At 37.6% G+C, this 144,179-nt stretch overlaps 1 protein-coding gene across 3 annotated transcripts; it reads left to right on the forward strand.

Moving 5' to 3' along the window:
* The first annotated feature begins 27,433 nt into the window (after positions 1–27,433).
* C2CD5 (C2 calcium dependent domain containing 5) lies at positions 27,434–115,253 on the forward strand. 3 transcript variants are annotated; one of them, XM_068970932.1, is made up of 28 exons: positions 27,434–27,522; positions 27,678–27,796; positions 39,179–39,265; positions 40,885–41,056; positions 42,598–42,693; positions 45,452–45,607; positions 47,076–47,274; positions 52,418–52,569; positions 56,093–56,284; positions 57,898–57,983; positions 63,622–63,730; positions 75,793–75,907; positions 78,953–79,048; positions 85,281–85,472; positions 88,878–89,064; positions 90,854–91,018; positions 92,848–92,988; positions 95,556–95,619; positions 96,010–96,071; positions 96,294–96,392; positions 97,022–97,111; positions 97,597–97,684; positions 98,449–98,535; positions 107,486–107,536; positions 108,429–108,530; positions 109,847–110,037; positions 113,176–113,322; positions 114,038–115,253. In XM_068970932.1, exons 2-28 carry the CDS (start codon positions 27,707–27,709, stop codon positions 114,167–114,169), a joined length of 3,348 nt encoding a protein of 1,115 aa, XP_068827033.1. In that variant the 5' UTR covers positions 27,434–27,522; positions 27,678–27,706; the 3' UTR covers positions 114,170–115,253. The 3 variants fall into 3 exon arrangements, with proteins under 3 accessions (XP_068827033.1, XP_068827035.1, XP_068827036.1); XM_068970934.1 differs by lacking the exons at positions 27,434–27,522; positions 27,678–27,796; positions 39,179–39,265; ... (3 more) ...; positions 47,076–47,274; positions 56,093–56,284 and adding an exon at positions 51,248–51,342 and having other exon boundaries at positions 108,459–108,530; XM_068970935.1 differs by lacking the exons at positions 27,434–27,522; positions 27,678–27,796; positions 39,179–39,265; ... (5 more) ...; positions 107,486–107,536; positions 108,429–108,530 and adding an exon at positions 51,248–51,342.
* The last annotated feature ends 28,926 nt before the right edge of the window (positions 115,254–144,179 follow it).

Consider the following 144,179-nt stretch of genomic DNA (forward strand, 5'->3'; position numbering starts at 1 on the left):
TAAAATCATGTGTCATGGTTATTAAGTTTAAAATTCAGCTAAATTTGTCTTCCTAGCCAGAAAAAAAGATAAAAATTAAACAGGCAAGAAGTGGGCTTTTTCCTAAATACCCCATGAATACAGATGGAGGCAGTGGTTGCCTTGACAACTACGAGAAATCTGCTTTGTGCAGGGAAACAAATGAAGCATCAAAGCAAGAGGAAGTGAAATGATTAAGTAATTTGAGGTTTAACAGGAGTTTCTAAGTTTCTTACATAGTAAGATACATGCTTAGATGTGACCTATGTGCCTGAGACCGGACATTTTTATTTATGACAATAATGAATTGAATGTGGCTGGGCTAGGCTTGGTACCTCTGAATATGATTCCGACATGAGTCAGGGCCACTTGGCAATTTATTTATTCCTATTTTCCTTTTGTCATAAATCTTTGTTATCTTCTAGCTTCATGATATAATGTAGTATGCATATTCTCAAAGGGGGTGGTCATTACCAAATTGTAATGGATTATTACAGAGTCATCCAAGTTTCTTTTGCATCTTCTGTGTCACCAGAAGTCTAACATGGTGTGGCCAGGCTCTCTGTTCAGGATATTACGAACCTGAAACCAAAGCGTCATATGGACTGAGATTTTTGCCTGGAGGCTCTAGGGGAAAATCAACTTCCAAGTTCATTGGTGTAGTTGGCCGCATTCAGTTCCTTGCTGTTCTTCTAAGACGGAGGTCGCCTTTGCTTGCTGGCTGTCAGCCAGGAGCTAGAGGACCTAGAGGAACTAGTTCCCAGGAGCTAGAGGCTGTCCTTAGCCCTCTTCTGCAGGGCCACCGTTACCACTTCACAACATGCTAAGCCAGACAGTTCTCAAAGGTCTCGTTCTTAAACTAGCCAGAGAAAATGCTCTACTTTTAAAAAACATTTATTTATATTTAAATACAAACAAATCAGCTTGCAATCCCTGGGTCAGGAAGATCCCCTGGGGAAGGAAATGGCAACCCACTCCAATATTCTTGCCTGGAAAATCCCATGGACAGAGGAACCTGGTGGGCTACAGTTCATGGGGTCACAAGAGTTGGTCACGACTTAACCACTGACTACCACATTTATATTTACTCATTTATTATTGACTGCCCTGGATCTTCATTGCTGCATGTGGGCTTTCCTCTAGTTGTGGCAAGCAGGGGCTACTCTCTATTTGTGGTGCTTGCTCTTTTTATTGTGGTGGTTTCTCTTGTTGCAGACATGGGCTCTAGGGCACCCTGGCTTCAGTAGTTGCTGCACGTAGTTTTGGTACATGGGCTTAGTTGCCCCAACACAGGTGGAATCTTCCTGGACCAGGGGTGGAACCAGTGTCCCCTGCATTGTAAGGTGGATTCTTAACCACTAGATCACCAGGGAAGCCCCAAAATGCTCTACTTTTAAAGATTCGATATAATTAGGTCAGGTCCATCCAGATAATCTCCCTACCTTAAGGTCATCTCTTCCTTGTAACAACATAATCACAAGAGGAAAACTCATCAGATTCACAGTCCCAGGGATTATCAGGTAATGCACAACTTGTCAGTGGGATATTTGGGGACCATTTGAGAATTTTGTCAACCATACCACTACCCACGAAAGTTTATCAGAATGGGGAGTATATTTTGAAAAAAACCCAACAAATAAAGAACATCTAAGGTTTTTCTTAGTACTTTCCCCCACATTCTGAAAAAGAACCCTTTCTTTAATGGAATTAAACTTGAATTATTCTCAACTACATAATTAGTTTCATTCATTGTGATTTATGACTAAATCCACTTCTTCCAGCACAACTCTGAATTTCCATTGGTTAGACAATGATGGTGGCAAGTGTTAGCATGTGTGGCTTATCCTTGCTGACCAGTGAGTTCATTTTGGGCTAATTTAGCTAAACTATTAAATAACAATAAAATATTTTTTGGGAGTGCTAACAATATACAGCGATATCTGTATTATTGCACTAGAGTTTTGTAAGATGCTACTTACTATTGGAAAACACCTTGATGCTGGGAGAGATTGAGGGCAGGAGGAAAAGGGGGTGACAGAGGATGAGATGATTGGATAGCATCACTGACTCAATGGGCATGAATCTAGCAAACTCATGGAGATAGTGAAGAACAGGGGAGCCTGATGTGCTGCAGTCATGGGATTGTAAAGGGTCGGGGATGACTTAGTGACTAAATAACAGCTTACTATTGGGGGAAACTGGGTAAAAGGTGTGTGGGATCTCTCTGTTACTCTTACAACTGCATGCGAACCTGAAAATTTCACCTTAAAACTCAAAGTTTAATTTTAAAAAACTATCCACTTCTTTTGTGGCACATTAAATTCAGGTGCCAGCTATCTGGAACACTGGGGTATTGATTTTGCTTTTTCCAGAAGAAAAAGATATATAAAAAGGGAGCAAGATAGAATGAAAAAGGATTTTTGGAATATCCTAAGTGACGAATCTGATCAAAAGCTCTAGACAGGCTCTTCCCCAGCTTAAGGCAGCTGTTTCTAGATCAGTTTCTAAATTTTACAGAGTGAGTAAATTATCTATTCATGCTTTGGAGTTTGTGTGTTTAGAATATTGGAAATCCACAGCTTTCCCTAAGTTTCCATTATATTATGCAGAGGATCAGATGTTTTAAGCAAAAAAATTGTGACTTTGGTAACCATGTAAAAGAGAATGATTTAAAAAAAAAAAAAAAAGGTGTGAAGCACCCAAAGAGCAAGGAACGTATTTTCTCCTAGACACTGTTTCTGTGATTTCAGTTACCATCACCATGTGATGAATGCATAAATATATTCTTCTCTGTGGATAGGCTACATCCTAGGTGAGAAGAGAAAAGAGCTGAATTGAGTCTTTGATTCTGTTCATTATGATTTTTACCATAAAAAGTATTTGAAAGAACTATTATGTTTTAGCTTGTTATATAATGAAGCTTCAAAACAAAAGTATCCTGTGCTAAGAATGACATCAATCTCTTACTTATTTCTCTATTTGACCCCAAGCAAAAAATTCTTCAGGTAAGTTCCAGATGCCATTCATCAGCTATTTTCTCCTCACATCTTCGTTAAAGATGCATCATCACTCCAAGCCTGTAATAATTGAAGTCATTAACTGAGATGTCCGCACTCTGCTAATCTCTACTTATTTTTCACAGAATTGCTAATCTTCAGGGAACTTCTCAAACCATCATTTCTCTTTCTGAGTCAGAAAAACAGAAAGTGGAGAAAGTTATGGATGACGGGGACTTTTGAAACATTAGACTTTAACATGGTCATGTGACTATCTCTTTTATCTGGAAAGAGACAGTTCTGATACACTGTCATTAAAATTCAAGGCACTCCAAAGCTGTATGGTCTAAGGAAAGAGTATGAAGGATGTTTTTGTCTCTATATCTTTCTCTACATCATGAAAATATTTGCATGTGAGTGTTCAGTTCAGTTCAGTTGCTCAGTCATGTCCGACTCTGCAATCCCATGAACCACAGCATGCCAGGCCTCCCTGTCCATCACCAACTCCTGGAGCTTACCCAAACTCATGTCCATTGAGTCGGTGATGCCATCCAGCCATCTCATCCTCTGTCATCCCCTTCTCCTCCTGCCCTCAATCTTTCCCAGCATCAGGCTCTTTTCAAATGAGTCAGCTATTCACATCAGGTGGCCGAATCATTGGAACTTTAGCTTCAACTTCAGTCCTTCCAGTGAACACCCAGGACCGATCTCGTTTAGAATGGACTGGTTGGATCTCCATGCAGTCCAAGGGACTCTCAAGAGTCTTCTCCAACACCACAGTTCAAAAGCATTAATTCTTCAGCACTCAGCTTGCTTTATAGTCCAACTATCACATCCATACATGATTAGTGGAAAAACCATAGCCTTAACTAGATGGACCTTTGTTGGCAAAGTAATGTCTCTGCTTTTGAATATGCTATCTAGGTTGGTCATAACTTTCCTTCCAAGGAGTAAGCGTCTTTTAATTTCATGGCTGCAATCACCATCTACAGTGATTTCGGTGCCCCCAAAAATAAAGTCAACCACAGTTTCCCCATCTATTTCCCATGAAGTGATGGGACCAGATGCCATGATCTTAGTTTTCTGAATGTTGAGTTTGAAGCCAACTTTTTCACTCTCCTTTTCACTCTCATCAAGAGGCTCTTTAGTTCTTCACTTTCTGTCATAAGGGTGGTGTCATCTGCATATCTGAGGTTTTTGATATTTGTCCCGGCAATCTTGATTCCTGCTTGTGTTTCTTCCAGCCCAGCATTTCTCATATGTACTCTACATATAAGTTAAATAAGCAGGGTGACAATATACAGCCTTGACATACTCCTTTCCCTATTTGGAACAAGTCTGTTGTTCCATGTCCAGTTCTAAGTGTTGCTTTCTGACCTGCATATAGGTTTCTCAAGAGGTAGGTCAGGTGGTCTGGTATTCCCATCTCTTTCAGAATTTTCCACAGTTTATTGTGATCCACACAGTCAAAGACTTTGGCATAGTCCGTAAAGCAGAAATAAATGTTTTTCTGGAACTCTCTTGCTTTTTCGATGATCCAGCGGATGTTGGCAATTTGATCTCTGGTTCCTCTGCCTTTTCTGAAATCAGCTTGAACATCTGGAAGTTCACGTGTATTGAATGCAAGTGTTGGGGAGCGGGAAGTTTCCTTGTCTCTTCTTGTGTTCTTATAACTGGAGTAATAATAAAATTGACACAAGACTGATTCATAGGAGAAAAAAGAACACAATTTAATTCATGCACATGGTGGTCCCATATAAATGACACCTAAGAAGTGATGAAAACAGGCAACTTTTCTACTTTTTATACAAAGAAACAATAACTTTGTGAGGAATTGACCAGATAAAGAAACTTAGGTTTGGGGCACCCAATTAGTGAAGAATCTGAACAGAGTTTGGGCTTGGGGTAGTAAATTTTAAAAGTCATCAAGTTTATTTACACAGGCTTCTCAGCCCCAATTTCCTACCTCAGGAGATAAGAATGTCCTTCTGCCTCCAGGTGGAAGAAGGGCCTCTTTCACATGAGACATTTATTTCCTGCTTTCAGGGAGACAGAGAGGAGAGTTAGAGTGGCCCTCTTGCATTGGCCATTAGCAACTTTGATTCAAAATAATCAATATGCTATTGAGGTACATTTTGCTCTTTTTTTTTTTTTGAGGTACATTTTGGAGTGACGTAGTCTGAACCCCAATACATGTAACACTTCAATTGAAAGAAGCCTGCCTTTCAAGGCCCTAAGTATAAAAAATAAACTTTTTAAATGGTATCATTTTAAGTATCAAGTTCACTTTGCAAGGAAAGAGGAGACTGGGTCATGACAATGGTTCCTGACTGTTAGGTGGACTTTGGAAACTTTGGAAACAATTAAGGCAAGAAATTTCAATGACAGACTGTTTCTGCCCTACTGGAATGCTGGCTATGTCTACCATATTACAGCCAGTCTACCCCACCATACGATGGAGTACATTCTCAGGAGACCTGAGACCCCCTGGTTAACAGCCAGTGTCAAACATCCAGTCTTGCAAATTACAGCGTTCTGGCAAGAACAGCCATTCTTGCAAATATGCAGCTGCATGAGTGGGTCAGCAGAATTGACAGAGGAGCCATCCAACCAACTCAGAATTGGCATAAGAAATCCTTGCTGTAAAGTCACTGGGTTTTGGGGCGCTCAAAGCAGATTGGGACAGTTGAGGAAGACTTCATGAAACTCAATGTTTTAAAAAAGGAACAATAGTCCCAACATAGAGTCATTTATGCTAAGTCCACATCACCAAATCAAGACTTAATACCTAATCTAATTGCTGTCTCAACTCCCTTGGAATGTGATCTTTAACCAGTCAGCCTGGAATTACCTGTCAGCACTAACTGAAGCAATTGGCCAATAGGTACTTTCTCTCCCCTTAAAAAGGTAATCCTGTCTGAAACTGCATTGTTTGGTAATAATTTTTGGTTTCCACCCCCTTTCTGCCTTTAAAAACCTTTCCTTTTCCATAACTCAAGGGAGCTCGTATCTGTTTACTATACGGATGCTGCCTGATTTATGGATTGTTTGATAAAGCCAGTTTGATGCTTATATTGACTCAGTTGAATTTTTGTCCTTTAAAAATATTACAAAACTAAACTCATTTTTCTTGATTTTCGTTTTCCCTCTTTTCTAATAATAGTGCCTTCATTTCGGTGTCATCATGTTTCAAAACATGAGGCAGTCTTTTTCTTTCATTTTATTTCCCTTTAATGTGCAGAGCTATGTCTCATCAATTCTTCCTTAATACTTTCCGTCTCTCCTTTCCATTAACAGTTACCATGTTTATGCTAATTTAATAGCTAAAGCACAGCAATGATTCTTTGGCCTTCAGTAGTTCAATTTATCCTGAATCCTCATGGAATTTTCACTTAGTAAAATATTGCTCTAATCATGCTTCTTTCCTCCAAAAAATCCTTAGATGGCTTCCTTTGCTGACATAACAATGTTCTTGCTACTTCAATTTATTGATTGAATCACCTCCCTCCCAATTCTGGTTGCCATTTGTTGCCCTGAGGATAACCTATCCTTCTTCCAAGTTACCACTTTTCTCCAAAATCCCCAAATCCAGCCATAACTCTAGTCATTATTTCTAGACTATTCCGTAAGCATTCTTTCTTGAATAGTTTTGCTCTTGATTTTTTTCTCAAAGGAATCCCCACTGTCTAGATCTTGATAATCCTCAAATTGCCAACTCACTTCTTTCTTTTATGTGAGGCTTCTTCCCTGACTTTCTCAGATTCCTTAACTCCTTTAATGTTTCGTCCAAACCATTCAGTTCACACCCAAAATGTTGCTCAGTGGTAAATAATCTGTCTGCAATGCAAGAGACTGCTTGCAATGCAGCAGACATGGGTTCAGTCGCTGGGTTGGCAAGATCCTCTGGAGAAGGAAATGGCAAAACGCTTCAGTATTCTTGCCTGGAAAATACTATGAACAGAGGAGCCTGGTGGGCTACAATTTAGGGGGTCGCAAAGAGTTGGACATGACTTAGCGACTAACCAACAACATGTAGTCATTTATTATAGTTAACATTTTTCATGTGTAATAAATATTTCATCCACATACCTGAACTACAAACTTCTGGAGATCAAGATCCATACCTTAAACCTTGTATAAGGAAAAAGCATCATCAGTAAATAATAACTGATGCTGAAGGAAGCAGTAAGATTTGCACAAGTGGGGAGAGAAAGGGCATTCTAGAGGAACAACAGGGACAAGAAAATGCACTGTTTGTTCCAGAGACTAGAAAGATGATATCAAATAAAGGGTCAATTTAATTCCCTACCAACAGCAACGATAAAAGCAGTGCTCAACTATCCTTCTTCCACTTGCTTACTTTTCTCCGAGGCACATCGGGGCTCATTTTTGCCTCAGGACTTCACCACTTGTTGTGGAAAATATGATAACCAAAACAGAATTTTAAAATTACTTTGTTGTTTGCAAGAGGTGTGTTACAGGAAGAGGGGGAGTGTTCACTAACCGTAGGCAAATTACCACCGAGCCCAGTTCCTTAACATAGAAAATGACAGGATCTATTTATACCTGCCCCCCCACCCCCCAGCCTCTCTTCCCCAGAATTGTCTTGTGGCTTAGCACAAGGAAATGCCTCCCCAAATGAGCAGGGTGGTGGAAGAGAGGGCCCTGTAGTCAAAAGTTCTAAAGAGCTGTTTAAAAGGGACGCTGTTTGCATAAATTTGAAAGTGTCATGCCGTTGGTCCAATAAAACACTCAATAACCACTATTTACATGAGCCCTTAAATTCTCTAACAATCGATATGTAGTGGTGTCATCAGTCAACAAATTCATTTATTCAACAAATATTCTCTGAGTGCCAACTATGAGATAAACACTGTGCTAGGGGAAACATGTCTCACAATAAAAAATATGAAAAATTTGTATACAGAGAAGTCTTATGAGGTGGCTTAGCTGGTAAAAAAATCTGCCTGCAATGTAGAAGAGACCTAAGTTCGATCCCTGGGTCAGGAAGATCCCCTGGAGAAGGGAATGGCAGCCCACTCCAGTATTCTTGTTAGGAGAATTCCATGGATAGAGGAGCCTGGTGGGCTACTATCCATGCAGTCACAAAGAGTGGGACATGAAGAGCAACTAACATTTTCACTGGCAGAAATATACCCCCAAGCCAGCACAGTGGTAAAGAATCTGCCTGCCAATGCTAGGAAACACAGGAGATGTGGTTTAGATTCCTGGGTTGGGAAGATGCCCTGGAGAAGTAAATGGCGACCCACTCCAGTATTCTTGCCTGGAAAATTCCAAGGACAGAGAATATACTGTGAGAATACTGACCAATCGAAAGCTGGTTGGGCAATATTAATAGATAAATGTTCATGAAAAAAATATTGTGAGCAGTTCACTTTGTAATGTTGAAATGATCAACAGGAAGAGATCACAATTTTATTTCTGTGTCCTCTGAATAACAGCCTCAATATATATAAAGCAGAAAAAAATTGATAGAACTGTAATGGAAAACAAATAAATCCACAATCATAATAGTTTATTATGGAGAAGCTAATTTCTTTACCATCCCTTCTCCTTCTACATCGTTGCATTGTGTATTCCCCTCCTTTTTTCCTGATATTGCTTCTAAAAGGGCTATTTTCAAGTTATTCTATTTAAAATAATTCCTATTATACTTTATTGTGCCTATACTTGCCTGAGATTACAGTATTCATTTACCTACTTCCTAATTTCTCCTCTATTGAAATATATCCCATGAGGACAGTGATAATGTTTCTCCTTCACCATGAAATGTTTGATTCCCTGAACAGTTTCTGCCACATAAAAATATTTACTGAATAAATGAATAGCTAAACAATAGTTAATGGTTGTTTGATACTTCTGGGTTCCAGAAATGGTTTCTTGGGGTTTTATTAAGAGTTATTTACTTATGGCTGTGCTGGGTCTTAGTGGCTGCTCCTGCTTTTCTCCAGTTGCAAAGGGGGCTACTCTCTTGTGGTGCAAGAGCTTCTTGTTGCAGTGGCTTCTCTTGTTGCAAAGTGCAGGCTCTAGGGCAAGGGGGCTTCAGTAGTTGCGGCTCCCAGGCTCTAGAGTGCAGGCTTAGTAGTTGTGGCCCGTACGCTTAGTTGCTCCAAGGCACGTGGGATCTTCCTGGACCAGGGATCAAACCTGTGTCTCCTGTATTAGCAGGCAGATTCTTTACCACTGAGCCACCAGGGAAGTCCCTCCAGAAAGTTTAAATGCATTATTGAAATACTCCCAACACTTCTTAATTTTATAGAAATCCTTAGTTTTTACAGTGTAAGTAATTTACTCAGTCTCAAACAGTAAATGAGGAGTTAAAGATTCAACTCCAGGGCTATTGTCTCCTTGCAAGTCCTAGCATTTCATCAAACTTGAGAATCCGTTCTTCTTACACAGGGACATGACATTTTATTCATTTAATAAAAATATACTATATTGCCTACTGTGTGTAATCTGCCAGCGATGCAATGATGAGGCAGAAACGGACAGTGCTTGATTTCACAGGGCTTATTACCAGGGCAGAGGGCTTTAAACAACTACTCGCCTAATTAATTATTTAGTTACCATTATTTTAACATCAAAAGGGGTAACTTAAAGTGCTACACAATGCTGACCTAATCTGGGAATGCAGGGAAGGTTTCTTTGAGAAAATGTCAATTGTGTTGAAATTAATTCCTACTCATCTTTCAACTTGAATGTCTTGAGCACCCTAGACACAGGATGAGTAAAATAATTCATGGTAGACTTAATTTTAAAAGAAAACATTTATTAATTCTATATATTTCTTGTAGGGGTGAAAAAATTTCTAGGTTCTTGGGTCGGTCTAATGATTAAATAAGACAGAATAATAGGAGAAAAACACATTTAAATATATATGTGCAAGAGCCCCTCAGAGACAATGACACTCAAAATCTGTCAGGAAATTGAGGCTAATATAAGGCTGTGTCCTTTTCAGCTAAGGGGACACAGGTAGGGGCCTGGGACTTCAAAAGGAGGAAGACAATCACCGGAAGATGAGTTTGGCTTGCCACACACAAGTCTTTCAGATAGAGAAGTCATCTCTGAACTGATTCAGCTAGATACATATATTTTCCTTTAGAGTTTATTATAAGGTATTGAATATAGCTCCTTGTGCTATACAGCACAGACTGGTAATATTTTAATTTTACTATTTCTTTCTTTATGAACTGGAATATATCTATGAAGAAAAACTTTCCCTTATAAATTATTCCCTTACGTTATCCTGAGGTGAAATTCTTCTAGGAAAGGCAAGATAATACTTTATTCATTCTCTTTAGTTTCTGTTCTCAGAATAATGTATTTGTTTCCTAGCATTCTCCAAAGGGAACAACGAGGCTTTTTATTCTGTTGCTGTAAATATTATGAACATTGGATTTTTACACACTTAATGTGTTCCAACAAAATATACATGCTATTAAATTTGATGTGGTCCAATTATAAATATATATATACACATTATTTAATATGGATATTATTACTAAAGATATTATTACTAAAGATTCAATATGGATATTATTATTAAATCTATAAAATAGATTAAGATTTCTTTGCAGTTATTTTTGTCCCTAGGATACTTCACAGTAGGGATATATAGATGAACTTCTATGTTGTAAAGACATTTGGAATGATTTTTTGTGTGTGGTTAATTTACCGTTTTTCTCTTTGAGACCCACGGACTGTAGCCCGTCAGGCTCCTCTGTCCATAGTATTTCCCAAGCAAGAATACTGAGTGGGTAGCCATTTCTGTCTCCAGGATGATCTTCCTGACCCAGGGATTGAACCCAGGTCTGCACTGCAGGCAGATTCTTTACCATCTGAGCTACGAGGCAAGCACCTTCTACATAGTTAGATTTGCCTTATTTTGATTTCAATTAAAAAAAAATGTTTGTACTTTGCTTTGTTTCCAAAGCCTGTGCCACAGAATAAAGTATTTTCTAAAAAGGCTGGCTTCTTTCCTATCTTCTCTCTCTCCTCACAGGTAACCATTTTTATTAGTTCTCATTTATTCTTTGCTTCAAAATAATATATATGAATACTTTTCTCTTTATTATTATTCCTCCCCTTCCTACGAGAAAAGATACTTGGTGGTTGGTTTTTTTTTCCCCTCAACTTGGTTGTTTTCAAAACATGCTTCTTTTTTTCATGCTTAGCCTGTATATCCTGGTAATTGTTCCTCAGTAGTATATAGATACTGTCTTTACTCATATTACAGTTGCACACTAATCATATTTAAATATGCAAATGACATAGTACTTTATTCAGCCTTTCATGATTTTCAGTCATTTCATGATAGGCGTATGTGTTCTTAGTCTTTTGCTGTTACAAAGAGTGCTATCATTAATAGCCTTGTGCACACAATCTTCTGTGTTTTTGTTAGTGTTTCTTTGGGATATGTTTTAGAAGTGGGATTTTTGCATCAAACAAAAATTCATTTGTAATTGTGCTAAATATCCCCACATTCTTCTCTGCATGGATTATGTTTTGGCATTCCCACCAGAAATGTATGATATATCTGTTTCCCCACAGCTTTGCCAACAGAGTATGTTTGTCAAGCTTTTGGGTTTTCTCCTACCAGATATATAAGAAATGACAATTCATTATGGTATGATTTGCATCTTTTAAAATTATGAGCATCTTTTTATATGCTCAAGGACCATTTGATTTTCTTTTTCTTTGTTTGCCCCTGCACTGTGCAGCTTTGGGAATTTTAATTCCTAGACCAGGGATTGAACCTGTGCCCTTGTCAGTGAAAATCCTAAGCACTGGACTGCCAGAGAATTCCCTGATTTTCTCTTTTCAGGTGGTGCAGGGTACAGAATCTGCCTGAAAATGCTGGAGATGCAAAAGAGAGATGTGGGTTTGATCCCTGGGTCAGGAAGATTCCCTGAAGTAAGAAATGATAACCCACTCCAGCATTCTTGCCTGGGAAATCCCACGAACAGAGGAAACTGGCAGGCAAAGTCCCATTGATCACAGAGTCAGACATGACTGAGCATGCACGCACAGGATGGACATGAACCATCTGTTTATACTTCTTAGTCGTTAAAAAAAAATCTCTTTTAGAAGCTCTTTATTCTCAGAGTTATTAATCCTTTTTCTGTGATATAAGTTCCAACTACTGTGATGTGAGGAACATGTTCAATTTTTCCTTTTCCATACAGCTATTCAGTTTTCTCAACATTAATTATAAGAAATGGAAAATGGTATTGTTTAAAGGAGACCAATGCAGTTGGAATACATCAGTGGGAGGGAGGGTCACTAAAATTAAGCTAGTAAAGTTAGGCTTCCCTTGTAGCCTAGTGAGTAAAGAACTTGCCTGCAGTGCAGGAGACCTGGGTTAGATCCCTGGGTTGGGAAGATCTCCTGGTGAAGGAAATGGCAACCCACTTCAGTATCCTTGCCTGGAAAATCTCACGGACAGAGAAGCCTGGTGGGCTGCAGTCCATGGGTTTGCAAAGAGTCAGGCACGACTGAGCAACTAACACTTACTTAGTTAAAGTTGGTAGGGGTCAAATCACATAAAATCTTATAGTATAGTTTAGAAATTTTGTTTTTTCTCTTTGTAGCAGTAGACAAATGTTCAATAGTAATATATATCAGGGGATGTTTGAGCAAACTTCCTTCGGCTAGGTGTGGTGGTGGTGAGTCAATTTCTTTACCAAAGTGGGTGTGAAGACAAGCCACAGGAGTTAACTAGGAACTAAGGTCCCAAGGTATGTAGCTGAATTTATTCTTGGAATATTCATTCAGATCCCTACATCAACTGAGTTTTGTTTTTCCAACATGGTACCCATAAGTATTGCTAAAATTTCAACTGCTTGCATCTGAATTGTAGTAGCTGTCTGTATGTATGTTGCCTGTAATATGTGAAGCTACTTTCTCCTGTGGGAAGCAACTCGATCGATAGCAGGTCTAGAAATCCTTTATGCAACTGTTCAGAACAGATTTCATGTGTGTCATATTACAGTGAGCTGTACAGGGATACTAGCCATAGATTAGGTTCACTTCTGCTCTTCCCATCAATTGCAGTAATTAGTAACTTCCTCACTGTTACCATCCCTCCTTTAAATAGTCCACAGTGAGTTCAGCCTAGAAGCTGAATCTTGCTCATTACAGATTTTAGTAAATATATATCTCTAGCTTTACTTTTCAAGATACATTGGAGCATTATTGAACATCTCCTCTAACAATAGGAAAATACTGGACATTAAAAAAGGGGTTGAGAAATTTATGCCAGTGTAATTCAATTAATGTTACATTCAGTGTCTCTGTGAAGATAATGGCCTATAGGGTCAGAAAAACTCTATTAATGTCACCTAACTGGCAAAGGAAAAATAATCTGCATCAGAGGAAATACAGTGGCTGAGTTAAAAGTGTTAAGGGTCAGTATCTAACTTGTATATGACTTCCCAGGTGGCTCAGTGGTAAAGACTCAGCCTTCCAAGGCAGGAGATGTGAGTTCAGTCCCTGGGTTGGGAAAATCCCCTGCAGAAAGGAATGGCTACCCACTCCAGTATTCTTCCCTGAGGAAACAATGGATAGAGGAGCCTGGTGGGCTACAGTCCAAGGGGTGGCATAGAGTCAGACAAAACTGAGCACGAATACACAGGAGGCAGTCTAATTTGTATAACTAGTAATGAATTGTGGTGAATTGGGATCTATTTCAGTCTGTAGATACTAAAGCAAAACAATTCATTTGAACAACAATCCCCTTGAAATGGAACAATCTAGCATTAGGTGATAGGGTAACACAGGTGGAAAGTCATGGTTTGGCTTTAAACAAACTCATCAAGGCAAAAATTAAACTAAAAACCCACTTCTGATCTCTCTAAGTTCTGAACATTTTTACTTTCTTGTAAAGAAAAGTCTCTGACAAGAACAAAGGGATGTCACCTAATCTTTGGCAAAAAAAATTCCCCTAAAATAGAGTGATGCAAATATATTTGCTATTTAAAAACATCTCTTTGGCGGCTTCATAGATTTAAAACAACAGTGGAAGTGGGGTTGCCAGACATCCAGGTGATAAATAGTGAAGGAAGTAGATGGATTTGAAAGATGCTTATTGGAAGGCTTGATACTAAAGCTGAAACTCCAATACTTTGGCCACCCCATGCGAAGAGTTGACTCATTGGAAAAGACTCTGATGCTGGGAGGGATTGGGGGCAGGAGGAGGAGGGGATGACAGAGGATGAGATGGCTGGATGGCATCACTGACTCGATGGACATGAGTTTGAGTAAACTCCAGGAACTGGTGATGGACAGGGGGGCCTGGTGTGCTGCGATTTATGGGGACACAAAGAGTCGGGCACGACTGAGCGACTGAACTGAACTGAACTGAGCTAGGAGTAAGAATCAACAGGACTCGGTAATTCTTTGAGTGTCAAGGGTAAGAGGAAAGGTCCAAAGAAATTATCAATTGTGGTTAGAGATTTCCAGAAAGATCTTAAGTTCATTTCAGTCACTCAGTCATGTCCGACTCTTTGTGACCCCATGGACTGCAGCACGCCAGGCCTCCCTGTCCATCACCAACTCCCGGAGTTCACCCAATCTCATGTCCATTGAGTCAGTGATGCCATCTAGCCTTCTCATCCTCTGTCGTCCCCTTCTCCTCCTGCTCCCAGTCCCTCCCAGCATCAGAGTCTTTCCCAATGAGTCAACTCTTCGCATGAGGTGGCCAAAGTATTGGAGTTTCAGCTTCAGCATCAGTCCTTCCAAAGAACACCCAGGACTGATCTCCTTTAGAATGGACTGGTTGGATCTCCTTGCAGTCCAACAGACTCTCAAGAGTCTTCTCCAACACAACAATTCAAAGGCATCAATTCTTCGGCGCTCAGCATTCTTCACACTCCAACTTTCACATCTATACATGACCACTGGAAAAACCATAGCCTTGACTAGACAGACCTTTGTTGGCAAAGTAATGTCTCTGCTTTTGAATATGCTATCTAGGTTGGTCATACTTTCCTTCCAAGGAGCAAGCGTCTTTTAATTTCATGGCTGCAATCACCATCTACAGTGATTTTCGAGCCCCAAAAAATAAAGTCTGACACGGTTTCTATTGTTTCTCCAATCTATTTTCATGAACTGATGGGACCAGATGCCTCGATCTTCATTTTCTGAATGTTGAGCTTGAAGCCAACTTTTTCACTGTCCTCTTTCACTTTCATCAAGAGGCTTTTTAGTTCCCCTTCACTTTCTGCCATAAGGGTGATGTCATCTGCATATCTGAGGTTACTGATATTTCTCCCGACAATCTTGATTCCAGCTTGGGCTTCTTCCAGCCCAGCGTTTCTCATGATGTACTCTGCATATAAGTTAAATAAGCAGGGTGACAATATACAGCCTTGACGTACTCCTTTTCCTATTTGGAACCAGTCTGTTGTTCCATGTCCAGTCCTAAGTGTTGCTTCCTGACCTACATATATGTTTCTCAAGTGACAGGTCAGGTGGTCTGGTATTCCCATCTCTTGAAGAATTTTCCACAGTTTATTGTGATCCACACAGTCAAAGGCTTTGGCATAGTCAATAAAGCAGAAACAGATGTTATTCTGGAATTTTCTTGCTTTTTCCATGATCCAGTGGATGTTGGCAATTTGATCTCTGGTTCCTCTGCCTTTTCTCAAACCAGTTTGAACATCTGGAAGTTCATAGTTCACGTATTGCTGAAGCCTGGCTTGGAGAATTTTGAGCATTACTTTACTAGTGTGTGAGATGAGTGCAATTGTGCGGTAGTTTGAGCACTTTGGCATTGCCTTTCTTTGGGATTGGAATGAAAACTGACCTTTTCCAGTCCTGTGGCCACTGTTGAGTTTTCCAAATTTGCTGGCATATTGAGTGCAGCACTTTCTCAGCATCGTCTTCCAGGATTTGAAATAGCTCAACTGGAATTCCATCACCAATACTAGCTTTATTTGTAGTGATGCTTTCTAAGGCCCACTTGACTTCACATTCCAGACTGTGTGGCTCTAGATGAGTGATCACACCATCGTGGTTATCTAGGTCATGAAGATCTTTTTGTACAGTTCTTCAATGTATTCTTGCCACCTCTTCTTAATATCTTCTGCTTTTGTTAGAAAGATCTTTCAGTTTAGTTCAGTTCAGTCGCTCAGTCGTGTCTGACTCTTTGCGACCCCATGAATCGCAGCACGACAGGCCTCCCTGTCCATCACCAACTCCCGGAGTTCACTCAGACTCACGTCTATCGAGTCAGTGATGCCATCCAGCCTTCTCATCCTCTGTCGTCCCCTTCTCCTCCTGCCCCCAATACCTCCCAGCATCAAAGTCTTTTCCAATGAGTCAACTCTTTGCATGAGGTGGCCACAGTACTGGAGTTTCAGCTTTAGCATCATTCCTTCCAAAGTAATCCCAGTGCTGATCTCCTTCAGAATGGATTGGTTGGATCTCCTTGCAGTCCAAGGGACTCTCAAGAGTCTTCTCCAACACCACAGTTCAAAAGCATCAATAATAGACATAAATGGAAATCCTCTAGGCTTTGCAATACAGGCATTAATAAAAGGAGCTTGTCACAATAAGAAATAATAAGCTTGTCAAAATAAGAAAGTCAAGGCCTTTAACCTGCCCATCACACCTGGGTGACATGGCTCATTGAGTGCATTGTTGGTTACTGACAGCAAGCAATGTGTTCCACTTCAATAATGGAACAATCTGGAGAACCTCTTTCTCAATGTGGTCAGGATGCCCATCATTATGGCTTTATGAGATTCAAAGGAACCAATGGGAAGATGATCCTACTTAGCTGCCTATTTGGCTCATTTTTATCCTTACTGTGGAAAAGGAAATGACAACCTACTCCAGTACTCTTGCCTGGAAAATCCCATGGTCAGAGGAGCCTGGTGGGCTACAGTCCATGGGGTCGCTAAGGGTCTGACACGACTGAGCGACTTCACTTTCAATTTTCACTTTCATGCATTGGAGAAGGAAATGGCAACCCACTCCAGTCTTCTTGCCTGGAGAATCCCAGTGACGGAGGAGCCTACTGGGCTGCAGTCTATGCGGTTGCGCAGAGTCGGACAGGAGTGGCGCGACTTAGCAGCAGTAGCAGGAGTATGCTTACTAAGTTTGATTTACTGCTTTAAAAGTAAATCAGTGCAAAAGTAACCCAACCGAGTTCGAGTTATCATTTCTATCCACCCTTAATCTCAAACCAGTGAGCCTCTAGCTTGAGCACTTGACTAGGCATCAGGTGATGCTACTGTTAGAGCTGAGGGACTATAGTGGAGGAGAAAGTGACAGTGAAGTCACTCAGTCAAGTCTGACTCTTTGTGACCCCATGGACTGTAGCTTACCAGTTTCCTCCATCCATGGGATTTTCCAGGCATGAATAGAGTGGGTTGCCATTTCTTTCTCCAGGAGATCGTCCCAACCCAGGGATTGAACCCGGGTCTGCCGCATTGTAGGCAGATGCTTTACAGTCTGAGCCACCGGGGAAGCCTCATAGCGGCTGAGAACTGGGTCTTTTATTTTGTTGTTGTTGTAATCCCTATTGCTGTAGTTCCAGGAGGAGAGATAAGGAAAATAAGTTCCATTGTGAGTCCGAAATGCAGTACTTGGATGCAATCTCAAAAACGACAGAATGATCTCTGTTCATCTCCAAGGCAAACCATTCAATATCACAGTTATTCAAGTCTATGCCCCAACCAGTAATGCTGAAGAAACTGAAGTTGAATGGTTTTATGAAGACCTACAAGACCTTTTAGAACTAACACCCCAAAAAGATGTCCTTTTCATTATAGAGGACTGGAATGCAAAAGTAGGAAGTCAAGAAACACCTGGAGTAACAAGGCAAATTTGGCCTTGGGATGCGGAATGAAGCAGGGCAAAGACTAATAGAGTTTTGCCAAGAAAATGCACTGGTCATAGCAAACACCCTCTTCCAACAACACAAGAGAAGACTCTACACATGGACATCACCAGATGGTCAACACCAAAATCAGATTGATTATATTCTATGCAGCCAAAGATGGAGAAGCTCTATACAGTCAACAAAAACAAGACCAGGAGCTGACTGTGGCTCAGACCATGAACTCCTTATTACCAAATTCAGACTTAAATTGAAGAAAGTAGGGAAAACCGCTAGACCATTCAGGTATGACCTAAATCAAATCCCTTATGATTATACAGTGGAAGTGAGACATAGATTTAAGGGTCTAGATCTGATTGATAGAGTGCCTGATGAACTATGGAATGAGGTTCATGATATTGTACAGGAGACAGGGATCAAGACCATCTCCATGGAAAAGAAATGCAAAAAAGCAAAATGGCTGTCTGGGGAGGCCTTACAAATAGCTGTGAAAAGAAGAGAAGTGAAAAGCAAAGGAGAAAAAGCAAGATATAAGCATCTGAATGCAGAGTTCCAAACAATAGCAAGAAGAGATAAGAAAGCCTTCTTCAGTGATCAATGCAAAGAAATAGAGGAAAACAACAGAGTGGGAAAGACTAGAGATCTCTTCAAGAAAATTAGAGATACCAAGGGAACATTTCATGCAAGGATGGGCTCGATATAGGACAGAAATGGTCTGGACCTAACAGAAGCAGAAGATATTAAGAAGAGGTGGCAAGAATACACGGAAGAACTGTACAAAAAAGATCATCACGACCCAGATAATCATGATGATGTGATCACTAATCTAGAGCCAGACATCTTGGAATGTGAAGTCAAGTGGGCCTTAGAAAGCATCACTATGAACAAAGCTAGTGGAGATGATGGAATTCCAGTTGAGCTCTTTCAAATCATGAAAGATGATGCTGTGAAATTGCTGCATTCAATATGCCAGCAAATTTGGAAAACTCAGCAGTGGCCACAGGACTGGAAAAGGTCAGTTTTCATTCCAATGCCAAAGAAAGGCAATGCCAAAGAATGCTCAAACTACTGCACAGTTGCACTCATCTCACATGCTAGTAAAGTAATGCTCAAAATTCTCCAAGCCAGGCTTCAGCAATACATGAACCGTGAACTCCCTGATGTTCAAACTGGTTTTAGAAAAGGCAGAGGAACCAGAGATCAAATTGCCAACATCTGCTGGCTCATGGAAAAAGCAAGAGAGTTCAAGAAAAGCATCTATTTCTGCTTTATTGACTATGCAAAGCCTTTGACTGTGTGGATCACAATAAACTGTGGAAAATTCTTCAAGAGATGGGAATACCAGACCACCTAACCTGCCTCTTGAGAAATCTGTATGCAGGTCAGGAAGCAACACTTAGAACTGGACATGGAACAACAGACTGGTTCCAAACAGGTAAAGGAGTACGTCAAGGCTATATATTGTCACCCTGCTCATTTAACTTATATGCAGAGTACATGATGAGAAACGCTGGGCTGGAAGAAGCACAAGCTGGAATCAAGATTGCTGGGAGAAATATAAAAAACCTCAGATATGCAGATGACACCACCGTTATGGCAAAAAGTGAAGAGGAGCTAAAAAGCCTCTTGATGAAAGTGAAAGAGGACAGTGAAAAAGTTGGCTTCAAGCTCAACATTCAGAAAATGAAGATCATGGCATCTGGTCCCATCACTTCATGGGAAATAGATGGGGAAACAGTGGAAATAGTGCCAGACTTTATTTTTTGGGCTCTGACTTTTCTTTGGAAGAAAAGTTATGACCAACCTAGATAGTATTTTCAAAAGCAGAGACATTACTTTGCCGACTAAGGTCCGTCTAGTCAAGGCTATGGTTTTTCCTGTGGTCATGTTTGGATGTGAGATTTGGACTGTGAAGAAGGCTGAGCGCTGAAAAATTGATGCTTTTGAACTGTAGTGTTGGAGAAGACTCTTGAGAGTCCCTTGGACTGCAAGGAGATCCAACCAGTCCATTCTGAAGAAGATCAACCCTGGGATTTCTTTGGAAGGAACGATGCTAAAGCTGAAACTCCAGTACTTTGGCCACCTCATGCGAAGAGTTGACTCATTTTAAAAGAATCTGATGCTGGGAGGGATTGGGGGCAGGAGGAGAAGGGGATGTCAGAGGATGAGATCACTGGATGGCATCACGGACTTGATGGACATGAGTCTGAGTGAACTCCGGGGGATGGTGATGAACAGGGAGGCCTGTCCTGCTGTGATTCATGGGGTCGCAAAGAGTCGGACACGACTGAGCGACTGAACTGAACTGAAGGTCACTTTGATATTCCAAATAGAAATAAGAATTAGGCAGTTGTATCTATCAGTCCAGATCCCAGGAGAAATTTGTGAACTACAGATAGAAATGTGAGATTCCTTAGCTAAACAAATAGAAATGGAAATTATGAGCTTGAATGAGATCACCTAGAGAGAGAAGTTAGATGAGGAGCAAGAATGGAACACTGAGAAAAACACATCATTTGTTATGAACTGAGAGTAAGCTGAGAAGACAGATGTATATAGCAGAATAGGTAAGAGAAGCTTGGAGGACTATTTCAAGCTTGATCAATTGTCAAATGCTCTTGAGAGTCATGTAAAACATGAACTGTCCACTGGATTTAGCGAGAAAAGTTTATTGGTGGCCTCAGTGAAAGCTGTTTCGGTAGTGGTAGCAAAAGCCAGATAGAAAAAGTTTCAGGAGTGCCTGGGAGGTGAGGCGAGGACACCACGTGTAGACAACTCTTGAGAGGCTTAACTTTGAGGGGATGGAGAGAGATGAAAGGATTTTAGGAAGTCAGGAAAGAGAGAGCAATGTAGTAATACTGTAAGTGTTACTTACATTTAATTCAACAAGTATTTTCTTGATCACATGAAGGGCAGGGAACTGAGAACTGAGAGACAAGTGAGCAGAAAGCAGTCCTCACGTTGGTCAAAGTTGAATGGAGAGAGACAGGTCAAAAATTATGTATATGGACAGTGCAGTATTATACATGTTAGATGCGGGGGTACCATAGTATGTTTATTAGGAAGGAGAACAAGGAAGACATCTAAGTCACATTTACACTGAGTCATGAATTTTTTAGGTGTCCCTGGTAGCTTAGCTGGTAAACAATCCACCTGTAATGCAGGAGACCCTGATTTGATTCCTAGGTTAGGAAGATCAGCTGGAGAAGGGATAGGCTACCCACTCCAGTATTCTTGGGCTTACCTGGTGACTCAGACAGTAAAGAATCCACCTGCAATATGGTATGGCAACCCACTCCAATATTCTTACCTGCAGAATCCCCATGGACTGTATGTAGCCTGCTAGGCTCTGCTGTCCATGGTGTCACAAAGAGTCGGACATGATTGAGTGACTAAGCACAGCACACACATGAATTCTTAAATGTTTTCTGTGATGACTATCTTAGAAAGGCATTTCAGGCAGAAAGAAAACATCATTTATTGGAAAACTACATGTAGTCTTTAAAGAACAAGGGTTCTTGGAATAGCATTGTCTAGATATAAATCCTGCCTCAAAGATACCAGCTCTATGACTTTGGGTAATCACCATGTGTTTGCCACGCCTCAGTTTCCTCATCTATAAAATGAAAGCTGATAATTACTATCTCAGGTTTTTAGGGAGGCTTAAAGGTTAAGATGCGCTGACTGTTGCACATCAAATATTCAATATACATTAACTCTGGTTAATACGGTAGGATATAAAATGTAAACAGTGTGAGAGGGTATGAAGCTAAAGAGGTAATCAGGAAGCAGATCATGATGGATTTGTCAGGAAAGTCAGTATTGTTCCCAGAACTAATTAAAAGAAACCAGTACAATTATTAGAAGACAAACTGAAGTCAGATTTAATTCTGCTAAAAAAAAATCTTCAGGAAGCATCTTAATTATAATCTCCTGTTGATAAGCCTAAGGCAACAGCTATGTACAAGTGCCTCTCAGGCTACTAATTAGGAGGCTGAATGGCTAATCTCTAATTGTGCAATTTACAAATTTTTTATTACAACATCCTGTAACATAATGCATTATTTTTCCATTAAGATTGTTACTAAACTTCATTTATCTAATTCTTCTTTTTATATATATTTTTCGGTATTAAAAATGATAGTATAGCTACATTTTGATTTCAGTAATAAAGCTATTTCACCTCTACCATTGAAACAAAATAAAACAAACCAAGATTAGCTGATCATGTACTTACTATAGCTGACCTTGAAAGTATTGTAAGGGCATTTTAAGCGTAGAGTTACATTTCACAAAAACTGCAGGTAGATTTAAGGAAATTTGCATTGAAACTATTGCGTCTATTCATTTGTCATAGTTTGGATGGATAAAGGTTTCTCTAGTTTCATCTTTTAGATTTTAATTTTGAGATGGTCTTTCGTTTTTTGGAGGAGGGGAGTTCAACATCTCACTTACATGAACAATATTCCTTCTGTAAAGAAATTTTTGCTTTGAAAAGATAATTCTGGGTCACCACTGTCTAGTATACTTAATTTAACCTATTGAGTACTTTTCTTTTATTGAGGTAAAACTAACATATAATTTATGCTATATTTCAGGTATACAACATAATAATTTGCTATTTCTGCTTTATTGACTATGCCAAAGCCTTTGACTGTGTGGATCACAATAAACTGTGGAAAATTCTTCAAGAGATGGGAATACCAGACCACCTAACCTGCCTCTTGAGAAACCTATATGCAGGTCAGGAAGCAACACTTAGAACTGGACATGGAACAACAGACTGGTTCCAAATAGGTAAAGGAGTACGTCAAGGCTGTATATTGTCACCCTGCTTATTTAACATATATGCAGAGTACATCATGAGAAACGCTGGGCTGGAAGAAGCCCAAGCTGGAATCAAGATTGCTGGGAGAAGTATAAAAAACCTCAGATATGCAGATGACATCACCCTTATGGCAGAAAGTGAAGAGGAGCTAAAAAGCCTCTTGATGAAAGTGAAAGAGGAGAGTGAAAAAGTTGGCTTCAAGCTCAACATTCAGAAAACGAAGATCAAGGCATCTGGTCCCATCAGTTCATGGGAAATAGATTGGAGAAACAGTGGAAACAGAGTCAGACTTTATTTTGGGGGGTTCCAAAATCACTGTAGATGGTGATTGCAGTCATGAAATTAAAAGACGCTTGCTTCTTGGAAAGTTATGACCAACCTAGATAGTATATTCAAAAGCAGAGACATTACTTTGCCAACAAAGGTCCATCTAGTCAAGGCTATGGTTTTTCCAGTGGTCATGTATGGATGGGAAAGTAGGACTGTGAAGAAAGCTGAGCACCAAAGAATTGATGCTTTTGAACTGTGGTGTTGGAGAAGACTCTTGAGAGTCCCTTGGACTGCAAGGAGATCCAACCAGCCCATTCTGAAGATCAGTCCTGGGTGTTCATTGGAAGGACTGATGCTACAGCTGAAACTCCAATATTTTGGTCACATCATGCGAAGAGTTGACTCATTGGAAAAGACTCTGATGCTGGGAGGGATTAGGGGCAGGAGGAGAAGGGGACGACAGAGGATGAGAAGGCTGGATGGCATCACCGATTCAATGGGCATGAGTTTGAGTAAACTCCAGGAATTGGTGATGGATGGGGAGGCCTGGCGTGCTGCAATTCATGGGGTCACAAAGAATTGGACACGACTGAGCGACTGAACTGAACTGATGAAGTGATCAACACAGTAAGCCTAGTTACCATCCATCACTATACAACTGACCACTTTCATCATTTTGCTCATTCTCAGCCCTCTTGTCGTCTAATCACCAGTTTGTTCTGTTCATCTATGAGTTTGGTTTTGCTTTATCTGTTCTCTGTTCATTTCTTTTTTAGATTCCACATGTACGTGAAATCATACGTTACTTGTCTTTCTCTGACTTATTTCACTTAGCATGATACCCTCAAGGTCCATTCATGTTGTCACAAATGGCAAAATTACCTGTTTATGACTGAGTAGTGTTTTATTGTATATACATACACTGCATCTGCTTTATCCATTCATCTATCACAGGACATAGGTTCCTTTCGTATGTTGGCTAGTTTGCAAATAATGCTGCAATGAAAATGGATGCATCTTTTCAAATTAGTGTTTTTGTTTTCACTAGACAAATATCCATAAGCTTGATCATATCATAGTTCAATTTTTAATATCTTAAAACCTCCATAATGTTTTCCAAAGTGACTGTACCAATTTACACTCCCACCAACAATGCACAAGGACTCCCTTTCTCCACATCCTCTTCAACACTTGTTAACTTTTGTCATTTTGAGAGTAGTCATCCTAGTGGGTGTGTGCTGATATTTCAGTGTAGTTTGATTTGCATTTCCATAATAGTGATGTTGAACACATTTTCATGTGCCTGTTTACCATATACATGTCTTTTCTAGAAACATGTCTATTTAGATCCTCTGCCCATTTTAAAATCAGATTATTTTATTTACTATTGAGTTGTTTGCTTGTGACATTTTAGATACTAACCCTTCACTAGATACATATTTGCCTATTCAGTAGGATGCCTTTTCATTTTGTGGATGATTTCCTTTATTGTGCAGCTTTTTAGTTTGATGTAAACTCACTTATTTTTGCTTTTGTTGCCTTTACTTTTGCATGCAGTGTGCAGTTGTGTCCGACTCTTTGCAACCCTCTGGACTGTAGCCTGCTAGGCTCCTCTGTCCGTGGGGTTTTCCAGGCACAAATACTGGACTGGGATACCATTCTTCCTCTGGGGATCTTCCTGACCCAGGGATTGAAACTGCATCTTCTGTGTCTCCTGAATTGCAGGTGGATTCCTTTTCCTGCTAAGCCATTCAGTCTAAAAATTTAATGCCAAGACCAAAGTCAAGGACCTCACTGCCTATGTTTTCTTCTAGAGGTTTTATGGTTTCAGGTCTTATATTTAAGGCTTTAATCTATTTTAAGTTAACTGTTGTGTATGGTGTAAGATAGTGGTCTAGTTTCACACATTGCATGTAGTTATAAAATTTTCCATTGTATATTTTTGGCTCCTTTATTGTAATTGACCATATACTTGTGGGTCTATTTATAGCTTTCTATTCTGTTCCACTAATCTGTGTGCCTATGTTTATGACAACATCAGTCTATAACTTTGCAGTATAGTTTGAAATAGGGAGTGTGATACCTCTTTCTCAAGGTTGCTTTGGCTATTTGTGTGTATTTTTTTATTCCATAAAAATTTTAGAATTGTTTCTTCTAGTCCTGTGGAACATAGCTCTGTAATTTTGATAGGGATTGCATTGAATCTATAGAATGCTTTTGATAATATGGACATCTTAACAACAGTAATTCTTCCAATGTATGAGCATGGAATATTCTTCAATATTTTGAGTCTTTTTTCATTAATGTCTTAACAGTTTTCAGTATGCAAGTCTTTCTTATATAACCTCTTTGGTTAAATTTATTTCCAGATATTTTATTCTTTTTGATACAGTTGTAAATGGAATTTTAATTTCTCTTAGTTTTAAAGAAAGCAATAGGTTTCTATATATTGATTTTGTATCCTGCAACTATAGAGAATTCATGTTAGTTTTAACAATTTTTTTTCCCATGGAGTCTTTATACAGTATCACATCATCTGTAAATACTGAGTTTTACTTCTTGCCTTCCAATTTGGATGCCTACCTTGTTGAGTATTTTCAAAATGAAAAATATCATCTTGGTATCTTCATTTGGAATTTTCCACTCCTGATGAATCCCAGTGGTATAATCTTTCTACTGAAATTGCTAATGCTCATTCTGGTATTTAACATGGCATGCATTGTTAACACTGTTTTTAATATTTTTATGGAGTGATTTGTGTTACCTCACGTGTGTGTGTTTCAATTTCTCTAATCTTTTTCTCATGGTCTGAGCTTATAAATTAGGCTTCATTTTAGCAAGTTTATGTATATATACAATTGGGTCGAGTCTTCAAACTGTTTAATAAAGCACGTCCAATATTAGTTGCTCCGTCGTGTCTGACTCTTTTAGTCCCCTGACTATAGACCACCAGGCTCGTTTGTCCATGGAATTCTCCAGGCAAGAATACTGGAGTGGGTTGCCATTTCCTTCTCCAGGGGATCTTTCCAATCCACGGATAGAACCGAGGTCTTCTGCATTGTAAGCAGATTCTTTTCCATCTGAGCCACCAGAGAAGCCCAATTTCCAATGGTAGGAGGTCCTGAAATTCCGTTAGAATTGTAGATCTTTGGGTGCTTAATAACCACACTAAAACGAACTAAGAGTGGAGGGCAAATTCCTTCAAGAAGTTATAACAGTGTCAGGGCAGGGGCAAGCTCTAGCAGCTCAGCTCTATAGCCATTGGTTAGCACCGCAATTGGCTCCTCCCCCAAGCACCTGACAGGGAGCAACTGTCAGCCCGCAGCTGTTACTGGTTCTGCTCAGCGATTGGACTTCCCTGGTGGCTCAGACTCGTGAAGAATCTGCCTGCAATATGGGAGACCCAGGTTCGGGAAGATACTGTGGAGAAGGGAATGGACCCTCTCCAGTATTCCTGCCTGGAGAATCCCATGGACAGAGGAACCTGGCCGGCTTCAGTCCATGGGGTCGCAAAGAGTCAGACAAGACTGAGCGACTAACACTAACAGAGTGGACCCCTCTCCCACTTCTGGATAAAAGGAGCCTGAATTGAGATTAAGGAGAGGTAGCTTTTTGAGGCCTTAGTCGGCCATCTTCTCAATCTGCTAACTTTCCAATTAAAATCGTTATTTCTTGTTCCAACAACTCGTCTCCTGATTTATTGGCCCGATTTATGGCCAGCATGACCAGCCTGAGATGACCTAAGGGTACGAGGCAAATTCCTGCAAGAAGTGCCTTTGGATTTCAAAAAATTTCCGTCCAAAATCTACCTTAACATCTGTAACCCAGTACACGTGTATATGACTGAATAAAGAATGTTACTATAGGATGCTCGACTATCTTACTCCAATACTTACTCGACTACCCGAGAGGTTCCTGAAATTTCTCACTCTATTTCATATAAGACAAAAACTAGCCCTTCCAGGTAGAAACCAGTTAAGCTGATTTCACAAACTACTAAAGGGTCGTTAAAGGCCAACTGAAACGGCTCCTCTATCTGTCTCTGCTGCTGCCGGGTCTCTCCTGGCCGTTTGGAAACTCGGCGCTGGCAGCCGGGAAGGTAACGGCCCGCGGAGAAGTCAGGAGCAGCACCTGCGCTCCGCCCTTGACCCGTAGACCGGCTTCCCCTCCGGAAGCAGCTGTGCTCCAACCTACAGCCCGCGCTCGCTGGATGATGCGGAGCTCCACCAGTTTCCCTGCCCTCCGCTTCCTCGAAGTCCGTCCCGCCTCTCATCTGCTCTCAGCCAATTTCGCATCTCCTCTGCGAGGTGGGCCGAGCGCCGAGCAATCGATGCCTCCTCCTCCGCCCCGGGAGCCGCCATTTTGGGGGGAGGAGAAACACTAGTAGGGGCGGCAGCGGCTCAACGGGATGTCGACTGGCTTCTGCTTTTCTTGCCAGCGCTGTGGAGCTCGGGCAGAAGCCTCCATAGGGGCCACTCCTCCGCCTGCCTCTCCGGAATGAGGCCTAAGTTCCCGCACCGGAAGGCCCCCTTTCTCCTCCAAGAGTAAGTAGCACCAGGCGGCGCAGCGCGCCCCCGCGCGCCCTCCTCTGTCAGTTACCCCGCGCGTCCCCGCGGCCGCGCGCCGCTCCCCGCGCGCTCCCGCGCCTCCCCCTCGCAGGCTGGGCGCTCGGCGCAGACTCGCTTGTTTGTGTCTGCAGGAGCCCAAGAAGAGGCCGAAGCCGAGACGATGCCTGGGAAGCTGAAGGTGAAAATCGTGGCCGGGCGCCATTTACCAGTGATGGACCGAGCTAGTGACCTGACTGATGCCTTCGTGGAGGTTGGTGCAAGGTCCTGCCCCTCCAAACACAGGGAGCGCCAAGCCCTGTGAAGGATCCTGGCCACCTCGCCCGCAGTCCCTCAGCCCGTTCCCCGCCCACCGGCCTGCGGGGTGCGGTGCTTGGCCAGCCCTCCCTGGAGAGCTGACTGCTGAGACTGCAGCCCTTGTAATGGGTGCACGGCTCGCAGGCGTCAGCGGCACGCTCAGCCGCGAGGGAAGGCTGTTACTGCTGTGTCTGCAGGGGTGACCCTGATGTCAGGACTCCTAACAGGCCACCCGCCAGTCAGGAGATCCCAAGGCGTGGCCAGGCGGCCACTGAAACACACACAGACACCCACATCCACCCTTCTCTGGGGGAAGGGTGCCTGGTTTTTTAATGTTAGAGTGATGGAGATGTTTAAGAATGTAGATACAGTCTGTTATGGACACGGGAGAGCTGCAAGGCTATCTCCTCTTTAACATAGTGATTTCTGAATCATCAGTGCAAGTTCTGAAACCCAAGTGTAACACTTTTCTGCTCTTGTATAGACTGGTAGGTCTGATGAGCTGTTTCAGGGTAATTTAGTGCCTTGAGGTAGGAAGCCAATTAAGTGCCATGGGTTTAAATTGCAAAATTGCTTTTTAAATCTAATGATTAGTTGAAAACTCATGCAAATTAGCACAGGCCTGGGGCGCGGAAAGTTAATAATCCAGAGTCTGAAAGAAGCCTAGTAATACTGTAATAAAAAATTGTCAGGACGAGCCAGAACATTAGAACAGTAATTGTTTGGGCTATTAATGCTTCAAGTTGATAGATACATGATAATATACAGCCTGATTCCATCTCAATATAAAATACTGTTCACGGTCCCTAAAGATTCTCTAACCTAGTCAGATATTGACACAAACATTGACATTCTTAGTCTCAACTTCATTTTTATTTGAGAAACAGATACTGAGTATGTTTTTGGGCCAGATGATAAGTTATGGGGTTGCACAGATTGCAAAAGCATAGTCTTTGCTTTCAGGTATATCAGAGACTGACCTGCACAATTTAGGTTAATAAATAGTAGCTGACATGTGTTGAGTCTTTTTATTGCCGGGTCTGTGCTAAGTATTTTTTAATTGTTAGTCTTTATATCTTAAATTTTAGTCTTACATCTTAGTCTTTATATCAGATTTCCCTGCGAGCTCAGGCCGTAAAGAAGCTGCATGCAGCGCAGGAGACCCGGGTTTGATCCTTGCGTTGGGAGGATCCCCTGGAGAAGGGAATGGCTACCCACTCCAGTATACTTGCCTGGAGAATTCCACGGACAGAGGAGCCTGGAGGGCTACAGTCTGTGGGTTGGCAGAGTTGGACATGAGTGCACAACTAACACACAACCCAGCCTTTATATCAGTCTTACTGTTGTATTGTTATTTTCACATTTACAGTGGAAGTACCAGAAGGACACAGTAGATTGGTTTGTTTTAATATCATATGGACTTTTGTTTCCAAGCAATATGTACATATAATCAATTAAAACGTATCTGAAAAGAATCATGATACCTGAGAAATGCTATGATGACTTGCTGGTACAAAGGAACCTGGCAAATTCAGGAGCCAAGGGAAAATGTTCTGAGATAACATTTGCACTGTCAACCTGTATTGACGGTTTTTACAATTAAAAATGCTTTACAACTTGAAAAAAGCCTAGGAACAGTAAATAATTTGCCAGAGGTAACTTAACCTTGTATTTCTCCATAGCCTTGCGGTCTGTTGATCCACTGTGCTCATACCGCCATTCCAGACAAGATGATGGGTGTTTCTGTAGACTCTGGAAACTTAATTCTGTCTCTGAAGGTTGAGGGGGTTTTTCCTAAGAAAGAGACATTGGAGCTAGGCTTTGTAGAATATCCAGAATTTTCCAGGCAGAGTGGAAAGGCTCAGAACATCAAAGGCGCAGAGTGGGATACGTGGTGTGTGAGGAGACCAACTTAGTTTGTGATGTGCTTGGTGTCAGAAGGGATATGTGGGTAGTGGAGCTTTGTGGGGGTTAAAGCTAGAAAGGTAGGTTTGCGCCAACCTCATTTTTTGTATTAAAGGCATTTTCCTGTATTTTGTGAGTGTAGGGTAGTCTGGGAAAGTTTTTCAAGCAGAAATGAAATAAAATCATTTTTCTATTAGGTTGTTTCTTTCTAGGATGACTTGAATGGTGATGTTATTGATAGACTGGATAGATGAGAGACGAGGCAGGGAGATCAGTTGAGAAGGTGGTAAAATTATCCAGACAATGTGTGCATGGTTAGATGATAGTGGGAATGAATTAAAGGAGAAAGATTTGAGGGACGTTTCTAAGGTAACATTCTCAGGCCTTGGTAACAAATGGTGTTTGCTGGAGAAGGAGGAGTTGGATTTAATGGTGACTCATTCATTCCTTCTTTCAACAAATAGTTACTGAGTGTCTGCTGTTTGCCAAGCCTTGTGGTAGTCACCAATCTAGCTGCTGTGTATGTGATAGTGAATAAAATATTCTTGGTTCCTGTTTTTATGGACTGTATATTTTGGTGGGAGAACCAGACGTTAAAAAGTAAAGGAAAATTAAATTTATAATTAGAAATCATGGTGAGAGTCATGAAAGAAAAGTGATAGAGAATCTCAGGAGGTTTACCCTCACTGTTCACCTGAAATTACCATGACATTGTTAATCGGCTGTATGCCAATTGAAAATAAAAGGTTTTTAAAAAACTAAATACCATGTACTTGTACCCTTTTCGAAGTAGTAGACTGTTAAAAGTTTAATTTTGCATAGTCTCTGTCCTGGAGTAAAAAAATAAATATATACAGATACACTTTTCTAATTGTCAGTAACTATTAAAAAAGAAGAAGAATCTCTGGAACTTTAGGTTGGATTATCAAGGGAGGCCCCCGAGAAAGTGCCAGCTAGCCACAGACCTGCTGGATGAGAAGGAATAGCTGCTTGGTAGTGGTGGCGGTGGCGGTGGCGGTGGCGGTGGCGGTGGCGGTGTATGTGTGTGTAGTAGAGAGGCTGGAGGAGAAGAAAGCCTCAGCAGAGGGAAGATCCTGAGGATTTGCTTATTTCAGGAAGTGAGGGAAGAGATGTGTGCTGGCAAGTAGTAAGGGAAGGAGCGAGTGCTGTGAGATAACACTGGACAGTTAATCAGGGAGCCAATTGTGCAGGATCCTAGAGGCCATGACTGAAGTTTGGTTTTGATTCTCAGTTCAGTGGGAAGCACTTATTAAGATGAGTATTTCTGTTACTGTCTGGAGAATGGACTGCAGAGGGGAAAGAGCAAAAGCAGGCAACTAGTTAGATTTCATAATAGTTCAAAAAAGAGATCGTGCGGGTCAGGGTGATGGTTTTGGTAATAGAGGTGGATGGATTGCAGATATACTTTAAAAATAGACAGTAGAGGACTTGGTAGGTTGGAGTAGGGGCCCGGGAAAGGGAGATGTCAAGATGATTCCTAGCTTTCTGCTGTCACTGGAGTAATTTTCTCAGTCTCCATGGGATTCGGAGAGATTGACTGAGTGGGTTGAGCATAAGCTTCCGTTTGGGCATGTTCAGTTTGAAGTGTCCTTGGGTCCTTTAATTGGAGTTATTGAGGAAAAAAAAGGTTGGATTTGTGAGTATGGTGTTTTGAAGATAGGTATGAGTTAAAAATAAGCTCCCACAGTCCAGTACTTCTCAACTCGGTGAGGCCCAATCTCGTGTTTATATAGCAGGTATTTTGGAATCTTCCCTTTACTATCTTTACATGCTTACAATTCTAAAGAATCAATAGAATGCTCTAACTGTAATATGATACAGGATAAAAGTATTTTATAATATGTATTTTAATACAGACATACTTGTTAATGACCATAGTAGAAGACATGAAGTAGTCAGATTGAGTCCATGATAGTTATTGAGGCTTTGTGTATATCAGATACTGTACTGGTTATAGTACAGCATGCAAGGATAGAGCAGTGAGCAAAACAATTTCTGTAGTCATGGAACTTAGGTTTTAGTGGGAGGAGAGAGTTAATGAGGACAATTGTTAAGTAAGAGAGACACTATGCAAGGTGGTGAGAAGTGCCCCATGTGGAGAAAATAAAGCGGGGATTCAGGATAGCAAATACCTCACCTCCATGTACCATCTCCTGCACACAGCTGCTCCTCGCACAGAGTGAGACAGCTGTGTAGTGCTGGCATCTCAGATGGCCCTTCACGGCCATAGGTGATCTGGTTTTCCAAAATAGTCAGCTCATGGGGAAAAAGTTGTCCACTCATTTTCACAGTAGTCATATTTCTTGACAATTATGTATATTAAAGTGAGTGTATATTTAAACCACATTACAGTACTTATATTTGTAAAACTGAGTTAGGTTCTAGGTTGGTTTTTGACCCATCTGGCTGTTGGTGGGGACATTTGGTAGTCATGACATGGGACAAGTCTTCATTGTTGGGGACTGTCTCTTGAATTGCAGGACACCTAGCATCTCTGCCCTTCTTCACTTAATACTACTGCTGTTTGTCCCAAAAATACCCGCTGGCAATTTTTAAAGTTCCATTAGAAGGTAGTTCTGTCCCTTTTGCAAACCACTGACTAAGGGGGAGAGAAGAGGGAGCAAGAAGAAAGATGGATCCTTGAACGAATTTGACATTAAGAATTTATTAGAAGTTGAGGATGGTGGGAAGGAAACATACCGTCAGCCAGTGATTTTAGGAGAGAATCAGGAAAGTAATGTCTCAGACGGCATTGACACTCAGAAGGAATGACAAGGCCAGAAACCCGTACTGTAGTAAAGTAAGTGCACAGGAGGGCTTCCCAGGTGGTGCTAGTGGTAAAGAACCCACCTGCCAAGACAGCAGACATAATAAGAGACTCAAGTTCGATCCCTGGGTTGGGAAGATCCCCTGGAGGAGGGCGTGGCAACCCACTCCATGGGAGAATCCCATGGACAGAGGAGCCTGGTGGGCTACAGTCCATAGGGTCTCAGAGTTGGACACAACTGAAGCGACTTAGCACACACGCACTGTACACAGGAGTAAGGAAGTAGGGGTGGCATGAATAGGCAACTGTTTCAAGAAACAGGCTGTGAGGGGAGAGGAGAAATAGTGTGATATGGAGGGGCTATGCAGCTTTTAGTACTTAAAAAATAAATTAGAAGATATTAGAACATATTTGTGTGCTAGTAGGAATAATCCAGCAGAAAGGGAAAGATTAATGCAGGAAAAAGGGGATAACGAAGGATTACAGTATAATAAAGGGATACATTGTATGGGGTAGACTCTAAGCACTGTATGAATGCATAGGAAAGGAGCATAATGAAGTCTGGGCTGGTGATAAGAAGCCTTTGTGCTGGACTGGAAGGATGGTAACATCTCCACAGGCAGAGAGGAAAAGGGAGCATTTTTTGGATGAATAGGACAAACTTGATAAAAGTAAAAGGAGGGGATAGAGCACATATAATTGAAAAGAGGGTTCTTGTTGAATAGAAGTGGGAAATAAAATTTGGCTGAATAAAGGGGATATGGGCCCCCTGGTGGCTCAGATGGATACAGATTGCCAAGTGGTCTGAAAAGGAGGGGGAGAAGTCTGTAAGGTGGATGCTTTCTTAACCAGTTTCTACCAGCTGACTCATTACGGTCTCCAATGCTCTGCATTTCTGCTGTAAACACATTTTTGAAGACCTCGTATCATTAGATTCTGCTCCAGTGTGCCTGTTTTTCCCATCAGTTTTGAAATATTACTAAGAGGCAGTTGTGTTTATTCCCTACCTGTTTATGCCAACTCCATTTGTTATTGTTATTTGTTTAAACCTCATACAAATCAGTGATTTAAGTGGGATGATGAAGTCGATAATGCTGTGTAAAGACTTATGGATACAGTTGCTAAAAATTACTCCTGAATTAGATGAAGATTTTAAAATGAGTATTCTCTATCCATAGTTTTTTTACCAGCAATTTTAAGTCTACTGCATGAAAAAAAAATTGTTTATATGGCTGCACCAGGTCTTTAGCTATGACATGTGTAATCTAGGTCCCTGACCAGGGGTCGAACCTGGGCCCCCTGCATTGGAAGTGTGGAGTCTTAGCCACTGGACTACCAGGGAAGTCCCTCTACCACATTATAAGGAAACGCAAACTGGCAAACACAGATGATACATTATGAGTGTTGTTTATGCAAAAAAGATGCCACAAAACTCTCAGCAGTGGATCCTTACTCAAAGATGAGGCCTTTAGTCTTATGATAAAAGATAGAGAAATGAATATTTGTTTGCCTACTTTATTTGAAAATGTTTACTGCTTGTATCATTTTTAATTATTATCTGATCTAACCAGATTATTTGACTGACTACTCAGATATTGGTCCAGGTTGTATTGGTTGAGGGAATTTCTGCTGTATATGATGTGAGGCTTTCAGGAAGCCAGTGAAGACCAAGTAGTGCTTAAAGATGATTATTAAATGAGAGTCTCCAGGATGAATGGGATGGCTTTCTGTACAAGGGAAGTGTTAATCAAAATAAATCCCAGTATTAATGTGCATGTTACAAACTGTTCTGCTGAACTACATTATCATTTTGTGTTTACCCAGGAGCCTTTGAAGGAACTGGGAGAGGAAAAGAAATAAATATTTAATGAGCATCTTCTACCAGACATTTTGCTAGGTCTCTACATGCATTATCCTGACTAATGCTTACAGCAACTCCTCTTTTCAGAGGAGAAAGCAGCTTTAAATAACAGGTTAAATAACTTTCTCAAGGTAATTTAGCTAATGAGTGGGGAAAGAGAATGCTTTTACCTTACCAGGGAATCTCGTTAAAATCCCTGATGTTCTGTAGCTAAATGGTGAGGCATTCATTTAATTGCTGAGTAATAAAATCTCCTTTGAATTAAATAAGACCAAATGAACTCTGATTCTTCTTTAGTAGGTGGGGAATCACCGCAATGTTGGCAGAGTACCCGCTCTAGCCTTTTTCTTCAAAAATCTTTTGTTGCTTTAGAGTAGTATGGGGACTATTAGATTTTTACATAGATGGAATGGGCAGTTGACTGTCCCCCACCCCCCCGCCCAAACCCACCCCCCCCAAAAAAAGCACGTTATGGCACTATACTGTAGTGAGACAGAACTTAAGAGAGTGCAAAAATCATAACTTAGGGAATGATATGCTGGTTTTTGGCAGTTGAGCCAAAACCCTTGGGTACATTTGGCTTTTGAATGGTGTTGAGAATGGTATTATGAATCCTAATGATATTTTACTTCAGATAAAGTAGTTCTTAGGTAAATTAAAAAAGAAATATTTCTTTGCTATTTTGAATATTGAAATGAAATAAACGTTAGAGAAGTAGTAAGCATGCTTCTTCTGAGGGGTCTTTTTCCTCATTTCATTTCTTTTACATTTGTGATTTACAAGTAAAAAGATAGTTACACAGTAATACAGTTGGCCCCTTCACGCCCCTGGGGTCTGCTTCCTTGGAATCAACCAACTGCAGGTAGAAAATATTTGGAAAAAAAAAATTCCAGAAAGTTCCAAAAAGCAACACTTGAATTTTTTGTGTGTGGCAGCTATTTACATAGTATGGGCTTCCCAGGTGGCGTTAGCAGTAAAGAACCTACCTGCCATTGCAGGAGACATGAGACAAGGGTAGAATTGAATCCCTGGGTTGGGAAGATCCGCTGGAGAAGGGAATGGCAACCCAATAGTCTTGCCTTGAGAATCCCATGGACAGAGGAGCCTGGCGGGCTATAGTCCAGAGAGTCACAGAGTCAGGACTGAAGTGACTTAGCATACATATATGTTATGTTTACAGCTATTTACATAGCATTTTGGAGAAGGAAGTGGCAACCCACTCCAGTATTCTTGCCTGGAGAATTCCTTGGACAGAGGAGCCTGGTGGGCCACAGTCCATAGGGTCGCAAAGAGGACACGGCTGAAGTAACTTAGCACACAGCTTCAGCCGCGTCCTCTTTGCGACCCTCTGGACTAGAGATGATTTAAAGTGTACAGGATATTATGCACAGATACTGTACCATTTTATATAAGGGACCTGAGCATCCACGGATTTGGATATCTGGGGGTTGGGCGAGGGGTAGGGAGGAGTCCTGGAACCAATACCTGGGTACTGAGAGACAACTGAGCATGAATAACTCCTGTAACAAAAGATCCAGATACTCAGAAGGAACCCTGAAAGCCCCGTACTTCTTACAGCACTGTACCGTGTCATCTGCTCCCTTATCAGTTCCTTCTTCAGAGATGATTGCTGTCTCTTTTTTGGCATCTATCTATCTACTCCTCCCTTTAAAAAAAAGCAACTTTTACATATCATATTTCTTGGTTTTTTCGGTTATTATGCCATGGACATACTCCCCTCACAGCATATATAGTCAACTCCGTTCTTTAGTAGGGAGTATGTGATTTAGTCCCTTTCTTGTTGTCACTAGGTTTTTGTGTATTTTTTGGAGGAGGAGCCACATGTGACAGTACTTCTTTAGGATAAATTCCTGGAGGTGAATCCAGAGTTCTATAATTTGAATCTAAACAGAATTTTTGCCATTTGAATTTAGTTTTATTTTTGATGTTTTTGACTTTTAAAATAGCCCATTTAAAAAATAGGTAACATACATGCATGTCAAAATTCAACAGGTACAAAATGAGTCGGCCTCTCGTTGCCTCTCCTTCAGCTGATCTGTCTTGCTCTGCTCAGCGGCCTCTGTTAGCATTTGTTGTGTGTCCTTCCAGAAATAATCTGTGCACGTATAGGCATGTGTCATATGCCTTATGACATTTTGTCATTTTTTTCCTCCACAAAGAATGCCGTACACATTGCCCTGCAGTAGAGATGTATCTTAGACACTGTTCCTTTTTTTAAAAAATTTTAAAATTCAGTTTATTTTGGCTTCACTGGGCTCTTTGGTTCAGCACACAGACTTCTCTGCTTGCAACACACGGGCTTAATTGTGGTATGTGGGATCTTAGTTCCCCGACCAGGGATCAGACCTGGGCCCTTAGACATTGTTCTGTACTGGTGTTTGGGGAACAGCTTCATTTTTCTCTTTAGTACTGCATCACGCAGCTTTCCCATACTTGCTTTAGCCAGTTCCCAACTGATGGACATCTAGGTTACTTCCAATCATTTGCCACCATAATGCTGCTTGTATGTGTCCTTGTGCATCTCTGTATGAATTTAAAGGGTATGGGCATTTAACATTTTGATATATGTAGTCATATTGCACTTTGTGAAGATGGTTCAAAGTTGCACTTAGAGCAACAAGAGTATGAGTATGAAACTTTTCACTCACACTGTTTTTTCAGACTTTTTGACCTCTGCCAGCCTAAGTGGTCAACATGGTTTAGTTTGTTTTCATCTGTTGATACATTAAAAAGACATCCATGTTTCCATTTCTTTGAATTTCCAATTTTCAGTTGGTTTATTGATCTTTTTCTTACTGCTTTGTAGGAACTTGTTAGAAATCAAGGAGATTAGCTGTTTGTGACATGTTTAGCAAACCCTTTTCCTCAGTTTCTTATTTATCCTAGTCCTTACCATGGCTGATGAAGTAGGAAATGGCAACCCTCTTCAGTATTCTTGCCTGGAAAATTCCCTGAACAGAGGAGCCTGGCTGGCTACAGTTCATGGGATCTCAAAGAGTGAGACACGACTGAGCAACTAAGCACATTCACCATGCAAGAACTTACTATTTTTGTGTAATTTCTTAAACTTTTTCTACCCTCTGACGCAACTACCTAGGTACAAAATGGTAGGTATCATCCCTGATAATTCAAATTGTATGATAAAATGTATAGAAGATAATGACCATAGTTTTGGGTATTTTGCTTTTAGAATATTTTCTGGACTGATTAAACGTTAATGTCTGCCAGTATTGTAATGCCAAAAGTAGGATTGTAAGTCAGGGAGGAAAGGAGATTTCATGGGTAATCTGACTGAACCAGCATTTCCTAAGTATCTACAATGTGCAAAATTCTTTACTGGGTATTGGGATAAACCTTTAGTGAATTCTGAGGGTGGGAGATACATACTGGTGAAAACTGATAGAATTGGGAAAGAGCTTGGCAAGATCCAATTTAGGAAAGATGAGACAGTCTAGGAAGTAGTTTCTTATCTGTTTTGCTCTTAAGCTTCCTGACCGCTTCTCAAGTCCAGTCTGAGGTTTCACAATCTCCATTCTTTGTTAGAAACATCCCAGGGATTTAGCCTGCTTTCCGTTTTCTTCATTTCCTTCTTATTTACTTTTTCTTTTTGATTTAGTGCCTGCCAAGACTGACTGTGAAACCAGATAGACTCCCCATCCAACTCTTTTTATTGTCCCCTAACGTAGGAACAGAAAACCCTTAATGACTATAGTTTATTGCTGATCACTGATGCTGGGAGGGATTGAGGCAGAAGGAGAAGGGGAGGACAGAGGATGAGATGGCTGGATGGCATCACGGACTCGATGCACATGAGTTTGGGTGAACTCCGGGAGTTGGTGATGGACAGGGAGGCCTGGTGTGCTGCAATTCATGGGGTCGCAAAGAGTGGGACACGACTGAGCGACTGAACTGAATTGATGTATACACAAGTAAAGATGTTTAAAAATAACAAATATGAGGAAGTAAGAAAATAGAGGAGTATATGTTACTAAGTTCTTGTAATAATAGTCTGTAGTTCTGGATTCCCTTGATGAGCTGGTAAGACAGCTGTCCTTTTTACCTTCTGATTTTGTTTTGCTGGTCCTCCACCCTTAAGAGGCTTCCCTGGTGGTGCAGAGGTTAATGCGTCTGCCTGCAGTGTGGGAGACCTGGGTTCGATCCCTGGGTCGGGAAGATCCCCTGGAGAAGGAAATGGCAACCCACTCTAGTATTCTTGCCTGGAGAATCCCATGGGTGGAGAATCTTGGTGGGCTACAGTCCGCGGGTCGCAAAGAGTCGGACACGACTGAGCGACTTCACTTCCCCTTCCCACCCTTAAGACTTTGCTCTTTTGTTTAAGCTCCTGTTTAGTGAAGGCTGTGTTGAGTACTTCCTCCATACGGAGTTGGTGGTGGATTAGCCACTAAGTCGTGTCCCACACTTGTGACCTCATGGACTGTAGCCCACCAGGCTCCTCTGTCCTTGGGGATTCTCCAGGCAAGAATACTGGAGTGGGTTGCCATGCCCTCCTCCAGGAGATCTTCCTGACCCAGGGATCGGCAGAGCTAGTCAAACAGAACAGTGGGCGAGCCCTTGTTCCCTTGTTCCCAGGTGTAATCTATCAACTTACCTAGGCCTATCCTGTTTTCTCCCCTTTCGTCTCAGGGATAGTTGTCTTTTTCCCCACTGCGTGGTTAATCTTCCCATTGCTTAGCTGACGTTAAATTTTATTTTTATTCACATTTTGGATCTTTATATTTGAATTGTTTCTCATTTGTTTTTAGGTAAAATTTGGTAATACCACCTTTAAAACAGATGTGTATCTCAAGTCCCTCAACCCTCAGTGGAACTCAGAGTGGTTTAAATTTGAGGTAAGTTTTTAAATGTCAGCATCTTTTGTGTGTGTATTTTTGGTATGACCCTTTTTTCTCCCCTCCCCAGGAATGATTGCACTACTTTTTATTTCAGGTATTATAGTTTTTCTACACCAGCAAAATATTTCCTATGTGTGTGCTCAGTCACTCAATTGTGTCTCTTTTCGGCCCCGTTGGCCTCTGCCCATGGGATTCTCCAGGCAAGAATACTGGAATGGGTTGCATCTTCCAGGGCATCTTCTCAACCCAGGGATCAAACCTGTATCTCCTGCATTGGCAGGCATATTCTTTACCACTAGTGCCAGCTGGGAAGCCCTAGGAATATTGAATTTTCCAAAAAATTATGTTACAGTTTAGAAAAATGGTGTATGAATAGGAGAGCCCAGGTTAAAAAGGTATTATTATGTAATAATTTTCCTCTGGATTTTAGCATATACCAAAAATCACTTACCAACTGTGTACAGATTAAAAGTTTTTGAATTTTGTAAAAATATATCATAAATATTACCATTTTAACCATTTTTAAGTGTACAATACAACAGCATTAATTGCATTTACCTGCATACAATGATATGCAAGCATCACCACTATTTCCCAAACTTTTTGGTCACTTCAGAGAAATTCCTCATTTAGCACCAACTCCCTGTGCCCTTCTCTCCCCTGCCCCTTGTAGCCTCTCATCTACTTTCTGTCTCTGAATTTGCCTGTGTAAGTATTTCATATAAGTGGAATCATAAGTATTTGTCCTCTTGTGCGTGGCTTCTTTCACTTAACATGATGTTTTCATGGTTTATCTGTGTTGTGCAGTGTGTATCCAAATTTCATTTCTTTTTATGGCTGAATAATATTCCATCTTATGAACATACCATATTTTGTTTATTCTCATCTGTTGTTGAACACTTGGATTTGTTTCTGCCTTTCGGCTGTTGTGATTAATGCCACACCAGTGAACACTGGTATACAAGGATCTGTTTGAATCTTTGTTTTCAGTTCTTTTGGGTATATACCTAGAAGTGGAGTGTGAGTCATATGGTAATTTCTGTGTTTAGCTTTTTAAAGAACTGCCAAACTTTTCCACAGTGGTTGCACCATTTTGCATTCCCACCAGCATGTCTTGAGAGTTTCAGTTTTTCCATATTCTTGTCCATATTTATTTATTTTAAAAATGTAAGTCATCCTAATAGGATAATTTAATTAAAAAATTATCCTATAAATTATATAAATTATTATATAATTTTAATGTGCATTTTTATTATGAATGAGGTGAGTTTGATTTCTTATGGCTAAGGCTCATTTGCATCCTTTTACTTTGAACTGTTTCATATTTTAACCACCAAAGGAAGATAACTAGATTTTGGAGGTAGACTTCACCAAACTTGATGACCATTTTAATACAAAGAATGTAATGTGAGGTGGTATCTCATTGGTTTTCTTTTGCATTTCTCTGATGACTAGTCTCTCTACCTTTATTTACAGATAAATCTGTACGATTTATTTTTTCCCAGAGATAAGTAATCTTTTACATTATGCATACATTTATGGTAATGAAGTTTTTATTATAAGATTTTTATTATACTTTTATTATAAGATTTAACTTTTAAAGTATCCTTTTTCAGGTGGATGATGAAGATTTACAAGATGAACCTCTCCAGATCACAGTTCTTGACCATGATACGTATAGTGCAAATGATGCCATCGGTAAAGTGTACATTGACATTGATCCTTTACTCTACAGTGAGGCTGCAACTGTCATCTCAGGATGGTTTCCAATTTATGATACCATTCACGGTAAGCAGTACATTTTAAGAAAATAAGTCACAATGTTTTTTAAAAAAATTAATTCTTCAAAATTATTTTTGGGCGTGCCGGGTCTTTGTTGCTGCATGAGCTTTTCTCTGGTTGAGGTAAGCGAGGGCTTCTCTGTTGTTATGGAGCATGGGCTCCAGGTGCCTGGGCTTCAGTAGTTGTGGCTCACGGGTTCCAGAGCTCGGGCTTAGCAGTTGTGGTGCATGGACTTGCCCTGGGTGTCATATAGGATCTTCCTGGGCCAGGGATTTGAACCCATGTCCCCTGTATTATCACTGGGCTACCAGGGAAGTCCTCACAATCTTTTAATTTACTTAAAGACTTTTGTGCTAAACTTGTTTTTTTAAAAAATATGGCTTTTGTTTTAATAGACGTGGTAGTATGTATTGTTGGTAGAATTGTAACTTTTCTGACCATAATTTGGAATAATGCTTGCTGAATTTGTGCAATATAATAAGCAAATACATCATTTGAAAATCATCTAATATTAGTATTCTGTTTCTAAAACATACTTTAAAATGAATGATTTTGAAACTTTTCTGCGTAAACATTCTTGAAAGGAAGAAAAGCATTCAAAGGCTTTCTGTTAACTAAAGTTCTCAAAGTATGGTCTAGGGACATCTGTGTGTCCCTGAGATACTTTGATAGGCCCTGCGAAGTGAGATAAGAACTGTTTTTGGCATGATGCTTATATGTATGTCATTTGCCATTTTTAGCCTCATTTTCTTAAGAGGGTACAATGGAGCTTTCTAGAGGTATCTTATGATAATATCATGTTACCACACACTGAATGCAGAGCAGAAATGAGAATCTAAATATTTCATTAAGTTATGCACTATAGAGGTTCGAAAAAATGTAATGCCACTCTATCGTTAAACATTTTTTTGTTTTTCAAAATACAGTTATTTTTATAAAAATGTTTATTTTGTCATAAGTGGATTTCCTGTTAGTTTAAATGAAGTAATAAGTAAATATTTTTCTGAATTTTCAGTTTAAATTTGTAACATGTTAAATGTTGAAGATAGGTTTTGACTCACATAGACAAAGACTCTTTGAGATCCTCAATAGTTTTTGAGATTAGGGGGGCCCAGTGATCAAAAAGTTGAGAACCACTAACCTAAAAATAATGTCATCTCTTTAAAAGGGCAGATGGACTCATAAGAAACTGGCAGATACTTCTGCCTACAGTCTTGCACTTTTCTGCCTATTTTACATTTTTGACCTGGCAATTCCATCGATAGTAGTTTATTATAAGAAGGTAAGATATTTGATGAGATTTGTGTGTATTGTGACATTATTCATATTCTGTATTTTTACTGATATTTAAAATAGTGACATAAGTTGGGAACAGTATTTACTTAAATACAGCATCTATAGAATAAAAATAATTAGGAAACAAGGTTAGCATTGCTATTATGATTGCTACATTATTTTAAAATCATTAATTGGCATTTATTTGCTGATTATTTAATTATACTTTATTTTCTAAAGGTATAAACTTGATTTTCCTTTTGAAATTACAGGTATCCGTGGGGAAATCAACGTAGTTGTCAAAGTAGACCTCTTCAATGATTTAAATCGATTCAGGCAGTCATCATGTGGAGTCAAATTCTTCTGTAGTAAGTAAATATATTTTATTACTCATTTGACAGGAAATTTAATACATTTATTAATAAATATGAGAAATTTTGTTAATTTATACATATTTATATTAATAAATACAAAAAATGTATTAATAAATGTGTTAAATGTAAGAAATCAAATTAATATTTCAGAAGGCTAACAGAAAACCTATTATACTTTGGTCTTAATGTCAAAGAGAAAATTGCTAGTTTTTCAGAACTAATTGCTGTAGCTCTGGAAGCTTATCTGATTTTAAAGTGGATGATAGCCAATTTTTCACAAGTTCATAGAAACTTTTTTCTAGAAAAATCCAGTAGGGCATGTCTGTGCATGTGGTTGTCATGACGATGTCACTGTGCCCTGCAGGGAGGCTGCCTTTGGCTGTTCCCCGCTTCCCTGACTTCTGTAGTCTCTATGCCAGCCTCCGCCCAGGCCCACAGAGCGTGATTAGAGGGAATCACATTAATCACTGCTGGTTACAGTACTTAACACCATTAGAAAGAGTAACAGCTGAAGATTTTTGCATCTTTTTCCAAAGTTTTAAAGAAGAATACATATGTTAATGAGAGAATATTTACTTAAACCTTATGTTTAGTGATATTGGGTTTGAGGTGCAGAATTGATTGGTAAAGCACTACATAAGAAATATCTAAGAATGACTGGAAATAAGATTGAAGATAAAGGTGAAAAGTTTTTTCTTGCAATGCAACAAATTAATTCAGCCTTAGAGAAATTAGATATGGGAATGCAAAGTATGCTAGCATTTGGTACAGTCTTTACTCAAAATGCAATAATTAAGGGAATAAACCCAAACTGATATATAGAGAATGAGCCCACAGTTCATCTAGGCTACATGTTGAAAGAAAATCAGTGCATTCTTAAACTGGGTGTGAGCCCCTGTGTAATATAAAACAGCTGATATACCGTATTTGAACGTAGCCTACACTACCTTGATGTCAGCAGGTAATCAGTGGTCAGAGACAACACGAGGGGAGAGAACTTGTTGCACTTTCTCAATCAGTGAAGACAGATCCCATTAATATCTACATTTGGAAAACATATTTGATGAGGCTACATGTGTGGAATATTCAGACCTAATTCAAATAGGTTGTTCAAAATGAAACAATATAGATGTGGAACCATTTGTGGTGGATGGACATGTATATCTTGCAGAAGTCTCACATGGCTTTAAAAAGCAGAATTATTATTTAAAAAGCATAATTACAGGACATTAACTTATAGAGAAGATTGCAAGCTACTCGTCTAGTTTGAGTTTTACTCTTGTACCAGTAGTCAACAAAATCTTAAAATAATTTTCACATATTTGTCTTATTCTGTAAAAATTAATATTTTATTGCCTAGTACTGGAGAAGGCGATGGCACCCCACTCCAGTACTCTTGCCTGGAAATTCCCATGGACAGAGGAGCCTGGTAGGCTGCGGTCCATGGGGTTGCAAAGAGTCGGACACAACTGAGCGACTTCACTTTCACTTTTCACTTTTATGCATTGGAGAAGGAAATGGCAACCCACTCCAGTGTTCTTGCCTGGAGAATCCCAGGGACGGGGGAGCCTGGTGGGCTGCCGTCTATGGGGTCACACAGAGTCGGGCATGACTGAAGTGACTTAGCAGCAGCAGCAGCAGCAGCCTACTACATTTTTTTTCATAAATTAGAACAAGTTATTTTTGTCAGATGTGTAAAAGATCTGACTGTAATTAAGCTTTGAATAACTGTCACAAAAAAGAAAGATCCAATGGCATTTTATGCTGGTACAGGATGCTGAAAGATAGGAGTGGAGTACCATGGTACTCTCCAGAACGACATGAGCATCTACAGGTATGGAACCCTGCGAATGCCATGAAATGTGGGGTCGCAATTAAGCAGTTCTGGGCAATTCATAGCCAGCCTGAACTAACAAGGTTGAAAACTCCTAAATAGTTAATTTCAAGGTACTTGAATGGCTTGAAACTAAAGACTCCACCACAAATGGCTCCATGTCAGTATTGTTCGATTTTGAACAGCCCATATGAATTCAGTGTAAATACACCACACATGTAGCCTCATCACATTTGTTTCCCAGATGTTGATATTAATGGCATTTTTTTTTTTTATTGGTTGAGAAAGTGTGAATTCTCGAATTCTCCCCTTTTTGATAAATCCAGGGAGCTTTGTTGTTCTCAGTACTGAATGAGTCTGTTAAGTAGTGTAGTGACTACTGAACCAGTTGGTCCTGGAGCCATGGATTATTAGGAACTACAAACCTGTAGGACTTCTCAGATTAAGTCAGAAAGGTAATGGTTTGATTTTTGAGTCTTCATTATGAGGTGTTCAGAACTTTTTAAAAGGGTTTCCAGTAATTAGAAGTTTTTGGTATTCATCATCTGTTTTCTGATTTTTTTGTATAATACCTACTTAGCTCAGTTTAATTTTGGCTTTTTAAATATTTTGTATTGAATACTGTTTAAGATGGTGTGAAGCTGTTTTCTATATTATAAAAATAAAGTTTTTATCTACTATGCCATTATATGAGAAAGGTGAGAAGCCTCATGAAAGAAAATGATTGTTTCTAAGAATAATCATTAGAATCAATAGAACAGACTGTTTGATTGGAAGTATTATGATTACACTGAGGTTATCACAGTAAAAGATGTTCTTGTAGTATGTATCCACAAGGTAAGAACTAGTTGTACATTTTTAAAGGGTTGAATTTAACTTTGTGATAAACGGAGCATAATAAATAATTTTCTTTAACAGCAACATCTATTCCAAAGTGCTATAGAGCTGTAATAATTCATGGATTTGTAGAAGAACTTGTGGTCAATGAAGACCCAGAATATCAATGGATTGATCGAATTCGCACGCCAAGGGCATCAAATGAGGCCAGACAGAGGCTCATTTCTTTAATGTCAGGTATTTGAAAAATAATAATAATAACATCATGGCTGATTGACTTAATCCTCCAAAATTCTTCACTTCCTTTTGACATGTTATTAAAACTTTACAATGAAGACTGTGAATTGTAACTGTTTCCTTATCCTTGGCCCCATTCTGCTAAACACATGTGCATTATTGTCTTATAACAAGAAGAAATCTGAATCAGAAGCTTATGGTTCCTTTTTATTTAGGTGATGAAAGGAAATTGTGCTTATGAAGTGGAGTAGTGGGAAGTAGTTTTCCTCCTTTGAGTGTTTATTTGTAGTCAGAGCTTAGGTGATCTCTCTGAGGCTTTTTGTTTGCGTGCTTGCTCAGTTACTTCAGTGTTGTCTGACTTTGCGAGCCCATGGACTGCAGCCCACCAGACTCCTCTGTCCATGGCATTATCCTGGCAAGAATACTGGAGTGGGTTGCCATGCCCTCCTCCAGGGAATCTTCGAACCCAAGGATTGAACCGATGTCTCCTGCTTAATAGATAATTTTTCCTGTATTGTGGGCAGATTCTTTACTGCTGAGCCACCAGGAAAGCCCCTAGGCTTTTTGTTTAAATGTTTTTTCATAGTCCTTCTCTGACAATTTATACCTCCTTTAATCCCCTACTCCCCTGCCACTCTTAACCCATTAATTTATTTTCCTTTGAAGAACTTATTTCCATCTAAAGTTTGTATTTATATGTATGTGTGTGTGACTGCATATGCACACACACATGCACATACATTCATTCTCTCATATATATCAGATAATACATATATTTATTAATAAACACAAATATGTTTATAATAAATTTGCATATTTAAATAGAAATATAGATGTAGTTATTAATTTATTAAGTATATTAACATGTATGTAATATTTATAAATTTTTAATATAATTGATACAGTTTTAAATATTTATAAATATTTAATGTTTGAATGCATATGCATATTTAATATGTTGCTGTTAATATATTAATTTATATGTTTTATTGTATTTAGTCTACATATTAAGAAAACATATATAATTTATTATATTTTTATATATTAGAGTATCTTATGTGCTGTATATTCTATGTATTTTCTTTATATTATATGTAATACCTGTTTACTTGTTTATCTGTTTCTCCCCCTAGTATGTAAATGCCACTAGTTTTAGGGCTTTATCTTTCTTGTTCCCCTCTGTATCTCTAGCACAGAAGAAAAGAATGCCAGGCACACAGTATATGGTGAGAAATTATTTAGTAAATGAATGTATGAATGAGTGAACCTTACTTAGCACATCTGTAAAATGTAGCTAATAATATCTTACCTCCTTAATTATAGGAGTATGTATCAGGTAATCTAGGTTACCTTCAAGTTCTCAAAATCTGTGATTTTTCTGGACTCTTTCAAATCACCACCATACCCAGCTTTGTGTTTTGAAACATACAGATATAAAGCTGACTGAATTTTCTTCCCTTTTTTGTAGGTGAACTACAGAGGAAGATTGGCTTAAAAGTACTTGAAATGAGAGGAAATGCAGTTGTTGGGTACTTACAGTGTTTTGATCTGGAAGGCGAATCTGGGTTAGTGGTACGAGCCATAGGAACAGCGTGTACGCTGGATAAATTAAGTAGCCCAGCAGCATTCCTTCCTGCATGTAATTCCCCGTCCAAAGAAATGAAGGAGTAAGTATGAATTGATGAATTGTGCTTATGGAGCTTTTTATCTTTTGCTTACATATTTTCATTTGATTTGAAACATTTTAGTAGAGTTGTTCAAAATACATTTTTTCCTGTGGCAATTTTACTTATCAGAGATGACTATCAAAATTTGAAACTTAGATCTTCCTAGTACTTTTTATACTGTCTTGTGAAATTCATATTAAGTAATGTATAATTAAACTTGTTCTACATCTTTAGGCACTGTGTACCTAAAGCATAAAATGAACGTTTATGCATTGGGGGGGAATTTTACTTGTTGTATGGGAAATGCTTAATACCTTATACCTTGTAATCCAATTATGCCTATTATTAGCAACATAGTATAGAAAGCAGGGAAGACTGACCTGTTCGGGGGTCTCAAACTTCAGTGTCTACAGAGGTCAAGCAATTTATATAAGTAAAATAATTAGGTATAATTAAATGGTGAATACTGGGACTGCATAGAGCAGATGTTGGCAAACTTCTATAAAAGACCAGATAGTAAATAGTAAGTATTTCATGTACTGGATATATAGTTTTTATCTTTGTTTATCAAAAAAAATTAAAGGAATTTGGCGATTTTGACCTAAAGGAAGTTAAGAGTCTCACATTAAAAAAAAAAACTCCATCTGATCCAACAAAACATTTCTGTTGGCTTGATTTGGCTTATGTGTCATCATTTGTGCTTAAGGCAGAGATTCTCAACGTGGTGGTGCTATCGAGAAGGAATACTTGAAATGAGAAGTTTCTGTTGTAATGTTTGGGGTAAGGTGGATGATTCTGTTGGAGACCAGAAATGCTGCCTGTTCTGCAGAGCAAGGGACAACTCTATACAACAAAGACTTGTTCTATACTAAAAATACTGATAGTATTTCCACTGAGAACCATTGCTCTGGAGATTCTTGTAGATCACAGGTCAAAAAACTTTTTGGTAAATGATCAGAATGGGAATAGCAAGGACTCAACTTTGCTGTTGTTGTATGAAAGCAGCCGACAGTAGTTTGCAAATGAATGGGTGTGTCTTTCGTTCCAATAAAACTTACTTATTTTGAAAATCGGATGGCAAGATGGATTTGGTCTGTACTGTGTAGTGTGCTGACCTCTGACTTTCATCATCAGGGAGTCCGAGTTCTGTAGTCAAAAAACCCAAAATGTTTCCTAGTTCAGCAGTAAAGAGAGGTTGCCTAGAAGGCAATCACAGTGCTTTTTCAAACAGTCTTTATAAAGGTGAAATTTTTCTCTTTGTCTCAACTCTTTTTAATTATTTCTTTCTGCTGACCTTTAGTTATTTGAATTAAATTTTAGTCACAAGAGGGAGGACAGTGTTGTGTATGTGACCTGATTTTATTTAGAAGTATTGATAAGTGTAATTGTTATAAATAAATTGAGTGAATTTGCTTTATATTCCATTTAAAATATGTCTTTAAAAAGGTGTAAACTACCTTGTTCTATAGATAAAGTCAGATGGCAGGTATAACCTTTTTGGGGATTGAGATTTTTTCTCTTTCCATAGCAAATTTACTTGAAGACCTGGGTCCCTCCTCCTTCCGCCACCCTCCTGCTTTATCTGTACTGTCTGAACGGGCCTGGCCTTTGCAACTGTGATGTCTGAAGTTTTCCTCTTTTCACTAAATTACTTAGTGGAAAGAAAGCTGCAGTACCTGTTGTTGTCTTAAAATGATATATGGATAGTAGGGAACTACATTTTGCCTGCATTCAGGGAGAGTTCCATTTATGGTAAACCTGAGCTTATCTAAGTTTTCTCTTTTTCTAATTTTGTTGCAGCCATTTGCCTTAAATTTTCAGATATCACACCATGAAGAATTTAAGTGGCTTCATTAAGATTTTCTGATGGCATCTTATTATTTAAGTCATGTTATTATTATTATTTTTTTTTTAAAAAACACTTTCAACCAGCTTCTTTGTCTTTTTGATAAAGAATTAGTTTGGGTGCTAGTTTAAAATTGTTTTATGAGTCATCTGATTGTATTACTTTGCTATTTAATTTTTAACTTTGTTGATTCTAGACAGGAATTTGATAAAGGTAATTTGGATTATGTTCTTGTCTGAATGGATTTAATGTTAAGAAATACCACTAACATATTCTTGTAAGGCAACCTTTCATATAAGACCAGTAAGAATTAGGGCTCCAAGAATACATTATGGTGATGTTCCCTCCACTGTGCTTGGATTTTAATTCAGTGTCATAATTTGAACATTTAATAGTGTTCATTTTATTTTGCTTTTATTAACCGTGTGTTCTACTCCATCAGTTTGTTTTCATTTTAGATGTTTAGTACAGAGTATAAATCTCTTTGGTGTTTCCTAGTTGAACTATCTTAATTGTAGAAAGTGCATTTAAATATGATCTGTCAATTCCATGGTGCTGCTGCTGCTGCTAAGTCGCTTCAGTCATGTCCTTACTTTTTTTTTATTTTTTTATTTTATTTTTTTTTCTTACTTTTTTTTAAAAAGTACTTTTTAGGAGCTTTTAGTTATAGTTTCTCCTCTGTATGGCACTGATTCTTAGACTTTTTAACTCCATTAGTCTCTTGAACAGAGAAAGAAAAAAAATAAAACCTCACTTAGTTGCTTGTATAGAAATTGGTCACCCAGGAGATATTTGATTTTTATCCGTTAAACACTTAAAAATTTAAGGTAGCAACAAAAACAGAAACATTTGTCCTACAGTTAAAAGCAGTGATACTTTCAGAAAGTGGATGGTCTGTAAAGGACCACTATTGCCAATTAATGAGAACTCATGTTTGAATCTTGACAAATTGTGATTGTTGGGAATGTTCACTGGGCAATGGAAAAGGAAAAAAGGCCAGGAAAAGTTGGGCTCTTAAACTACTATTAATTTGAATTCTAAAAAACGGGAGCATGAGAGCTTTTCAGAGTATAGTCACTTATTTGTTTCTCCCTATTGTCCATAAGGGAAGGAACTGCACAGTGAAGTAATTGATTATATGAAGTCCAGGATTCTTAATGATATAATATGCCTTTTTTTTTTTCTTTTTGGCCATCCATTGAAACTGTGCTCTTTCACCTAAATTTCTTTGAAAATTTTAAATGTCATATATGAATGTATGAATGTATATCTGTGTATCTGGTCTAAATATCTATCTTTACATGTACATAGATGTGATCTATTGCAAGATATTAGTTGATATCCTACAAAGTTTCAATTCAGAATGTAGTTGAAATAAATTCTGTTTAAGTTTAAATAATATTTTCTGTTTGAAAGTTACAGAAGAGTCATTTATATTGTTTAATTAATGTTTTTATTTTTTTAAAAGCAGTGTTCCTTTGCTTTGTTTTGTTCTTGTTGTAACCTGGTTTTAAGGTAGATATTTGGTGTGCAGAAATATGGATGATTGGGTATACATATATATACATTCTATTCACTCATTTATCTTTATGCTGTCATTTTTCATATTTTTATGTACCGTAGTCTTTATATTCTAGACAGAAACAGTTCTGTTATTAAAGTTTCTTTATAGAAAAATGTAATTATATTAGCAATTCTTCATATCTCAGTTTCAAAGGTCATGTAAGAACTTCATATTTGACTTTTCAGTTTTATTTTCTTCCTGAAATACTGTTCAGTAAGCTCAGTGATGATCAAAATAATAACAGGCATTTTAAAGTAACTGAAAATCCAAATCACAGTCTTTTTCTTATTTAATTCCACTGACAGTTCTGCTTGCTGTTTTTCTATTCACAGTCATAATTTATTAATCTGATTCCTAACAAATTAATATCTAGCTCTTCTTTTTTATCTTAACTTATTTTGTGCATGCTAGGGATTAAAAAAATAATTCCTTTCCCCTTAACTAAAGCTCGTTTGAAACTGTTTTAACATAACTTTGCTATCTGTTGTATGTATTGTTTTCTTTTCTTCCACTTTGACCACAAACTCCCTCAGGTCTCCGCTGGTTCATCCTCCAAGCCATGGATGCCGCTCGACTCACAACAGCCCAATTCACACTGCTACTGGCTCACGACTTACTCAGAACTTCTCTGTGTCTGTTCCCACTCTCATCTATACTGGTACGAGACTGCTCAGACTCCAGAGCTGGGGAAGCAGGCCACGGGCAGAGTGGCTGCAGAGGGCAGGCAGGCAGGTAGCGTAGGCAGGCCCCGCTAGTCTTTGCTTCCTCCTTTTCTTACTCCTAGTCCAGCGGCAGTGAAGAATCCTGTATTTAGCCGCTGCAGAGGCTCTAACTACGTGGAAATGAAAGTGTTCTTCCAGCTTCCAAAGTCTCTTCCATAGATCCTCTAAGAACCCTATCTTGTGTGTGTGTGTGTGTGTGTGTGTGTGTGTGTGTGTGTGTGTGTGTATGTGTGTGTGTGTATATGTATATATACACACACATATATATACACATACATATAGATACTGTGAGTTTTGGGAGAATCTTCCAGTATGTATTTTTGCTGTTATTTCTGCATTAGAAATAAAATAGATAATTGGAATCTAAATGAAATAGCTGCCAAAGCTTCCAATTTGCTTATTTTCTTTATGTACAAAGCTTGTTATAGTAGGGTCTGTTTCATTCTGTGGAAGAGAGCTATTGGAAAACAGGTAAGCGACTCTTGTGCATAAAATGCGATGTCTCTGTGTAACTATATTCATTTTCCACTCTGCTGTGTTTTTAGCTGTGGCACTCTTGATGCTATAGGATAAGGAAACATGTTTTTTTCCCAAGATATCCGTGTGTGCAAATATAAAAACTATTGTGAATATTTACACACACCATTTGCAGTCACCATTTTTTATTTTGTAACTTAAAAAAGCATTGTTTGTTTGAAAATATTTTTAATCATGTATTTATCCTTTTTGTTTATTTCTTCTTTTAATATTTTTTTACCCCTTGAGTCTGCCATTTCATGCTTTTTTGCTTTTTCCCTTGGCTTATTAACTGTTTCAATGCAGATAATTACTTATCTGGAGAATGTTGAATGGTTAAACAACAGTTGGATGCCTTTGGCCTCAGACCCAGCTCCACACTTAAGACATGACTACTGGCCCTGCCCCAATCCTTTCCTGGTGTTTGGATCATGCTGCCTCTGTCAGATCCTTTGGCACATGATTGCTTAATATTTCTCCACCTTCTTCTGGCAGGATTCCCTTCAATGAAGATCCCAATCCCAATACTCACTCATCAGGACCCTCAACCCCTCTGAAAAACCAAACTTATTCCTTTTCACCTTCCAAGTCCTACAGTCGACAGTCCTCTTCTTCTGACACAGATTTGAGTTTGACACCCAAAACTGGTAAGGCACTTCCACTCACCTTTTCTTTTTTTCTTTTATTTTCTAAATTTGTTTTTTGTTCCTTATTAGCTTTCCATCCAAGCCTTTCTTCCTGTTTTTGGCATTGAAGTTAGAAGCTAATGGAAATACTGATCATTTTCAGTGATTACAATTAAAATGTGAAAACTTTGTATAGTTCAGAAGTTATTTTGTTCAAAGCATGACATTTTGTTGATTTAATTATAGTTTAGATATGAAGTCCAGGATTTATTTTTGCATGTAGACATTTTTCATTTCATGTTCAAATTAAGAGCAATAACATCTCAAAGCATTTGAATAGAAAGGAACACTAGTAGCTTGCAGTCCAATTCCTCATGCAGTATAAACAGTTTGAATTCATTGTTTTTATTTTGAAATTTAATTTTGAGATTTTATTATGAAAAAAACCTTAAGAACAGCTGATATTGTTATACTGGAGCATATATATTTATTGGCTTTTATTTAAAATGTTTGGTTTTGCTAGTTGTATTCTCTAGGTTAGAAAATAGCATTTATGCTTTACTTATTTTTGCATATTTCTCAGTGTATGACATTTATAATTTTTCCCTCTTTGTGTTTTGCTGATCTCTCAGTTTTGTGAATATGTTTTATGATAAAAATTGATTAATGAATCAAATTAGTTTCTTATGCCTTAAAATAAAATTAGCTTATTTAAATCATCAAATTAATATTCTTGAGAAAAATAAAAGATAAATGAAACATTTAAAAGTTAATCATTTGCAGTTTTTGCAAATAGCATGTTTGGGAGTTTCCTTGACAGATTGAGGAAAACATTTTGCCTAGTTCATGTGTTATTTTTAATTTGTAATCTTTAAATAACTATTTTTATGTTAGACAAGAAATTTAGAACGACCCCAGATTTTATGAAAATAATGAGAAGAAATCTAATTCTAGAACCAGTGCTACTTTCAAAGTAAAGATGGGGTGTTTTTAAAAAGCCTGTAGTCATAATATCTGGAGAAGGAAATAACAACAGACTCTAGTATTCTTGCCTGGGAAGTACCATGGGTGGAGGCACCTGGCAGACTAGGGTCCATAGGGTCACAAGAGTTGGACACAATTTAGTGACTAAACCACCACCACCAGACACAATATTATTTTTTATAAATATAGTCACAAAATATAAATAAGATAATTATTAATACCTAATTCTTTGAAAAGCATTATTTTTACATGTATAACTATGAACAACAACAAAAAAATGTGATACTTGAGAGTAATGGATGCTGTGGAATGTGGCATCTTAACCATATTGGTGTCATAAAAACAGAATCATTGAAATTGTAGGAAAGTGGGGGTGTTTTGTTTTTTTTTTTTTTAATTTTGTTTTTAAGTAAAGTATAAGATTCTGGCTTTGAAATTCATAATATCAAAACAATAAGGATGTAGCATAATATTCGATGAGTAGTTTTCTTAATTTTTTGAGACTGTCCACTGCTTGTTCATTTTTGTATTCCAAGCCACTTTTCAGTATTCCTTATCTTTTTTTGGCCATGCTACAAACACATTTTTAAAAGTATTTTCCTTTGTCTTTCTGTTTCTTTTTAATTCATCAGGAAAAACAAATCTAATGAAGATTGTCAAGTAATAAATTAACCAAACCAGACTTATATTCTCTCAGCTTTTTAGTAGGCATTCAATTGTATTATCAATGAAAACTTTTTTCTATTTTCTAGCTCCAAATTTTTAGTTTTTAAAAATTCATTTACAAAAAAAGTATTGTTCTCATGTATTTTTATATAAGCTGCCTCTAAGTAAATTATTTTGTTTTGCCTGTAATTATTCACTACATCGGAGAAGGCAATGGAACCCCACTCCAGCACTCTTGCCTGGAAAATCACATGGACAGAGGAGCCTGGTAGGCTGCAGTCCATGGGGTCGTTAAGAGTCGGACACGACTGAGCAACTTCCTTTTCACTTTTCACTTTCATGCACTGGAGAAGGAAATGGCAACCCACTCCAGTGTTCTTGCTTGGAGAATCCCAGGGACGGGGGAGCCTGGTAGGCAGCCATCTATGGGGTCGCAGAGTCGGACAGGACTGAAGTGACGCAGCAGCAGCAGCAGCAGCAGCAGTAGTATTCACTACATCAGTTGCATTTTTATAGGATATTAACAGTTTTTAGGTGCTTGTCCTTATTATGGATCCTTACTACTTCTGAAAAAGTGAAAGTGAAAGTGTTAGTTGCTCAGTCCTGTCTGCCTCTTTGCAACCACATGGGCTATAGCCTGCCAGTCTCCTCTGTCCATGGGATTCTCCAGGCAAAAATACTGGAGTGGGTTGCGACTCCCTTCTTCAGGGGGTCTTCCTGATCCAGGGATTGAACCCAGGTCTCCTGCATTGCAGGCAGATTCCTTATCGTCTGAGCCACTAGGAAGTATTCCTATTTTTCATGGAGATTGAAAGTGCCAAAATTATGAATGTTCTGAAATTTCTAGAGCTGTAGGTCAGCATGTATTTCATGATAGATTAGTTGCTCATGATTGATTAATTATATGTACAGTGGGAAACAAAAACAGAATAGAATAAAGTTAATAGAACTTAGACTGGAAAAAGTTGTTTTTCTGTTTCTAGTTAAAGCTCTCATCCACCTCAGATGAGTCTTGTTTTAAAAAAATTTCACATTTATTTCGGTAGATTTTTATTTTTTGACATTTTACTAGATTTTCTTTTCTTTTTTTTCAAGTATTCAACTAGGAGAAGTGGAATTTTAGAATGCTAGTGTTAAGATACTGATGTGACATCTGACTCAAGCTAATTTTTACTTTTTTTTGATCAGGCTTTTTGCCATGTGTGTTTTTTGTGGTTCAGAGCATATTCCTTTGACTCTCAGATACTCAAATCTTTGTAAATGCAAACAGTGTTATGATCAGATTTGAGTATTTAAAATTTTAGAGGAAAAAGAAAAGTATTAACATACATCCTGAAGCATGACAGAAGGTAGTTAATATTTTATTTATTTAAACTTAATGATGGCTATCTGCTTAATGTGGTAGCAGGTGTTTGATTTTTTAAAATTCAATTAAAATACCATAAGTCATGTGTTTTAGTTAGTAACATCGGAAGAACTATACTCTTACCTCTTTAAAAAAGTTCTTGTATTTGAGACAACAAATTTCTGGCTTTAAAAAATGTGATGCATTTTGACCTTAAACAGTCTTAAGCAAAAAAATCGGAAGTAATTTAAATGTTTTTAAGGAGTCAGCTAAAAGTAATCAGAATGGCATAAAATCATGTTAATCGATTTAAAAATGTTTAATGAGTGCAGAGTTTGTAAAGGTTTTGTTAAGTTTTAGACTATGCCTTTTCTTTATATTACGTTGAACAGATGATCTTGCTAATGACTTCATATGCTTACTGTAATTTGTGTACGCATTTTACAGTTCATTTTACTGTTACGTTTTGCTTCACCATTGCTTTCCTTATCCTGCATTTTCTGGTCATCTTCTGAATCTGCATCTTTTCTCTGCTACTTTCCTCCACAGCACCTTACCCACAGGGGCCTAGGATTTACCTGTGTCCCAGCTCCCCCTCTCTCCCTTGTGGGTCCCTTCATCTTAAAAAGTCCTGTCTCCTCCTCTCGGAATCTAGCCTTCCCCCTCATCCTTCTAGCCTTGTCAGCCCAGTTCTGAGGAAAAGTGTTTCTTTCAGTGAAGAGCTGTTCCTGGCTGCTTCTGGTAGGATCATATTATGTCAGCTTTTTAATCCCTTTATTCGAAATCATTTTTGAAAAAAATTAATTATTTCATACTGTACAGAAGTATTGAGTATTTGACACAGGATGTATTTCTTATTTTTCTTATTGGCAGACAGTAAAATTACCATGAGAACACGATTGAGGATTACTTGATGGATAATTATGAATATTCTGCTAAATAATCTTATGTATTAAAAATTGTTTGTCTAAGTGCTTAGAGCTGCTTATTTCTAATAATTATTAGGTTCTCATTACTAGAATTTCTGTTTTAGATGCTTTTACTTTCTTTCCCTTCACACCAACTCCATTCACGTTGGACCTATGTCATCATGTTGCTAAACCATATTGGTTACATTAGTAAATTATTCTGTTTGAATCAGTTTAAGTCTCATTTTAGTGATATTCTTTCATTATCCATTTTTTTTTCTTGTCCATTGCATTAATTTTCAAGTTATTCTGCTCTATTTTCTGATATTTCATTTATCTCTACCAAATTACATTTTATTTTATGGCTTTCAATATGCTTCATATGAAGATCTTAGTTTTGTTTCTGTGTTTAGTATTGTATAGTCTCTAAAAATTATGTTTAGGTTACTACAAGAAAAATACATTTCTTTTTAATTTTTAAAGAACAAAATGGGACTATACACATGCTAACTTTGTTTCCTTATCCAAGAACAGCTAAAAATATAAAAGTAAATTAGTTCCTTTCTTAAGTCATTGTAGTAAATATGCTTGCATGTATCTTCAGGTTTAAAAGGTGGGACTAAATTATTAATTTTAGTTTGTAGAGCACTGGCTTCTCACCTGCCCCCTGCTCTCTTTAATTCTTTGACCATAGTTGGTCTATTAGTACTATCAAAACAATAAAATAAGGAAAGACATTTAAACTTATACCTTAAAAATAAATACATCTAAGAGCTTGGGAAATGTAATTCTTTCATCCATAACCATGTACATTTGTGATGTGTCTATTATATGTCTGTAATTTTTAGTTTTTAAAAACTGTCAGTTTTTGCAAATAAGTTGTATGATATGAATATTAGTGCTATTTTGTAATGAATATTATGTTTATGAATGCAAAATTATCAGAAAATAGATGTGACTATATTTCAAAATTGCCTAAAATTCATACTCTTAAGAGAATTTTGGAATATTTTAAGCTCAATTAGTGCTTTCTTTCTATATATATTTAGTTTGAAACAAACATTTAATGTTTCTCATTTCTTTTAGTACTCTTCACTTGTTAGCAGGGTATAAGTAATTGATATTACATTGATTTTTTTATTAGAAGATTCAGCTTTTAAAATTGAATATTACATAAAAAGTTTGTCACCTTAATGTAATTTTAAAAATGATTTTTAGGATAAATTAAGTCTACACTCACTGTGATCAGAATTTTGACATCTTGCTTCTAAAGAAAACCTTGTGAATAAAAAAGAGTATGTGCTTAGTTGCCATCACAAATACTTCAAATGTTTAGATTTTTGTTTTTAACAGATTTTGTTCATGATATTTATGAAGATAAATGCAATTAAACTTTCTATGTCTCTAGTTGTTTTTGGTCGTTATTTACATACTGATGTTCTGTAGGAATGGGAAGTGGTAGTGCTGGAAAAGAAGGGGGGCCCTTTAAAGCTCTTTTAAGACAACAGACTCAATCAGCATTGGAACAGAGGGTAAGGTTCACTCAATATTCTTTCTTCTTACACTGTTAATATGATTTTATTCTCATGCTTCTATGTACGTACTTGTTTCCATATACTAGTTTTGATTAATAATGTAATTTCAGTCCAAAAGGTATCATAGTAATTTGCTTATTAATGATTACTTTTAATTTGGAATAATTCTATAACTATTTTTGTCTTATCTCCCAAAGTTATATTAGAAATAGTCTGTTTGGAAATATCCATTGAATAATAAAATCTTTCTAATTTTATGTTAGGGTTTAATATATAAAAGTAAATAGTGGATAATTTTCTAGAAAAAAGTTTATTGGTATTGTATGAAAAATAATTCTTTAGTATATTAACATATATTTGCTGAGATAAATTTTATCAGTGGCCAGTCTCTTTGGGATTAAGAAATGCAGATTCCATACTTTTACAGATTAACATAGATAATATGACTATTCAGTATGTGAATACATCTCTTTTAAGTACTGTAAATTTACTTAATTAAATATGTTGTATGAAGAGCTAAAGTGTTTGGATGATTTTCTCTCTTTATTTTTTTGTATAAACTTCATTGCTAAGGGAGGATCGCCTCATAGGTTCTGTAGAAGGCGGGTATGTTTCTGAACATGTGTGAGAGCCTATTTCATGTATTGGTAGCTTTTCCAGTTTTAATCTTGGTCATTTAAGTTTTATTTAAGCATTTAACAAATGTTGCCAGCTTTTTTTCTTTTTTGTAATGCAAAGTTGTTTGTTTTTTGTTTTAATTTAATGGCACTATGAGACTCATGTTTTTTTTTCCCCCCTAACTAATACAGTGCATGGTTTTATATGTCATGTCAGTTATTTTAAGGCACAGTTCCATAGCTTTCATTATGTCTGATTTGGAAGTTACAAGCATTTACAGAATTTTCTTTTACATGTTCCATTTTATACTAGCAGTAAAAAAAAAAAGATAACACATATCAAATACCTGTAAAAGGATGCATTTTATAAAACAAAGGTATTTATTTGCTAGAAGTTGGCTTTCGACAAGAGTGTTTTTCAAATCCTATTATTATAAACAGTACAACAAGTAATTTTTTTAGACTTTTTTTCCTTGTGCTGAAAGTATCTGTGTGTGCAGTTTGCCTGTTATAAAAGTCTGGAGAGAACAGAGCTGAACTAAACTTGGGACTTTTGTAGGACTTGGGTGGTACCTGGTTCTTTGCCTTTGAGCTACTACTCTTACATCGGCAGGCATATGTGCCAATGACTGCCATCAAGTAGCTCACCTACACATTCAAACTATACATTGAAACCAAATATAAAGAAAGACTAACAGCATGGGGAAGAGGATCAGAGTTAAAGTGTGTGTGTCACTTACAGTTTTTAGGCCAGAGAACTCTTATTGCCTACCCCCTCCCAGTTTTACATTTTCTGGAGTCCCTTACGCTAGGAATATTGTCTGTAATCTAATTACCATTCTAGAATTCACATGAACAGAAAAACTTGACTTGCGTTGACATTTGATATAATGAGACTTTGCCTGTGTGTTGAGTCCGTGACTCTCCTGTCTGTACTAAGAGCTTTAAAAAGCACCTAGTTTTAAAGGACAAAAGAAATACTAATCATTGAAAACGTTTTGGATTTAGTTTGGGTAAAATTTATGTTTTCAAGTATGCTTTCAAACATTCTTAAACTTCTGGGCACATTAACACATTGGACATACATTACTAAATAATCCTCGAGGCATTAACAGCAGAGATGTGGAGGTCTATAGTTTTCATTTACCACTCTGTAAACCTCAGTTGGCAATATATTTACATTATCAAACCTTGCAGTGGCAGTGAGTTGTATGTGTGAGCCTCCCTCTCTACCCTGTGTATATAATGGGTAGAAAAAGCCTTGTCATGCTTGGCTTCCCCATGTACCTGTGGCTGCCATCAGTATGGAAAAAATTTGAGCAGAAATAATGAAGAATTCTCCCTGTATGTGGTCACTTATGCTTTAACTCTGCCAAGTTGAACACTAGATCAAGTTGAACATATGATCTATTTATCATTTTATATATTCATGTAAAAAAAAATTTTTTTTTAATTAATTTTTTTAATTTAATTTTAAAATCTTTAATACTTCTGCCCCTTGCTACCCTTAATATATTATATGGCTTTTTGTTTCTTGTGGAAAAGAGGAACTTTATTTGTCCATCATCTTTTGAGTTACTCAAGTAGCAGTTATCAAAAATAAAAGTGCTTTTTTCTTCCTCTCTCACAAAAGCATTAAAAAATAAATTGACAAGATCTTGGTAATTGGTATCAGATTATTGGGAGGTAAAAGTTTAGATTAAGGTTCTGCCTGTGAAGTATTTGCTATGAAGCAAATAGATTTATTTTTCCAATATGATTCTTTTTTAACTTGCCAGAAAAATGAAGTTACTTTTTAGATTCTGGAATGTATATTTTTCTTCAATAAAGAATCCTAATTGACTTAGTTTGGTATTTCCCAAATGTATTTTACCATGAAGTCCTTCCATTTAAAATGCCTGTTAGGAACCCACTTTGGGAAGGTTAGATTTAAAATGGATTCTTTTGATAAATTATGATCTTTCTTGAAGAAGGGATAAAATTATATGATAAATCATTGTATGAACCTGGCAGGGAGTTTTGTATCTAGAAAGTTTACTATGGTGTCTTGGGATAATAAAAAAAATCTCTGATTTCAAAAAATGAAATTGATAAATATCTTCTGAGAAAAATCCTATTTAAATCTTTTTAAAAATTCCATTTGTTTTCAGAATTTTCAACTAGCCTGCCTCTGAGCACATGCTATTAAATGATTCATGCTGCATGCACTTGGCTTATGTCAAAGCATCAATGTATGAAGTCTTATCTAGGCTCCACAGGGCAAAATAAGGGCTTTCCAGAGAAAATGTGGTCCCTGGCATTCCCATCTGGACACTGAAGGCAGGGTGTGCTTGGGTGGATCTTAACGAAGCTGTCCTTTTCAGTGGAGGAGAGCCTATAGATTCATCAGGTGTAGTAATAGAGAGAGATTAAAATTAATTCTTTTACTCAGTGTTTTAACCAAAAATGGTAAGAAGCCAGGTGACAAAGTTTGTGGCTCAGAGAGTGTAGGCCCTCTTCATTTCAGTGTTTCACCTGAATCCTGGATTTGATAGGACATCCATCTCAGGGTATGGTAGCGTCTGTGAAGCCTAGTTTTGAGGTGCTGTGCACAGGACTGGCACATTGGAAGTGTTCCATAATAGTTACTGGTGATGCTGGTGGGAGAACAGCTATTTAACCCTCAGTTGAGATACTGGCAGTAAGCTCTTCTGAAAGTGTTGTTTGCCAATCATAGTTTGGGTTGAATAATAATGCCATTTAAATTCTAGGTTGTTTGTTGGTTTGTTTTTGGCCACGCCCTGTGGCAAGCAGGATCCTAGCCCTAACTGTGGGTGGAACTCATGCTCCCTGCAGTGAAAATGGGAGTCCTAAGCACTGAACTTCCAGGGAAGTCCCTCTAGGTTAAGTTTTGTGTTAAACTGGGGGAGTGTGCTGCCTGGATGAACTGGGGACAGTTAGGACAGAGTCTAAGTTGGCAGGGCATCCTCTACCTCTTAGGTCAGCTGGTCCCCTACTACTTCTGCTCTGGAGTGATGCTTCCCCCCATCCTGTTCTCCCATTTTCTGAAGTTTGGGGAGAAGAGTTAGAGACTCCCAAATAGAGAAATCATTTAGGTTCATTTTCTTTTTCTATCTTATCTAAAATCTTATATGCAGATTTCCAGCATGGAATTTACTTATTTCTCAAGTTTAGGTGGAAGCACTGCGTTCCATTTAGCTTCCAAAATTTGCATTTTCACTGTCTGTTATCCAAAATATTTAAAATGTTAAGTATAAAGATAAAGCGTAACATGCTTTTTGGACTTTACCACAGTAGTTTGAGGAAATTTTAAAACTTCTGTATTCTTAAAATTGAAAACAAATCTTAAGGATCTTAAGGACACAACTTAGAGACTGAACAAAAGACTCATGTTTCCAATAGTATGAGCTTATCTGTACTTTCTCATTTAAAATTTATATGTAAAAAATTTGGGTGGAAATAAGGGGGCCTCTGCCTATCAACTGGGTCAAACTTGTCCACTTCCACTGTTCTTTTACTCCCTTTTTACATAGCATAGGTTTTCCTTGCCCTTGTTAAAGATTACTTTTAAATTTTAATGAATTTATTTCTGAATATGAGTGTGTGTGTGTGCACACACCCACACATGTATATATATTTTAATACTATACATCATGGGTTATTGGGGTGTGCAGGACTGTTTGCCTCTGTGCTAAATGATTCCAAGTTGCTTTGCTGTGTGAATTATGCTTTGGTCAGTTCATATCCCCATGCTTTAAGCAGCCAGTCAGTAATCTTGCTGTGGTTAATGTGCCTACTTCTTGTAGTATTCTGTATCTCTTTATCTCCCAACTTTTATTTGCTGCATTTAATCTGCTATGGTCCAGAAAAAAAAGATACCAGTAGATTTTAGAATATATTTGTAATGTTATACACTTGTAATTACCATATATCATTGTATGAATATAGTCTATGGGGATCTCTTAGGAATGAAATACATGAAGTTTAGTCCTTGCAACTGTAACAGTTCTTTTGACTGTTGAGAGCCCTGTTTTGCTTAATTTCCAGTTCTCAGTATGTTCTGAATAGCTGAGGCTACTGCTAAGTGACTTGTGGTTAAGTGAGCTACGTTAATCTTGCCGCCAGACAGGTTGGATATTGTTTTCCTTTCTTGCATCCAGTTTTTATCATATGAGCGGCCTCAGGAACTCTCCTTTCCTTTGGGTGCTATTTCAATAAACTTTCTTTCTCTGCTTTACCATTTCTCTGTTGCCTGCATCTCTTCATTTCTAAGTTGACAAATTTGATGTCCGAGAGAGAGAGAGAGAGAGAGAGAGAGAGGAGAATAAATTCTGGAAGAACTTGTAGAATTCGATTGCCTACCTTGCTGTCATCTACATACCTCTCCCCTTCTTAATATGCATTTATATATTTAGATTTTTTTTCCTGCTGCCCCCTTGTTGATAGAGGAAATAAGCCCACACAGTAATTCTCTGCCTACCTGAACTTGGCTCTTCTCTTCATCTTTCTATGTAGCTGTTAACCTGCTCTGCTCATCCTCTCCCTCCTCCTCCCTCAGCCCCACCTTGTTTTAGACTTCCTGCCCCAAGACTTCAGAGTCTGCCAGTAGCCTGGAACAGGGTAGGTGTCTGAGGGAGAGTCTGCCCCGTCGAGAAGTAGATGTGGATTGTGGTTCAGGCAGATTCCTCATCTCATTGCCAAGTTCGATCGCAATAGGTGATTGAGAGGAAGGAAGAGTGTGTTCAAATATCTCAAATTGAAACTCTGAGAATGGTTTTTTTTTCTCATTTAGAAGTGATAAAAAAGGTGTTCGGATTCTCTATAACATAATGCATATGGGAAAATGGATTGGGAACTCAGCATCCAAGGAAGCTTTTCATTACAAAGCATCTGTAATGTATAATTGGTAGCCTTTTGTTAAGGGGTAGAATTCATTTCTTTATGACAAGCTTTTTAACAGACATGCATTTGTACTTCACACATGGTCAGGCATATTTTTCCCCCATTCTTTCTACTAGGAATTTCCATTTTTCACCCTGACGGCATTTCCTCCTGGATTCCTTGTGCATGTTGGGGGCGTTGTTAGTGCACGCTCTGTGAAGCTTTTGGATCGCATCCACAATCCTGGTATGTTCTCTAAACATTTGTTTTCTGTGTTTCATTTACTTACACTGTGATTATTATTAACACTGATTTTTATAGTTTTTTAAGCTGAATTTATCCAAAAAGAAAAATGACGAAGAAAGTATAAACTAGCACACGTTGCTTTCAAATATTTGCAGTAATCTTAACTAAAAATAAACTAAGTAGACATGTATATTTCAGTTACCTTTTTTTTAATACAAAGTAAATCTTGATTCATTTTTGGCTAAGGTGTATCACTCTGAGGCAATCCTTAAATCACTTTTGAGTCAGCTGTTTTCTTTGACTCAGGCAGATAACAAAATTTACAATTTGATCATTGTGGCCATTAGCTTAAGAGGTTAGGTTAATTCTTTTCACTGGAATAATTCTTTATGGGTTATTTGAGTAATTTTCTTATTCATAAAAGAAGTCTTAGTTTGACATGTATACATTGTGTAGAGAACCTAAAAGTTTTAAAAAAGTAATTATTGTCTTTGGATCCTTGGTTTCTTTCAGTAGCTATTTATTCCATTTAAGCAAACAGGAGAAAATGGCAACTCACTTCTTTAAAACATGAACCTTGATTATAAAAGAGAAAAAAGGCATGCAAGTCCCAGTAATTTCAGACCCTTGGATTAAAAATGCTTTGCTGGTTTTTCTAAATCTAAAATAAGCATGAGAAGTATAGTAGGAACTTTCCCTATGGAACTTGTTCTTGCATCTCTCATTGACTAGATGCCCAGTAACTTATTCAAGTCACTTATTATTTTGATGACATACCTTAAACTTGAAGTTATATTAGTATTCTTACCTGGCATGTATGCGAATGTATTTTTGAAAATTGAAATGGTCACTTCCAGTAAGCTCTTTGGGGCCTTGTACTGACAGCTATGAAAAAAGAAAAATGCTTTGAAATTATTGTATGCAAAACTCAAATAGTGATTTTGAGGATACAAAGCATTACCGTTCTTTTAGATTTTTAAAAAATTTAATCTGGGCCCCATAGTTTGATGTCATTTGAATTAAAACAGAATGGAATTTTTCTAAACCCTGAATGGAATTGCAGAAAAGCAATACTTTTTGGGATTAGTTTAACTCTAACGTTGAGCAAATACATATTTTAAGTACCAGTCTTCTCTTTTTCTTCTCTGGTTTATTATTTTTTTCCCCTGTATCTCATTTTTGGGGTCAATTTAAAATCTTTTCTTCGTGCAGTATTTTATGCATTCTGTAGTAATTAAACGGAGAAGGCAATGGCACCCCACTCCAGTACTCTTGCCTGGAAAATCTCATGGACGGGGGAGCCTGGAAGGCTATAGTCCATGGGGTTGCTGAGGGTCAGACGAGACTGAGCGACTTCACTTTCACTTTTCACTTTCATCCATTGGAGAAGGAAATGGCAACCCACTCCAGTGTTCTTGCCTTGAGAATCCCAGGGACGGGGGACCCTGTCTATGGGGTGGCACAGAGTCGGACACGACTGAAGTGGCTTAGCAGCAGCAGCACCAGTAATTAAAGGCAAATTTAGACTGATGCCAGTTTTAATGGATTGAGATCTTGAAGACTATGCCAAATTTCATATCTGTGCATTTAGGAACTTAAATTATTTGAGAAGTGGAAGGAAATACTGAGTTAAGATACCTGACACTAACTGGGTGACCCAAGGCCAGTTACCTGTGTTTCTATGTACCCTTGACTCAAGTATTTTGATAGGTGGCATCTACCCATCGATATAATAGCTCCAAAAATGGCTCTAGGGATATATTCAGTTGTTCGTGATGGGAACATTTAAATTTCATCATTGCTTCCATGTACTCTGAGTAAGCTGTAGAATCTAGGAGAAGAAATGAAGGTTATTTAAACTAAGTTTAAGTAGAGAGCCAAATTTTAAATTGCATTACTTAAAAAAAAAAAACCCAAAAAACCTGCTTTTGAGCATTTTCCATACTTGACAGTTTATTTTTAGTTGTGTAAGAAATATAAAATTCCAGGCCCAGGGAAGAAAACACAAGTTCTTCCTTCTTATAAAATATGATTTGTATATTGTAACTATAGCACATCCATTTTCTTTCTCTCCTTCCCTATCAGAATATTTTTTCAGTTTATGTGGAGAAATTCTCAGTTACTGATGGTTTATTTTCCAGAAGATTATGGGCATATATAATACATGTAAATACTTGTAATGTTATAAATGTTGTATTTCAGTTTTGTTTTTATTTTCAGTTAAATACAAATCATATTCTAATGGCCCCAATATTATATTATTTTGATATAATTATCACATTATTTGGATGTTTTTTTATATATGTATTGTGCCTGAAAAAGGAACATTTGTTTAACATTTTGTTAATCTTCAGGCCCCGTAAATAATTATGTGTGAAAAAATTTTAATTTGTTTACAGAAGCTAAATGTCAGAACAAAACTCAGTTAGCATCTACCATAATAAAGATTTATTAATTTTATGATTCTGAGTTACTCTGCTGAAAGAAAATTATGACAGATGAGATAACACGTGCTAATGTTAAAAGTCCTATATTTGCACTCTCAGATGAATCTTGCAGCTATTTTTTGACCAGTGAATATGGGAAATTTTCATTTCACACTAAGTTTAAAAGGAAAAGCCTTATTTTAAAACGACTACCACCTGCTAACTATTGATTGTTATTTTGGAGTTACTTCTTTAGAACTTCCTCTTCTTCAATAATAAACAAACAGGTCATACAATAAGGGAGAGAATGGGAAGGTTTTAAAAGGTAATTAATTATCTGAAATAATAATTAGACTTCAGTTAATGTTAGATGACTATAGCATGTTCCTTCTTCTCTATTTCTACTTCTTATTAACTCTGCTGTCTGTGTCTTTCTAGTTCCTGTCAAGTGGTGGTGTCGATTGTGTTCTTATTTGTAGTTTTTTTTTTTTTTTTCCTACTATTCTGCACCTAAAACTGATCTACTAATTTGCTGTTTTGAACTCAGCCTTTGTCGGAATTATGGGTAACACAAGATCTTACAAACTGCTAGACTGGAATAGTTTCAATTCAGGTATTTTAATGGTCATTCAGTACTACATATGCTGACAAAAATTATGGCAGCTCAGTGAAGTTTTTAGAAATGTTCTCAATTAAATAGGCTTAATGTCAATTCAGTTAATACAGATATATTTTGGAATACATATGTGATAACTTTTGTAATTTCCATGGAGATACAAACATAAAAATGTTTTTACTAAAATGAATTAATCAAAACCATAGAAATACCATGAATTATGAATGACTTCTGTTAGGTGATGAACTTTCAGAGTGATAATTTTAAATTATATTTATTACATTTTGTACAGTTTTTTCATATCAGGTGAATGATACTAGATTAGCTTTATCATTAAGGGAATAGTAATTGTTAAATATATAAGTATCAAATGGCTAGTTTGATCATCTTGAAGTATGTTTAAACTTCAATTTAGATTTGAATATATTTAGTGCTCTGTATATATTATAAAAGTATAACTGTATTTTTATTATTTTTAATTTTTTAAAATTTATTTTAATTGGAGGCTAATTACAATATTGTAGTGGTTTTGCTGTATTTTTATTTATAATTCTAGAAGTGTTCTGAAATTTGGTAAGTAGGAGCAGATTTTGGGGGAATTAACAGCTTTCATAAGCTTTCCTCTCTCCCTTTCCAAATAGAATATATTTTTTCTTTTTAAGTAATTTTACATATGAATATAGTTTGTAGCTTTTAAAGAAACTAAGATAGCTTTACAGCTGATGATGTGGTTTAGAGTCAAAGCCAATTAATTTTTCTTTTTGATTAAAAGCATGCTCTCTTAACATAAAAATGTAGATATTTATATTATCTCTATTTTAGAATTAAATAATAGAGCTATTTGATTCAGTATCAGAAACTGGCATTTTCCTAAAGAACTTTTTTAGTTGTATCAGAAACTACATCTATTTATAGAAAAACAAAAGCAGAAGCACCAAGAGGCTCAACATTTGAGATAATATCCCATAATCTTTTCAGTGTTATAAACTTTTTTTGTTTTTAGGAGTCCAGGAGTAAGTTCTGATGTAAGTAGTGCATATTTGACTATGAAGTAACTCATGTTCATCATGTGGATTTAACCTAAAGTCAGATCTGATCTGATCTGGTCCAACAATCTGATCTGGTCCAACCTTTGCAGATTTGGACTGATATCAGTTGGTAAATCTTTGAGGAAATTACCTCTATTTCCTATCTAAGTTTTTGCCAGCACGTATCACATTGGTTAGAGTTAAAGTAATCTCTTGTAATGTCATGCTTTATATTGGTTTTTTTTTAATGAGAAATTAAAAATATCCTGCTGGGTTCATTTAATAAAATAAGAATATATTTTAGGAAATCATGGGCAGATTATGGTCCTGGGCAGAGAAAAGGTTAGTTATATAAGAATAGGACATTGAGGCATCATCATTAATAATTTAAGGAGCTGAAAGTTTGTGAGGGCAACGATGTTTAAAATGAGAGATATAATAAATGATAGAACTGTTTTGGAAAGTGGGAAAGGCAAAAGTTAAATCTTAAAGACACAGTAAAGACTTTGTTCCCTGTAAACAAAATTTGGTGAGGAGGAACATGGTTGAGGAAGCAGTATATCTTGCCATCATTTAAAATAAAATCCAGTAGTAAGTATAAGAAAGAAAAGATGGATATGTTACAGCATATTAAAAGAACATAAAAAATGATGCTTTCAGTTTAATATGCTCATAGTTTTATGTTTTTGATGGGGGATATTTAGAGTCTTTCTGGTAAGAATTGGTATATACTTAGAAACCAGGATTTTTCTGATACTAGTTTCAGAAAAATAGCTTGATAATTCTGCAAAAAATTTATATATTTGGTAAATGTATTCAAATCATTTATATATTTTTCTCTGTAATTAGGGAATATTTAGCCACTCCTGTCCTGTATTACCACAGAAAATCAAAAATTGTAGAAAAGTAGTTGTTGATACAGTTTCTGTTAATGCTAGAAATTATTTATCAATACTATATTTCCTGGTCTCTGATACCAGCTATAGCATTGACTTCATAAAAGCCTTCTAAGAAAAAAGAGGAACACATGCTAGTCAAACATACTAATTATTTGACATTTTTATTTCAGAAACATTAAAATGTGGAACGGTATAGGAAAACATTTTATATCACACAATAGTGTTTCATGCAAAACAGTAGACCATGTGGGCAGTTATTAGAATTTATTTTGTACTATGCAATTTGCTAGATAAGAGATGTGCAAAGGTACCTGTCCCCCTATTTTTATATTCTAGGAGGATAGAAGAATACGTAAAAGGCGTACTGTGTAGTATGGTGTGATACAAGATTCAGAGTTAAAGAGAAAGTTAAGATTAACTCTGTGTGGCAGGGTACCTTATAGAGGTAGTAATCTTGAGCTCAGTTTTGGATAGTATATGAAGATTCACTTAGATTTATATTTCAGACAGTGTATTGGAACCATGTTAATATATTCTTTGAGTCTATTTCTGAAACTTCAAGCATTTGCAAAACAGTATCCTAGCCATTACTCATTTGATGTTTATTACATAGCTAATTCATACTTTTTGTTTGCTATTAATGCAAAATGTCTTAGTTTACCTTTTTCCCCCACCTCCTTTTCTTCTGCCTTGTCGTGTTAGCTTGTGTTAACTACAGTGTTAACTACAGTGATAGAAGGTATTTTTATAGAGCAGGAAGAAAGGAACTCAATATTTGAAAATTTATTCAAAACTCTTACCTTTTACTACCTTGTTTCTTATTTCTTTGGTCTGTTAAAACACTTTGAGAAAGACAAAATGAACCTTGCTACTAGGGAGGAGAATATAACATTTGCAGATCTTGTGTGTGACATGCCAGGGACAGGAGATTCAAGACAGAGTAGTCAGATTTGCATTAAATTGCTGCCTACTGATTCAGAATGAATTTAAAAGCAGCAAGACTAGAGAGAGCCCAGTTAGTGCAGTGCAGGAGTCCTAGCCAGATAGTGACCTGGGATCTGATGGTGACAGGAGAGCTAAAGTTTCATGGTGCACTTACTATGTACTCTTCTAAGATTTTATGGTAGTAGGTCATTTAATCCTCAAGCACAGCCCTCACATAGGCGTTCGTCTCATTTTGTGCATGAGCAGTACGAAACATAGCCATTTGTCCGAGGTCAAATAGGAAGTGATTGAGCCCCAGTTTGAACCTTACAATTTTGGCTTCAGGGATTACACTCTTAACCACAAATTTACAAACTGTTTAGAATGTAAAGCCTTCAGGACTTGGTAATTATAGGAAAATGTGGTGAGTGAAACAGGCTCGGTGCAACTTTGAGCTGAGAGAGAGAGAAGGGTAATGATTGTCCCACATGTCTGCAAGTCTTAACATCCCAGGGGGCAAATGATTCCTATCTTTTAGAAACTCAAGTCTGTTTGAAAGTTCAGTTGTAAATAATATTTTGAGTAAATTTTAATAGCCCTAGCTCATTGCTTCTCAAATGGCTGTAATCTTTTTTTCTTCTGAGTTTACCACTAGAAGTATTTCTGAATAGGTCACACATAGTTTCTTACTTATAACAGTCTCAGTGAGTTGAGGAACATTTGTTATTCTTTCCTGTGTAGGATGCATGCCAATTTAGATAATGTTTTTAGAAGTGACAAGAGGAAATTTAAAGTAGTTATATAATGTCATTTGAAAAATACTAGTTTGAAGTAGCTTATGAACTTAGACAATATTTTTAAGTGTTTTTAAGCCCTGAGTTAGTAAAGCAGGATGTTTGAATAGCCTTTCTTTTGTTTTTGAGAATATTCTAAAATTTTTTTTTTCTTTTTTTACTGTTTTAGACAGATTGTAGGTTTTAAGACTTATTAGACTGGAAATTTTCTCAATCTTACAGTGAATGAACTTCAGCTAATGATAGATTTAGTGGTTTAAATTTAGAAAATGTTACCCTCTCTTTTTTTGTTTTCAGAAATATAGTTAGAAATTTGACTTTATTTTGGAGGCAAAATTAATAGTTAACATCTAAAAGTGTAGTTACTACTTTAAAAATATTTAACAATATGAGTCAGCTGAGGAAATATTTATATAAGGAAATATTTATATAGAATATACTTACCACTCTGATCATTCAAATTTTTCTCCAGTAGATGTTTGTCAAGTGCCTACCATGTCTTAAGCACAATTCTGGGGATTGGAAATAACCAGGGTTCACCCAGGCAAACCTCCTGTTTACATACTAGTCTAGTCTATTTCTTATACTACTTTGCTGTGTGTGTGAGAGAGAGAGAGTTAAATGGAGATAGACTTTGTTGGAATTTGAATTCTACTGATGATCTCAGCAGTCATTATTTTTCTACATCTGAGGGACATTCATGAGCAGATGTGCAAACTAAGCCTAAAGTAGTTAAGCAGCATTTGGTTTTCAGTATTTTAATAAGGTTTTCAGAAAGTAGATACATAGAGTTCAAGAAGGCATAAATATAGCATGCATGACTTGTGAGCTTTCCTTTATAATGTGACATAACTATAATATTTAATTTTCTTTCTATATATAATGTAACTGGATATTCATTACTTTTCTGCTATCTGTAAAAAAAAGTCAGATGGGTAATCTCCTTAAGTGTGAAATTTCACTCTTCATATATATGAAATATGTAAAATGTAACTGGATATTCCATTACATTATTATAATGTAACATGTAAATGTAATGTATCATTCTCTATATAAAATAATGTAACTGGTCACCAGTTACATTATATATATAAAGAATGAAATGTCACAGTCAAGGAGTAAATTACATATTTGACTTTTTTTTTTAAACAAATAGTAACGACTGCGGTTTGGTCCAACATGGATTGTATCTGAGCCACCGTCCTAGTATTCCAAATTACCACATCTTGAAGTTCACTCTCAGTTTGTGCATTACTTCTTCTATAATGAGATTCTTCTTTTTAGTCTATACTGAATCCCCAACCAGTTTGAGGTTCTATACTTCCTTGAACCTGGACTCTCTAATTTCTATTCTATTAGTGGAAATTTATCTTCTTCAAAAGGTTGTTTTGCGTTGGACTATTACTTTCAGATATTTGAGAAGGTAGCTTTTTGTGCTCGCCAGTAACAAGATACATTGTCCTTTTTCTGAAAATCCTATCTAACATTTTATCTTCTCTTGTTTATTTAAAAATTAGATTGAATAACTGCCCATTTCCTTTTTTTTTTCTTTCAACTTGATTAAAAGGTTCCCAGGGACAGAATTATTCTCTTCTAGACCTATATAAAAATAGAACTACATTTAACTCTTTATGTAGTTAGCATTTCTTAGTTGCAAATATGTAATTGCCTAAAATCTCGAAGGAATTGACTTTTATAAAGGCTTATTATGTTGAGTTGTTCACTTCTTTACTTTTTGAGGGGTAAACTATTACTGTCATTTTAGGAATCTTTACCAGTGTCACCTGTGCTTTAGAAACAAGATAAAATACTAAAAAGATGGCAAGATATCAAGCTATGGTCATGCTCTAGACAAGTAATAGAAAAGCGAATTAACTGTGATGTCAGCGTAAGTGTGAGGACATTACCCTTGTAAGAGGCATCAGTGAGGCATTGATCTAGAACTCAATTCATGCTTGCAATTAAAAGAATATAGTAAAAGATTTGTGATAATTATCTATGTATAGTTCTGACCCTTGGAAGAAAAATACAAAATAGTATGAAATATAATTTATATAATAAGTAACTTTTCATATCTCCTAAAATGATAATCTTTTTATGATTATCATTAATTCTATAGATTCTTGGGAGGAGCATGGTATTTTAAGTGAAGATATTTTTTCTTCACATCTCTGAAACGTTAATTTCAAACCCTCACATCTCAGCTGTATATCCTTCAAGTGACCAAATTGTATCCAGTTTCATATAAGGCATGTATAGTTGCCAGTAAACTTTTAAACCAGGTTCTTTGTTTTGCCTTTTATATAAGTTTGGTAAATCCTCAGTTTTTACTTTTTTGTAGGGTGAATAAAACAGTTCAGATTCACTAATGTATTTCCTATAAGAAGTATAATTAGCAGTTTTTAAGCTTTAAGATTTCCATTAGTAGGGATTAAACACTCTGATTTTTGTTTCTGAATTTTCAGTACTAGTAAGTTAGACTGAATCATGATTGCTATTTGAATATTCTGTGGCTCATCTCTGGCATTAAGTATAAGATAGGCTTTGAAGAGAAGCTTAATTTTTCTGTAGTATTAAATAAATTGATTTTTCTTAATTGTATCTTAATCAACCCCTAAATTTAATAGCCAAAAAATTCGTCCCTTGACTTCTTGCTCACAGTTGTAGGTAATGATTTTAATCCAATTACTGGTTTGTGATGAAGTGCTCCCTACTGTATGCTTGCCTTGCTTTCACCTAGACTATAGGGCCATTACTTTCTGTAACCATTTCAGTGAGCTGCCATAGTTTTCAGTCTGTACCGTCACCTGATCCAAGCATGCGCCAAAGTTTCCACTGTTTCTGGCTCCTGTCTGCTGAATCTGCTTTGCAAAACCCTTCGTTCTTTGAGCTTTTGCTTTAGCCAAAAACCAAATTTAAGAAATTCTTTGGAGTGTGGACATAACACCATTTGCTTCCTTAGCCCTCCTGTTATGTAACTCTTCAGCTTTTATTAAACTTGTAAATACTGTGTTAACTACGACAGTGGCATCCCCATGTGCAGTTGTGTGGCTCATGTAAAAATAAAGGCTGCTTGTGAACTTGTCAGAAGAGTATGAATGCTCTACTTGCACTGCATTCAGCTTTTTGTCGGTTTTTTGTTTGTTTTTTTAAATCAGCCACTTATTCTTTCATAGTGTTTGGTTTAATTATCTGATTATTTTATGTGTTATACCAAGGTAAGTTTGATGTAGATAAACTTTGTATTCTATGTGGTTATATGTATCTCATAGTAATTATTATTACATACTTTTCCATTTAGGCATGCTGGCCTTTCTAAATAAATAGATCTCAAACTTAAAATAAGTAGCTTCTTCCAAATTTTTCATTAATTAAAAAAAAATAATACTGTTGATTACATCCTGTAAAATTTTTAAAGCAGAAAAACTGCCATGTATTACCATGTAGCAAGATGTAGGCCAACCTAATGTGAGAAAATCTGTTTTTTTTTAAAATGTAGTATATGATTATTTGATTTAGTAAATATTATTGTAGACTTGCAGAATGATTTGAAAAGTACTTTGCAGGTTTTACTATTATGTCTTAGAAAGTAGACTTTTCATTTTACATAGTTTTTCGGGAAAATAATTTTTTTCTAAGCTGAGATATAGTTCTCTTATTTTTGCTATCTTTTTAGAAAATCATAAGTAATTTGATAGATGGAGCAACTAGTTGAATAATAGTTTGTCTTATGATGTAAAATTTCCCTATTAGGAAAAGATGATGTTAATAGATGTCCAAATTAATCTGGAAACTTGTATGTCCTAAAAAGAGAGAATGGATATGGAAGTGTTTTTGTGCTCTTAATGTCTACAATTCAGCTAGGAATATGAAGAAATTCTTTAACATAGTAGCATATGTGCAAAATAGGGCCTCCTAATTGTCTCACCCATTTCTGAATTTGTAATATTGATTGCTAACGCCATATTGTAGTATTTTCTATTTCTTTTCCTTCTTTATCTCGTACTTTGATCTTTTCCTCAGTTTCCTGGAGTTTTGTGTTTCTTTCTTCTCTTCTGAAAGAAAGTTTTAGGGTAGCACGGTCTTGGATCTAAGACTTTAACGCAAGAACTGGCTGGCATCATTTGTAGTTCTGGTTTTTATCTCCTCACTTCTTTTTGCTGATCTCCCTGTGGGGGAAACAAAATTCCACCATAGGAATGTGAGCTATAACAAGCCTTTTAACCTTTCTTTACTTTGCTGTCTTCAGTATTTCACTAGTGAGTATGATTCTACTTATTCTACTTATTTTGAAAAACGTATTTGAAAACTGCATATGTACAGAAACTCAGAAGGCTGTTTTGGATTGTTGGATTTGTAGTCGTAGTAGTGCCTTTTTAATGTGAAAGATTTACAGTAAGAGCTTAACATCTTATTTAGAGTTGATCAGGTTTTTTCTTTTCCAAATTGTTCCCAAATGGAATTGGTCACAAAAAAAGGAACAATTTAGGATATGCTGATATAGACCGTTTCTGTTTTTAACATCTTTGCGCATGAAAAGTTAACTATATATGCAGCTGCTGTTCATCAGTAGTTTGCAGCTAAATGCAAGTAATTAGAAAGTGTATGTGACAGATGTTCCATCTATAATGCTCCACTGCAAGCAATGTTGGCCTACTCTATGGTAATAAAATGTGATTCTGTGATTCGAAAGCATTTTCTTAATGACAGAGCTATATATGGAGTTTCAGTGTTCTTTCTGAAATTTGTCCTTATGTACATTAACTAGATTCTTCGTGCTAATGTTTCCGATGTATTTGCTTTCTTTATTTTGAATTGGCCAGTCCCTTTATTTCTTGTCACTTTGCTTCAGGACCCACATCTCTTTAGAAGGATGGCTACAGATGGCTTTCTGCTTTTTAATGTTGATAAATCTATGCCTTGCAGAGAACCCAGACTGTATTGCATTATTAAAAATTAAGTACCAGGAAATGAAATCAGAATTTAAATAAATTTATGGATATGACTCAAGGTGCTCACTCAGTGAGGTGAGACATAGGAAGTCCTTTAAGTTTAAGATTAGAGTCTGAAAACTCTGGGTCTGCCTTTCAAATTGTGTCTCATAAAACAGATCCCTATAGATAGCCCTAAAGCAAATAGAACTAGAGGATTTACTTTCTAGCATCTGAGTTTAAAATGTTAAACTTCTTGAGAAGTAGCATTAAATGAAAATGTTAATAAGCTTTTGAGAACTAGCATTTTAAAGATGTGAAGTTTGAAAACCTGTTGTAGAATAGTAGTTCTTTGCCTTCCAGAGTATGTGTACTTTAAATATTTCTTGTTCAAATAGACAGTGTGCTATTGAATAGTGAACTGATTTAAAATTTATTTTTCAGATGAACCAGAAACTCGAGATGCATGGTGGGCAGAAATCAGACAAGAAATAAAATCCCATGCCAAAGCACTAGGCTGTCATGCTGTAGTGGGCTACAGTGAATCAACTAGCATCTGGTAAATGATAATAACAACTTGATTTTCTAGATGCTGTAGTTTACAGATTGTCATCTGAAAGGGGAAAAGCTTTCGGCAGATACGGAGAAAAGAAGAAAAGTGGATTGATCCAGTTAGCATGGGCTTTTTTAGAATACATCAGGAGGAGGTTCATATGCTATCTTTACTGCTTAATTTTCCTGAAACTTCAGGAAAATTGCTCTACTCCTCCAAGTCTCAGTTTATATGTTGGAGACAATAACTACCTATCAGTTAAGGTTATTGAGACATTAAATGAGAATATAATACTGGCACACAGCAAGTATTAACTCCAGGCCTACTTTACTCCAGTTTGTGACTTCACCAGCTCCTTCCTCTGGGATTTTGAAACCCTTAATCTATTGTAAATGAACCGCCGTGTGTCTTTCAAATTCATTTGTAAACTCTTCTGCCTTTATTAATGAACTATAACTTAACTTTTTCCCACCAACAGATCTCCCTAACGCTATCCAGTTAGGAAGGGACTTCCATACTCAGTTCTCAATTTCTTTCTCGCCTGTCTTTCATTTGGACAACCTCTTCCCCATTTAAGTCCGTGCCGATCCACTGTTCAGGATTTTCTACCTCCAAAACTTTTCTGCTCTTTTTCCTGCCTGTCTCCTCCAGTTAAACACATTATCTCCCTTCTAACAGCCTGTCCTTGTGCTTTCTCATTCTCAAGTCCTCTAGCCTCAGTTGAGTTTCAACCTTCTTTTGACTTCATTATCACATGGAACTGTTCCTCTTTAAAAATTTGAAACCATTAAATTTCACTGTTGGATCACAACCTGATATTTTCCTACCCATTCCATTTGCTTATTTATTTCTAGTTTATTTTGGCCCTTCTCTTAATCAAGAGTTTTCCCAGTTCCTTACTTAGGTTCTGATTTTATGCTGTCTGCCATCCTTGAACCCTACTTTCCACTCCTTCAGAAGTTGGTAATAGATGTCATCTAGACACTGTTTGACCTTATGCTGTCTAATTTTTCCACCTTCTGTTGGGTAATTCTTAACTGCCAGCTATTACATGGATAACTTTCTTGTGGTGGTGCTGATCATTTTTGTTGGAGAAAAAATGATTAGACTGTAATAAATGAGGATGTTACAGAGCCATGCTGTTTCATTCTCTAACTTTATTGATGTATAATAGGCATAGAATCTCACATGTTTAAAGTGCATTACTTTGAAAAGTTCTCACATAAGTTTTATGCAAAACCATAAAAGCCAGGAAACCATTATTATCATGAAACCATTAGCATCAGTCATGAAACCATGAAATCATTAGTGTCGAGACAGTCAACACATATATCACCCCCAAAGCTTCTCTATATTCCTTCGTACTCTTTCGCTTCAGTCCCTTCTCATCCCACCCCTGTCACAGGATATACTTCTGATCTGCTTTCTATCACTAGAATAAGTTTTCACTTTTACAGAATTTTATGTAAATAGAATCTTAACATTATGCACTCCTTTTTGTTTAATTAATTTCACTCAGCATGTTTAAGTTGAAATTAAATTGAGTGTCGTCCCTGTAACAGTTAGTAAGAACCTGTTCCTTTTCATTGCTGAGTAGTACTCCTTTGTATATATTATACCCTTGAACTGCTCTGTTCTCATAGAAGCTGTTCTACTTTTGTTAACCTACTAACCTTGTTAGGCTTATCCTACCTTTCCCCAGTAGATAGTCTTGCTCTATTTGTGGATTTATTTTCATAAACTTTCAGCTCTTAGGGGTATAGTTTTAGAAGACAGTTCTTACCATCAGATTCACATTCTCCTGGAGAATTATGACAAGCATAATACATTTTATGGTAGAGATATCCCAGTATATCTTAGGATCCTAGAGGGCTATAGGTTAGGAAGATTGGAAGAAAGTTTTAATGAAGTAACTGAAGCTTGAACTGTATCTTGAGAAATGAGTTATATCATGAAGAGAAAAGGCATTAAGGAGGGTTTTCAGGGTGAAAAGAGTAGCATGTGGAGAAGGCCAGAGGTGTGGATTCAGTAGGTGGAGATAAGTCAGAGATGCAGGAGTCTACAGAAATGAGTCCAATTCATTTACTTAGAAGTTTGCATTCACCTGATGTAAGCTTCTGTTTTCCCTGGAGACCTCAGAAAATCTTTGTATTTAGATCCTGTCTTTACTAGTTTTTTCTGTTCTAACCCGTCCTACTTACTATTACTGGATTTAGTTCCCTGCTGTGCACACCTTGAAATGCACACCTGCTCTAGTAGCTATTTGATTCAGTGCCTTCTGTGGCTTTGTGTTTTTTTTTTTATATTCTCAGTGTGCATTTAACCATTAGAAGCTTGGCCTCTTGCAGATCATTTCTTTTATGGCCTTGCTTCTTGTCCATTTACTTTGTTTCAAGTGTATTGTCCCTAGGTTGCTACTTTTCCCATTAGCTTTGAGTGATCTCATTCATAAATTCAATAATTATGTTGATTTTTTTTTGGTTTTCAGGTTGGATAATATGTAATAAAGAGTTTCAGATAATTCTTTGGAAAATCGGTTTTTATCATATATATAATATGATGTAGCTTAAGCTTTGTCTAGTATACTTTGTATGTTTGTGTCAGTTGTCTTTTTATTGTTAAGTTTAAATTAAGCTAAAGCAATATAGATATTTACATAGTTGTGCTTTTAGAATAATTTTAATAAAATTCAATATTCATTTAAAGAGTATTTTATTACAGTTTAATGGGCTAGCAATATAGTTTGTTACTACAATTATTTTTAAACATTCCAGTCTTTATAAGCTTTGCCATATTTTAAAGGAATTATCACTAATACTATATCTTTTACAATTTTTAAGTGACAAAGAATACTCTTTGTCTTCATTTTAACAATGTTACTTCTATTTTCTATCCCAGATTTAGGAGGTAATCCTGTGATAATAATATTTAGTAAAGTCTATCTTAAATTTAAATTGTCACCTTGGTAATAACTTTGATATTTAACATTTTCCAGAGTTAGACTGCCTGAAAATATTAACTTGGTTATGTTTTTTTTTTTTTCTTTTGTAGTGAAGAGGTCTGTATTTTATCTGCATCCGGCACGGCAGCTGTACTGAACCCTAGATTTTTGCAGGATGGCACCGTGGAGGGCTGTTTGGAACAGAGGTTGTCACGACAGCATGGCTTATTTTCCTTAAGGGTAGAGAAGGGAGAGTTTGACTTTCTTCTCAGAGCTGGGATAATCCTTCTCTATGAGGGCAGGTTACACGGGTGCAGTGTAGAAATCAGGGCCAGGCACTTGACTGATTTTTACCTAATCCATAGCAACACCATAGCAACAAAGAAGTATTTGGTTCTGCACTGCATGACGCACATTGTTATTTTTAATATCTCAGTAAATGGCACATGTGATTACCAATTGAAGAATTTCAGGTATACATTTTTGTGTTTGCTACAATGTAGAAGTAATTTCTTTTGAGTTTTCTCTTCCTTTCTTTTCCTTTTGTCTTACCTCCAAAATAGGAAAAGGTCATGAAACAATTTCCATAAAGAAAATTCCTAATTTACAAAACAGACACTGTGTTGTACGAAAATTATATATAAAAGGTTCAATTATGTATAAAAACCTTGTGAAATATGACTTTAAGATATGTTAAAGAGAAAGTAAAAGTGAAAGCATTAGGTAAAACGAGACTGCTTTTTGGCTTATTTGATTATTGGTTCCTTTAATCTGTTAGTGTCCATAAATAAAATGATGAGGTTATCAACTATATATACAGAAAGCTGTAAGTATGATACCAGAGTTTGCCTGAATAATATAAATCTTAAATACTTCTTACCTAACACTATGCATATTTTCCCCCAGTATTAATGTAGGGAAGAAAGCCAAAAAAAAAAACCAAACTATATGCTATCAAATTTAGTATAAATTTGCAAGTCTCTGTAGCCAAGAAAGATATATTATGAAGACCTTGGTCATTTTCTTCGTTTGTCAGTATTAAACATGGATTTTGACCATAATATGTTTCAGAGCATTAAAAGTCATGGTAAATAATAGGAAAGTGAAGGTTGGACATTTTGAAGTATACTAAACAATTGGAATATTCTGTTGAGGAAACTGACTTTGCCAGTGAGTTGTCCCAGTGCTGCCGTATAGTTCTTGCTTATGTCAGTAGCTTCCATTCTTTAGTAGGTAGAAGCCTAATTTAACGAACAGCCTTTCTCATGCAGTTTGATTGTTTCCGTATTATGGCTTGGATGGACGCATGAAATTATTAGTGCTTACTAAAGAAAATTTGAAAAAATGTAGGAGGGTAGAAGGAAGAAAAAAATTCCCTAGGATGTCAGTATTTAGAGATTATCCGTTTTGTACATTTCATATTTCAAATGTTTTCTTACTTTCTTTGCATTCCTTCTTTGGGATGGTTTTGATCACTGCCTCCTGTACAGTATTATGAACCTCCATCCATAGTTCTTCAGGCACTCTATCAGATCTAATTCCTTAACTCTGTTTGTCACTTCTACTGCATAATCGTAAGGGATTTGATTTAATCATATGTAAATGGTCTAGTGGTTTTCCCTACTTTCTTCAATTTAAGTCTGAATTTTGCAATAAGAAGTTCATGATTGGAACCACAGTCAGCTCCTGCTCTTGTTTTTGCTGACTGTATAGAGCTTTTCTACCTTCAGCTGCAAAAATCTGATTTTGGTGTTGACCATCTGATGATGTTCACGAGTAGAGCAGTCTTTTGTGTTAGTGGAAGAGGGTGTTTGCCATGACCAATGCGTTCTCTTGGCAAAACTCTTTTCGCCTTTGCCCTGCTTCATTTTGTACTCTTAAGGCCAACCAAACTTTTCTGTTACTACAGATATTTCATGACTTCCTACTTTTGCATCCCAGTCCCCTATGATGAAAAGGACATCTTTTTTGGTGTTGGTTCTAGAAGGTCTTGTAGGTCTTCACAGAACTGTTCAGCCTCTTTAGCATAAGTGATTGGGGCCTAGATTTGGATTAGTGTGCTATTGAATGGTTTGTCTTGGAAATAAACAGAGATCATTCTGTCATTTGTGATATTGTACCCAAGTACTGCATTTCGGACTCTTTTGTTGTCTATGAGGGCTACTCCATTTCTTCTAAGGGATGCTTGCCCACTGATAGATATAATAGATATAATGTAGATATAATGGATATAATAGTAGATACAGTAGTCATCTGAATTAAATTCGCCCATTCCACTTCATTTTAGTTCACTGATTCCTGAAATGTCTATATTCACTCTTGCCATCTCCTGGTTGAACACTTCCAATTAACCTCGATTCATGGACCTAACATTCCAGGTTATGAATGTTTTCTATGCAATATTGTACTTTACAGCATCGGACTTTATGTCCATCACCAGTCACAAAATGCAAAAAGGCAACATAGTTGTCTGAGGAAGCCTTACAAATAGCTGAGCAAAGAAGAGAAGTGAAAGGCAAAGGAGAAAAGGAAAGATATATCCATCTGAATGCAGAAGTCCAAAAAATATCAAAGAGAAATAAGAAAGCCTTCCTCAGTGATCAGTGCAAAGAAATAGAGGAAAACAATAGAATAGGAAAGACTAGAGATCTCTTTAAGAAAATTAGACACCGAGGGAACATTTCCTGCTAAGATGGGCACAATAAAAGGACAGGAATGTTATGGACCTAACAGAAGCAGAAGATATTAAGAAGAGGTGGCAAGAATACCCAGAAGAACTATACAAAAGAGATCTTAATCACCCAGATAACCACAATGGTGTGATCACTCATGTAGAGCCAGACATCCTGGAATGTGAAGTCAAGTGGGCCTTAGGAAGCATCACTACAAACAGAGCTAGTGGAGATGATGGAATTCCAGCTGAGCTATTTCAAATCCTAAAAGATGATGCTGTGGAAGTGCTGCACTCAATATGCCAGCAAATTTGGGAAACAGCAGTGGCCACAGGACTGGCAAAGGTCAGTTTTCATTCCAATCCCAAAGAAAGGCAATGCCAAAGAATGTTCAAACTACCACACAATTGCACTCCTCTCACACACTAGCAAAGTAATGCTCAAAGTTCTCCAAGCTAAGTTTCAACATTACATGAACCATGAACTTCCAGATGTTCAAACTGAATGTAGAAAAGGCAGAGGAACCAGAGACCAAATTGCCAACATCCGCTATCATAGAAAAAGTAAGAGAATTCCAGAAAAAATCTATTTCATTGACTACACCAAAGCCTTTGACTGTGTAGATCACAAAAAATTGTGGAAAATTCTTAAAGAGATGGAAATACCAGACAACCTTACCTGCCTCCTGAGAAATCTGTATGTAGGTCAAGAAGCAACAGTTATAACTGGACATGGAACCAGCAACAGTTCAGTTCAGTTCAGTCCAGTCGCTCAATCGTGTCCAACTCTTAGCGACTCCATGAATCACAGCACGCCAGGCCTCCCTGTCCATCACCAATGCCCGGAGTTCACTCAGACTCATGTCCATCGAGTCAGTGATGATATCCAGCCATCTCATCCTCTGTCGTCCCCTTCTCCGCCTGCCCCCAGTCCCTCCCAGCATCAGAGTCTTCCAGTGAGTCAACTCTTCGCATGAGGTGGCCAAAGTACTGGAGTTTCAGCTTTCGTATCATTTCTTCCAAAGAAATCCCAGGGCTGATCTCCTTCAGAATGGACTGGTTGGATCTCCTTGCAGTCCAAGGGACTCTCAAGAGTCTTCTCCAACACCACAGTTCAAAAGCATCAATTCTTCGGTGCTCAGCCTTCTTCACAGTCCAACTCTCACATCCATACATGACCACTGGAAAAACCATAGCCTTGACTAGACGGACCTTAGTCGGCAAAGTAACGTCTCTGCTTTTGAATATGCTGTCTAGATTGGTCATGACTTTTCTTCCAAGGAGTAAGCATCTTTTAATTTCATGGCTGCAATCACCATCTGCAGTCATTTTGGACTGGTTCCAAATAGGGAAAGGAGTACATCAAGGCTATATATTATTACCCTGCTTATTTAACTTATATGCAGAGTACATCATGCAAAATGCCAGACTGGGTTAAGCACAAGCTGAAATGAAGATTGCTGGGAGAAATATCAGTAACCTCAGATATGCAGATGACACCACCATTATGGCAGAAAGTAAAGAGGAACTAAAGGGCCTCTTGATGAAGTGAAAGAGGAGAGTGAAAAAACTGGCTTAAAACTCAGCATTCAGAAAACTAAGATCATGGCATCTGGTCCCATCACTTCATGACAAATAGATGGGAAAACAGTGGAAACAGTGACAGACTTTATTTTCTTGGGCCTCAAAATCACTGCAGATGGTGACTGCAGCCATGAAATTAAAAAACGCTTGCTCCTTGGAAGAAAAGCTATGACCAACCTAGGCAACATAGTAAAAAGCTGAGACATTACTTTGCTGACTAAAGTCCATCTAGTCAAAAGCATGGTTTTCCAGTAGTCATGTGGATGTGAGAGGTGGACCATAAAGGAGCTGAATGCCGAAGAATTGATGCTTTTAAACTGTGATGTTGGAGAAGACTCTTGATATTTCCTTGTACAGTAAGGAGATCAAACCAGTCAATCCTAAAGGAAATCAAACCTGCATATTCATTAGAAGGACTGATGCTAAAGCTGAAGCTCCAATAACTGACTCATTGGAAAAGACCCTGATGCTAGGAAAGATTGAAGGTGGGAGGAGAAGGGAGCGACAGAGGATGAGACGGTTGGATGGCATCACCAACTTGATGGACAGGAGTTTGAGCAAGCTCTGGCAGTTGGTGATGGACTGGGAAGCCTCATGTCATGCAGTCCATGGGGTCGCAAAGAGACACAACTGAGTGAACTGAACTGAACATTTTAGCACTTTTATTCTTTATGTTTTATGATGTTATACCACCTGTGTTCAAATTTTTTGGTTATTTGGTTAAAAATTGTCCCAGTTTTCATCTTTCTGTGTCCCCTTGTACCACAAGGGCTTTGGATTCAAACAAACTGACGTTAAAATCTGATGTCTGCTACTTAGTACTTTTTGTGACTGAGCAAATTACTTAGCATCTCAGCTGGGTTTCAGGCCAAGTGAAACTAGGTTTTGTTTCCCTGTGCTTGGCGTCATATTGAAGGGGGTGTTCATGTAGCTATAGTTTTCTTACTTAATCTTTAAAAAAAAATAGAACCTTTCTGAGTAGATACTGTTGTTCCAGTTTTATAGAGGAGACTCTCAGGTTAAATGACTTGCTCAGGCTCACAGCTCTGCTCATATCTGTTTCCCCTGTTACTTCTAATAAGCCAGAATGCCATCCCAACAGTGAAACAATAATATCTGGGAGAAACTTAATTTAATTTAGAGGCTTACTGAGAAAATTCTGTAAAATAATGTATACAAAGAATCTGTGCAAAGCCTGATTCCTGGAAAATATAGTAACCTGTAAACTTTTGGATGAAACAGAATTGAGAACCCACATCTTTTCAGAGCCATGGATGTGACTGTGTGAAATCCTGCTGTTCTCCATGGAGTTTCTCTCTTCCCTTCCTATTCTCCTGATTTTTTTCAGATTTAATGACTGAAAAAAACTTAATCATTCTAAAGTGATTTCATAAGCAGCCTATTACAGTAGACATTTTACAATGAATGGGAAGGTTGTGGGTTGTTCGTTTGTGGTTCATGTATGATGGATGTTCATTTCTGGAACCCAGGTGTTTTGTTTTCTCTGAAAGGCTACAACAGACATTAGAAATTAGAAACTTTAGAGTGTCTAGCTTTGACATTTTTCCCCTCTTAAATACATTTGTTTCTAACTGTAGATTTTTTTCAAATTGGTTTTTTCCCTTAGGAATTATTTTCTGATTTTATGTGTATTATCTTTTCAGATAATAAAAGCATATCACTCTTGTTATCTAGCCATTTTTAAAAATATTTAATTTTTAATTGATTGATGATTGGTTTGCAATATTGGTTTGATTTCTGTCATATATCAACCATTCATTTTTATGTTGTATCCTAAAGGAGAAACCATTGGAATAATAGTGGTTTTTGTCAGGTCATCAAACATAAGAATTGAGGGAAGGGAAATATGTATACCAATGGCTGATTCATGTTGAGGTTTGACAGAAAACAACAAAATTCTGTAAAGCAATTATCCTTCAATTAAAAAATTAAAAAAAAAAACATAATTGATAGAAAATGCCTCTCTACTTGTATAAGCCTCTTGTTCCATAACAGAGTGTGTGGTTCTGATTTCCTGTTTTTCTTATTAAACATAGTGGTACCTATTATGGTCAAAGTTATGATATAGTTTGCACGCAAGTACTGGATAGATAATATTTGTTTTTGGAAAAATGCATAGAATTTTCAAGAATGCCTTTTTTCCCCTTAATGTACCCATATAGGCTAGAAGAAAATTGGCCTGCAGGCTGTGGATTTTGCCATATACCATATGATGAACTGAATATGCCGTTTCCAGCTCATCTCACATACTGCAATAACTGCAGGAAACAAAAAGTTCCTGATGTTCTCTTCACAACCATAGACCTCCCAGTGGATGCAACAGTTATTGGAAAAGGTTGTCTCATTCAAGCAAGGTATGTTTGTGAAGACAGTACTTGGGGTCCTTGAAGGAATATAGAGTATGAAGTCAAATAGACATACATGATCCATATGATTTTACTGTATGGAAAATTGGAAGGAAAAACAATCCTCTTTCTGAGACTCAGATAAACTTGTATGCAAAAACAGTCTTAAACATTGAAATTAGGTACAAATGTTTATTATTAAGATTATTAACTAACCTGTCACAGGTGAGGGATGTGACTCAGTATGCTTTAATGACGTTAAATATCTGATACAATTTGGAAGTTGACTTTTTGTTCTTTTTAAGAATGGTGCTGTGTGGTTTTTTGTTTGTTTTTTTTTTAAACAATTTCAGTTAGCTGTTAAGAGTTCTCTTTAAAGTGTGCTGGAATAGGAAATTGGAAGGCACACAGGAAACAGCTGCAGCTATCTAGGTCACTAACAACTGCCAGGCTGCCAAATCCATGGAGCATTTCTGTCCTCATTTTACTTAAGGTCTCAGCAATAATCACACAGCTGATCATTTTCTCCTTGAAATTCATGACTTGACAATGCCACACGTGCTTTTTTCCTACCTTTATATATAGTCTTCATTCCTCCTCATTTCTTATTCCTTGAGAGCCATGAGTTCAGACCCTCTTCTCAGCGCTCTCTTGCTAGTTGAAGTCATCAACTCCTATATATCTGTATTCTGTCTGTAACTCCAGGACTCCTAAATTTATAGCTCTGGTTCAGAACTTTCTTCTGAGCTTCAGACCCATATATTTTGCTGTCTACTTTACACCCCACTTTCATAAGCATCTAATACTTGTTACATATTGAACTGCTGATTTTATCCATTTCTTTCATATTGGTCTTTCCTGTTTTCATAAGTGATACTTGCTCTATTCAGTTCTTCATTGCAAATATGGTATTCTTAGACATTGTTTTCTTTCCTTACCTCCCCACATCAGAGTTATTTCAAAAGCATGTTAAATTTTCTTCTAAAATATATTTCTAATCTATTTCCTTTTTGCTTTCATTCCCTCTTGCATCTTAGACCTTCCGTTTAGAATTGTTTTTCTTTCACCTGAGTTATCTCCTTGAGTATTTTTTTTGATGGTGAACTATTTTTACATGTCTGAAAATGAGCCTACTTTATCTTTAAACAGTATCTTTGGCTAGCACATTTCTTTAAGCACATTGAAGATACTCTTCCACTGCCTTCTGGCCTTCATTGCAACTGTTGAGAAAAACCTACTAGACTAACTGTTCTTCTTTTGAAGTTTGTCTATTTTTTTTTCCCTCAGGCTGTGTGCAAGCTATTTTGTCTTCAGTTTTCTTCAGTTTCCCTGTAGAGTGTTAGGTATGGAGTTCTCTTTATCCTAATTGTTATACCTTGGACATCTTGAATTTATAGAATGGTATCTTTCATGTGTTTTAAAAAATTTTAGGTTAGTTCTGTGATTCATCTGTTCTCTTGTCTTGATATTCCAATTAAAGTATGTGAGACTTTCTGACCGCCTCTTCTATGTCTATTACTTTTTTATCTATATTTTTAATCTTTTTATTTCTTATGTTATATTTTGGATATTTTCTTATCTTTCAGTTCTTTAGTTTTGTCTTCAGCTATCTTTAATATGCTCTTATGCCTAATAATTGGGTTTAAAATTTTTGATTTTTTATTTCCAGAAGTTGTATTTTATTCTTTTTCAAATCTGATACCACTTACTATAGTCTGTGTTTAATTCTGTAACTGATGATTTTAATATCTAAAACATTTTTTTTCTGTTGTTTCTGCTGGTTATTGTTCATTGTGTTTTACTTGCTTTGGCAAATATTGTAAAAAGTCCTGTGTGCCCTTTGCCCAGCTTCCCCGATTGGTGACATCTTACACAGCTGTAGTAGGGTATCAGCTAGGATAATGACACTGTTATAATGGTTTTAACTATGCTCCAGACCTGAATCAGTTTTACATTTTTAATACTTGCATTCATTTAAGTATTTGTGTGTGTGTATATATGTCTATGCAGTATTATCCAACAAATAGATTGTGTAAACCACCATCATAGTCAAGATACACAGTTGTTCACCACCACAAAAGAACTTCCTTATGCTACCCACTTATATTTATACCCTGTATTGCCCCTTGCCCTGGTCCTGTGATGCTTTTAGGAAGATTTTTGAAAGTACATAGTTTATCCAGTTTTATTTTTTTTTCTTCTTCTTATTTTAAGTAATCTTCTTCAACAGTTCTGAGAGTATGCCCCTTAGACCAGTAGCATCACCATCCTGGGGGAATGCATGGAAATGCAAATTGAGGCTCTGTGCCAGAACTGTTGACTCGGAAACCCTAGGGATGGAGCCCAGCAATTGTTTTTTAACAAGCCCTCCAGGTGGTTCTGATGCAAGCCTGCATTTGAAAACTGCTGGCCTGAGCAGCCTGGCTTACCAGTTTGGGGATCTTCTCTTCATCTTTTCAGTCAACTTTTTAGTCCAAGCTTTTGTTGTCTGTCACCTAAGTAGCTCTTGTTCACCATTCCCACATCACTTCTCTTTGCACCGTTCTCTGTGTAGCAGTATAAATGATGTCCTAAAATATACATTAGATCATGTTATTTCTTAAAATCTATCTGGCGTTCCCATTGCTGGTAGAATAAAATCAGACTCTTCACCATGACCAATCCTGACATAGTCATGCCCATGCTTAACTGCATCCTCCTCTGTGCTGCCCTCACCCTTGCTCACTTCACTGGAGCTACAGTGGTCTCCTTTTGGTTCTTGTAATATGCCAACTTCATTCCATCATTGTCTTTCTCCAGCAGTCCCAATTCCGTCTTGTCTTTAAGATCCTGGCTCAGATGTTATCTCTGCTCTGAGGCCTTCTGTCCAGGTATTCTTTCTTCACCTGGTTTATTTTCTGCACACACCTGATTCTTAAGCGTTGTCTGCAGTTGCTTTGTTTCTTTGCCTTTTTTTATTACTCCTCCCCTGGAATACGGTCAAGAGCAGGGTCTCGGTGTTTTATTCATTGCTCACCACCTAGAACAGTGCCTGGCACATGGTAGATACTCAAGTTTTATATTCTTTTAATGAGTAAATTAACTTTTTTTTCTCTATTGTCCACCCATTATATGATCATGTGGCGTTATGAAACCTAAGATTTAAAACTATATTCTCTGATGATTTTGATTATTATTTGTTTCATTTCTAGAGATTTTGAGATTTTTTTCCTTTTGTTTATCAAAATGGGACTTTTAGCAAAAGTGTGTACGGTGAAAAAATGGCAGAAAGGATTATTGATAAAACATAATAAGCCCATCTGAAGCAAGTAAATGTTTTTCATCAAGCACATTTTTAGGAAGTTTTAAAAATTGGATATTGCTTAAGATGGTATCAGGAACACTGTCCACTGACTACATTATTTTCCTTAATAGATTGTGTCGCTTAAAAAAGAAGGCACAGGCAGAAGCAAATGCCACAGCCATCAGTAATCTCTTGCCATTTATGGAATATGAAGTGCATACTCAGCTAATGAATAAACTAAAACTCAAAGCAATGAATGCTTTATTTGGACTGAGAATTCAGATCACAGTGGGCGAAAATATGTTGATGGGCTTAGCGGTAAGTTTCAAGATGTTTTGTTTTTGTTTTGTGATTCATGTAGTTGTAGATTCTGTTTTATGTGATTCAAAGAGTCTTTTAAGAAGACTTAGCTAAAAAATGGGCATTAAGACTTCTAAAGGCTAGGGGAAAAGAAATCCAGTGATAGACTTTCAGATACTTTTATATTTCTTTATGAAATTATTATTTGAAATTAAATTAATAAACTATTATATAAATTTATATTTATGTTATTATTCTATTTTTGTATTAAGATTAAAATTCTTACAGTCACATTTCTAAGAATTACCATGTAGACCTTATTTTGTAAGTTGGCCACCATTGTCTGGACTTTATTATTGTTTATGCAATGCTAGCATAGGGTTTTTCCTTCTCAGCATTGTTAACATTCCTGCCTCAAATACTGCCTTTTCTGATTCTTACTGATCTTTTCTTCTTGATCACTAGGGACACTCATTGTAACTGTTGGAGACTTTTTTAGTCTGTACACCTGAATCTCAAGGTCCCAAGAGTAGCTTTCATAATAGGTAATCTCAGATGAGTGTCTCCTGGGTATGTGGCACTGCACTTCTCTGGAAGGAATGGACATTATCTTAACTTTACAAGAGAAGACAGATGCCATAATAGATTGAGACTTGTCCAAAGTGATATGGTTGCACATACCAGAACTCAGTTTCAAATGCAGAGTTTGTGTTCTCAGCCATGCTGGGTTGTTGCCTTATTAGTGAATACAGTTAAGAAAGTGTTAAGAGATGGTGCTCTAAGGCGTCATATGGTGTGGAGGGCATTCTAAGTTGGAGCATCGGAGACTGAGTTGTGGGTCCAGTCATGGACATGCGAACAAACCAGGAGAAACAGCTTCTGGGGACCAGACTTTATAGAACACCACACGCTTTCCAGGATGGACTTTAACAAAATTGGCAGTCACTTAAAAATTTTAGTAACAACAACTCTTACAATTTATGCAACTATCCAGAGTTAAAAGAATTGTCTTCTCTTTTCTCCATTCTACTCCTTTGATGTGAACAATTTGCTGTGTGTACTTTTATACATTTTTTTCCTTTCTTTCCTTACAGAAACATATTTAAACATAAAGCACATATGTGTGTGTGTTTTATCTTGTTTTGTATTTCCCCTAATATAGGGTTTTCAGTACTAATGACATACAGTACTGTTACAAAGTCAGAATTTTATTTAATTAAATATTTAAAATAAATCTGTATCAGGTCTTCTTTCTTGGTGATTATGAAGTTAGGATGATATAGTGGAAAGCTCTTGGTTTTAAGAGTTTGAAACACATTCACATCTCTTCTCCACATTTATTGATGTGATCTTGAGTAAGCTTCCTATCCTTTCTGAACTTCAGTTTCTTCACTTGCTTTGCATAGGCTTCCTTTTTACTTTTGCCACTTTAAAGATAAACTTTACTCATTCATTAAATACTTACTTATTACAATTTTCAATCGTATTTTCCTGAGCTATTTTTTTCTGTGCACATTATTTTTTACAGTCATGAGGAAAAATTTTAAAGTCCAGTTGTGTATGCAGAGGCAAGGAAATTGTCCTTTCACTACTGTGTCTGACCTACCCAAGGTTCTCACTGGAAGTAACCAACCCCTGTGCTACCAGTTCTGTTTTTCTATGTTCTTTTACATATGTCCTGTGCAAACACTGGTGCTAATTATCTTTTTCCTACACAGGACAAGGACCATATTTCTAAATATGAATACCGAAGGACTGTTATGATTTAGATATTTTTTTCTCATTATTCCCCCATTATTTTTATCAGTCGGCCACCGGTGTGTATTTAGCAGCTTTACCAACGCCTGGTGGTATTCAGATTGCTGGAAAGACTCCTAATGATGGCTCATACGAGCAGCACATATCTCATATGCAGAAGAAGATAAATGACACGATTGCCAAGAATAAAGAGTTGTATGAAATCAATCCTCCGGTAAGTGAAATAAATCTCCATTGTGAATACATAAGTTATTGTTTACATGTTAGTGTATTTCTAGGTTCTTTTAAGGATTTTTTTTCTACACTGTCTAAATTTGCTGTCCCTATTACTCATTCTTTCTCCTTCCTTTACATCCATGCTCAAATGTCTTATTTTTCAGGGAAGCCAACTCTGAACACCCTATTTAAAAAATGGTAACTCTCCCATCAGTTTTTGGTACTTTGCATCTCCCTTCAGTGTTTTATTGTTTTCCGTTTCTCTTATTTCTGTGTGTCTTTATGTGTGAAGTATGTTTCTGTGTATTGCTTGATGCTCCTGGGCTTCCCTGATAGTTCAGTTGGTAAAGAATTTGCCTGCAATGCAGGAGACCCTGGTTTAAATCAGGAAGATCTGCTGCAGAAGGGCTAGGCTGTCTCCAGTACTCTTGGGCTTCCCTGGTGGCTCAGCTGGTAAAGAATCCGCCTGCAATGTGGGAGACCTGGGTTCGATCCCTGGGTTGGGAAGATCCCCTGGAGAAGGGAAAGCTACCCATTCCAGTATTCTGGCCTAGAGAATTCCAAGGATTGTATAGTTCATGGGGTCACAAAGAGCTGGACATGACTGGGTGACTTTCACTTACTTGCCTTGATGCTCCCAGTAGAATGAAGCTGCGTCAAGGCTATATCCCTAATGGTTTGACCAGTTCCACCTAGTAGTAGCCTCCTGACAGATAAGTCCTTGTTGAGTAACCAAATAAGTGGATTAAATTTTTCTTCATTTAGTATAAAGAAAGATTGCTTATCTATGGCAAAAATACTAAAAAATGCAGGGTCTTTTCTTTCTCATTTTGTAGTCACTGTAACAGGGACCCTGTCAGATTTATGTAGGGCAGATTAATGTGGAAAGCGAATAAGGTAAGGATGTGAAGGTGCTGCAGATTAGCTGAGTTTGGAAATGGTGCGGTGGCAGTCTTATGTAAGGTGTGCACTAGCAGAGAACATTGAAAACAGTTTGGAAAGACCTTTTTAAAAATAATTTCCTTGGTCTTTTTTTTTTTAAGATAGCTCTGTTATACCAACAGCAAGCTTTGTCTTTTACATTGGTGTCCTGTACATTGTGTACATCCCACTTTCTGTTGATATCCTTGTGGCCAGCAGCTATTTAGAACCTCTAGTTAGCTGCGATCTTTGGTTATAAAATAGGTGAAAATTTATAAATCCATATAAGATTGCACCATACATTTACCTTAAAGAGATCATTGTAACTGTCAAGATTTATTTAGCTTAATAAGTTGGTCATAGATACGTATGTCATATACCACATTTTACTATTTGGGGCTTTGAAAAATTAACACTGCATAAGATATAAAAAATTAGAATGTTATTTGGGTACATAATCTTTAATTCTTTATGAGTTATTTAGGACTTTCAAATGTCGAGTGGAAAACACTGTGAGCTGGAAAACCCGCCAGTTCCCTACCAGTTGTAGTGTCCTGTTTGTACACTAGATGTCAGTGTTGCCTTGCTGTGTCTGTGATAGTTTCTGGATTATTGTATCAAGGTGGTGGTGGTGGTTTAGTCCCTAAATTGTGTCTGACTAAAAGAGACAGCCATGTAGTCTATAAAAGTTTAATTATTCCTAAAGATTATGATTAAATATAGACTATGAATACATTTTACACATCCCCCCCTGTAATTTTCTATTAATATGAAAATTCAAAACCAGACTGAAGCATACAAATATCAAATCATTGTATTGAACACCTGAAACTGCTATGTTACATGTCAACTGAAGCTCCCTTAAACAGAAAAAGATACGATATAAAGCAATTATATTTCTTTTAGGAGATATCTGAAGAGATTATAGGATCCCCCATTCCAGAACCTAGACAACGCTCAAGACTTTTGAGATCTCAGTCAGAAAGCTCTGATGAAGTTACAGAATTGGACCTTTCACATGGGAAAAAAGATGCCTTTGTTTTGGAGGTATTATTGCACTGAAATGATTTCTAAAATTTTTGGACTATAAGAGATGTATTTTTACAATCAGATCCTAAATCGGTGTGATTTTTAAAATCATTACAACTTACAACTGTTATAAATGTCAAAAGAATGTTTTCTTACAGAAATTACAACAAATTTGAAGATATAAAGACTTGGTAGTATATCTTTTGTTTAATACCAGATGACTGATAAAATAATGTAGATGGTTTGAGAAGAAGAAATGTTGGGGTTGAAATAAAAATATTAAACTTTTAGAGCTATTTTTGTAAATTTGAATTAATTTAAATAAGGTTCTATTCCTTCACTTACTATAGTCCTTACCTACTTTATAGGTTGTAATGTTACTATAACATTTTTACATGTAAACATAATAATATAAGCACTTAGTGTTTTCTTGCTGAGTTCAGAATATGTAATCGAACTTTCATTGTAAAAATACATTCAGAACTGACTTCCCTGAAGAATAAATGTGACGTGAAAGGTTTATGGAACCTTTGCTTTCACAGATCTGCTTCCCAGGCACTCCCCTGTAGAATGCTTAGCTTTAAAAGGGTTAATGATCTTTCTTTGATCCTGAAGGAAAGGAAAATAAATGAGGATACTGAGAAATGTTTCCTGGTAAGGTGACAGATCCAAAATCACTGCAGATAGTGACTACAGCCATGAAATTAAAAGATGCTTACTTCTTGGAAGAAAAGTTATGACCAACCTAGATAGCATATTGAAAAGCAGAGACATGACTTTGCCAACAAAGGTCCGTCTAGTCAAGGCTATGGTTTTTCCTGTGGTCATGTATGGATGTGAGAGTTGGACTGTGAAGAGAGCTGAGCGCCGAAGAATTGATGCTTTTGAACTGTGGTGTTGGAGAAGACTCTTGGGAGTCCCTTGGACTGCAAGGAGATCCAACCAGTCCATTCTAAAGGAGATCAGCCCTGGGATTTCTTTGGGGGGAATGATGCTAAAGCTGAAACTCCAGTACTTTGGCCACCTCATGCGAAGAGTTGACTCATTTTAAAAGAATCTGATGCTGGGAGGGATTGGGGGCAGGAGGAGAAGGGGACGACGGAGGATGAGATGGCTGGATGGCATCACGAACTCGATGGACATGAGTCTAAGTGAACTCTGGGAGTTGGTGATGGACAGGGAGGCCTGTTGTGCTGCGATTCATGGGGTTGCAAAGAGTCTGACACGACCGAGCAACTGAACTGAACTGAAGGTGACAGTTGAGAGAAAAAATCCAACGTCTGCATCTCAGTAAAGCAGGAAGGTGATAGTAGAATTGAACTGGGTTGGGATTGGAGGCTTGAAGAGTCTCGAACAGTGCCTGTGAATGATTAGGATGTCAGCTGTAAAAGATGCTCAAGGCTTAACTGAGATAAGAGTGTTACCTTGTAGAAAATTCAAACTATATGACTTTGTACGCTTTTCTCATAATTTATACAGTCTGAGAATGGAAAAAAAGAAGCGTAGGTCAGTGAAAGATTAAGAAGTAACAAGCTCCAGGGTTCTGTTTAGAGCAGTGCTACTCAGTGTCCTGTGAAATGGCATTGGCACCAGCTGGGAGTTTGTAAGAAATTCAGACCCTGGGGCCCCTACTTCAGACCTCATACATAAATATTTCAGTGTGGGGCCCAGGAATCTGTTTCACAAACCCTCCAGATGATTCTTAGCATTTCTTAAACCTTTATTTAGAGCATTTTTTTTTAGAACTTCATTTTTTATTTAATTTATTTTAATTTATTTTTTTTTTGTGAGTGCAAATTTTAAATTGTGTATGGGATTCTAGCTAATGGGAGAATGGAAGTGCTTCAAGTGTGGACAAAAGGGCAAGGTGTAGATTCAGTAAAAGGGACAGAGAGACACACGGGTTGTGCTTGGAGAGTGCTTGAGATCTTGGTGTGAAATGTTTTGGGGAATACCACAGTTGAGGTATGGCTGTGACTGTGGGTAACTGAAGCAAAGTGTAATTGAAAGTGATTCTTGACATTTCAAGGGTATGAGATAGGACTTAGACCCCCAAGGTACAGATAAATGTATGTATATGTCCAGTTGGATATGTTCACTATTTATAATTCACAATAGAATATTGAGATGTAAGAAAAATGGAATTTGTACTTATTCTTTTAAGATATACTTTTAAATTTATTCCTATGTAATTCTGTTTTAAAGTAGTTCCATATTTAGCCAAAAGATTTTTTAAAGTTTCACTTTATTAGTTTAAACAGAGGTAGTGATTGTTTATGTTATCTTTATAAATCTTTTGAAACATGCCCTCAAAAAGACTTGAGAAAAGGCTTGAATTTTTTAACCCAGTATACTTTGTAATGTAAGATATTTCATTTAGAAGTATTTATAATTATTATTGCAGTAAAGTTTATAGATTATAGAAAAATTTTTTCAAGTTTTATGCTTTAACTTAGGGGAAAATGGCACCACTTTTCCTTGATGCTGTATGTTTTCTATTTAATAAATAATAAAAATAATCTTAAAAATTTGAAATAACTACATATTTATTATTTATGTGATAGGTTTAATCTTTTCATTTTCAGATTGATGACACAGATGCTATGGAAGATGTACATTCTCTCCTCACTGATGTCCCACCTCCTTCAGGTAAATAGAGAAAAATTACCTGAGAGGAGACTAGTTTTGCATATCAGTATTTCAGTTCATAATGATTATAGCACTAACTCTAAAGGCTCTATCAGTGTTACATTCTGTCATGTTCTTTGCTGCCCCAAGATAGAAAACACAGTGTTTAAAAATATTTACATTAGAACTTAGGTGAACTGCTTTTTAATCCTTTTATGTTTATCATTAACCCCCCAAAACCATGCTGATACATTAACGTGGTCTAAAGTTTCCCAGAGGTATAGAGTTTTAGAAAAAAAGAATGAGTAGATTTTACAGTTAGGATTTCATGTAATAATTGAAATGTTATCCTTTAACAACAAGAATAAATGAAATAATATCATAAGTTTTAACTATAATTTATTTTGACAGGCTTTTATAGTTGTAATACAGAAATCATGCCTGGTATAAATAATTGGACATCTGAAATACAGGTAAACCTTTTATTCTTAATTTTAAGCAAATATAGCATGTGTGATTTTGGCAAGTTTCTTCTTAACATGTGTCTTCTTTTTGCCTCCTTATTGCAATTAAATCTTATCTTTTTAGAAAATAATTATTATAGTAGTAGTATGGTAGTTGTTTATTTTATTTTCTGTTACAGTATATAGTTAATAATAATGAAATGACATGCCATTATATCTTCCCATATTTAGATGTTTACATCAGTAAGAGTAATCCGATTAAGCAGCCTTAACCTGACTAATCAAGCCCTTAATAAGAACTTTAATGATCTCTGTGAAAACTTGCTTAAGGTAGGAACCTTCTGACTAACTATACTTTAGTTAAAATGCCTAAGGATCATGAGATTTAAAAAGAAAAGTGCTTATATTGTCTGGAATACCTTGCACAGTGGTAGGGGAAGTTATTTTTGTTTATTTGTCAATCTTAACTTGCCACCAAGTAAAATGCCAAAGTTGTCCTCTCCATCCTAATATGCCACAGTATAAAAGGTATATATTTTGAGTTATTTCATAGCTTTAAACTGCATAAAAATTTATATTTATAAATTTTAAAAACTCTTCTTTCTTATGTTTTTATGACTTAGAAATATGACTAAATCTTACTATCTGCTTAGATATTAAAACTGTATTCATTTTTTAATGTTTTAAAATCTCCATTTTTTATTTTTTCAATTAATTTAATTGGAAGATAATTACTTTACAATATCATGATGGTTTTTGCTTTATATCAACATGAATCAGCCATGGGTATACATGTGTTCCCCCGCCCCTCAACTGTATTCTTAATGAAAGAATAGACAAAACATAAATGTTTCAATCTTTTGAATTTTATTTGCCACAGTAAAATATGCATTAAAAATCATTTTTTATGGATTTTTAAATTAAAAGAAGTGATATTACTAATATTTTCTTTTGTGTAGAGCCTGTATTTTAAACTCCGGTCTATGATCCCCTGCTGCCTCTGTCATGTCAATTTTACAGTCTCCCTCCCTGAAGATGAATTAATTCAGGTAATTAAAGTTTAGTCTGTTATTAAAAAAAGATTTCTTTGATCTGTTTTAATATTATACATTTGCTGTAATTGAGAAGTATGAGCTGCTTTATTTCAAAATATTTTTAAACATGTTAGTATGAGTCAGACCTTGTCTGTCCGTTTTACTTTTGTGAACTGTAGTTATCTAAAGGTGGAATCACATGTATGTTCCAGCGTAACACCTACTGGGAGTTCTGCCTCAGTGTGACTTTTGCAGTCCCCATCCTTTAGAGAAGGTTCTTGAGCTTTTTCTGGAATACTTAGGTTTAGGTGTACATGTTGGGCTTAGTTGTAGTCTGAATATCTGAGTTTATGTGCAGTTCTGGTTAAGGATCTTAACCAGTAAAAGTAAAGGCAAATTAGCCAGTTTGTATAAGTTGTTCCATGGTAGTGAGAAAGATTTGTGAGGAGATGACTTTGGGAATGCTTGCTTCGCTCATCATATTGTTTCTGTGATTCTAGGTTACAGTCACAGCAGTTGCAATAACTTTTGACAAAAATCAGGCTTTACAGACTACAAAAACACATGCTGAGAAGTTATTGCAAAGAGGTAAACCTGTGGTAGATGGGAGCATGGTTCAGTGAAAAAATACATTTGTCTGTTTAATATTTCAGTGAAAAAATATAGAGGATAGGTAACTAACTAAATGATATGTTTTTTGGTAAGATACTGTTACTTTTCCTGTTTTCTCTATCAGGATAACTGTATGGATAAGCATATGACTGGCTTTTTTTTGTTTCACACATGGATCTGTGGTTCACTGCTGTTTATGCAGGAAATGTGGCTTTTTTTTACATTTAGATTGTATCATTAATTCTGCAGCAATTTAGAGGCTCTGAAAAAAAGAAACTTTCTGAAGTTTAATGACTTGCTGGCTAAATAAATATCTAAAATATTTTAAGTTGAATATATTACATCTGTATAGTATTGATTAAATGTCAGATTGAGAGATGTGTTAAATGATGATGTGTTCAGATATTTATCAAAGAAAATAGACAGTAACTGGTTTAAGTATTACAGAACTGGTATATTATCAATACAAAAATAGGATAGTGATAATTATTAGTGAGTGCTTATTCTTTGCAAGGCATTGTGCTAAGAGGTTTATATTATCATCTTTTCTAAATCTCATCAGTCCCTCCTGGAAAGATAGCAACCACTCTCAGTGTCTGCAGGTGAAGGTAGAAAGCAAGGAGAAAATAACCAGAATAAATTGAGTTGGGGGAAAATACATATATTATCCCAGATTCTTAATTTTTAAAAAATTAATGAGATCATTATATAGTAATTTATATTTTTTCTTGCTTCTCTAGCCTCTACAGATAATGAAGAACTTCTGCAGTTTCCCCTGGAACTCTGTTCAGATTCACTTCCTTCTCATCCTTTTCCACCAGCTAAAGGTTGGTTAAGCAAGAGAAATGCAAGCACAAATACTAGTTTCTAGATACTTTTACTTGCTTCTTGATTGTAGGTGATCTTAACTTAATTTTGAAATGGAGATTTGGTCTTCATTCCCTCATTGTATGTTTCTTCATGTTCATAAAGGGGAGAGAGTACCGTTGCTTTCATTTTAATTTCTCTAGTAATCTCATCATAACTTATTAAGGTAATTTTTCATATGATATTCTGTTCTAATACCTCAAATATATTAAAAGTTTTATTTTCAGAGATTTGGATTTCCCAAAGTTAACTGTTCACGTATGTTATCCATGATATTTTTATCTGGTGAATTTTTTCTAGCAACATTCTAACCTCTTGCAGAAACTTTTAGATTTTCTTAGCCAATGAATTACTTATTTTCTTCAGAAGCCATGTGAAGAGAGGTTTTGGGCAAGAATTAGTACAAGTGAGAAAGGGATGAGCTTTCTGTCTTTCAGGTGTCTTATATTTGAGGAACATATTTTCAAATGCAAAATGATTATCCCTTAATTCTGTAGCATTAGGTCTACCTACATCTGTACAATCTTTGGAGAAAAGTGGGAGGTAGTTTTTTCCATTTCTCTTGTGATTTCAATGTAATTCTTATAAAAATTTCAGAATTACTGTACCTTACCTTAGAGCAGTTTATACACAATAAATGTGTGTGTTTTTTCCTCAATTTTTTATTCTGAGAAATGGTGCATTCATTAAAATCAAATGGCCTTTCTAATGTTTACATTTTATAATGCATATGGTTTCTACTTGTCAGTTACTTTATCTGATACCAAGTTAGTTATAATATATAATAGCTTTAAATTCACATTGTGTATATATCAGTAGAGTCTTTGCTAAATCAGTTCAGAGTCTATGAAGATAAACAGATCTTGACTCATATTTTGGAGCTGAAAAAGTTAAGCTACTTTCAGATTTGGAACTTTCTAACATGGTTACCATGTGGTTCTTTTTCCTTTTTGTCCAAATAAAATTCTCATTCAGAATTTCATAGTGAATTTCCTTAAAAAAAATAAAAAGGGATAAATCCAAAGATAATCTGAGTTCAGATTTATAACTTAAATATAGCTTTTAGAACAAAAAGCAGAACAATCTAGAATCTTTCTTGAACTGACTAGATAGAAACTTACATTTAACATAGGGTTAGTTTCAAGCTACTTTTAGTTTTCACTTAGTTTATCCTTACCCAAAAGTGGTGAGGAGGGGGCAACTAAAACCAATAATCCAATCAGCAATAAGGTTTGATTAGTTGCTAATCTATAAAAATATTTATTTGTGGAGTTGAGGTCCCTGGCAACTCTGTTTTACCATGTTGTTAATAGCTACTGAATTCTGCAGAAGATTAAATTTAAACTCTGTAAATTAACTATGTTTATATTGATAACTTACAGTTTTGATAATAGCTTTCAAAATGTTTTCAAAGGTAATTAAAACTAATGCTTTTTGTAGTAATTAGTATATTTTGCACAAATGATACTCTGAACTGAAAAGCAAAGAAGAATTTGAGTAGAATAAGTTATATCTAAACAATGCCTACAATATTTGCAGTTTATTTTAAGGAGCATGGGAAAGGGCCATACAATGGACTCACAAAGCAAGAGACCTGGCCTTTTTCTCAGTTCTGCTCCTGATGATATCAAATGTGAGAACTGGGGCCAGGTGATCTGCAGCTAGGCCACTGACGTCTCAGTTCTTCATTTGTAAAATGTGAAAAGATGAAGATTCTCTCCTGCCTTTAAAATTCTCGGATTTTTTTGAGTTTCTTTGGTGTATGGTTCTTCAATTATTACTAAAAACATAAAAGCTAAATTATGCCTGAGGTCACACTGAGCTTCTTTGAGTTCATTTTCCAAATAGCCTCAAATCAGTTAAACCAATGATTTTTAAACTCTGTCCCTCCAAACCATAGAATTTCTTCAGAGGTGTCTTGTGGCCTTCCAAGAAGCAAGGTATCAGGGGTAGTGCTGGCTCACCTACCTCTGAACTAGAGCAGCTTTGATTCATTGTGCTTTCTGTGTTGACTTTCTATGTGATTTTGTTAGAAGGAAGGGTTTCCAAAAGTTTGAAAATCACTGAATCAGATCCTGCTGCCTTTATCATCATCGTCGTCACCGTTTGTCAGCTTCATAATAATATCACATCTAATACTTATATATACACATATAAAACTTTTAATACTAAGTACTTAACTGTAAAACCTATGTGCCTTTCTTTGAGTGTTATATTTTAAAATCATCAGTGAACGCTAAAAAGTTTATCTGTGCATTTTTTTTTAAGTCATGTATATTGTGGTTTATGTTGCATGCTTACTTCTTATCTTTGCTTCCTGACGTCTCTCCAGGAGAACATGTGGTCTGCTATATACATTAGAAAAAGTTATTTCAAAATATTTTAGAAAATTTGAGGATAGAATGGCTTTTGAAAGGTAGGAAACGTAATAATAGAGTGTTATATTATGAATGTAGTAGCTGAATATTTTAACATGAAGGCAGGGTTTGAATAGAGAATAAAAATATCTGGGAACAGTTAAGCTTAGCGGTTTAGAGGAAATAGGTGGGACAAAGAAAGGCAAGGGTGGGGAATAAATGTTAAAAAAAAAAACTTTCTTCGACCAGAGGCTTAAAAATTGATGACTGATATGATAAGTAAAATAAATACATAGTTTTCATAGTTAAATCAGTTAGCTAAGCTGACTGAGATTTATCTTTTTTAATTCTGAAGACTTTGAATACTTATTTATTTTCCATGTTCTCATCACAGATGGGATGATTTATGAAAATTTTTATTTCTTTTTAGTTGACAGAGTAGTGTCAAGAGCTGTGCACAGTATGTTTATTAATACTTCCATCTTTTCACTTGTAGATAAACCTTTACTTATCTTTTTGTGTTACTGAAAATGAGTGACTCTTTGAAGAGAAGATGTTTCAATTACATGTATTCTAATTGACTGTGTAGAGTAAACCCGGGCCTGAGTTGTCCATCCGTGTTCAGTTTTTTTTTTCCCTTCCATCTTTTGTTATACTTGGTTTTGTTTCTCAAGGTAAACAAAACAGTTTTGATGTATGTCTCAAATTATGGTTGATTTGGTGTTACCTTGCTAGTTATCTTGATTTTTCTGATTTGAAATATCAAAAAGTGCTGAGCCTAAGTAATTTCTTAAAGAACATTATCAAGTGAAGGTCATCAAAATTCTTAGAATACTGTGAGGAACAAAGTTGATGTGGCATCACCATAAATTACTTTTTTTTCATATGAACCTGTGTTATAAGAAAAAAAGATAACAATAGCAAATTTTTTATGGCACTTTCATAATATTTTTCTTCTTCATTAATATCTATATGTCAGTTTTTTCAATATGTCACTTCACTCTGAAATGGTTTTAAGAGAATTTAAAAATCATATATATTTTATGAAGTGAAAGTGAAAAAAGATTGAGCAAATATAGTAAAAATAGAGAATCTGAGTAAATGTAATCTGGGTAAAAGATGTGTATAATTTTTTTATATAAAAGATTAGCATATTGCTTTAGTAGATACATATTTAAAGGTCTGAACCTTGGGATATTAGATACCATATTGGGGGACTTTAAGAACTTATGTTAGACAAATGTGTGTGATTCATATACCACCATATAGATAGATAGATAAATAGATATCAAATACTTTATAAATCTAATCTCTATTAGAATAATGGTTTTCATTAAAATTCTGAGAATTTAAGGCTATAAAAGGGTTTAATTAAGTCACTTTTAGTGTTTGTATACTGTTGGGTGAAACTGTATAGAGGAAACATTTTTTTATTACTCCCCACCCCCGCCATGCTTGTTTGTGCTGTCACTTGGCTTTATGCTGGGGTGGTATCCTCATGTCCAGTTGCATTAACTAGAGGCTGGGAGGAGTTCTCTTTTCACTGAGCAGTTGCTGGCTAATGTGACAAACATAGGTCACATTCTGGATTTAAGTAAAAAAGAAAACTTACACCCCTGAATGCATTGTACTCCATAATTAGGTATCCACATTGGAACCTTTTTCCTTTATTTTTACAGTAGGCTATTGGAGTTTACCTTTTTGTTAAACCAAATTTGATTTTTAAATATAGCTTAATTTTTTAAACTTAAATGACTTGCTTTAAATTATTGTAAACTAGTTATTAGAAATATAAATCTATGAGAATTACAGAACTTAGCTTTTAGTTTTTCCTGCCAAGTAATGGTTCTGAATTCTTACAAGTATATATAATTCTTTATATTAGCTAAAATTTTTTTTATATTAACAGTTCATTGCATGTCTGTTTTTCCTCTCTATTTTTTAAGATATATTTTGTCACTGTGACCAAATGGTGGGCTTCCCTGGTAGCTCAGCAAGTAAAAGAATCTACTTGCAATGCAGGAGACCCCAGTTTGATTCCTGGCTCAGAAAGATCCCCTGGAGAAGGGATAGGCTACCCACTCCAGTATTCTTGGGTGTCCCTGGTGGCTTAGGTGGTAAAGAATCTGCCTGCCATGCGGGAAATCTGGGTTTGATCCTTGAATCGGGAAGAGCCCCTGGAGGAGGGCATGGCACCCCACTCCAGAATTCTTGCCTGGAGAAGCCCCATGGACAGAGGAGCCTGGTGGGCTGCAGAGTTGGATGTGACTGAGACATTAAGCACACGTGACCAAGTGGTAGCAGCTGTTAAAAATGCTGCCTTTCCCTTGCTATTGGTGGCCACAGCAATCAGTATGGCATCCTGAAAGGGGAACAATACTGAGGGGAAACAGAATGAACAGGAACTCTCTAAAGAGTGGAAAATGTGAAAACTGCACCTAAGAAGTGTGAAGGAAGCAAAGAGTTGATGAAGAGGTAGAGATAAGGAATCTTAGCTTCTTCAAGGCAGCTCGAGGGCAGTAAAAACCAGTCAGGGAACGAGGGAGTGGAAAGCAGAGAAAGTGGAATTGGGCTACTGACCAAAAACCAGGATTATTTGGGGAAAAAAGATAACAAAGGATGGTAGTGAGAGGAGTGAATGATGGGGACTGAAGAAGAAAAACAAGTGGGTTAGGATATTATACACTTTTAATTGGAAGTTTTAATGATTCAGTAGGGCAACTAATTGTCTTTTGTCATATATTATATATTATCTGTGTATTGAATTTTTTTCCCCTAGTGAAATATCCAGATCAAAACAACTTATATTTTTCTCCATGCCTTAATACTTTTTAACTGTAATATGTCAGTTTCATTATCAGACCACCAATATTTGAAGACCATTAGGGTCCAGGTATATACTGAATGTTTACATACATCATTTGTCTCACTCGGTCATTAAGCCAGATACTGATCAGTGCATTATAGACTGATGGAAATGCCTAAAGGAACATAAAACCAAATTTTGATCATCATAGTTTAAAACTGAGCATGTTTAAATAGGAAAATAAAGCATTATGATTTAGAGACTCCAGATTGCACATAGTTTTATTTGCCGGAGAATCTTTTCAGAGTTTGCAGGAATTTTTTCAGTTTTAATAACTTTCTTAGGGTGACAGGAAAAGAATGTCTCAAAGACTTTTTTAATTATTCAGAGCAAAGATGATCCATCAATTTTAATGATAGAAAGTCCAAAGAGTAGTTAGTGTAAGACTTTATCATGGCTCGCACATCCCTTTGTCATTGGTATGACGGATTGTTTAGGAGAATGGAGGCGTCTCAAACTTTAGAAGCACTGGCAGGTGTATAATTGAAGGAGGAAGAATTCTTGCTAGATTTTCTTTCTGTTTTTCATCTGTATGCTCATTTCCACTAAACCACTTTCATCTAGATTAATCCCCCTCCCCACTCTGCTAAGGCCTGTTAAGTCACTAGAGTATACTAAGAAAACAGTTCTATATGTTCTGTTTGCCTTGTTAACTTTCCAGCATTGTTTTTTTTTTGAGGGATTATCACTATCACTTAGTAGATTTTTGAACAGCAAAATTGTATTCAGTGGGCAAGGAAATGGTAAGAGAACTGGGTTGCTGTGTGGCTTGATTTAAACTCTCTTTGCAGCTTCAGTGGGGACCTGACATATGAAGCGTTTGTCTCAAAGTCTTCCACAGAGATGTACAAATGGCCAGAACTGAGCATTGGCTCCCCAGCAAAGCCTCAAGGACATTTAAAAAGATTTCTACCTCTGAATATGAAATCTGTTGCCTTTTTTTAGTACTGGCTTAGAGATTGCATGGGGCTTTCCCGGTGGTTCAGCAGTAGAGAATCTGCCTGCAGTGCAGGGAACAGGAGATAGATGCAGGTTCGACCCCTTGGTGGGGAAGATCCCCTGAGGAGGAAATGGCAACCTACTGCAGTTTTCTTGCCTTAGAGAATCCTGTGGACAGAGGAGCCTGGTGGGCTACAGTTCATGGGGTCACAAAGAGTCAGACACAATTGAGCATGTATACACTAGAGATTGCAGAGGGCTTCCCCAGTAACTCAGACGGTAAAGCATCCGCCTGCAACGCAGGAGACCTGAGTTTGATCCCTGGGTCGGGAAGATCCCCTGGAGAAGGAAATGGCAATCCATTTCCAGTATCCTTGCCTAGAAAATCCCATGGACAGAAGAGCCTGGTAGGCTGTACAGTCCATGGAGTCACAAAGAGTCAGACACTACTGAGCAACTAACACACACAGAACCGGAATTTCTGCTTTGTCAGTGAGCCAGACAGCTAATGTCTATGCTACCTTCTCTTTTGAAAAAGGCTGTTACCTGGGAAGCCAAACTGTAATTAGAAGGGGCAGAGAGCCTGAGGTCAGTAGATGTTTGAGGTGTTCAGACCAGTCCAAAGTGCTGAAGTCCACAGGACTAGCTTCTCTTGGGCCTTTTCTCTGGTAGAAAAAATGGGCATCCAGGCAAACATGGCAGAAGGTGAACCTGCTCTCCTTCAGTGAGGTCAGAAGTCTCCCAACTCATTCTTTCCGTCTACGTCTCCAATTTAAGAACTGTGTTCTTTTCAGATTTTAATTCAGACACATTCACATTTGAGGGCTGGGAATAAATATTTTTCCTCTCTTGTTTCTCCTCCACCTTTTGTAAAATTTGGGGGAAAGTAGTAAGTGTACATAATAAAAAATTCAAATCCTACAAAAAGACCACATTGTCTAAAATAAAGCTCCCTTCTCCCTTCATTTTCCTTCCCAAGAGGCAAGTGCTCTTAATAGCTATATTGTCTCTCTTTGCAAAGATGTTCTATTTCTCCTTTTTAAAAAAAAACAAAAAAACCACAGATATTCTACAGATCATTGTATACCTTTACTTTTTAACACGACATATTTGAAGATGGGAGCAGATAGCGTCTACATGTATAAGCTCTCTTTGTGGACATTTCATATGCAGTTGCTACCAGGGAGTTCCATACTGCCAAGATAATATGAAGGTATAGAGGATAATTTTAGTCATTTTCTTGTTTTCTTTTAGCTTCCCCTCCCTTCTTCCCATCCCCACATGATAAAACTAGGGTCTGTAATGCTGACTGTATTTTCTGTGTCTGTACTCAGTGAGGCTGTGCTGCCCAGGACCTCTGGGAGTCCTGGAACTCCCCTGGGATATGTGAGCCTGGGGATGGGCCACTTACTTTCCCAGCTTGTGCACTGGATCAGCTGTTGCTAGAAATTGAGTGTCAGTTCTGTTTAGTCTTCCTGCTGTAGGTCCTGTCTCCTCCTGGGTTTCCAGTACCCCTCAGGATTCCGAATCAGGAGGACACTGACTTGTGTCAGGGCACACCCAGTGTAATCCCCTCACAAGTCTTTTTGTGAACTTCTCCTCATGATCCCTTTTATTGACAGCTGTGTATCGTAAGAGGAATATTGATCACTGTACTCTCTCCAGGTTTAGCTTGTGGTCACTAGCCTTAGGAAAAAAGAAGTGGAGTGGGGACGGGAGATATGTCATTGCCCCCCAGTTGGCAGAAACATTCTGTAGAAATCTGATTTTTGAAAATTACAACTTTTACAAATTTAAGAATATTACCCCCCATCACCATATGACACAGAGACAAAAATATTATATATTTACTTATTTACTTAGTTTATAATTTAAAAAAAAATGGCTGACCAAATTATTCTTAGTGTTTTTATGAGTTATTTCCATCTTGGCAACACTATATCCTCAGTTATGAGATTCTTAGAAATAGAAATTCAAATATGCTAGTGTGGGTAGAGCCTGAAAATTAGAAATAGATGATGAAGATTTTTTTTTAATGTAGTGCTGTTTGAATTTGTACAGTTCCTTAAATATCTGATAAAAATATAAACTTTCAGGAAGAATTCAAGATGTTGCTTTTGTGAGCTTACTAGAAAGGAGGTTATAGTTTGGGATTCCTAGTTATTTCTGTGAAAAGTAGTCACCTTTTAGTTCCATAAAGTCATGATAGTTTCAGAGGAAGCTGTTGAAAGGGAAAGCTTTGAATGAGGGGGTTGGTGGTGAGGTGGGTGGGGCGGGGCTAATGTATGGTGTGTGTTTATCTATGAGACACAGGTCACTGATTTGTCTGTAGCTCTTAATCTTACTGGTTTTCCCCCCCACACACATTTACCTTCCCGTTTCATTTCAGATTTTCTTCCCAGTACATTGACCCTTTTCTCTGTTCAGATTTCCCACATTCTGCTTCCCTCCCACTAACATTTGTTACTGTGTGTGGATATTTTCTAACATGTAGAGTTTCTGGAACTTTTTTTGTGTTATAATAACAAGTAATCTTTCTTGGCATGGTGTTTATTAACCGAGCTAGTTTTCATATATCAATAGAAACTGCCATTTTAAACCTAGGTACTTCTATTTGGTTTGCTTTTATAATGAGGCCATAAAAATTTTCTCCTATTCATCTGGTTTTTAGAGAGTATTAACCAAGAGCAAAGAGATACTGGCTTGTACTTAGCATCCAAGCTAATGTTGTTCATATTGTCTTACTAGAACACCTGGAGAGTGCAAGTTCTAACTCAGGTATACCAGCTGCACAGAGAGGTGAGTTTGTCTAATTAAGCAAATAGTCACCAAAGGTGTGAAATTCTAGCGTGGTGGTGCATAAGCATACAGACATTGAAGAAATGCACTGGACAATGGAATAGACACCAAAATGTGGCCTTATTGTAGTTAGATTGTGTAATTCAAATATTATTTACGCCGTCTAGCATTTTAATAGTGTCCCAGTTTCTAAAGATAAGACTTTAGCTTTTAATACTATTTTTTAGCTCAACAGAAGTAAAAGATACTCTTTTGAAAAGAACTTGTTGGGCTCACACTTGATCCTCACTCCATGTTAATAGAAGCTTTGTTGCCAAAATCAGATGTGGAAATAGGATATTGATAAAAATGACCCTTTGGCTTCCTTGTTACTACTGGTAGAAAGAAGATATTTTGCAAAAGATAAGTTAACTAGTGATTTTTTTTTTCATGTATCCTTTAACATTTGATTCTCATTTATTTATTTATTCATTTTTTTTTAAATTTCAGAGCAAAAATAGGTCAAGGAATTATTCACTAAGTTCTGATTGTAAATTAAAGTCCTAAGTATAAACAGCTAAAAGAGTGTAAAATAAAAACAAGGGAAAGGAAGTTAGTTAAAACGCAGCACGTGACCCTTTCCTTGATCTTGGTAGACCTGCTTCTGTTCCCCCCAAGAGACCACACAGCTCTGACATCACCAGAGATGCTCAGCCAACCGACAAGTTGGTTTTGGACAAATCAGTGTCTAAAGCTTGATTCTTTACTATCTCTCTCACCTGACTTGAAAAGGACCACCTTTCCCCCTAAGTTACAGTTAAATTACATCATCGAGAGGAGTGTTGTGACGAGTAAGAGACGTCATCCATATTTTTTCTTTGTTTTTTCTTTTGTTTTCTGTCTGTGTTTTCAGCAACGTCAGTTGATTACAGTTCCTTTGCAGACAGATGCAGCAGCTGGATAGAGCTCATTAAACTGAAAGCTCAGACCATAAGGCGCGGATCAATTAAGACAAGTAGGCGGATGTTTCTACCACGTTGTGAATTTGAGAAGCATATCCTTGATTTCCCAGTGGTGAAGGCTGGCCCTGACTACTCAGTAATAACATTGCCAATCAATCATGTGTTGGAGTGTGAAAGCTGCAGATGCTAACGGTCATTTAGCAAAAGCTTTTGAAGGGCCTTTAGATGTTTAAATTGCAGCTGCAGGGTTGTGTTTTTAGGATTTAATTTTGGTGAAGGTATTCTTAGACGTATATAAATAGCTATTAGGTCACATAGTGGAAGGAAATTAATGAGCTTTTATTGAAGAGACTCTTTCAGGGCCCAAGGTCCTCGGTGGTCTATGGTATCCGTCAGATGACTAAGAGTAATGTCTAGAGTGAGAACAGAAGGAATCTCCAGAGAGAAAGTGGCCAGCTCTTATCTCACTGCTAGACTCAGCAGCAGGACTAAGATTTTTTTTTTTTTAAATCTATACTCCATGTGTTTTGGTAGACTTTGAGGTAAATGTATTTGAGGGAAAGAGTTGACATTAAAGGGAAGGAACTGTATTTAGGGGGAAGCTCACAGGCTATGGAATCAACCAGGTCTGGTTTTGAATCCTAAAAGTGCCATTTTAATACCTGTGTGACCTTGGCAAGTTATTTAAGTTTTGTGAGCCTCAGTTACCTCATGTATTAAATGGGGATGATAACACCTATGTCGCTGCGTTGTGAAAATTATAGACACACACACACGTGTGTGTGTGTGTTTGGTTCATGGTAGTTATTTGATAAGCAGTAGGTATTTGTTATTTTATGAACAATTAACTTTTAGACAGCCAAGGTCATTTGTTAAATTTTTTAAATTACAACTTTGATTGAGAAGATTTGGAAAAGAAACCTGCTACAACTAGTTAAGATAAGGTTTATCTACAAGTTGACAATGATGAAGTCGTCTGAAAAAAAGATGGAAAACACTGCCCTGGGAAATGGAACAACTTTCACACTCTCGTAATAATTTGTTCCTACAGCAGATTTTTTAATGCTCTACCGCTTTTTCTTTGTATTCACTTTATAACGATCACTGTGTGTGTAGCTACACCGCATCGACATTTTCTTTTGCAGGAATGCCATTTTTCTTCCCAAAGATTCCATTCCAGCATTTCCGCTTACGTTTTTCTTTCTCTCTCTTTGTAATTGCATGCAGTGCATGGTAATTTCTTTTCTTTCATGACATGGCTTAGCCTCACAGACAGCTGAATGTTGTCACCACTTATTTGGAAACACTAGGGAATCATTGAGTCACCAACATGTGATCTTGATGCTTTCTCTTCTCTTTCCAATTTTAGCAGTGACAGTTGAAAAAGCAAGTCCAATGGGTGAAGGAAACTTCCGGAATCGTTCTGCTCCACCTTGTGCAAATTCTACCGTTGGGGTTGTTAAGATGACACCTCTTTCTTTCATTCCTGGAGCAAAAATAACAAAATATCTTGGTATAATTAACATGTTTTTTATTCGGGAAACCACTTCTCTACGTGAGGTAATTTTATAGTTGTTATTTCATTGTGTTTGTGAATTTTTTGTGGTTGAAAGTATTAGTATCAAAACCAAACATGTTTCAAATTGTTTGTTTTTTTTGCCAAAAGTAACACACACACACACTTTTTTCCACACACACACACACACACACACACACACACACACACACACACTTTTTTCCATAACCTGTCTGTAGATGAGGCTCAGATGGTAAAAGTGTCTGCCAGCAATGTGGGAGACCCGGGTTCAATTCCTGGGTCGGGGGGAATATGCCCTGGAGAAGGAAATGGCAACCCCACTCTGATATTCTTGCCTGGAAAATCCCATGGACAGAGGAGCCTGGTAGGCTGTAGTCCATGGGGTTGCAAAGAGTTGGACGTGACTGAGCGACTTCACTTTTGCTTTCAGTATTATCACAAGAATTGTGTTGGGTTTAAATTCATTTGTTATTAGAAATTACAGATCCTTATCAGATGGTAAATTAAAAAAAAATAAATGTATCCATGTTTGATAGAGGTTTAAAACAGCCCTGAGCTTAGTTTCTCTGTAGGTATTAGCCTGAGATGGTTTAAATGGCAATTTTTAAGAGTCCACGTTAAGAAATAGTAGGGGACTGTATCCTGAATGGATGTCTTTGGAGATTTTTTTGATATCATTTAGTTCTGTCGTTTTCTCCTGACAAAGGAGGAGGCTGCTTGTTTTCTCCTCTAGCCATCAGTGTTATTTGTTCAAGTGCCTACCTCACAATGGGTATCATTAAACTTTAATTTGTTTTTTAAGTAACAGCAGTTATAATCTCTTGCTTGATGAGGTCAGAATTAAGAATCAGAGTCAGCCTATTTATTATATCTTGCATTACAGAGGAATTTAAACTCAGGAAAAGATGACATTTCTATTTGTCTTATATTCTTGAGCAGGGCTGCTAAGCAAATTAATATAGTGAGTAGGGAAAATTTTTAATTATTTAAGTGTGAAACCCAATAAACTCTTCAAAATTTACTTTAGCAGAAGTTTGTATTTTTTTAAAGTGTGTTAATTATAAACACAACTTAATTGTGTTTTTTTCCCCCCATTGTTTCACCAGCAGTGTTTCTATGCCTTCTTGGAAATAGCAGCCTGCTTACTAACCTCAGCCTCACCCTCCTGCACCTAGCATAGTGCCTGGTGCAGAGGAACCATAAGCCGTTTTTGTGTAAATGAGGGAGTGACTTCTGACAGATTAATTAATTAGATAAATGTTTCCTTTAAGAAAAATTATTTTTGTAATCATACTCTAATTGTGTTGAGATGGAAAAGAAACTATCTCAAGATATTCGAAAAAACCTTTTAATGTAGAATTAAAATGGGCAACACTTTTAGATCCATTGAGGTTTGACAAAGAAATCTGGGTTTGAGAAGCTGTCATAGATTGGTGAATTAACCTTTTCCAGTTGCACATGGATATTATACTGTCAAATCCATAAAATTTTCTTTCCAAAGTGTCTTTTCAACTGCTGAAGCAACCATACCCTGAAATGTTGCTTCACAGATTTCCTTTCAACAGGGATTTATAATACCAGCTATAATGTAGTTAATAGTATAATATGTAGTATATGCATGCATGTGGGCTAAGTTGCTTCAGTTGTATCTGGCTGTTTGCAGCCCCATGACTGTAGCCCACCAGGCGTCTCTGAAGATGAGACTCTCAAGGAAAGAATACTGGAGTGGGTTGCCATACTCTACAGGGGATCTTCCTGACCCAGGGATTGATCCCACGTCTCTTATGACTCCTGCCTTGGCAGGTGGGTTCTTGACCACTAGTGCTACCTGAGAAGCCTGCATATAGTTTAATACCTGAAATCTGTTCATTCCTTGTTGAGTTATTTGCTTTCAGTTATGTAATATTAGAATTTACCCCTGTAGTGTCTGTTACTCTAAAATTTTTTGATTTGATATGTAAGAGGAAAACTGATTAAAGCAGAAGAAAAGACTGTCCTGGACTGTGATTGAGTCAGAGGCAGGCTGAAGCAACTCCTTTAATTCCTTAATGACAAACTTTATGTAGGAGTCTGTAGCTTTTCAGAAAGATGTGACCTAGACAAATGGTTTTTCTAACAGTGTATTAAATTTTGCCCTTCCAATTTAAAGTTGGAAATTTCTTCCTAGACTGTAAAAAACCTTCAGTAAAATTGGTGGAAAATTTAGATTGTAAAGCATTTTGAGCTGTCAGCTGGCCTTTGGTTTCTGTCTTGTTTGGCTTTGAACACTGCAAAAGTTCCCCAAACTGTTGGGTTTCTTTCCATGACAAATATGTGCAGATCACTGGGCACAGGCGCCTGCTGAAACACGTGTTAGTGTATATGGCTGTGAGCATGGCAGATGCAGCCCCTGGCATGGTGGGATTTAGTGGACAGTAAATAATCATCATGTGGTGAGAACATGGCTCTTAGTAATATAAGTCATATAAAGAAATACAGCAAGGCTCGCGGAGAATGTTAACAGGAGAACGTAATTTAGGTCTGATAGGGTAGGTTGCTCTGAAGAAGTCACATGTAAACCAAGACCTGAAGAACTGAGTACGAGTTACCCTGGTGGAAAATCGGGTGTGGACCCTTCATGTACAATGACCCCGAGGCTGGAAAAGGTGTCAGACCTTCAAGAAACTGAAAAAGACGAGTGCGACTTGCAACATGGTTCATTTTCAAAGTGGGAGATATGGATAGCAGGGAAGTCTCATTGTTTATATTTACCATCGATTTATTTGAATGATGACGGGAACAGTTTCATGGAGGGAGGTGTTGACAGTGGAGGAACAGTTAGAACTCTTGCTCTGCCATCTGTCCACTAGCTCTGTGTTCCACCTTCATCCTGGGCATGTCACATGAGCTTCAGTTTCATCATCTCTAAAATCAAGATGGTAATCCCTGTTGGGATTATGACACAATTTAGTGACTGAACACCAACAATAATCCCTGTTGTAGACATGCGTTTAAGTAAAGGTTTTTTCATTCATGCAACAAATCCGCATGGTGAAGGAAATTAAAAGGACCATCCATTATAGTAAGATCACTTAAACTGTTTTAATATATATTCTTTGATGTTTTATGTGCGTTCATTTAGACAGGTATATAGTTTGGTTTTCTTGTGCATTATCCTTTAGGAAGGTGGAGTCAGTGGTTTTCTCCATGCTTTTATTGCTGAAGTGTTTGCCATGGTGCGCGCACATGTGGCTGCGCTGGGAGGGAACGCTGTTGTCTCCTACATAATGAAGCAGTGTGTCTTCATGGAGAATCCAAACAAAAACCAGGTGAGGTGGAGTTAAAAACCTGATGGGGAGACCCTACAAATTTACCCTCTGGGCTTTTCACCTCCCACCCACCTCCAAAAAAGAGAATTGCTTCTCAGAGCTCTTTGATTCCAGAGGCTTAAAACATGTTTTAGTAAATATATTGGTAACTGTGGTCATACATAGGTCAGGTGTTGTTTTCATATCCACAGTGACTAGTTATTAGTCTCAAATACCTCTGGAAGTTTTGCTCCTAAATTACTTTTCCCACCACCTTCTTGGGGGAGGGGGGGCGGTTCTTTGGGATCCCCTGATGGCTAGTGGAGGACAGTTAAAGATGCCCTCTGGTTTGAGTTGTGATGCTGTCCACTTCTGACTGCTCTGCTGTTGAAAAGTACGTCCTGATGGGGCCACACTGTCAATTCTAAGAAGTAATATAATTCTGTTAATGAGGATAGGGGAGTGTTGCTTAGGTTAAATTTTAGAATAGATTTCTCTTATCAGCTTTGTTAACGTAATAATTCACTTACAACTGTTAAAGATAGTCCTTTAAAAAATTAAATAACTATATTAATGAATTTTTTTGTTTCCTCTCCTATGCATTGCCTTCTTATCCTTTGCTCATTTTTTTCTTGGACTGTATGCTTGTTTCTGCTCTACAATGCTGCCCCCAGCATAACGGGAGAGTATGAGCGTGTTACTGAAATGTGACTGAAATGTCCTGTTATTCTTTTAGGCACAGTGTCTTATAAACGTCAGTGGTGATGCAGTGGTTTTTGTTCGTGAATCTGAATTAGAAGTGGTGTCTACTCAGCAGCCTGCTGCCAGTTGCCAGCCCTCATGTACTGGAGGAGAAGTCACAACCTGAAGTCAGTTAGAAAGAAAGAGCTCAACTAAATGACATTCATCAATTTCCTTTGTCATTCATTTATCATACTAGACGTAAAAAATGAACTTAATATGAGAGAATTAAGAAAGAATTAATCCCATATGAGAATGTTTGATTTGAATGGGATCACCTTGGAGGCATGAGAATTTTCAAATCTTGACTTTTTTTTTTTTAATCAAGGCTAGACAGACAGACCTTATGGAGGCTTGACTCCCCAGGAAGTTCAGATAAATTTCTCTGAGAACTGTAGCAAAGATGCAAGCTATTTATAATTTATGTTGATTTTAATAAAATCGTAATTTAAATTATCAGGAAATTAGGCTAGCTATCCTGGTGTAATTTATAAAAATTAAATAAGAAATTAACAAATTGTTAAGTAATCTGATTTGAGGAATGTATGGGGAAAATGTCAAGTTTTCAGAAAACTGAGTTTATTAATGTGTTATTTTGATGAGGAATTTGGTAACAGCTGGAAGGGAAAAGTGCTTTAGCCATCTTTGAAAAAGATGTTAAACTTCTGTGACTTGTATCTTAATTGCTGCAAAAGTAAAATCTGTTTATCAGAGCCAGTGTCCTTTCATTGGAAGCTTAATCATATCTCTAAGGAAGGAGGAAAAAATTACTATATAACTTCATTTTTACCCAAGTTTCTATTTGTGTTTAATTTTTTTGGAAGGGGCTTGACTTCACCTGGGAAGAACAGGCCAGTGAGTTTTGTTGAAGTAGTTAAAATATGATTGATCTAGTTGGAACATAAAATTATTTTCTAATAAAGTCATACTGAACCCTTACCAAATAAACAGAATTTTAGTACTATCTTATTAGGGGCTTGGGGTGGTGAGGTAGACTGTATTTGGCATAGAATTTGGAAATGTAACTTGAATGTAAATATGCTGCAGAATGTTGAATGTATAGATAGAAATAATTTTTTTTTGTCAATGCCAAATACATATTACAGGTGAACCTTTAAAAGTACATTCCTCCTTTGGACAATAAAATTTCTTTTTAAAACTCATGATTTTGCTCTTCCAGGATAACAGCTGCCCTAAAGATTAAGAGTCATTTCCTTGTTATCACAGGTGTCAATATTTTTCTGTATTTTGTTTATAATTTTATTTTTTAAATAAAAGATTTTATAAACTGGAATATTCCTAAGTCTGTTTTTTTGCCTCTTTGTAGTATTGTCAGTGGTCAGAAATCACTTTCCATATGATCATCTTCATTTCTTTAGTCAACAGTCATCTGTCGTGTGTCTGTTCTTCATGTGGAGGGGAAATACATGTGTAATTGTGCCTTTTCATTGTTGTTGGTAGGAAACCTGCACTGTTAAGTGGGAAAATGTGTGTAGCTTAGGATGAAGTTGGCTTCCCCAAGAGCTCATACTGGAGCTCATTCTGGAACAATAGGTACTTGGAGTTGACTGACTTGTTCATAGTTTTATCCATCCATACAATAGCTATTTTGTTATTCCTGAGTATGTTTCTGAGTTCTTGGCAGGGGCTTAATAATGTAACTCACTGGTTTAGTACCTGTTTTGTGTCATATCCTGTGCATATTGTTGTTGTTCAATCACTAAGTCGTGTTTAACTCTCTGCGACCCCATGGACTGCAGCATGCCTGGCTCCTATCCTCCACTACATTCTGGAGTTTGCTCAAATTCATGTCAGCTGAAACAGTGATGCTATTTGCTAGCTGTCTGATCCTCTGCTATCCCCTTCTCTTTTTGCCTTCAGTTTTCCCCAGCATCAGGGTCTTTTCCAATGAGTCCCCTCTTCCTGTCAGGTGGCCAAAGTATTGGAGCTTCAGCAACAGTCCTTCCAGTCAATATTCAGGGTTGATTTCCTTTAGGTTTGTGCATATACCTTATTACTAATGTTTAAAACATAATACTGGCTGTTTTGGTCTCAACATTTGGATACTTAACAGAGGGCACAGACTGATTCCTAGAAAAGCTAGAGTTTCTATAACTACTCAGGTTTTCTGTCTGCTGACACAGGCCATTTGCTCAATGTGCGTCACATGTGAGGTAGTCATCCCATGCCAGAAATGGCTCCTTCCGGAAAGGCTGATGTTACCTGATGCCGAAAGAGTTGCTGCTGTTCAATTCCCTCAGACACATCATTTTAGACAAACGTACTGGGACTTAATCTTTTGGAAATATTGAGGCCAGTGACAGGACTTAACAGCACACCTTGCAGTATCTCATTCTCTGTTGTTAGTCCAAAGCTTAAACTACACAATTTATCCAGTCCTTTGTTGGATTTGCTAAACTCACTGTCCCACTTCCTCACCTCCAGTGTGTGTGTTTAGTCGCTCAGTTATCTCCAACTCTCTGTGACCCCATGGACTGTACCCCACCAGGCACCTCTGTCCATGGAATTTCCCAGGCAAGAATACTGGCATGGGTTGCCATATTCTTTCCCAAGGGATCTTCCCGACCCAGGAATTGAACCTGCATCTCCTATGTCTCCAGCATTGTAGGAGGATTCTTCACCTGCTGAGCCTTCGGGGAAGCCCTACTCTGCCATAAACCGTCACCATCAGGTTTCCATCACCTGATCTAAATTTGAACTTGCCAAGGATGCAAGTGTTGGGCTGCAGTATCAGGCATCTAAGAAGCTTCATGCATACACATACAGTTTTTCATACATTGAATCAAGTACCTAATTTTTAAGTATATTGGTGTGTGTGTTTTTTTCACCTTTTCACCTGGTTTTCTCTTCCCCCATCTTATCCTTCCCAATCCATGTTAATAACCTAATATGTATTCTTACATTTTAAAATATGCTAATGTATAATTTACATTCAATAAAAGTTATCTATTTTAAGTGTACGAGTCAAAGTTTGACAAATAGATTCAGTTGTGTAACCAAGATAACATTTCATCACCAAGGAGAATGCCTTGTGCCCCTTTGCAGTCAGTTAACTTAACCCCTCCATGTAAATAGGATCTTGTGCTTGGTAACTTTCACGTAGTGTGATGTTTTCTAGATGCATCCCTTTTGGACAACATTTGTGGCTATTATGAATAAAACTTTTATTTAAGTTCACACTTTCTTGTGAAACTTGTATTTCTGTTCTGTGGGGTCTTTCAAAGAGTACTGTGAGAATCTGATCTAAGCTCTGGAACTTTTCTCCAGAAAAATAAGCACAGAGGTGAAAATTTGCACACTGTTTCAGGTTTGTTGAAGCCCCATTGTTGAGCTCAAGTTAAATTTAGTACAGGCCCCAGGTGGCGCTAGGGGTAAAGAACAATGCAGGAGACAAAAGGGGCATGGGTTCCATCTCTGCATGTGGAAGATCTGGAGGAGGGCATGGCAACCCACCCTAGTATTCTTGCCTGGAGAATCCCATGGACAGAGAAGCCTGGTGGGCTACAGTCCATGGGGTCAGAGTCAGACATGACTGAAGCAACTTAGCACAGCACAGCATATGGAGGGGAATAAGGAACCAGGCTGAAGGAAACATTAGGAAGATTTGGGTAAATCCTACCCTAAAATGTTTGCCTCTTCTCCAGTAGAAAAGACATTTTTAAGATTAGACGTTTAAATATTTGAAAGATGTATATTTATGGTAGGCAGGATGATGTCCCCCCAACCTCCCACCTCCCAGCAAAGATGTGCACAGTCTAACCTCCAGGGCCTGTGAATATATTACCTTACGTGACAAAAGGAACTTCGCAGATAGGGTCAAAGCTAAAGAACTAGAGATGGGTGAATTATCTAAGTTTATCTGTGAGAGTCCTAGAACCTAATCTTTCTTGGCAGGTTGAGTTTACCTCTCAAAGAGGGATAGGAGACTAGGTAAGAGAGATTCTTTGAGAGCTGAACTCAACCTGCCATTGCTGACTTTCAAGAAGAAAAGAGCTATAAACCAAGGAATGTGGGTGGTATCTCAATGCTGGGAATGGCCACCAGCTGACAGCTAGCCAGAAAACAAGGTTCTCAGTTCTACACCTGCAAGGAACTGAATGTTGCCTCACCTCAAATGGAGGAGGAATTGGATTCTTTCTTTGAGCCTGCAGAAAGGAACAGAGATCCCTGCCAAAGGCTTGGTTTTAGCCTAGGGAGACCCACATCAGACTTAATGACCTGTGGAACTGTAAGCTAAACTTGTATAAGTCACTAAGTTTGTAGTCATTTTTTAATAGTAGGAATAGTAAACTAATACAAGTTCTCATAAGTTTAAACTGAAGAGATTTAGTTCAAATATCAAATACAGTGCTCTTTGTGAGTGACTAAGCACAGCACAATGGCACCCTACTCCAGTACTCTTGCCTGGAAAATCCCATGGATGGAGGAGCCTGGTGGGCTGCAGTCCATGGGGTCGCTAGGAGTCGGGCACGACTGAGCGATTTCACTTTCACTTTTCACTTTCATGCATTGGGGAAGGAAATGGCAACCCACTCCAGTGTTCTTGCCTGGAGAATCCCAAGGACTGGGGAGCCTGGTGGCCTGCCGTCTGTGGGATCGCACAGAGTCGGACACAACTGAAGCGACTTAGCAGCAGCGGTAGCAGCAAGCACAGCACATGGTAATAACATCTAATACAAAATGCTTCACTAACTCAAGGTACGAGTATAGTTGTATCTCTGTTGTTTGCCAATTAATTTTTTAATACTCATTGACTAAGCAGAAGTTCATGATCTCCAGTCTTTGAAGTTGCCTTCAATTCTAGGTCTCAGTCCCCAAAGCTCAGCTCCCAGAACCTCTTTGGTTTGCACTTGCTTCTCACTGCCACATGGTGTCACTGTTGTAACGGGTTCCACACAGTAGAGCAGACGATGCTGGTTTTTCTGCAAGGGAGGATGTCAAACTGGCCCAGACGCGCATATATGTTTCCAGGATTCTTTAGCATCTAATTTTCTTTATGCCTGCTCCATCTGAGGAAACCTGCCAAGATTCAGTTCATGGTGCTCAACTGTTTATTGAGTTCTGACAGTTACAAATTCTAGATGTCAGGTTTTTGTTTTTTTTTTTTTAATATGTATTTCGCAAACATTTCCCCTCAGTCTGTGACTTATTCTGCATACTTTAAACATTCTTTCTGAGGAATAGAAATTTTAAATTTTGGTGATGTCTAATTCTTTTTTTTTCTTTTGTAATTTGTGTGGGGTTCTAAGAAATTTTTGCCTAATGAACCTCGAAAACATTTCCTAGAAATTTCTTTTTTTTTTTTCATTTCCTAGAAATTTCACAGTTTTTGCCTCTACATTTAAGCACACGATCATTTCGATTTACATTTGTATATGGTATAAGGCAGGGGTTAAGGATCTATTCATTCATTCATTCCCTTGCTTGCATATGGATGTTGAATTGCTCCAGCAATGACAATGTTGACTAGCTTTGCTACTCTGGATTGACATAGCCTCTTTGTTGAGAGCTGATTTTTAGTATATACAAATAATGATCTTTTACATTGATATTGCATTCTGCATCCATGTATTGATTCTATTAGCTTTCTCTGTATTTCTTTGGAGTTTTTATGTAGAGAATCATTTTTATGACTGTACATGGGGACAGTTTTATTTATTCCTTTGAATCTAGTATATGTTTATTTTTCTTGTTCCTTACTTAATTGGCTTTATTAGTAATTATCTTATTAAATTATTAAGTATAATATAGAATGATAAGAGTGGATATTCTACCCTTGTTCCAGATCTCAGGGGGAGAAGAAGCATATTTTCAAAGAAGCAGCTTTTGGTTTCATTGATTTTTCTCTACGTTTTTTCCTATGTTTTTAGACTCTGTTATTTGTGTCTGCTCTTACCTTTACATTTCCTTCTTTATACTAGTTTTTGGTTTAGTTTTCTTTTATTTTTCTAGTTTCTTAAGGCAGAAGCTTAGATCATGGATTTGAGGCCTCTTTTCTAATATAAAACTGAATGTGACGCATTTCTCTATATACACTCCTGTAAGAGGCTCCCCCAATTTTGATATTTTTCTTAAATTCAAAATAGTTCACAATTTTCCTTTTAACTTCCTCTTGAACTAATGAGTTGTTTAGAAGAGTGTTGTTTAATTTCCAAATATTTAGGGATTTTTCCAGTTATTTTTTTGTGGTGATAACCAGATCGAGTCTTTCAGCGATTTTATAATACATAATGTTGACTGCAGTAACTATGCTGTGCATAGGAGCTCCAAGACTTACTTATCTATTGTTTGCAAGTTTATACCCTTAAAGAGCATCTCCCCAGTGCCCCCACTGGTTCCCCACCCTGGGCTCTGATAACCATCATCCTGTTCTCTGTTTTTATGAGTTTGACTTTTTATTTTAAAATGTTTACTATTTATTTAGCTTATTGATATAATTGATATGTAACCTTGCGTAAGTTTAGGGTGCACAATTTTTTATTAATTTGATACAATTATATATTGCAATATGATTGGCACCATACTGTTAACTAATACCTCTATTTGCTCATGTAATTATCATTTCTTTTTGTGATGGGAATAATTAAGATCTAGTCTCTCAGCAAGTGTTATGTTTGAAATACAGCATGTTGTCTATAATCACTATACTATAACAAGTTTTACTTTTTTAAGATTCCACATACCTTACAGTATTTGTGTCTTTGTCTGACTTATCTCACTCAGCATAATATTCTCAAGGTCAGATTCTGTGATTTCATTCTGTCTTCAGAACTGACATATAAATTATGCCTCTTCTTAAAATAGCTTTGGTGGTTGCTCTAGACTTTTCAATATATATTTTTATATTTATCACAGTCTACCATCAAATAATAGTATAGCAGCGTAACTTTGCAGCTCAAGAATATTCTTTGAATGATTGAAAGCAATTTTCCTTTTCATTTTTTTTCCTTTGGACTTTATCAGCTTCCTGGGGTGAACATTTAGCTTGTTACTGTCGCTCTTATTTTCTCATAAGTGTGTCTAAATTTATAAATTCCCCTGCAATTGCTTGCAATTGCTTTTTTATCATCCCACAAGTTTAATTCATATCTCTAGATTTGTATCTGAATATTTATAATTACCACTATGATGTCTTCATTAGAAGTGTATTCTTAGTTTCCAAAAGCGTGTTGTTGTTTACTTTGGTGTTTTCTAATTAAGTTGCACTATGATAAAATATTGTGATCTCAGTAAGTTCTTTGAAAATTGTTGAAAATTCCCTGGTTGTTTTCCTATTCAGTTTATGTACCTGTTTCATATGCACTTGAGAAGAAAATTCTTTTGTTGCAAGTAAGTTATATATCTCTATGTCATCTATCTGCCATCTATCATCATGGCTGTATTAAATCAAGCTTGTCAGTTATGTTATTAAATCTTCTACATCCTTACCACTATTTTTGTCCCCTTGACCTATTTCTGAGAGAGGTGACTGTGGCGTGTTGATTACACTGATGGCCCTAAATAATGGCCTCCAGGTAACTAGGCATTTAGCATATGACTTTGTGGCTCCTACCATCAAGAGGTGGACTCTATTTACCCAGGTTTTGAGACTGGCCTCCTGCTTTGCAAAGGCCAATGGGACAAAGCAGAAGTATATTTGCTTACACTGTACTCGGATCACAGATGTACTGTGCTCTGTGCTTCTGCTTTCTCTCTGGAACCTCTACCACGCCAGGCAAACAGGCCCTGGCTAGTCTTCTAGAAGCTGAGGAACTTTGTGAAGCAAAGATAAGTTATTCTGAGTCCATCCCACACTTGAATGAATTAACTGTAAGGCAGATCCATAAATAATAATGAATGACAATTGCTTTAAGCCAGAGAGTTTGAGGGTAATTTTTATGAAGGAATAATTACTAACTGATACATAATTTTAAAAAATTTCCACTGTAATTATGTAGTTGTCAATTATTACTAATGATGACGTTTTGGAGAATGTGACTTTAAGTCTGTTATCTCTGAATTCGGCAGACTTACCTGGTTCCTATCAGTGTAGAGTAACCACAGGACTCCTTCCCTACTGAGAAGCAAAACAGAACAGAGCAGAATTCCTGTTCTCTACTGATAAGCTGATCCCAAAGATTAGAAGGGACTGAGCTGTAGCTAGAGAAAGCCTGCATACAGCATCGAAGGACACTTACAGACACTTGTGGTTACATTCAGGACCCACCTGGATATACCAGGATAACTTCCCCATCTCAAGATCCTTAATCCTATCGGCAAGGTCCCTTTGGTGTATAAGATAATATTCACAGATCTGGATTAAGGGTGTGGCTGTCTCTGGGGCCTATTATGCAGCCTACCACATAGATGTTTTTTTTCTTAAAAAAGAGTTGCTTTCTTATTTGTCTGCATCCGGTCTTAGCTGTGGCACTCTGGACCTTCTGTGCAGCATGCAGGTTCTTTCACTGCAGTGCAGCGGCTTCTCTCTAGTTGTGACACACGGGCTCAGTTTGCGGCACAGGGTATGTGACATGTGGTTCCCTGAGCAGGGATCAAACTTGCGTCCCCTGCATCGCAAGGCGGATTCTTAACCGCTGGACCGTGAGATAAGTCCTCATGTATCCATTCTTAGCATATTATTTCTCTAACAAGTCGAAACTTTTGAGTGTTCCTATCTTTCTCCCAAATAAGCAAAGATCTAATGTTATTGTCTATGATTTTTAATTCTCACACTTTAAAACATGAACAAATTGTGGTTGTTTTTGTATTTTATGTATTTATGGAGATTACTGATGTACTTTTCTGATATCTACTTAGCACTTCTCTTTGTGTACCATTCCTCTTTTGGGGGTTTATTTTCATTCTTGCATCACAAGTAGATTTATTAGAATTTAGTTTACTCAGGTTCTGTGCACATTTAAAATTTTGCATCTGAAATTTTTTTATTCCACCTTCACTATATAGTACAGCTGACTCTATAAATCTAGGTTCACAATATTTTTTCCTCCAGAGAGCACCATATTTTCTAGCAGAGCACCAGATACCTAGGGGTGAATGAATGAACTTTATAGATATTAAGAGAACAGAAGAGTGAAAATAATCACTAAGATGAAAATACGGACTAGCATTCAGAAGAACTGGCCTTAAATGCCAGATCTCCTTATCACAGTTTAGTTTAGACAAAGCCACTTAACATAACAATCTCACTTGAAAATGGGGATATTAATCTGTGCCCTAAATCACAATGGTCTTGTGAGTTTCCAAATAAAAAGAAAATAATGGATCTGAACATTCTTTGTGAATTGTAAAATTTTATAATATCTGAGTAATCAATTACTTGTTATATTAATTATTTTTATAATAAGTAATTGATTACTCAGAAATGGTGACTGCATCCATGAAATTAAAAGACTCTTGCTTCTTGGAAGAAAAGTTATGACAAACCTAGACAGCATATTAAAAAGCAGAGACATAACTTTGCCAACAGAGATCCATCTAGTCAAAGCTATGGTTTTTCCAGTAGTCATGTATGGATGTGAGTTGAACTATAAAGAAAGTTGAGGGTTGAAGAATTGATGCTTTTGAACTGTGGTATTGGAGATTCTTGAGAGTCCCTTGGACAGGAAGGAGATCCAACCGACTCAATGGACATGAGTTTGAGTAAACTTTGGGAGTTGGTGATGGTGCAGTCCATGGGGTCACAAAGAGTCGGACACATCTGAGCAACTGAACTGAACTGAAAAGCATTTCCAAAACACTGATTTAAATCTACATCCACTTCCTGGGCTTGAGTGTGTTTCTTTCAAATGATTCAGAGTATTTGACAAGGTTGCATTGCACCTCCAGCATTGCAGGTGGATTCTTTACCAACTGAACTATCAGGGAAGCCCCTTCCTGTGGCAATATACTTTTTACTAATTGATGTAATTAAATCTCAGAGGTCAAAGTTATATTTGTGAAACATAAATACCCACTGTAGTATTCTGGCCTGGAGAATTCCATGCACTGTATAGTCCAAGGGGTCGCAAAGAGTTGGACGTGACTGAGCAACTTTCACTTTGCTTTCATATTGCCACAGCAAAATATATTGTGTATCTGAAGACTCTTTTCTAGTATATTGGTACAGTGTTTCCATAGTGATGGTTTTTGAAGTAACTTTATGTGTAAAAGGTTAATTAGAGCCTTGATATTCCTAGCAGTAATGTTTTCTTGACAGGAAATTATTTATTTGAGACTGTTTAAGGGAGTTGATGAGATCTGTAGAGAAGATGACAGATGAAACTTAGAATGAATAATGAACCAGAATCTAACCGTTAGAAAACATTTTCTCCTTTTGCATTGCAATCAGTCACACATAGCACTTTATCCTCACAGGTAAGATTTTCAAAGAAAATCTTTGAAATTTTCTTTGAAAATCTTACTAAGCTTCAGGTTGAGGGAACAAGATGGATTCTTCATGGCATAAGAATGAAGATAACTATTCCATACCCATAAGACAAAAAGGCACACATACATGTTTTAATAGCAGAGTCATCTAGCTGAATTGCTCCTGCCTGCCTTGGCTGGTGTTTGCTCGGTGTTTTTAGAGAAATGATCTAAATATAAAGGATCTATTTACAGACATTCCCATCTCTTTCTCACTCTCTGAAGTTGAGGAAATTGAAGAATAATCATTTCTATTTTTCTTGTCACATTCAGTTATGTTTGATGGACCTTTGCCAAAATTTCCATTGATCAGTTTCCTAATCCTCCACTTTGAAATAAAGTACTCAAGCCATTATTGGATCCCAGGATAGACAGAAGAAATACTTATTGGTCCCTAAGATTTTCCTCCACACATTGGCATAAATACCTCATTTACCAGAGTGGTTATAATGATGGAAATAAAAGATGAAGCATCAGTTTGTAATGGGTGGAAGGAGGTGGGGAGCAGCTGGGTTCAGTGGATTGATTGCTATTCATAACCTTAGGCATTTTCCAGAAAGGCCTTTCATATTTATTCTTATCATGTTTCAGAGGCATGCACCCTAAGGGATTACCACTTAATGTCTCTAGCTGGAAAACTGTAGAGCAGTTTTCTTGGATGCTCACTGGGATGGACATAGGTACCACTTTATCCCTCAGATTTTAGGTCTTAAATTGCTAACAACCTATTTACAGTTTCTTTTATTTTGCTTCAACTGATCTTAGTATATTAACAAGAGTTCTGCCACTGTTCTAATGCAGTGACTGGTACATAGTAAGGGCAGAGTAAATATTTATTACAGGTAAAATGAATGAGAAGCTTTTATTTCTTCTTTTAAAAAAATCAAAATGCAATTCAAGATAAACTTTTAAGCATAAAGCTGTTTAAGGTAAAAACCAGTTATTTATCTTAGTGCTTGTATATCTCTAATAAATTTTATCATTTTTGTGTCATGCTCCCTGAGTTTTCATCTATCCTAGGAGTTACCTTGTGTGTCTTTTTTTTTAATTAACGTTTAATTTTCTTTTTGATCCTAGTGTTTCCGGATCTTTTATTTTATCACTTTCTTCATACACTTGTTTGTTTGAATCTAATTTTCAGAACCTCTGATATTTTAAAACTAAGATCACAGGCCAAGAATCTTTTGGTCATTTTTAAGTACACATCCTGATTTTAAACACATGTTATCTAAACAGCAATCAATCAAGAAAAGAATAAAAAGCCAATGATGTAAATTATCCCTCTGCCCCAACTCCAGATTGATACTCTTCCGTTCTGATATTGTTCATTCACTAAGTTGGGTCCAACTCTTTGCAACCCCGTGGACTGCAGCACATCAGAGTTTGCTCAAACTCATGTCCATTGAGTCAGTGATGCCATCCAACCAGTTCATACTCTGTTGCCCCCTTCTCCTTTTGCATTCAAGCTTTCCCAGGAGAAGGGTCTTTCAGTTTAGTTCAGTCGCTCAGTCGTGTCCAAGTCTTTGCGACCCCATGGACTGCAGCACACCAGGTTTCCCTGTCCATCACCAACTCCCAGAGCTTGCTCAGACTCGTTTCCATCGAGTCGGTGATGCCTTCCAGCCACCTCATCCTCTGTCATCCCCTTCTCCTCCTGCCTTCAATCTTTCCCAGCATCGGGGTCTTTTCCAATGAGTCAGTTTTTCACATCAAGTGGCCAAATTATTGGAGTTTCAGCTATAGCATCAGTCCTTCCAATGAATATTCAGGACTGATTTCCTTTAGGATTGACTGGTTGGATCTCCTTGCAGTCCAAGGGACTCTCAAGAGTCTTCTCCAACACCACAGTTCAAAAGCACCAATTCTTTGGTGCTCAGCTTTCTTCACAGTCCAACTCTCACATCCATACATGACCACTGGAAAAACCATAGCTTTGATTAGATGGACATTTGTTGGCAAGGTAATGTCTCTGCTTTGTAATATGCTGCCTAGGTTTGTCATAGCTTTTCTTCCAAGGAACAAGAGTCTTTTATTTTCATGGCTGCAATCACCATCTGCAGTGATTCTTGAGCCCAAGAAAATAAAATCGGTTTTGTCTGATTATTGGCAAAAGTTTTCACAGGAAAGTTGATATTAAGCAATTGTTTTTCTCCTTCCCTCCCTCTCTTCCTTTCCTCCCTCTCTCTTTTTCTTTCCCTTTCCATCTTCCTTCATTCTTCCTCCCTTCTTTCCTTCCTTCCTACTTACCCTCATTTCATTCTTCATTTCAAAAGGATTCTAGAGATTCATTTCTTCCAACATCTCAATGCATCAAAGCTTCAGTTTTTTTTAATGCATAAAACACTAGCCATCTAAGACATTTCCATTTAAAATGATGAGATAAAAAGTAGTTTGTCCTAAAGTCCACATTTGCTTTGAAATAAGAATTATGCCTCCAGAGTGGAAAAAAAAAAAAAAAAACTTGTGGATAAGCTTTGGCACAGTGATTATACTCTCAGCCTGTGTAGGTATAATGGCAAAGGCACTGGTGTTCAGGAACTGGTGTCCAGGCGGGTGGCTCTTCCACTCACCTAGTATTATTACTTCTTCACCTTAAAGTCACCTCCTTGACTCCTTGTGGCTCAGACGGTAAAGCGTCTGTCTACAGTGCAGGAGACCTGGGTTTGAGCCCGGGGTTGAGAAGATCCCCTGGAGAAGGAAATGGCAATCCACTCCAGTACTGTTGCCTGGAAAACCCCATGGACAGAGGAGCCTGGTACGCTACAGTTTATGGGGTCGCAAAGAGTCGGACACGACTGAGCGACTTCACTTTAATCTCTCTCTTACACATCACCTAATACTAATTCTCTACGTAGCCCTTATCATTTACTGCTTGATATTTTCCTTATTTGTTACTTGTGACTGTGATCCTCCCAGAATTTAAGCTTTAGAGATTTTATGTCTTTTTCTTTGCTAACTATCCAGCGTCTAGAAGAGAAGCAGGAGTATACCTATCTCACCAAATCTAGCATGATGTCAATTCTAAGATACACCATCACATATGTATGAAAAAAAATGCCACCACTTAAGCTATGGCACAATGTCTTCTTCTCACTTTAGATTTTTTAATCTCCAAATATTGAAGAGCTCTTTTAGATTTATTTAGAAAGACTATAAATTTATCATATATCTTACCGTACACTTGAAAGATGAGAACATAAGCAAAACTAAACTGTTTAACCTATTCCTGAAACAACTTCTCACTCAGAATCCAACTCTCCAGTATCAATTTTCAATGAAAAGCTGCCAGTACACACACTTTTCACACAGTGTTATTGTCTTTGTCATCAAGAGCATTAGCAAAGCAGTGTTTCTTAAAAGATTGAGCCATTATTGTCTTTGTGATTTTCTTCCCAGAGGGTAACATTTGCTCTGCAAGTTTTGATGCTTGTGGACAGTCAATGCCTGGCAGATAGCAACTCTAAAAGTCACCCAGATTTCAGAGGTGTCAAAATATGAAAAACTGTACATCCATGAATTGCACGAATGGGTTATAGATACTCAATAAATAAATGTGTTTTGAATGCTTGAAGAAATGAAGCTTTCTGTCCTTGGGCAAGCCAGTTTATTCCTTGAGTCTTGTTTTCTAATATAGAAAATTAAGGTGTGAGACTAGAAGCCTTCTAAGATCATTTTTTACTAAAAGAAAAATTGTTTATTCTTTGCAAGTGGCTAGAGTTGTATAAATGTAAGACAGTGTAGTTCAGGTGAACTATTAAAAAAAAAAAATCCTCTGGCTAATTCTGGTCTTCAAGCGTTCAAAATTCCAGGTTAGACAGTAAGAATCGCACCCAGCTATTTCTTCGGGAGATTGATGGAAGGTGCAACAGCTCAGCTCAAAAGATGTAAGTTATGTGGAGGGTGGGGATTCTCCCCACACTTAACTGGCGCCTTGGCCTAGCTGCCTGGTTGCAGATGGTGAGTGAGTGTACAGCACCCAGAACACTGCCATCAGAGAGAGAAAAACATCAGTGAGCGGGTTTCCGGACAAGAACAAATATATGTTTAACCACTATATGGCTTGGGATGTAAAGAAGGGATGACCTGACCAAGACTCAGGTTCCAGACATTGTAAAAGGACTATCTGGTCTGACTACTGGTGACCCAATGGGCATAAGTTAAAATATCTTGTCTGTCCAATTTTGTCTTGATTCTGTCTGTACACAGCCCTCAGGGTCTTATATCTCCAGATATGGCTGAATGGACACTTTGTGAATACAGAATTGCTCCTTTATAAGCCTGAAGGTAGTGCCTACAAATTTGGGGAGCAACTCCATGAACCGCCAGATAATCCGTGTATGTATGCACACCATCCAGCTAAATATGTCTATAGGCGCTGCCCAGAATGCCTAGCTACACCAAGTAATCTCTGTGGTCTTGAAATTGCTATAAACCTCGCTATGTTTCAGGAGGCCATATCTTAGACACAGTGACCTCCTGCACATCAGTGAGATGATTGAAACTAGAATAAGGAAAACTTAGATTGGTTTCTCCTTTGTTTTTGCTATTACTGACAGTATCTGACTATTGTAAGTAATTGTTTCCTGCCTGTTTCTTTCTCTAGGTTATGAGATACTCCCCAGAGAACTGGGGAAGAACAATGGAGTACATTATTAACTAAAATCGGCGCATTCCTTTCTTTTTTTAATGCCATCCTGGAATAGATAATTTATCGGAGTTTTGGTGCCCCAGGAAACATTCCATTTTTGTTACATGCTGCAGAGAGAAGTTGTCTTAAACTTGCCTCCCAGACCCCTTCTTATATCTGGCCTGGTGCTAACACCTCCCACTGCCTTGGGACTTTCTTTCTCAGCATAATTTGAAATTCTACTTCCAAGTCAAAATCAAAGAAGGATTAGAAAGAAGCCCATTTCAATATTTAAAGATGACTTCAGGAATACTTATAATATCCCACCAGTTGTGAATGTATTGCGTTCACTAAAAATTATTAAGTACCCTGCTAAATTTTTGGTTAATATTATCATCAAAATTATTTAGTTATTGGTATTTCTGCAGCCACTAAAAATACCAAGTAATGATATATTGCAGTTTCTCCTTTGAAACTGCAAAACCCTAGAGGTTCAGACTAATGGCCACACTCTTTCAGATACATTATTCATTATATACTAGCTTTCAAGAATCCTACATAATGGAAAACTAATTACCTGCCACATTTCAAACCACATGTATGCTAATTTACACTATTAGCATTTTGAACAATCATTCTTGGTCAACTGTTTTCTTTTTAATAATAAAGGCACTAAATATATATATATATATAGGTAAAGCTTAAAGAAAAATAACAAGTTAGGGAAATTTGATACAAAGACATTGACAGAATTCATTATTAGATGCAAGATAAACAAATACAATGAAAGGTGGGTAAGAGATTTACGTTTCAAGCCAATTGTTTAAATACGTCTTTTATTGTTTATGGTTCTGTGCAGATGCTAAGGCAAGAAATGGAGGTGATAAGAGGTGTCTCCCAACTGAGGATGCGGAAAACATCACTTATCCATTTGCAGCTAACACCTTGGCGAAGATTAGATAGGATGCTTTTTCTAGGTGACTTTCTCCCCCTTCTTGGAAGCTTCCCAATGATTGTATATGGAATTATATGCCTGGTAAATTTGGGTTTACCAAGACCCATCTGCTGTCCATTAAGTTTATTCTTTTTTACAGTTTTTTTTTAACTTTTTATTTTGTATTGGAGTATAGCCAATTAAAAATGTTGCAATAGTTTCAAGTGAATACCTAAGCGACTCAGCCATACATATAGATGTATCATTCTCCCCCTAACTCCCTTCCCATCCAGGCTGCCACATAACACTGAGCAGAATTCCCTGTGCTATACACTAGGTGCTTGTTAGTGATCCATTTTTAAATATTTTGCTACAGGTTTTAGTGAAGGATATTGAAAAGCATGTTAAAATGCAGACATTATTTTGCCTACAAACTCAATATAGGCAAAACTATTATTTTTCCAGTAGTCATGTATGGATGTGAGAGCTGGACAATAAAAAAAAAAAAAAAGGCTGAGCAAGGAAGAATTGATGCCTTCGAACTATGGTGCTGGAGAAAACTCTTGGAAAGCAAGTCCCTTGGACAGCAAGAAGATCAAACCAGTCAATCCTAAAGGATATCAACCCTGAATATTCACTGGAAGGAATGATGCTGAAGCTGAAGCAAAGATAATCAAGGGAGGAGAGGGTGAGACATATATGTACATATGACTTCTCCTCCCCTGATCTCCTTCACCTGATGGGAAGAGCTGACTCATTGGAAAAGACCTTGATGCTGAGAAAGATTGAGCAAGATTGAGGGCAGGAGGAGAAGAGGATGACAGAGGATGAGATGGTTGGACGGCATCACTGACTCAATGGACATGAGTTTGAACCAACTCTGGAATATGGTGCAGGACAGGGAAGCCTGGCATGCTGCAGTTCATGGGGTCACAAAGAGTCAGACACGACTGAGCAACTGAGCAGCAAATTAAAAACTCATCTCACATGTAAGTGTTCCAAAACCCTGGGAAGGCCTGAAATATTATCACATATAGAATAAATATAGAGAATAGCTAAAATAACAACAAACCAGGTATAACTGTGTTAGTGAACCTGAACGCAGAGTTTTCAAGTCAAATTCTCCCCCGATAACCCCATTACCCTGCTTTTAAGTCTCATTCATCTAGAATGAAATTAAAATCCTGCAAGATCCTATATGAATTGTCCCCAGGCACCCACTCTGACAGCAGCTCCCAGCCATCCTGGCTTCCTCTGCTTTAAGGTGTCTCTTGTTCATCACTGCGTCCCTTACACAGTTGTTCAGTTGCTAAGTCATGTCCAGCTCCTTGCAACACCAGGGACTGCAACATGCCAGGTGTCTCTGTTCTTCACCATCTTCCAGAGTTTGCATCAGTTCAGTTCAGTTCAGTTGCTCAATCGTGTCCGACTCTTTGCAACCCCATGGACTGCAGCACGCCAGGCCTCCCTGTCCATCACCAACTCCCAGAGTCCACCCAAACCCATATCCATTGAGTCGGTGATGCCATCTAACCATCTCATCCTCTGTTGTCCCCTTCTCCTCCTGCCCTCAATCTTTCCCAGTGTCAGGGTCTTTTCCAATGAGTCAACTCTTCACATCAGGTGGCCAAAGTATTGGAGTTTCAGCTTCAACATCAGTCTTTGCAATGAACACTCAGGACTGATCTCCTTTAGGATGGACTGGTTGGATCTCCTTGCAGTCCAAGAGACTCTCAAGAGTCTTCTCCAACACTACAGTTCAAAAGCATCAATTCTTTGGCACTCAGCTTTCTTTATAGTCCAACTCTCACATCCATACATACTGGAAAAACCGGAGCCTTGACTAGGCAAAGTAATGTCTCTGCTTTTCAATATGCTGTCTAGGTTGGTCATAACTTTCCTTCCAATGAGTAAGCGTCTTTTAATTTCATGGCTGCAATCACCATCTGCAGTCATTTTGGAGCCCCCCAAAATAAAATCTGACACTGTTTCCACTGTTTCTCCGTCTATTTGCCATGAAGTAATGGGGCTGGATGCCATGACCTTAGTTTTCTGAATGTTGAGCTTTAAGCCAACTTTTTCACGCTCCTCTTTCACTGTCATCAAGAAGCTCTTTAGTTCTTCACTTTCTGCCATAAGGGTGGTGTCATCTGCATATCTGAGGTTATTGATATTTCTCCCGGCAATCTTGATTCCAGCTTGTGCTTCTTCCAGCCCAGCATTTCTCAAGATATACTCTGCATGTACGTTAAATAAGCAGGGTGACAATATACAGCCTTATGTACTCCTTCCTGATTTGGAACCAGTCTGTTGTTCCATGTCCAGTTCTAACTGTTGCTTCCTGACTTGCATACAGGTTTCTCAAGAGGCAGGTCAGGTGATCTGGTATTCCCATCTCTCTCAGAATTTTCCAGAGTTTATTGTGATCCATACAGTCAAAGGCTTTGGCATAGTCAATAAAGCAGAAATAGATGTTTTTCTGGAACTCTCTTGCTTTTTCCATGATCCAGCAGATGTTGACAATTTGATCTCTGGGTCCTCTGCCTTTTCTAAAACCAGCTTGAACATCTGGAAGTTCACAGTTCACGTATTGCTGAAGGCTGGCTTGGAAAATTTTGAACATTACTTTACTAGCTTGTGAGATGAGTGCAATTGTACAGTAGTTTGAGCATTCTTTGCCATTGCCTTTCTTAGCGATTGGAATGAAAACTGGCATTTTTCAGTCCTTGTTTCGTTAATATTTACACAGGTCTACAAAAAAAGGTAGAGACATATATATACATATATATAAATAATATATTTGGGTACACATGTATATGCAATTATTTCTCTATTTTAAAATTATTTCTTTATTAGGCTGCAATGGACCTTAGTTGCAGCACACAGGCATGTCTCCAGTTGTGGCACAGGGACTCTAGAGTGCATGGGCTCAGTAGCCCTGTGGCTTGTGAGATCTTAGTTCCGCCAACAGGGATCAAACCCACTTCCCCTGCACTGGAAGGCAGATTCTTAACCACTGGACCACAGGGTTATTGGTGTTATTAATTGCACCCTACGTAATTATTTAAATTGCAGTGCTTTATACTTTTCAAATTACCTTTACTTTTTCCCCTTTGATCTCTATCCTGTTTCCAGAAACTTTCTATCAGTTTCTACCAGTTTTCTAAAAACTCACCTATTCTTGATATTAGATTATTAAGAGGTTATCAGTCAGTAGAAGTAATTGATAAAATAAATGAGTCAATCCATGTGGCATGTTGGTGCCTTTGAAAAAAACAATACAAAAATAGATGGGAAAAGTGCTTATTTCCCTTTAGCAAATACATGAAAAAGTCAGTGGCTTGTTAGAGAAGGCAGACTGAATGAGAGAATTTTAGCCCAGTCTTCCCAGAAACAAGGCAGCATAAAGTGCACAGATGCAGAATGAAGTGACTCAGAGAGCTGGGATTCAATTCGTCTAAGGTAAAGGAGCTGCATTTAGGGGCTCCTTTAGGCTGTTGCCCATGATTCTCCTTTGTGAATCACAGACAGCAGTCTCAAATCAGAGCAAAAAGTCACACATCCTTAGACTGGAAAATCTGTCTTGTCTTTAACCCTCTCTTGTATGGATGATGGTTCTATCCATCATGGTGCCATTTAATGATATTGAAAACCTGGGTCCCTGTGCCCTCAATAGGAAGAATAACTAACACGTGGCTTCAGATTCTGTTTTGCTTCTGCTGTGAATGGAAGTCATTTTCTAGGTTGGATGAAAACAAGCTTTATTTTTAAAATTGATGTGTAGTTGCTGTACAATAGTATATAAGCTATAAGTATGCGATATAGTGACTCACAATTTTAAAGGTTATACTCCATTTACTGTTATTATAAAATATTGGCTATATTCTTTCTGTTGTACAATATATCCTTGTAACTTATTTTATATCTAATAGTTTTGTACCTCTTCCTTTTAACCTGTATATTGCCCCCTCCCTTCTCTCAAACTACTAGCCTGCTCTCCATATCTGTGGGTCTGCTTCCTCTTTTTGGTTATATTCACTAGTTTGTTTTATTTTTCCAGATTCTGCATATAGGTGATGTCATACAATATTTGTCCCTCTCTCTCTGATTTATTTCACGTAGTATAATGCCCTCCAATTCCATTCATGTTTTCTGCAAATGGCAAAATTTCATTCTTTTTTAAGGCTGAGTAAATGTGAATGATGGCTTCCCTGGTGACTCAGTGATAAAGAGCCTGCAATGCAGGAGACACAAGAGACTCAGGTTCGATCCCTGGGTTGGGAGGATCCCTGGAGAAGGAAATGGCTGCCCACTCCAGTATTCTTGCCTGGAGAATCCCATGGACAGAGGAGCCTGGCAACTACAGTCCACGGGGTCACAAATAGTTGGACATGACTGAAGCAACTAGGCATGCAAATGTGAATGACATGAATACTTTTAGGTAAAGAGGATAAGCCAGTAGTTTTCCTGAAGACCAAACAGGAAGGAATACACTGAAATCACAGCAGAGGGTATGGCACCGGCTCCATCTGTGTTCTTCATTCCCACCTGAACAAACCACCACTAAAACAGCTGACATTTATATCATGCTTCTTATACATAGTTACTACTTCAAAAGCTTTACATATATTAAATTTTTAACTTTCATGCAACAGTTCAGAGAGGGGTGAATTTTACTCTCCTCATTTTTTATTTCATGGGCTCCATGAAACACAGAGTAATGAACTCTTTTCCCCAAAGTCACACAGCTGGCAGTGGCAAAACTGTCATTTCAATTTAAACTCTCTGAGTCCAACACTGCAATAAAACCTGGACAAAGCTCTCTGAATCTATTTCCCAAACATGAGTAACCACAGCTGCTTCTATTTTTAACTTCTTTTTATATGGCTTCCTCTTCTGCCATAAGAGAGGAACAAAAAGGGCAACTGATACTCTAAAACAACAAGTGTTTCTCCCCTGGGGTGTTTCTTATGCTCCCCAAAGATAGTAAGAACAAGAATTTCTTGCTGCTCGAGGGACAACAAGGAGGTGACAGGATACTGGGTGGTTGGTGGCCTGGGAGCTGGAGAAGGGAGGTGTGAGAGGGTTAGAGGGTTTTGAGTGCTTCTCCTGAGTCATCAGTGTTTTGGATATTTACACATTTTTAAAAAGATTTTTTTTGACATAGACCATTTTTAGTGAAAGTCGCTCAGTCGTGTCTGACTCTTTGCAACCAGTCCATGGAATTCTCCAGGCCAGGACACTGGAGTGGGTAGCCATTCCCTTCTCCAGGGGATCTTCCCTACTTGGGATCGTACCCAGGTCTCCTGCATTGCAGGCAGATTCTTTATAGCTGAGTCATCAGGGAAACCCAATTTTTTTTTTTTAAGTCTTAAAATTAAAAAAAAATTTAATTTTTAAAAAGTCTTTATTGAATTTGTTTCAATATTGCTTCTGTCTTATGTTTTGATCTTTTGGCCCTGAGGTATGTGGGATTTTAGCTCCCTGGCCAGGGATTGAACCTGCACCCCCTACATTGGAAGGTGAAGTCTTAACCACTGGACCACCAGGGAAGTCACAGGATATTTATAATTCTTACAAAAAAAACCACCCCAAAACAGTGCACATCAGCTTTAATTCCACTCTGGATCATTGGAAGCTCCTAAAATAGAAATTATTGCAAATGCTTGGCAAACGTGGGAAAAGAATCTTTGGTCAGCCTTTTACCGGTTTACACATAAAAGCCATGTCTTGCTGATACTCTTTGTGGAACATGAGATGTTTTGATATTTATGTTGTTGAAGTTATAAAAATAGAGAAGTGGAAAAATTGTAGAAGTAAATCAAAAAGAACCACTTCCTAATACTGAACATATGCCCATTCTTACAGACAAAATCTTTTTTTTTGAATGATGTGATTTTTCTTCTGCAAATCCAAATCCTTATTTTGTCTTTTTGCTCTTTGTGCTGTAGAGCTTGGAAAAGGCGAATCTATTTTCGCATTTCAATAATAAGCCTCAACGGCCTCTGTTTAAATACTTCCTGTGATAAGAATCAAACAACTCAGAGGACAGATTTTCTATTTTAAGAAATACAACTTGGAGTATGAGAACATTGATATTGACAGTTGGCAATTGTCAGAGCATGTTTTCATGGTGTGTAAGGACAAAATATTCCTCATGACCTGTGGCTGAGGAAACGTCCATCTGACAAAAGTGTATGGAGGATACTGTTTGGGGTCTTTAACCACCAGGACTTCACAACTTTTTCTCCCCACAACCTATATCTGGCCCCATATTTAGCCTCTTGGTTGCCCAAATACTAGTGTTCATACTCTATGCTCACCCCAAACTGGAACCTGAATCTAGGGACATGCTTAACTATAGTTACTTACTCCATGACACCACTCTGCTGAGTTCTGGCCTAGAGTTATTCTTCTGGTAGAATGTTTAGAATAGCAAACCTCTGTAATCCTACTTCCTAATTTTCTTTTCTTAGAAATGTTATTTATTTACTTGGCTGTGCTGAGTCATGTGTTTCCCTGGTAACTCAGAGGTAAAGAAAGTGCCTGCTATGCAGGAGCCTTAGGAGATGCGGATTCGAATCCTGGATGGGGAAGATCCCCTGGAGAAGGGCATGGCAACCCGCTGCAGTATTCTTGCCTGGAGAATCCCATGGACGAGGAGCTATAGTCCATAGGGTTGCAAAGAGTCAGATACGACTGAAGCAACTTAGCACTCATGCACACTGTCTTAGTTGCACAATGTGGGATCTAGTTCTCTGACCAGGGATTAAACCCAGGCATTAAGGGTGTGAGTCTTAGTCACTGGACCACCAGGGAAGTCCTGTCTATTTCCTTATTTTCTACTTGAGACAGTTTTTTATTTTTCTGACCTGAGGAGCCAGGCCTCTAGCACAAAGACCAGCCTTGTTACAAAATCACATTGAAAAACTGTACTGGTAAATAACAAAACTTCCCTTTTAAATTATAATAGTGATATGAACACTGAAAACTCAAATGAGACAAGAGCTGCCTTTTAAAAAATAAAATAGCCATACTCTAGTTCCAGGTGTGGTTCTAAGACAATGGATACTACTCAACACTCATGTGGAAAAAAGAGCCAAGAAGTAACAGCTGGATGTAGATTGTGTAACACTGGATTTGAAAGTCATCCAAGATGTGAGTGTTGTCCTGGAAGGCAAAGTTATGATAGCCCCAAATACCACAAGGTAATATTTGTTACAAGTGGTGCTGGAAGAATATGTATGGGAAGAAAACATTATCCATATTTTTAGTTGTTTTCCTTCAAGAGTGAGAGTGTAACAGATACCGATTTGAAAGAGTGATATATTTTTCTTCCCTTTAAAATGTGGTGTCCTGGAACTTTCCACTTAATGAACCAGAGGGTTTCAGTTCTTCAGAAGAAGGATGTGTGTGCTGTGCTAAGTTGCTTCAGTTGTAACTCCATGCAACTCTGTAGCCTGCCAGGGTCCTCTGTCCATGGAATTTCCCAGGCAAGAATACTAGAGTGGGTTGCTATGCCCTCCTCCAGGGTATCTTCCCAATCTAGGGATTGAACCCGAGTCTCTCGTGTCCCCAGCATTGGCAGGTGGGTTCTTTACCACTAGTACCACCTGGGAAGCCCCTCAGCAGAAGGCTAGGACACACTACTTAATTGCTTGGATATTTATAGGACTCTTGCAAAAAGTAGGCTCCTGGGAGGCAAGGTTTGATGAGAGAGAAAGGCTTTCTACATTTTCAAACTCCTTAAAGATTGGTGGTCTGAACTTTAGCTTTCACTAGGGATTGCAGGAAGAGGGAGAAGATGGGCTGAGATTAGGAAGGATATTGATTGCACAGGGAAGAACCGGAGATCCCCAGGGGTGAGCGGAGAGGAGGAAGACATAGGACATGGTCAGATCCATGACTCCTTCCTCCCCATTTCACGTCAAGTCCTGGAAGTGAGGTGTTAAAAAACAACCAGGTAAGGTTTCAGGTGTGTAAGAGAAGAACGGCTTTCTCTCCATTTTTTCTGGGCACATGTGGGAATTTCAAGTCCCCTTATTGAAAAAGACCCTGATGCTGGAAGGGATTGGGGGCAGGAGGAGAAGGGGATGACAGAGAATGAGATGGCTGGATGGCATCACCATCTTGATGGACATGAGTTTGAGTGAACTCCAGGAGTTGGAGATGGACGGCAAGGCCTGGCATGCTGCGATTCATGGGGTCGCAAAGAGTCAGACACAACTGAGCGACTGAACTGAATGACTGACAGAAAGAGCAACCAGCAAGGTGCATCCAGGTGACAGGTTAGAACAGATGTTGGGGGTGTTGTCGACTCCTCGCCTCTCCAACCAAGGCAGAGCTCAGTCATCGTGGAGGGACAAGCACAAGGATCTGACCAGGAAAGAGAAAAGACTGCAAGTTTTCCTCCTGGTGACTTTTAGCAGTGAATAACAGAGAATGCAGTTTCGACCCCTGGGTCAGGAAAATCCCCTGGAGGATGGCAATCCACTCCAGTATTCTTGCCTGGAAAATCCTATGTACAGAAGAGCCTGGTGGGCTTCAATCCATGGGGTCACAAAAAGTTGAACATGACTTAGTGCCTAAACAACAACAACAAATGAAGAGAAAAATGCCCAGTATCCAGGGAAGATCAGAAACACCCTCAGAGAAGTCAAATAAGGCCAGAGCCCCAGACCTCAGGATCCTTTCTTCCTCATCTCCACCTCCACACATTCTCTGATAGAGGAAACACTCTGAACACCTGAGCAATCACCTGAAATAAAAGAAGTTAAACCCAAGTAGAATTGTAAACAATATGGGTGCCCAAGTTATAGTTCATTGGCAAATTTAATTGCACTTTTTGCTTCAAACCTTTACAGGTCAAGATGGGAAAGCTTTCTTCATTCTCCAGAAAAATAGAGAATGCCATGCCTTTCTTCTTTTTCTCCTCTCATCTGAAAGTATTGTAGAAATGCTGATTCCTCCACAGAAAGCAAAACTTTAGATGTACTCGTTAACTTTATTTGGTCCAGGCACTAACTTCTATTGAGTAAATTCTAAAATTCCAAAAATGAGTTCATGTTTTCCATGATCACATCACCTTGTTGGACTGTAGCAAGGAGACCCCTATATCCTTTTCAAGACCTGTTTCTTTTTTACTCCTGAAAGTGGAAGTGTTAGTTGCTCAGTTGTGTCTGACTCTTTGTGACTTATGGACTATAACTCGTCAGGGAGGCTCCTCTGCCCATGAAGTTCTCCAGGCAAGAATACTGGAGTGGATAGCCATTCCCTTCTCCAGGGGATCTTCCTGACCACACAGGTTATATCTCAGATTCCCATTACCAGGTTGGGCTATTGGCTATGGCTATATTCCAGTCAATGGAATGTGGAAGTGATTTATTTTTTATTGAAGTCTAATTGCTTTACAGTGTTGTGTTAGCTCCTGCTCTGTGACACAGTGAATCAGCTATGTATGATACATATATGCCCTCCATCTTGGATCTCCCTCCCACTCCACCCCCCTTATCACTCATCTCAGTCATCACGGAGCACCGAGCTGAGCTTCCTGTTCTATATAACAGCTTCCCACTAGCTGTCTGTTTTACAGCTAGCTTCCCACTAGCTCTTTGTACTTACGTCAAACAACCTCTCAATTCCTCCCACCCTCCCTTTCCCCCTCTGTCCACTCTCTATATCTGCATCTCTATCCCAGCCCTGGAAATAGGTTCATCTGTGCCATTTTCCTAGATTCCACATACACGCGTTTATATGCAATATTTGTTTTTCTCTTTATGACTTACCTCATTCCATATGACTCTAGGTTCATCCACATCTCTACAAATGACCCAATTTTATTCCTTTTTATGGCTGAGTAATATTCCATTGTATATATGTACCGTGCCTTCTTTATCCATTCACCTCTTGATGGACGTTTAGGTTGTTTCCATGTCCTGTCTATTGTAAATGGATGGAAGCAATTTACGTTGCTTGGCGGCCTGGCCCCTAGAACTTCCTATACATCCCCTCTTACTTCCCTCACCTGTCATTTGTGTGCTGAAGATGTAGGTGAGGACTCATTGGCTGAAAAATTAATATATGCCTCGATCCCTGAACAATTGTGTTGGGAACAGAGCCCCAACCTCTACCTGTCAAGAATTATGAAGGATCTGGGATTTTACAATACTCACAGGATAACTGGTGTATCTGCTACTGTTTCGTGGATTTTGGAAGAAGACACAAAACTCCTGAGTCAGAAACAAAAGACTTTACTATTCCTGGCAAAATCAATAGCCAGAGCTTCATGTTGGTTTGTATCTATCTTTCTTGTCTCCCAGTTCTATTCAGGCAACACAGGACATGGGAGAGATGTCTCCACATGCAGTGAGCTACATTATAAGAAAGTAACACTGAACTTGGGGAATTCACCACTTTTATTGTAAGCAGAATCGAGCCTGCCCTTGTCTGTGGAGAAGACATTACTTCATCTTTCAAGGTTGACACAGTAACTATAATCCTGCAAATGGTCCTGATAAACGTCTAACTGAAATTTGCAATGATGCTCAGAGTCCAGGCAGGACTGGATAGGAAGCAAACTTCTATAAGGTTAAGCCATTGAGCTCCTGGGTTGCTGTAGTATTTGCCAGTCCTACCTGATACATGGATTTACCCAGAAAGAAACTTCTTTGCTCATCCCAGAAATTTAGCAGTAATTTCTCCTCTTCTGCCTCATTCCATAGATTTTATTTTCTTCATCTGCAGCTGATAAGCAGCCAGGGGCTATATTTGTAGACTAAAGAAACTCCTGGTCTTGTTTTTGCTGACTGTATAGAGTTTCTCCATCTTTGGCTGCAAAGGATATAATCAATCTCATTTTGGTGTTGACCATCTGGTGATGTCCATGTGTAGAGTCTTCTCTTGTGTTGTTGGAAGAAGGTGTTTGCTATGACCAGTGTGTTCTCTTGGCAAATTTCTATTAGTCTTTGCCCTGTTTCATTCTGCATTCCAAGGCCAAATTTGCCTGTTACTCCAGGTGTTTCTTGACTTCCTACTTTTGCATTTCAGTCCCCTATAATGAAAAGGACATCTTTTTTGGGTGTTAGTTCTAAAAGGTCTTGTAGGTCTTCATAGAACTGTTCAACTTCAGCTTCTTCAGCATTACTGGTTGGGGCATAGACTTGGATTACTGTGATATTGAATGGTTTGCCTTGGAAATGAACAGAGATCATTCTGTCGTTTTTGAGACTGCATCCAAGTACTGCATTTCGGACTCTTTTGTTGACCATAATGGCTACTCCATTTCTTCTACGGGATTCCTCCCCACAGTAGTAGATATAATGGTCATCTGAGTTAAATTCACCCATTCCAGTCCATTTCAGTTTGCTGATTCCTAGAATGTCGACATTCACTCTTGCCATCTCTTGTTTGACCACTTCCAATTTGCCTTGATTAATGGACCTAACATCCTAGGTTCCTATGCAATATTGCTCTTTACAGCATCGGACCTTGCTTCTATCACCAGTCACATCCACAACTGGGTATTGTTTTTGCTTTGGCTCCATCCCTTCATTCTTTCTGGAGTTATTTCTCCACTGATCTCCAGTAGCATATTGGACACCTAATGACCTTGGGAGTTCCTCTTTCAGTATCCTATCATTTTGCCTTTTCATACTGTTCATGGGGTTCTCAAGGCAAGAATACTGAAGTGGTTTGCCATTCCCTTCTCCAGTGGACCACATTCTGTCAGATCTCTACTCCATGACCCTCCCATCTTGGGTGGCCCCACAGGGCATGGCTTAGTGTCATTGAGTTAGACAAGGCTGTGGTCCTAGAGTTCAGTTCAGTTCAGTTCAGTTCAGTCGCTCAGTCGTGTCTGACTCTTTGCAACCCCATGAATCGCAGCACACCAGGCCTCCCTGTCCATCACCATCTCCCAGAGTTCACTCAGACTCACATCCATCGAGTCCATGATGCCATCCAGCCATCTTATCCTGGGTCGTCCCCTTCTCCTCCTGCCCCCAATCCCTCACAGCATCAGAGTCTTTTCCAATAAATCAACTCTTCACATGAGGTGGCCAAAGTACTGGAGCTTCAGCTTTAGCATCATTCCTTCCAAAGAAATCCCAGGGTTGATCTCCTTCAGAATGGACTGGTTGGATCTCCTTGCAGTCCAAGGGACTCTCAAGATTCTCTCCAACACCACAATTCAAAAGCATCAATTCTTCGGCACTCAGCCTTCTTCACAGTCCAACTCTCACATCCATACATGACCACAGGAAAAACCATAGCCTTGACTAAGTGGACCTTAGTAGGCAAAGTAATGTCTCTGCTTTTGAGTATACTATCTAGATTGGTCATAACTTTTCTTCCAAGGAGTAAGGGTCTTTTAATTTCATGGCTGCAATCACCATCTGCAGTGATTTTGGAGCCCAAAAAACTAAAGTCTGACACTGTTTCTACTGTTTCCCCATCTATTTCCCATGAAGTGATATGACCAGATGCCATGATCTTCGTTTTCTGAATGTTGAGCTTTAAGCCAACTTTTTCACTCTCCTCTTTCACTTTCTTCAAGAGGCTTTTTAGCTCCTCTTCACTTTCTGCCATAAGGGTGGTGTCATCTGCATTTCTGAGGTTATTGATATTTCTCCTGGCAAGCTTCATTCCAGCTTGTGCTTCTTCCAGCCCAGCATTTCTCGTCATGTACTCTGCATAGAAGTTAAATAAGCAGGGTGACAATATACAGCCTTGACATACTCCTTCCCGATTTGGAACCAGTCTATTGTTCCATGTCCAGTTCTAAGTGTTGCTTCCTGACCTGCATACAGATTTCTCAAGAGGCAGGTAAGGTGGTCTGGTATTCCCATCTCTTTCAGAATTTTCCACAGTTTATTGTGATCCACACAGTCAAAGGCTTTGGCATAGTCAATAAAGCAGAAATAGATGTTTTTCTGGAACTCTCTTGCTTTTTCCACAATCCAGCAGATGTTGGCAATTTGATCTCTGGTTCCTCTGCCTTTTCTAAAACCAGATTGAACATCAGGGAGTTCACGGTTCATGTATTGCTGAAGCCTGGCTTAGAGAATTTTGAGCATTACTTTACTAGCATGTGAGATGAGTGCAATTGTGTGGTAGTTTGAGCATTCTTTGGCATTGCCTTTCTTTGGGATTGGAATGACAACTGACCTTTTCCAGTCCTGTGGCCACTGCTGAGTTTTCCAAGCTTGCTGGCATATTGAGTGCAGCACTTTCTCAGCATCATCTTTCAGGATTTGAAACAGCTCAACTGGAATTCCATCACCTCCACTAGCTTTGTTCATAGTGATGCTTTCTAAGGCCCACTTGACTTCACATTCCAGGATGTCTGGCTATAGGTGAGTGATCACACCATCATGATTATCTGGGTCATGAAGATCTTTTTCGTACAGCTCTTCTGTGTATTCTTGCCACCTCTTCTTATTATCTTCTGTTTCTGTTAGGTCCAGACCATTTCTGTCCTTTATCGAGCCCATCTTGTTTTCTGTGATTATGGTTTCAGTGCATCTGCCCTCTGATGCCCTTTCACAACACCTACTGTCTTACTTGGGTTTCTCTTACCTTGGACATGGGGTAATTTCAAGAAAATTAGAGATACCAAGGGAACATTTCATGCAAAGATGGGCTCAATAAGGACAGAAATGGTATGGACCTTACAGAAGCAGAAGATATTAAGAAGAGGTGGCAAGAATACACGGAAGAACTGTACAAAAAAGATCTTCATGACCCAGATAATGACGATGGTGTGATCACTCACCTATAGCCAGACATCCTGGAATGTGAAGTCAAGTGGGCCATAGAAAGCATCACTATGAACAAAGCTAGTGGAGGTGATGGAATTCCAGTTGAGCTGTTTCAAATCCTGAAAGATGATGCTGTGAAAGTGCTACACTCAATATGCCAGCAAGTTTGGAAAACTCAGCAGTGGCCACAGGACTGGAAAATGTCAGTTGTCATTCCAATCCCAAAGAAAGGCAATGCCAAAGAATGCTCAAACTACCGCACAATTGCACTCGTCTCACATGCTAGTAAAGTAATGTTCAAAATTCTCCAAGCCAGGCTTCAGCAATACGTGAACCATGAACTTCCTGATATTCAATCTGGTTTTAGAAAAGGCAGAGGAACCAGAGATCAAAT

Source organism: Capricornis sumatraensis, chromosome 4 (genome assembly GCF_032405125.1).
Source record: "Capricornis sumatraensis isolate serow.1 chromosome 4, serow.2, whole genome shotgun sequence".
NCBI lineage: Eukaryota > Metazoa > Chordata > Mammalia > Artiodactyla > Bovidae > Capricornis > Capricornis sumatraensis.

Excerpts from the sequence above, each read along its gene's own strand:
- C2CD5 (XM_068970932.1), top strand. The coding sequence starts at position 27,707 with ATGCCTGGGAAGCTGAAGGTGAAAATCGTGGCCGGGCGCCATTTACCA. Across the intron at positions 89,065-90,853 it reads ATATGTTGATGGGCTTAGCG|TCGGCCACCGGTGTGTATTT; the intron begins GTAAGTTTCAAG and ends TATTTTTATCAG. Across the intron at positions 98,536-107,485 it reads TCCTTTTCCACCAGCTAAAG|AACACCTGGAGAGTGCAAGT; the intron begins GTTGGTTAAGCA and ends TTGTCTTACTAG.